Raw genomic sequence first — 109,325 nt, 5'->3', positions numbered from 1 at the left:
CACATGGCCAGCTAGGGTTGTTAAATGTTACAATGACATTTCCCAGTGAATGCATTTGTATTGGTTGAAAGCAATGTTAAAGTTGAAAAACGTTTAAAAAAAACGCTGCGTCTCAATATATGAAAACATAGCCAGGATTCAAGATCAATATAGAAGACATAATAGAACAATGAGATACCCTCCATAAATCATAAATAACCATCAAATAACTCAAAAGAGCTTACATCTCCAAAAAAGTAAATACGAGTCCCACGAGGAAGCAGAAAGCGAAACGTACGTCGGGGCCTCGGTGTGACTTGCAGGCATCATACTCTGGGTAAGAAATTGCTGTGCATTCAGTAGTTCATATACTTTCTTCATTACCGGTTGGAGTTGAGGTGGGATTTCAGTGTATTAGGGAGTGTTGAGGATTTTTTGAGTGATCCACACACTTGTGGCTGATTTTACCCCCTTTTGTTCTCCCCTGTTCATGAGGATGGATTCACTCTATTATTCCCCCCTATTATTTGTTTACACATATCTCCCCTCTCCTTCTCTACAGTGGTAAATATTTTTTGGCCCATATCTGTGGAACTATGTGATGTTCACATGCATTTTCTATGATATACTTTTTTTTGTTCCCTGATTTAAATACTATTTGATGCCTGCTCTCTCATAACACAGTTGCATCATTATCCACTGGTTTTTATTGTTTTTTGTATATGGTATTTATTGTATGCACTTCCTTTAATGCCCTGTTTGTCTACATGATTTAATAAAGCTATTTGCACTTTTGCATAAACTCAGCATTAACAATTCTTTCTTCGTGTTATACCATGTACTCGTATTTACTTTTTTGGAGATGTAAGCTCTTCTGAGTTCTTTGATGGTTATTTGCGTCTGAACATTGCCCAAGTGGGGGAGGAACATTTTGGTCTGGGGTTATTTATTTTGCCTTATATACAAGTCATTAACCTGGAAAGGATGTACCTTAACATATTTCCCAGCAAAATCCGTTTTGGTATGTTTTTTGGTGCATCCGTAAAAATGGCATGAAACTCTGAAAAAATTGCTTAAAGCTGTGAACTAGGAGTCAGGAATGCTTCCAGGGGCGATCCCCATGATGTCCCCAAGTCATTTGAGCAGTGTTTCCATCATTTTCAGACGTTTTTAGACCTTAAAAGGATCCCAGGGGATCGCGGTAAAAATGCTCGGGTCTCCCATAGACTTACATTGGGCTCTTTGTTCTGTCCAAGTACACGAGCATTTCAATTTGCTCGACTCGAGCAACGAGCACCCGAGCATTTTAGTGCTCGCCCATCACTAGTCTTTACCCCTACATCATGCTGCGCTCAGATGGCATAGCCAATACCTGGTGACAGCTTCCCTTTAGGCGTAAACAACTGTTGTATAAGTTCTGTTTCTTGCTCTATTATAAGCTGCATTGAGTGAAGTCACAGTGTAAGGGCTCAAGAACACAGCACTTTTACAGCTCCACCTCATACGAATCTGGGATACAGCTTCTATGGAACCACATCGGGCTATTATTATTAGCTTAGGCCGGGCATGATATGCTTCAGAAGATGCTGAAATTCTGGAAGTAAATTAGATTAAAAATTGTGACTTTTTTTTTTATTACAGTCTTCCTATGACAATGACTCTTTATTTCATGGAGGAACCACTGAAATGATTGCTATGAAATGTCATACCCAAACATGATTTCTACTTGTAATGTCGAAGATATACCACAGGAGGTCAGCACACATCAGAATGGCTAAATCATATCCGTGGATGGGACTTCAATGTGCGCAAGGATCAGGGCTGACATCAGCATCTAGCAAACATGGGTAAAGATTAGTTCCACCAAAAACAAGGGCTCCATCAAAAGATGACAGTGGAGCTCCACGCAGAGCCAGCATAGATAGCATGACTTCCTTGTTTGCTTGGACTGGTTGTTCAGAAAATTGTGATATCATCGTGCATCGTGTCATCAAGACTCAGTGCCAGCATGGTGACCTCATCTGTTCCAGCTGCACAGGCCAGCCTAAATGTAGGTAATGAAAGGTGTGTCTGAGGAGATGTAGGTCAGGGAACCAGGGGTCTACTGTGCTTTTGTCATCGAAGGAGCCTCATAAAGACGAAGGTGACCCTAATCCATATTGCCCTTAACTCTGATATGATCCTGTTATGTTATGAACATACATCTTTACCGGTTTCACTGTTCTCTCCTTAACCCCTCACTGACGTTGGAGTTACTGGTATGTCCAATGGTGGCTCCCTGTCTTTGGTGCGGGCTTATTTGTTAGTGACAAGGGGAATAGCGCTGCTAATTTAGATGGTTCAATTAGCATAACGAAACATAATATGACTAAAAGGGGGATCCTTAGTTCACGCCACAATCTGGGTAGGACCCAAGTAACTCATAAATGTTAGTAATCAGTGCACTGTACCGTCAGTGTAAATGAACACCAGGTACATGAGCCTGTTTAACCACGTTTGAGGCAGGTAGATAAGAATTGTGATGGACAGGTTATGGCAAAGGTGAGCCTAGTGCAATGTGAAACTGTATCCTATTATCAGGGTGTCATGGAGGCAGCATGCTCCTATTATCAGGGTGTCATGGAGGCAGTATGCTCCTATTATCAGGGTGTCATGGAGGCAGAAGAATCTTATTATCAGAGTGTCATGGAGGCAGCATGCTCCTATTATAAGGGTAATTATGTAAATTGTCTCTTCAAAGAGGAAGAGAACTAGAACTGTAGTGCCACCTATTGGAGGTAGCAATCCTAAAAGTCAATGTTGACCCTTTAACGAGCCTTCTTACATGACTTAGGATAAAAGCCAAGCCAGAATCTCCATTTGCAGACACTGTGTTTCGGGGTAGTGCCCCGAAGTCTCCTCACCTCGACATGCTTAGCATGTCATTCTCCATAAGGAGAAATGATACTTCTATTATAAGGGTGTCATGGAGGCAGCAGTATCTTATTATCAGGGTGTCATGGAGGCAGCAGTATCCTATTATCAGGGTGTCATGGAGGCAGAAGAATCTTATTATCAGGGTGTCATGGAGGCAGCATGCTCCTATTATGAGGTTGATGTGGAGGCATCATTTTCCTATTATCTGGGTGTCATGGAGGCAGCAGTATCTTTTTATCAGGATGTCATGGAGGCATCATTCTCCTATTATAAGGGTGACATGGAGGCATCAGTCTCCTATTATCAGGGTGTCATGGAGGAAGTAGTATCTTATGATCAGTGTGTGTGGAGGAAGCAGTATCATATTATCTGGGTGTCATGGAGAAAGTAGTATCTTATTATCAGGGTGTGTGGTGGAAGTAGTATCTTATTATCAGGGTGTGTGGAGGAAGCAGTATCCTACTATCAGGGTGTCATGGAGGAAGCATTCTCCTATTATCAGGGTGTCATGGAGGAAGTAGTATCTTATTATCAGGGGGTGTGGAGGAAGCAGTTCCTATTGCAGTATCCTATTATCTGGGAGACATGGAGGCAGCTTTCTCCTTTTATCAGGGTGTCACGGAGGAAGTAGTATCTTATTATCAGAGTGTCATGGAGGCAGCTTTCTCCTATTATCAGGGTGTCATGGAGGATGTAAAATTTTATTACTAGGGTGTCATGGAAGCAGCATGCTCTTATTATCAGGGTGTCATGGAGGCAGCATTCTCCTATTATGAGGGTGACATTGTGGCGCCCTGAGGATTCAGTTGCCACAGAGGTACTGCACCTCCTCCTGAGGTGTGGTACCCCACCATCCAGGTGAGTTGGAGGCTCCTGACCACGCTCCAACACTCGCATCCCACACAACACAGTAGTTCAGCAAAGCCACATTGCGGCTCCCTGCTTGGAGTGTAACAGAGCACCTTTGGTAGCTCCCTGCTTGGAATACGAAACGTGCTGGGAGGCGGGTGGAGTTGAGAATACAAAAGAGCGGGGAGGTTTAGGATTACAGGTCAGTCAGTGAGAGGAAGCCACTCAGAGAGGAGTGAGGAAAGTAGATCCCAGAGAGAGGGATGGAGGAAGGAGGTGCTGCAGCAGACCTCAGTGACCTGGGTCTGCTGGCACGGGAAAGGAAAGAAGGAGAAAGACATTGAACTGAACCCTGATCTTCCAGGAGAAGGAGAGATTAGTACGGAACGAAGGAGTAAAAGGGAACAGAGGACGTGGGTTAGGAGAGAACCCTGCCTAGAAGTTCTGAGCGCAAGGCCGGGGCCCGGTCCCCGAGGTTGTATGGACACTAATGGTTCTGCAGCAGACACTGGTGGAGTAGTGGGCTGTAAATGCACTACTCCCATCTAAGACTTGGGGGCACAACAGCAACTTGGATAGTGAGCCGGGACTCAGGAGTAAGGAGTTCCAGAAGCAGGCTACAGCTGTCTGCCGTACAAGTAGAGTTCTTAGGAACATCTGTCAGGAGGCACTCTAGTTTAACTCAGTACTAGGAGTACTTTACACTTAAAGGCGCTATAATAGGAGACGTTCAGAAAGGTACATGTTGGCGGAGCGTTGGAAGGGAGCATTCCAGCTGACCTGGAGGTTGATTGAGTCTCTGACGCGGAGGACACAGTACGGAGGCAGTCACCTGTGTGTACTACAGACTGTGAGTAAAGCTTTGGAACTACAAGCCCTGGTGTCCTCCATTTACTCTTGCGCCAACACACCTGGTACCGCTACATCTGGGTACCAGCTCCTACACGGCCTGTGCCTCTCAGCTATCCCTACATCTACACTGCCCTGGGACTACAGCTCCTCCTGTGGGTAGCTTCACCATCTTGGCTGCAACCCGCCACCAGTCCCAGGATCTGCATGCAGCATCGGCTTATCATCCCCCTTGCCGAGCACCACAGGTGGCGTCACGAACTATTCATCAATTCTACTTCATTGTTCTTTCACCCCTTTTGCCATGGAGCCCCAGGGCTACGGACCGGGTCACAGCTTCCGTGACAACTCCCATTGAGATCAACGGGCTCGGTGCCGAGTACCCCGATAGCCCTGGCCAGGGGGGCGCTCCATTCTGGCGTCACGAACAGGATGACGAGACCCGATGCCATCGGGTTCTGTGTGCCTAAGATTTGTTGGACTTAAAACTTTTGAGAATGTGCAGAAGACCCAATTTGATAGACTGTGAAATGAACACTAAAAATGGCCGACAGCCTGGAGAAGAAGGGCGTGATCATATGGGTGGTCCTAAGAAAAGACCGCGAACTGTCCTGGGCCTCCCCTGCCTGAATTACTATGCAACAGCAACCTGGCCCACCCCCCGAAGGGTTCGTATACTGGCTTGGTATGGAGGAGCTGGAAGAAGACGCCGCCCCAAGAAGGAGGAGCGGAAGCCAGTGGCGGGAAAAGAGCCGAGACAGGTAGAAGAACGCCAGAACGCCATGATGGAAGAAGAGGGAAGGAGGCCTGCGGCGCGCGGGAAGGTTGAACTGGACCTCCCCGGCGCCATGGCTGAAGGCTCGGACCCTGCTTCTAGGCTGAATCGATGGCAGCTGGAGGAGGAGATTGCCCAGCTGACCCAATGTTTGCGGCTGAGGCAGGAGGCCTTGTGGAGGCTGAACTGGCAGCACGCCCGGGAGGGGCCTACACCTGCAGTAACTGCCGCTGCTGCACCGGAGCTTACCCAGGCAGATTCCACGGGGCCTGCAGCCGCCATCACACCACCGGCAGCATCCGGAGCCCCATCGCTGCCGCCACAGGAGGAATTGTATGAGGCCCCGGGAGCCCAAGAGGAGCTCCCGCCCGGACCTGACGCGGCTGCGCAGGTCCCACCAGAGGCCCCCGTGGGTCCGGAGCCACCATCCGCTCCACCGCGGCCTACTGCCACCGGCCCGCTCCCACCGGCACCGGAGCAGAACCTACACCGCCAGGAGGCTCCCGGTATGTTTGATGTCCCTGCACCTGGGAAGGCCTTGTGGTGTACCGCGGTCGCAGCGGCTGGCCAGGTCGTGATAGATCTGGTCTGGGACCGGGATACCAGCCCCCGGGGTGAACACCAGAACCCCTGACTGTGGCGGCGCGGTACAAGACTAGTTTGGATCGGTCTCGGGAGGAACAGGAGGACGAGGAGAACTGGGCTAGCTGCCAAGCGACTATCCGGCAACTGGCAGCCAAACACCGAGACAGGGAGCAGCGGAGGCTGGATGTACTGGGCCCTGATTTGGACCGGAAGGAGCAGGTTCGTGCCGGTCACTACGGTCCCCGGGACGCGGCAGGTTGGGGCCGCGTCCTGAATGTAAATTCTGAGAGGGGGTTTGGCTTTATCCATGACCCTAGCCGAATCTCCGATCTGTTTTTCAACCGAAGAGATGTAGAACCTCACTTGAGAAAAGGGCACCCTGCCAGAAACCTAAGCCCGGGAGATTATGTGACCTTCACTAGTCATGAAGGGCTGAGGGGATGGTATGCAATGAACGTTAGATGGATCCCGGAGGATCTCATGAAGACCTACAGGCAGCAGCCACCTGCTACCTCTGCAGCAACAGTAATTGAAAAGACTGCATTTGTACCTACCCGTATGTGCAGCGTAACGTCAGTACCAGTCCCACAGCCAAAGGTACGGAAAGCCGCAAGTTTCACCCCACTGGCGAAGAATACCTGAGGACTGCCAATGCGTTTCTCTCATCTGGTAGCGGTTCCAGTCCAGAAACCCCAGGAGGGGACAATCAATGGTTAAAACGTTCTCAACTTTAACTCTCGTTACCCAGGAGGGTATTTGCACAGTTGTGCTTTGTTTCCAATTTTTGTACCAGTTTTCAATTTTTTCTTGCTATCATGCTTTAGTTCTGTTTTTTCCAGTGTTGCCCGGTTGTATTGGCAGCCTTCACATTTGAACTGTGGAGATCATGAACGTTGAATGGTCCAGAACTGTAATTGTACATAGTTTGCACCTCTTTAGGTGCTCTCTCTTGGTTTTACATAGGACTTTCTTCGTAAAAGAAGACCTACCTCATTATAGGGACATTTCCAGACACATTGGCCGGACCAGTGTCTACAATTGCACTTATTGATAATGCCTAATGTTATTCTTTGATTAGAAATGAGGAAGTGATATAATGAAAGTAGTATTGACAGATTTTATAGGGTTATATTGAAAAAGACAGAGAATGTTTACAGAACTTTGAATAAAGATGTTGAGAATGTGAATATAGAATCGAAAACTACAGGTGACGAACCAGGTATCCACGGTTGTCGTCCTACATCTAGAAGAGACAGTAGAAAGAGGAAAATGTGAAAGATAGTGGAAAGGAGATGTGTTTCTAGCAAATGTGAATTGATATTCAGTTTGCTTATATAGCACTTTAAATTAGGTAGCATAATTTAAAATTTAGACAGTTAATTTGTTTGTAACGTTCAAGAAACCATGCCTCCTATATTAGGAAGTTTAGTATAAGAAATGTATATTCAGCATTACAAAATTTTGTATGTTCCTGTATTGTTAACTCTGTTTGACTTGCAGCCCTCGGACGTGCTGTGTTTAACGGGGGGGTATGTGGCGCCCCTGAGGATTGAGTTGCCACAGGGGTACTGCACCTCTGCCTGAGGTGTGGTACCCCACCATCCAGGTGAGTTGGAGGCTCCTGACCACGCTCCAACACTCGCATCCCACACAACACAGTAGTTCAGCAAAGCCACATTGCGGCTCCCTGCTTGGAGTGTAGCAGAGCACCTTTGGTGGCTCCCTGCTTGGAACACGAAACGTGCTGGGAGGCGGGTGGAGTTGAGAATACATAAAAGAGCGGGGAGGTTTAGGATTACAGGTCAGTCAGTGAGAGGAAGCCACTCAGAGAGGAGTGAGGAAAGATCCCTGAGAGAGGGATGGAGGAAGGAGGTGCGGCAGCAGACCTCAGTGACCTGGGTCTGCTGGCACGGGAAAGGAAAGAAGGAGAAAGACATTGAACTGAACCCTGATCTTCCAGGAGAAGGAGAGATTAGTACGGAACGAAGGAGTAAAAGGGAAAAGAGGACGTGGGTTAGGAGAGAACCCTGCCTAGAAGTTCTGAGCGCAAGGCCGGCCCGGTCCCCGAGGTTATATGGACACTAATGGTTCTGCAGCAGACACCGGTGGAGTAGTGGGCTGTAAATGCACTACTCCCATCTAAGACTTGGGGGCACAACAGCAACTTGGATAGTGAGCCGGGACTCAGGAGTAAGGAGTCCCCGAAGCAGGCTACAGCTGTCTGCCGTACAAGTAGAGTTCTTGGGAACATCTGTCAGGAGGCACTCCAGTGTAACTCAGTACTCGGAGTACTTCACACTTAAAGGCGCTATAATAGGAGACGTTCAGAAAGGTACATGTTGGCGGAGCGTTGGAAGGGAGCATTCCAGCTGACCTGGAGGTTGATTGAGTCTCTGACCCGGAGGACACAGTACGGAGGCAGGCACCTGTGTGTACTACAGACTGTGAGTAAAGCTTTGGAACTACAAGCCCTGGTGTCCTCCATTTACTCTTGCGCCAACACACCTGGTACCGCTACATCTGGGTACCAGCTCCTACATGGCCTGCGCCTCTCAGCTATTCCTACATCTACATTGCCCTGGGACTACAGCTCCACCTGTGGGGAGCTTCACCATCTTGGCTGCAACCCACCACCAGTCCGAGAGGATCTGCATGCAGTGTCGGCTTAACATCCCCTTTGTTGAGCACCACAGGTGGCGTCACGAACTATTCATCAATTCTACTTCATTGTTCTTTCACCCCTTTTGCCATAGAGCCCCAGGGCCACAGACCGGGTCACAGCTTCCGTGACAACTCCCATTGAGATCAACGGGCCCAGTGCCGAGTACCCCGATAGCCCTGGCCAGGGGGCACTCCAACATGGAGGCAGCATTCTTCTACTATCAGGTGACATGTAGGCAGCATTCTCCTATTATCAGGGTGACATGTAGGCAGAATTCTATTATGAGGGTGACATGGAGGCAACAGTATCTTACTATCAAGGTGTCATGGAGGCAGCATTCTCCTATTATCAGGGTGTCACAAAGGAAGCAGTATCCTATGATCAGGGTGTCATGGAGGAAGTAGTATCTTATGATCAGGGCGTGTGGAGGCAGCAGTATCCTATTATCTGGGTGTAATGGAGGAAGCAGTATCCTATTACCAGGGTGTCATGGAAGCAGCATTCTCCTATTATAAGGGTGTGATGGAGGCAGCAGTACAGTTGTGGCCAAAAGTATTGACACCCCTGCAATTCTGTCAGATAATACTCAGTTTCTTCCTGAAAATGATTGCAAACACAAATTCTTTGGTATTATTATCTTCATTTAATTTGTCTTAAATGAAAAAACAAAAAGAATTGTCCTAAAGCCAAATTGGATATAATTCCACACCAAACATAAAAAAGAGGGTGGACAAAAGTATTGGCACCGTTCGAAAAATCATGTGATGCTTCTCTAATTTGTGTAATTAACAGCACCTGTAACTTACCTGTAGCACCTAACAGGTGTTAGCAATAACTAAATCACACTTGCAGCCAGTTGACATGGATTAAAGTTGACTCAACCTCTGTCCTGTGTCCTTGTGTGTACCACATTGAGCACGGAGAAAAGAAAGAAGACCAAAGAACTGTCTGAGGACTTGAGAAACCAAATTGTGTGGAAGCATGAGCAATCTCAAGGCTACAAGTCCATCTCCAAAGACCAGAATGTTCCTGTGTCTACCGTGCGCAGTGTCATCAAGAAGTTTAAAGCCCATAGCACTGTGGCTAACCTCCCTAGATGTGGACGGAAAAGAAAAATTGACAAGAGATTTCAAAGCAAGATTGTGCGGATGTTGGATAAAGAACCTCGACTAACATCCAAACAAGTTCAAGCCGCCCTGCAGTCCGAGGGTACAACAGTGTCAACCCGTACTATCCGTCGGCATCTGAATGAAAAGGGACTGTATGGTAGGAGACCCAGGAAGACCCCACTTCTTACCCCGAGACATAAAAAAGCCAGGCTGGAGTTTGCCAAAACTTACCTGAAAAAGCCTAAAACGTTTTGTAAGAATGTTCTCTGGTCAGATGAGACAAATGTAGAGCTTTTTGGGCAAAGGCATCAACATAGAGTTTACAGGAGAAAAAAAGAGGCATTCAAAGAAAAAAACACGGTCCCTACAGTCAAACATGGCAGAGGTTCCCTGATGTTTTGGGGTTGCTTTGCTGCCTCTGGCACTGGACTGCTTGACCGTGTGCATGGCATTATGAAGTCTGAAGACTACCAACAAATTTTGCAGCATCATGTAAGGCCCAGTGTGAGAAAGCCGGGTCTCCCTCAGAGGTCATGGGTCTTCCAGCAGGACAATGACCCAAAACACACTTCAAAAAGCACTAGAAAACGGTTTGAGAGAAAGCACTGGAGACTTCTAAGGTGGCCAGCAATGAGTCCAGACCAGAATCCCATAGAATACCTGTGGAGAGATCTAAAAATGGCAGTTTGGAGAAGGCACCCTTCAAATATCAGGGACCTGGAGCAGTTTGCCAAAGAAGAATGGTCTAAAATTCCAGCAGAGCATTGTAAGAAACTCATTGATGGTTACCGGAAGCGGTTGGTTGCAGTTATTTTGGCTAAAGGATGTGCAACCAAGTATTAGGCTGAGGGTGCCAATACTTTTGTCTGGCCCATTTTTTGGAGTTTTATGTGAAATGATCAATGTTTTGCTTTATTCTCTTTTGTGTTTTTTTTTTTTCATTTAAGACAAATTAAATGAAGATAATAATGCGAAAGAATTTGTGTTTGCAATCATTTTCAGGAAGAAACTGAGTATTATCTGACAGAATTGCAGGGGTGTCAATAGTTTTGGCCACAACTGTATCCTATTACCAGGGTGTCATGGAAGCAGCATGCTCCTATTATCGGGGTTTCATGGAATCTGCATGCTCCCATTATCAGGGTGTCAAGGAGGCAGCATTCTTCTATGATAAGGCTGTCATGGAGGCAGCAGTATCCTATTATTAGGGTGACATGTAGGCAGCATTCTCCTATTATCAGGGTGTCATGTAGGAAGTAGTATCTTATTATCAGGGTGACATGGAGGCAGCATGCTCCTATTGTCAGGGTGTCACGGAGGAAGTAGTATATTATTATCAGAGTGTCATGGAGGCAGCTTTCTCCTATTATCAGAGTGTCATGGAGGAAGTAGTATCTTATTACCAGGGTGTCATGGAGGCAGCATGCTCCTATTATAAGGGTGTCATAGAGGTAGCAGTATCCTATTATCAGGATGTCATGGAAGCAGTGTGCTCTTACTATCAGGGTGTAATGGAGGCAGCATTCTATTATCAGGGTGTCACAGAGGAAGCAGTATCCTATTATCAGGGTGTCATGGAGGAAGTAGTATCTTATCAGGGTGTCATAGAGGAAGCAGTATCTTATGATCAGGGTGTGTGAAGGCAGCAGTATCCTATTATCTGGGTGTCATGGAGGAAGCAGTATCCTATTACCAGGGTGTCATGGAGGCAGCATGCTCCTATTATAAGGCCATGTCCACACGCTGCGGTTCTGCTGCGGTTTTGGCTCTGCAGAACTGCAGCAGTTCCGCAGACATGGTAGCCTATGGGTTTTCAAAACCGCAGTGCTCACGCTGCGGTTTTTTACCTGCGGAAAAGCTGTGGGGTTTTTTCCGCAGCATGTCAATTGTTTCTGTGGATTCTGCTGCGGTTTCACACCTTTAACATAGTAGAGGTGTGAAACCGCAGGGCCAAACCGCAGGCCAAACCGCAGCAAAACCGCAGGTCACTTTACCTGCGGTTTTACCTGCGGTTCCGTGGGAAAAAACCCGCAGTGAATCTGCAGTGTGTGCACATAGCCTAAGGGTGTCATGGATGCAGCAGTGTCTTATTATCAGGGTGTTATGGAGGAAGTAGTATCTTATTATCAGAGTGTCATGGAGGCAGCTTTCTCCTGTTATCAGGGTGTCATGGAGATACTGAAGGGACAATTGACCAAAATGATGCAGGAGACTACGTCTCCATGGCCAGAGCTCCTACCCATTGTACTATACCACATCCGTACTACCCCTATTGTAAAACATGGCCTGTCCCCATATGAGATATTGTTTGGTGCTAGGCCCCCAGTTGCATATTTCCAGCCTCAGCAGTTATCAGAAGAAACTGACCGTGCTGTTCAATGTGTTATTCAGCTTAGTAAAATCTTGCTATTACCTATGTTCTAGTTTCCTTTTCTTTTCCAGATTCAGCAGAAACCAACACCTGTTATAACCTGAAGCCTGGTGATTTGGTAGTCGTGAAGAGGCATGTCAGAAAGCACAGACTAGAACCCTTGTTGACGGTCCCTATCAAGTCCTCCTCATCACCCAACAAGCCAATAGCAAATAAAGGGGACATAATGTTTTGGTTTTCCGCATTTTCCATATTGTTATTGGTAGAAGTTAAAGTTAGAAGACGTTCAAAGACTCAGAGATTAATACGATGATTGTAATAAGGACAGTTGGTGGTCAGACACTTTCTCCTTTCTCAATCCAGCCAATTGGTTTAAGGGAATTGGGGGCTGGATAGCTGGGATCTTACAAAGCTTGTTGCATATTGCTGCCTGTATCCTTGTTGTATATGTGATACTAAAACTTGTTCTTTGGTGTATTTCTGTATGTATTAGGAAATTCTACACTAAGACAGCTAATGATGATACCAAAGGCGTCTTTACCCCTGCTCTTCTCTGCACCAGTCTCAAAAGGCTACTTGATGAAGATGTTGAAGCCAAGCACATGGCTACCTACAAAAGATCACCACCGTAATCAAAATTTGTTGTTCGTGAATTGCAGTATACAGGGGGGACGGGTGCGCCGCGACAGCCATGACTGATAACACGGCATCAGCCATGTGAAGACCAGTACCCCTCGAGCTTATGGCTTGGGATAGCATCTCTGATACTGCATATTAGTTAACAAAGTTTATCTAGGGGGATTGTGAAGTACAGTATTCAGATGTACGGGACATCTTGTTCTCCAGACTCCATTTTTGTGCTTGCGACGCCATTTTGTTGTTTATGAGTTAAATTTTGTAACTAGGTGAAAGTTCATGGTTGTTATGAAACCAGACTTTTCCAGCTTATATAAGATATGAGACCCTGAAGAATGTGCTATTGTTCTATTTTCTACGTCATGCAACTAGGGACATATTCCGATTTTCTTGCAATACTATTGGTTTATAAAGTGAATTTGTCACGACGATGCTATTGGTATCTGAGTACGTTGCATAATTAAGCAAAATACTATAAAAAGGTGACATAATAAAGGGGGTTAGTGATCTGCCTTGATCCTACCGTACAGAGACCCCCATCTCCGAGTCGTCATTCCCAGTTTCTAGCAACGCCCTATGAACTAATTTGGAAATCACTGGATCAACCGTGAAGGGTTAATTTAGCCCTCCCTCAATAGCTCCCTCAACAGTGTCTTATTACCAGGGTGTCATGGAGGCTGCATGCTCCTATTATAAGGGTGTCATGAAGGTAGCAGTATCCTATTATCAGGGTGTCATGGAATCAGCGTGCTCTTATCAGGGTGTCATGGAGGCAGCATTCTCCTACTATCAGGGTGTCATGGAAACAGCAGTATCCTACTATCAGGGTGTAATGGAGGCAGCATTCTCCTATTATCAGGGTGTCACAGAGGAAGCAGTATCCTATTATCAGGGTGTCATAGAGGAAGTAGTATCTTATGATCAGGGTGTGTGGAGGCAGCAGTATCCTATTATCTGGGTTTCATGAAGGCAGCAGTATCCTATTATCAGGGTGTCGTGAAAGCAGCAGTATCCTATTATCAGGGTGTCATGGAGGCAGCAAGCTCCTATTATCAGGGTGTCATGGAGGAAGCAGTATCCTTTTATAGTGGTGTCATGGAGGCAGCATTCTCCTACTATCAGGGTGTCATGGAGGCAGCATTCTCCTACTATCAGGGCGTCATGGAGGAAGCAGTATCTTATGATCAGGGTGTGTGGAGGCAGCAGTATCCTATTATCTGGGTGTCATGGAGGAAGCAGTATCCTTTTATAATGGTGTCATGGAGGCAGCATTCTCCTACTATCAGGGTGTCATGGAGGAAGCAGTATCTTATGATCAGGGTGTGTGGAGGCAGCAGTATCCTATTATCTGGGTGTCATGGAGGAAGCAGTATCCTTTTATCAGGTTGTCATGGAGGCAGCATGCTCCTATTATCAGGGTGACATGGAGGCAGCATTCTCCTACTATCAGGGTGTCATGGAGGCAGCATTCTCCTACTATCAGGATGTCATGGAGGAAGCAGTATCCTTTTATCAGGTTGTCATGGAGGCAGCACGGTCCTATTATCAGGGTGTCATCGAGGAAGCAGTATCCTTTTATAGTGGTGTCATGGAGGCAGCATTCTCCTACTATCAGGGTGTCATGGAGGCAGCATTCTCCTACTATCAGGGCGTCATGGAGGAAGCAGTATCTTATGATCAGGGTGTGTGGAGGCAGCAGTATCCTATTATCTGGGTGTCATGGAGGAAGCAGTATCCTTTTATAATGGTGTCATGGAGGCAGCATTCTCCTACTATCAGGGTGTCATGGAGGAAGCAGTATCTTATGATCAGGGTGTGTGGAGGCAGCAGTATCCTATTATCTGGGTGTCATGGAGGAAGCAGTATCCTTTTATCAGGTTGTCATGGAGGCAGCATGCTCCTATTATCAGGGTGACATGGAGGCAGCATTCTCCTACTATCAGGGTGTCATGGAGGAAGCAGTATCGTTTTATAGTGGTGTCATGGAGGCAGCATTCTCCTACTATCAGGGTGTCATGGAGGAAGCAGTATCTTATGATCAGGGTGTGTGGAGGCAGCAGTATCCTATTATCTGGGTGTCATGGAGGAAGCAGTATCCTTTTATCAGGTTGTCATGGAGGCAGCATGCTCCTATTATCAGGGTGACATGGAGGCAGCATTCTCCTACTATCAGGGTGTCATGGAGGAAGCAGTATCCTTTTATAGTGGTGTCATGGAGGCAGCATTCTCCTACTATCAGGGTGTCATGGAGGAAGCAGTATCTTATGATCAGGGTGTGTGGAGGCAGCAGTATCCTATTATCTGGGTGTCATGGAGGAATCAGTATCCTTTTATCAGGTTGTCATGGAGGCAGCATGCTCCTATTATCAGGGTGTCATGGAGGCAGCATTCTCCTACTATCAGGGTGTCATGGAGGAAGCAGTATCCTTTTATAGTGGTGTCATGGAGGCAGCATTCTCCTACTATCAGGATGTCATGGAGGAAGCAGTATCCTTTTATCAGGTTGTCATGGAGGCAGCACGGTCCTATTATCAGGGTGTCATCGAGGAAGCAGTATCCTTTTATAATGGTGTCATGGAGGGAGCAGTCTCCTATCAGGGTGTCATGGAGGCAGCATTCTCCTACTATCAGGATGTCATGGAGGAAGTAGTATCCTATTATCAGGGTGTCATGGAGACAGCATTCTCCTACTATCAGGGTGTCATGGAGGAAGTAGTATCCTATTACCAGGGTGTCATGGAAGCAGCATGCTCCTATTATCAGGATGTCATGGAGGAAGCAGTATCCTATTTTTAGGGTGACATGTAGGCAGCTTTCTCCTATTATACGGGTGTCATGGAGGCAGTAGTATCTTATTATCAGGGTGTGTGGAGGCAGCACGGTCCTGCTTCGTCCTCTCCGGTGACTACCTCCAAGCCCTGCCCTGTGCCTCATACAATACGTCATAACTAACACTAAACTGTAAGGAGCCGCCGGCAGAGAATTGGTGCTCGCGCCATGTGGGAGGACGCGGTGACGTCATGAGACGCCGAGACCTGAGAGTATGTGGCACAGCCCGAGCTCTCACTTCTCACCCCACGTCCTATACTTCACATAGTTCTCCCGGCCCCGCCCATCCTCCGCACGGCAGTAACAGCCCCGCACGGCCGGCTATAGCTCAGTCTACAGCAGTGCTCGAGGGAGGCGGCCGGTGAGCGCGGACTGGTGAGTGCTGGAGCTTATCTCTAGGTGTAGCTGTCTAGTCCTGGCCGGCGCCCCAGCAAGTCACGGACGGTTCTATCTACCTTGCGTTTACCTCATAGCTCCATTGTTCTGGTAGTGACAGTTCCTGGTCCGGCTCCGTAACGTCTGACATAGCTCACAGACTAGCAAAGCATTAACCGAGGACGGTGGCTTTACCGCCTGCTATGTGTGCCCTGGGGGGACCTGCCACCGACAGCTCTGTCCCGGGGCATAGGCAGTGGCTGGGCCGGCAGGAGGACGTTACTGTGAGAAGCTGGGACCAGACGGCACTCCATGTTATATGGGGGAGGTCGCCCCAGGGGTTCTCCCAATAGGTATCCAGGTGGTCAGCAAATCTGGTGTGAATGGCTGTCTGTAGGGACAAGTGTGTGAAAGGAGAGCAAGTGATTGTGTTCACAAAGAGATCCCAATTATTGTAATTTGGAAATGAGCTTCAACTTGTGGTGTGACGTCGCTGGTCGGCGCCTGCTGCGGTGCCACGTCGCTGGTCGGCGCCTGCTGCGGTGCCACGTCGCTGGTCGGCGCCTGCTGCGGTGCCACGTCGCTGGTCGGCGCCTGCTGCGGTGCCACGTCGCTGGTCGGCGCCTGCTGCGGTGCCACGTCAGTTTATCATTACATTTAAAATAACCTCCTTTACATAGCACCTCACTTGATGGTAACAAGATATCCAGATGTGTGTGTATGTATGTCTGTGTGTGTGTGTGTATATATATATATATATATATATATATATATATATATTACACTATTGTGTTTTTATCTTTTTATGGGATGGGTTAACGTTCAACTTTTCGGCACAACTTGCTCAGTAATCGCTCCCATTGTTCCTTGTGTACTGGGATGTGGGAGAATGTCTTGTCCCATTAAACTTGGGCGGGTCCTTGGAGGAATCCCATATGTATTGTCTTCACTAATAATAATAAAGTGACTTGTGTAACCTTTCTCTAGAAATACAATCACTTTATTCTTTGAGCTTATGATCTTGCTGTGCTACGAGTAAAGGGCAATGTGGGCACGACGCTGGTGACACTGACCCTAAAATGCCACTGTGACTGTATTGTCTCTAATATCTAAGTGTTCCTTATCCTCCACTTTATGTAGAACCCAGTTATTATCTCGACACTTTTTCTCTCAATTTTTTTTATTGTATTTTTTTTTTGTTCTGCCAATATGATCTAATGCACGTTATGTAAAATGTAGTAAACATGACTTGTTGCGTTTTCAGACTTAAGATACAATACATTTTTGAAAAGCATGTTTCTGTGGGTTTTTTTTTTTTTTTTTTTTATTTTTTGTCCCAAAAATGGGGTATATAGTCTTCTCTATGCTTCATGAGGACCCTGGAGTAGAGAGTGCAATAAAAAGGGACAAATGTATCAAATGTGATGCATAAAAAGAATATTAAAGTGCTATGTTCTGCACATTCTCTTTATGGTGAGGACACTGAAGGTATATTTCCACAGTCAGTAAACGCTGCGGGTTGGACGCTGTGTACATCTGCGGGATCCAGATGTTACAGCATAGTGGATGGGATTTCATGAAATCCCATGCCCTCTGTGTGCTCCGATACCCGCTGCTACCCTGCAGAGACGAACATGCGATGCATCTTTCCAGACCGCAGCATGTCTATCTTGCTGTGACGCGAGTCTCCGCGAGATAAATCTCACCCGTACAATGTATAGGATGCAGTGATTCTACACGGTTCAATGAACACATATGGAATCACCTGCGTTCAAAAGCCGGCAGAGCATCGGACATGTGCTGCATACAGAGCGCTGCCTAATATTGAACGTGTGCACGTACCCTGATAGTGCAATAAAGTTGGCTTCGTTTAACCCCCTAAGATGCTTCAGTCAGTGACAACCGTTGCACCTGTTTGTATATTCAAACAAATGTATAGTGTCCATATGTTAAATCTGCAATTTCCTACCTGACCCTTCTGATCTAACAGCTGCCCTATATGCATATGATGCTTTTAGTTGTCAGGAGACCCAAGGTCAGGCCAGGAATTGTTGCTGCCAGGGCTATGTAGTCCGTAGCCGTTTTGGTGGAGTCTATATAAAACGGACTGATGCCTAAAATTTGTAAAAAGTTGGGTATGTTAGTACAATGCAGGATGTACTGTAAATGTTTTCATAAGACTTTGGGAAAGTTATAAAATGTTCTATTCCTGATCTAAGGATCTAGGCTTTTGAGATGAATCTGTGCTGCACTTTATCTACATGCTGTGGAGTCAGAGGTTTGGTTTGCCTATTCCACAGTCCTGGTTGCCGCCACACGAACGATAAATTACAATTACGGTACGTTAATTACTATTGAATTCATTTAGGGTCTAGGGTTGATAAGGGAGAACCCTAAAGGGGGTTTTACACATAGCGATATCGCTATAACGTCACCGATTTTTACCTCCAACTGGCTCCCCCGCTTTCTGTCGCTGATCGCGCAGCTCCACTTCTCGTCGGCCACTTCCTGCTGGCGCCAACGAGCGACATGTGGATGTGGGCGGGAGGACGTCAGGATCGCCGCGTCTGAAAGGTAAGTATCGTCCGCTGTATCGCTGTGAGATCTGCCTGTTTGGTAGCTCACTAGCGACCATTTAGCAATGCACCAACGATCCTGACCGGGTCGTATCGTTGTCGGGATCGCTGGTGCATCACTAAATGTAAAGGGGCCTTTACCTCTGTTAATTTCAAATATCGCGACACTATTGGGAGGCACCAGTGACTTAACGTGACAACCAGGGTCATAAGGGTCCCCATATATAATATACAGTCATATGTAAAAGTTTGGGCACCCCTATTAATGTTTAACCTTTTTTCTTTATAACAATTTTGGTTTTTGCAACAGCTATTTCAGTTTCATATATCTAATAACTGATGGACTCAGTTATATTTCTGGATTCAAATGAGGTTTATTGTACTAACAGAAAATGTGCAATCTGCATTTAAACAAAATTTGACCGGTGTAAAAGTATGGGCACCCTTATCATTTTCTTGATTTGAACACTCCTAACTACTTTTTACTGACTTCCTGAAGCACTAAATTGGTTTTGTATCCTCATTAAGCTTTGAACTTCATAGCCAGGTGTATCAAATCATGAGAAAAGGTATTTAAAGTGGCCACTTGCAAGTAGTTCTCCTATTAGATTCTCCTATGAAGAGTGGCATCATGGGCTCCTCAAAACAACTCTCAAATGATCTGAAAACAAAGATTATTCAACATAGCTTTTCAGGGGAAGGATACAAAAAGTTGTCTCAGAGTTTTAACCTGTCAGTTTCCACTGTGAGGAACATAGTAAGGAAATGGAAGAACACAGGTACAGTTCTTGTTAAGCCCAGAAGTGGCAGGCCAAGAAAAATATCAGAAAGGCAGAGAAGAAGAATGGTGAGAACAGTCAAGGACAATCCACAGACCACCTCCAAAGACCTGCAGCATCATCTTGCTGCAGATGGTGTCACTGTGCATCGGTCAACAATACAGCGCACTTTGCACAAGGAGAAGCTGTATGGGAGAGTGATGCGAAAGAAGCCGTTTCTGCAAGCATGCCACAAACAGTCGCCTGAGGTATGCAAAAGCACATTTGGACAAGCCAGTTACATTTTGGAAGAAGGTCCTGTGGACTGATGAAACAAAGATTGAGTTGTTTGGTCATACAAAAAGGCGTTATCCATGCGCTGTATTGTTGACCGATGCACAGTGACACCATCTGCAGCAAGATGATGCTGCAGGTCTTTGGAGGTGGTCTGTGGATTCTCCTTGACTGTTCTCACCATTCTTCTTCTCTGCCTTTCTGATATTTTTCTTGGCCTGCCACTTCTGGGCTTAACAAGAACTGTACCTGTGTTCTTCCATTTCCTAACTATGTTCCTCACAGTGGAAACTGACTGGTTAAATCTCTGAGACAACTTTTTGTATCCTTCCCCTGAAAAGCTATGTTGAATAATCTTTGTTTTCAGATCATTTGAGAGTTGTTTTGAGGAGCCCATGATGCCACTCTTTATAGGAGAATCAAATAGGAGAACTACTTGCAAGTGGCCACCTTAAATACCTTTTCTCATGATTTGATACACCTGGCTATGAAGTTCAAAGCTCAATGAGGTTACAAAACCAATTTAGTGCTTCAGGAAGTCAGTAAAAAGTAGTTAGGAGTGTTCAAATCAAGAAAATGATAAGGGTGCCCATACTTTTGCACCGGTCAAATTTTGTTTAAATGCAGATTGCACATTTTCTGTTAGTACAATAAACCTCATTTGAATCCAGAAATATAACTGAGTCCATCAGTTATTAGATATATGAAACTGAAATAGCTGTTGCAAAAAACAAAATTGTTATAAAGAAAAAAGGTTAACATTAATAGGGGTGCCCAAACTTTTACATATGACTGTATACTTTATCGTTGTTTGATCCACAGCCCTTTGTCCTGACTCCGATATACACAGGAGCACTCGCTCTGCTGAGAGCTGCTGCCGGACTACCCTCGTGGCGGCTTATCTTGTAGAGAATACATTAGCAGTCTGAGATCAGGTGATGTTGGGGAACTGTCCGAAGGCCCCCATACACATTAGACAGTCTGCCAAGCCCACCTTTACTATGTTTGTCTTATGTTAGTCTAATGGGTATGGCAGGGTTAGGGGATATTTTAAAATAAAAGTGGACCATTACATGCAATAATGCTTTTGAAATCCCACCCAAAACATTATTGAAGTGAATTGAAGGGGTTGTCTGCTATCAAGGAAAAAAGGGTAAATGGGTGAGTGCCACCAAATAGCAACATTACTTGTTAAATCTACAGTTTCCTGCCATTTTTTTGTTTGTCTGCTGTGGTACAGTAAGCCATCGCTGGCCTCAGTGGTCACATCACTTCACAGCAGGGAGAATATAGCAATGGCAAAAGGTGGGTTATGTCTTGCTTATTCAAACATCAATAAACCCAAGGAAACAGTTTCAGAATTTGGTCGCGTTCACACTATCAGTACTTGGTGGGTATTTTACATCAGTATCTGTAAGCCAAAACCAGGAGTGGAACAATCAGAGGAAAGTATAATAGAAACACATCACTACTTCTGTATTTATCACCCACTCCTGGTTTTGGCTTACAAATGCTGATGTCAAATACTGAATGTTACCAAAAGCAATATATTTAATGTTAAATAGTATCCACAAAAGTTCGAGCCTTCACATCAGGGCTATATTGCAGGAAAAAAAATAAATGAATGGCTCCCAAAATGCAGCTATACAAACTGCTCTTTTTTTTATGGTAATTTTTTTTATAAAACATGTTTTTATTTGACCAAAGGCACAAAATGTAAAAGCTGTATTTGTTTGGTATCGCTGTATTCTTGCCAACTCTACTTCCAGCAGCTACGAGAAGGTACACGTATGGATATTCCTCCTAAAACTAATCACAAAAGAAAAGCATTATGTCCAACTTAGAAATAATACCAGAGGAAAAAATTAGACAGTGTCCTCTGGAGAACTGGAAAATAAAAAGGTCTTTGAACAGAGTAGCCCTTTGTGAGTTAATTCTATCTGGCAGTTTTGTGTTTTATGGAATTTTTCGTGTCTTGCATGATTAATTTGCACATTATTGTTCAGTTTTTCCTTGGCAGTGGTTAGATTTGTAGTGTACACCTAATTACATTGATGGTGGATCAAGAAAACGTTCTCCCTTTTCATCAGCTTTATAATGCCAAGAATTTTTTTTAGCATACACTGACACAGGCTGTAGTATGGAGCAATTCAACAATACCCTCTGGCCAGAGTCACAATAGGGCATGGCATCTGATGTAATATGCTTAATGACCCTCGGTTCCAGCTCTGCTGCAAGCTTGAACCTAGTGTCAGTGCTCTGTGCTCCGAGCCTCTCGCATGACCAGATCTGATCTCAGGTGTGGCGGTGATGGAGAAAGTAATTTCTCCCTCTCTTCTGTTCAACACGCACCCTTAGACTTGTATGGGTGCGTGCGATCCGAATGTCGCATGCAATAACAGCATACTACATTTTTTCAGTCTGATCTTGATCAGAGCTGGAAAAAAACCCTGAGCGCACAATCTTTAGAATGACACTGGTCCAAATGTAATCTTTTAATTATTTTTTTTTTTATACTGATTGCATTTGTCCAACTTATTCACAAGTGTGAGCGAGCCCTTCTACTTTGGGATATGTCCCATTTAAGTAATTCACAAATGACTCCTGATAAAATTTACAATTCCTGTGTCCTTTACTGCTCACATAGCAAACTATCAGCATTTCATGACCACTTATAATATGCTAGTACTTTTACTATCCTCCTCAGTCCTAGACAGAGGATAGGGATCAGCAGGCTTGCACCACCAAAGCATCATTCACATTGGAACACAGGACCCCTTGTTCTTGTGATCACTTATCACCTATCCCGTGGGTATGAAATGGACCTCGTGGGAAACACCCTGTTATCCACGCATTCCTTGAGGTCTTCATGCTAATCCTGATCTGATATGAGCTTCCTTTCTGGATCATACAAACCGATCTTGTATAACATGCACAACCATTATGTTGAATGGCCATCTTGTATGACTGCATTTTCTGTGTAATAGCCACTGTAGGAGAAATATTTGGCTGACTGAGGCTTCCCGTTTTTTGCTTAGAACATGGCTTGCAATGAATGGCTGAGCCTTGCAGTGGCTTATGTTTGATAGAGGTTGTGAAGAATTTCGGAGATATAATTTCATGTCCATCATTTGTATCCTACTTGGCATGGGATTATAAAATTCCCTTCAGTTTATAGCTGTATGAGAATGTAAGGGTAAGACCAGGCTGCAGGTGCCTGCATCATGCTGGGTCCAGAACTGCTGAGGCTGCGTCCCATGTTGCCTGGGGGAAAGAATAGGGGACAGGACAGGCCACATAACCAAGGAATAGGGTGTGTGGCTAAGCCAGGCAGTGAGGAGAAAGTACGCACAAAGAAAGGTTCAGTTCCCTGTCGGCAGTGAGAACGGAGGCAGGTGTGTGGCGCGCTCTGCAGCGAGAAAGGCAGCGTGGTGCCATGCTCCAGCAGAACTTCAGCGAGCGCTGCGGTGAGACAGTGTGTGTGCGGTGCTCGGGTGGAGGTGCGGGAGCTGGGTGCAGGATCCTGAGGTGTGTTCCCCAAGGCTGATAGACACGCAGCAGCACCCGTGTTGGTCAGAGTACTCCGTCCGTGCGGGGGTTGATTGGGGAAAAGCTCCCAGCCACAGAGCACCGATCTGGGACAGCTGTGTGAGAGATTTACCTGTATTGGTGGACGCGCAGAGCAGCGCAAGCGGAGGAGAGCCGTGCTGAGCAGCCATTCAGGTGGCGGCAGCTGCTTCAGAGAGACACTTGCCACGAGTGGGAGTACAGCGCATGTGCCGCATAGAGAAAGCCGAGTACTGGACAGACATTTGCAGCCTACCTTGCCAGTTGACACTTGCCAGTCCACGTTACACACTCAGTGCTGCGACCCTGTTTGCTTTGGCCACATCAACTTATGGACTAGGGGCTCAGTGGAAGGTGCCGGAGACTGACCACTGCCGCCAAAAGATGGACTGTTTGCAGGACCACACTAGAACAGCACCGCGCCAGCCGTTGTTGGTGCCACTGCCTTCAAAACTTCAGTTGTGGACTGGGAAGCCTCTGACATAAGTGATTTTAAAGAACTGCCGTTATCTTGTTTATTGCTCATTAACTTTGCCTATTGCTTGCCATTGAATTGTTTAATCCTCATTTAACCATTTATCTCCCTGCGAGGAGTTAACCTCCTGTTAAATTAAAACTGTTAAATTTTGTTAACCCTTGCTCTGCCTTCTGTCTGTCACTGCATCCCGCAACCTTGTTACATAGCTCAACGGGGGGGGGGGGTCAAGCCTCAGAAAACTGTGTGTGAGTGACAGACCTCACACCTTGATCCAGCTAAGCTCAGAACAAAAAGCTTGCTTGCCATGTGTGTACCATGTATGTCCTGGCCATAAACAAGTTACATTTTTGAAATCTCTGGAATGGGCTGAATTCCTTCCAGGGTCTCGATCTGTTCTAGCACTGCAGGGTGGGGAGATGCGTACAATGGCTAGTAGGAACCAGATAGCCAAGATGTGTTTAGTCTCAACGCGTAGCAGGGGCCTGGCTGGATCCAATGGCGGGAAAACCGTGTTCCTAGGATCGTCCATTAGGAATTATGACCCATCTTAAGTCTTGGAGTCTTTAGCTGCTAGAGGCAAGGGCAGGGGATTTAGACTCGGCCCAGAAGAGTGACCCAAAGGGGATAAAGGGCTAGTGTAAGGCAATGTGGTATCTCTGTTATGCATGTAGTCGAAAGGGGGGTTCCGTCGAGTAACGTGCTGTGAAGGACTTGGGAACCAGCTGACAACTCATGCCCCCTGTGACCAGCGCACACATGGTAAAATCCATGATCCATCTGCTTATATCTTTTGTCCTACCACTGCCTGTATTTGCGTAACTGACTATTTTATATGTATAACCATTGTGTGTGTGTATATAGTGTATTGTCTTTTGTGCCCCTAAGGCAATTAAATATATAATTTAACCTTGGGTTGCTCTTTTATCTCAATCCACATGTCTGTATTCTAGGTTTCACTTTCCATGCTACCTGGGCTGGTTTCTAGCCCATTGTAATCCAGTTAACGGACTGGGCTTGTATCTAACGAGGAACTGGTGGCAGTCCCACCAGACTGACCATACACTGTTTCACTGGTGCTAATGAGAGGCCTATCAGGGTGGTGCCACGCCAGTGACTGCTTGGTTCTCGTCTTCTCACTCCTCATGCCTGCCTGGGCCCATGTGGAACAGGGGGTGTCTGTGTACAACTGAATCAAGCTGACCTTGCATGTCCCCAGGAGGTGCGTAATGTCACGTTGGTGCAAGTCATTACGTGATCCGTCTGACATTATAGTGACATCAGGTGGGGTGGCGAGATGCAGGTTCTTCACAAGTAAGGGCAGTGTGGAATTCTGTGATCTCTGGCGCCATGCTTCACAAGGTTTGTCTTAAGACTTGAGCATGTTTGCACACCGTGGCCTGATCATTTTTTTTTTTTTCTTCTTTACATCACAGTTTTTGCTCTTTAAAAACATGTCTAGGAATATGGCTACTTACAATCTACAGCGAACCTCATGATTTGGTGGCATGACAGTGATTACAACAAATTCCACGTTGGTTGCTCGTGACTTTTTTAATTTCTCCCTCTTCCCTATTGGGCAACATTGAATATTGGATGTCCCATTTATGACTGCTTACATACAGCATCAATGAGGTATAGAATTATAGTTTTACTGCAGATTATTTGATAAGACACTGCCACAATATGAATAAAAACAGGTTGTGCTACATGTAAACTATATGGCAAGGTCATCCACCTGTGGCATTCCAATTGTTGTAAATCTACAACTCCTAGTTTTTGGCGCTTGGGAGCATCCCGACAGCTGGAGTGACGCAGGTTGCTGACCCTTGCCCTATGGTTTCAGAGGACAGAATTGCAGAATGTTAAAAAAAAAAAAAAAAAAAAAAAAAAAATGAAAACAAAAACATCCATTTCTGTTTCTTGCTGTGGCTAGCAGCATGAACTGGTAATTGCTCGCTGTAAAATATGTATGTCTGCATGATTAGCTATGTTTTGTCATTGCCTCTGAGTCTGTATATACAATATATACAAATATAGTTTGTGGGCTTGTTTTCTTTATTCTGCAGTTTGTAGTAACAGCATCACTTAAAGATCATGAAATGCTGAAGAAAAAAACCCCACTGGTACAGCTTGATTACCTTTTTTTTATTTTAATCTTTTTTTCTAAATGGAATCCAAGGTTGGTAGAAGAAACTGCTCCAAATCCGCCAAGATTCTGCAGAAAAATCTGCACGTCTTTTGTTATAAATATATTTTACATTCTACCAATCTAAATCACTTTTTTTTTTTTTTTTTTTTTTTTTTTTTCCAAGGCAATGTAATCATTCTGCTTCAGTAAATTTTGTACTAACTGACCATTATGTGAGCTGGGTCTAAGGTAGTAAGCCATGGTTTTGCTATCTCCACAGCCCAGGTTAGCTATACATAGACCTGTTGCCGGTTACGTGCTGTAGGGTTGTCAGGAATGTGTTGGGTGAGGCTGTGACACATGTATCAATAGCACAATTGTCCTAAACTGTGACCCACAGAATAACATATCTGCTGCAGATATGGCTTTCAATAATTTCTATATCTGCACAGCTTTAGCACTTGTTCCTGAATGGCAGTCCTGAAAAAAAGTTCTCTGCTATTTGGCGCTTTTACATAACAAAGTGAACTGTCGTTTAGTATGCATAACACGGCATCCTTGCTGCAAAATGACACAGTAAGGCATCATAGACTGCCACTATATTGTCTACATGGCAGTAATTATAGTTTACAACACGGATCAGGATTTTAAAATGAAGCAACGCTTTGTAGAATAGTTACGTGCAAGCAGGAAAATGTATACATTATACAGGTTACAATGACTGGTGTTCTGTATGTTTTTTCCCTGTGTCCAGCCAATACAACATCTGTGTACCATTTAAGGTTGCTAAATGGATCTGCCATTATGGTTTCTGATTAAGTACAGTACTTTCACGTGGACCTAAAAAGGCTTAGCCAGGCCTTTTTTTTATTTTTATTTTTTAAATTTTTTTGAGAACTCACAAGCAGGTAGTTGCTAGCTGCCTGCCTGTTCTGCCCGGCACCTGTCTCTGCCTCAGAACAGTTCCAGACCGCTTGTGCCTGTGATTGTCTTCCTCTGACATAAACCAAAGCAATTTGAGCCTCAGCACATGTTGATATAAGTGCAATGCATGATGGCCATTTCACAAGTAGAACTTAAGATCAAAACAAAATGAGTAAATACCCTGTAGAAAGTAAATAAATGGCAATAGTGCAGGTGCTTCTCACTAACTTAGAATATCATCAAAAAGTTAATTTATTTCAGTAGAAAAAGTGAAACTCATATACAGTCATTACAAACATTGATCTATTTAAAGTGTTTTATGTTAACCCCTTCATGACCAATGACGCCACATAGGCGTCATGAAAGTTGGTGCCAATCCGACCAGTGACGCCTATGTGGCGTCATGACTTTAAAGCCCCCCTGCGGGTCGGGTGACCGGGGTCACTGAAAGGTCACCTGACCCGCAGATACAGGGGGCTTTGTACTTTAACACAGGGGGCGTGGCTTCGCCCCACGTGGCTACGATCGCTCTGATTTGCAGTTTCAGTTTTAACAGCCAATCAGAGCGATAGTAATATTTCATCAATGAAAATTGATGAAATTTTACAATCCAGCCATGGCCGATGCTGCAGTAGCATCGGACATGGCTGGAGACTGTGATTCGCGCCCCCCCCCCCGACTCACGGGGCCCCCGATACCGACTGACGGCGGCAATGTGCCGCCGCGTCATCTGCTCCCCTCCCCCTTCTCTCCGCTCCCCCCACAAAGTCAAACGGTGCTTCCCCCCCCCCCCCCCCCTTCCAAGCCCCGATGTGTGCCCAAACAGTGGTTTACCCCAACATATAGGGTATCAGCGTACTCAGGAAAAATTGCACAACAGCTTTGGGGGTCTAATTTCTCCTGTTACCCTTGGGAAAATAAAAAATTGGGGGCTAAAAAATTATTTTATTTTTTTATTTTCACGTCTCTGCGTTATAAACTTCTGTGAAGCACTTGGGGGTTCAAAGTGCTCACCAGACATCTAGATAAGTTCCTTGGAAGGTCTAGTTTCCAAAATGGGGTAACTTGTGGGGGGTTTCTACTGTTTAGGCACATCAGGGGCTCTGCAAACGTAACGACGACCGCAGACCTTTCCATCAAAGTCTGCATTTCAAAACGTCACTACTACCATTCCGAGCCCTTACGTGTGCCCTTAACAATGGTTCCCCCCATATATGGGGTACCAGCATACTCGGGACAAACTGGACAACAAATTTTGGGGTCCAATTTCTCCTGTTACCTTGTGAAAATAAAAAGTTAGCAAGCTAAAAAAAATTTTGAGGGGAAAAAATGATTTTTTTATTTCCACAGCTTTGCGTTATAAACTTCTGTGAAGCACTTGTGGGTTGAAAGTGCTCACCACACATCTAGATAAGTTTCTTGGGGGGTCTAGTTTCCAAAATGGGGTCACTTGTGGGGGGGTTCCACAGTTTAGGTACATTAGGGGCTCTGACATGACACCCGCAGACCATTCCATCAAAGTCAGCATTTCATAATGTCACTACTTCCCTTCTGAGCCCCGATGTGTGCCCAAACAGTGGTCCCGTTCTCCTCCCCCCCCCCCCCCCCCCCCCAGCATATTCAGGACAAACTGGACAACAACTTTTGTGGTCCAATTTCTCCTGGTACCCTTGTGAAAATAAAAAATTACGCACTAAAAAAATTTTTGAGTGGGGAAAAAAAATATTTATTTTCACGGCTCTGCGTTTTAAACTTTTGTGAAGCACTTGGGGGTTCACAGTGCTCACTATGCATCTAGATAAATTCCTTAGGGGGTCTAGTTTCCAAAATTGGGTCATTTGTGGGGGAGCTCCAAAGTTTAGGCACACAGGGGCTCTCCAAACACGACATGGTGTCCGCTAACGATTAGAGGTAATTTTAATTTCAAAAAGTCAAATGGCGCTCCTTCCCTTCTGAGCCCTGCCGTGCGCCCAAACAGTGGTTCCCCTCCCCCCCCCCCCCCCCCCCCACATATGGGGTACCAGCGTACTCGGGACAAACTGGACAACAACTTTTGTTGTCCAATTTCTCCTGTTAGCTATGTGAAAATAAAAAATAGCGTGCTAAAAAATCATTCTTGAGGAAAGATTTTTTTTTTACCTTCACTGCTCTGCGTTATAAACTTTTGTGAAGCACTTGGGGGTTCAAAGTGCTCACCACACATCTAGATAAGTTCCATAAGGAGTCTAGTTTCCAAAATGGGGTCACTTGTGGGGGGTTTTCACTGTTTAGGCACACAGGGCCTCTCCAAACGCGACATGGTGTCCGATAACGATTGGAACTAATTTTCCATTCAAAAAGTCAAATAGCGCTCCTTCCCTTCCGGACCCTGCCGTGCTCCCAAACAGTGGTTTATGACCACATACAAGGTATCGGTGTACTCAGGAGAAATTGCACAACAAATTTTAGGCTCCATTTTATCCTGTTGCCCATGTGAAAATGAATAAACTGAGGCTAAAAGAAAATTGTTGTGAAAAAAAGTACTTTTTTTTTTTTTTTATTTTTTTTTTATTTTTTTTTTTATGGATCCATTTGTGAAGCACCTGGGGGTTCAAAGTGATCACTATGCATCTAGATAAGTTCCTTGGGGGCGTCTAGTTTCCAAAATGGGGTCATTTGTGGGGGAGCTCCAATGTTTAGGCACACAGGGACTCTCCAAACGCGACATGGCAAACGGTAAATATTCCAGCATATTTTCCATTCAAAAAGTCAAATGGCGCGCCTTCCCTTCTGAGCCCTGCCGTGCACCCAAACAGTGATTTATGGCCACATGTGAGGTATCGCTGTACTCAGGAGAAATTGCACAACAAATTTTAGGATCCATTTTATCCTGTTCCCCATGTGAAAATGAAAAAATTGATGCTAAAAGAAAATTTTGGTTGGAAAAATTAAAATGTCCATTTTTTCCTTCCACGTTGCTTTAGTTCCTGTGAAACACCTGAAGGGTTAATAATTTTCTTGAATGTAGTATTGAGTAGCTTGAGGGGTGCAGTTTTTAGAATGGTATCACTTTTGGGTATTTTCTCCCATATAGACCCCTCAAAGTGACTTCAAATGTGAGGTGGTCCCTTAAAAAAAAAAAAAAAAAAGTTTTGTAAATTTTGTTGTAAAAATGAGAAATCACTGGTCAGCTTTTATCCCTTATAACTTCCTAACAAAAAAAAAAAAAAATTTGTTTCCAAAATTGTGCTGATGTAAAGTAGACATGTGGGAAATGTTATTTAGTAACTATTTTGTGTCACATAACTCTCTGGTTTAACAGAATAAAAATTCAAAATTTGAAAATTGCGAAATTTTCGCCAAATTTGTTTTTTTTTTTTCACAAACGTAAAAAATATAGACCTAAATTTACCACTAACATGAAGCCCAATATGTCCCGAAAAAAAATCTCAATCGCTAGGATGCGTTCCAGAGTTATTGCCTCATAAAGGGACACTGGTCAGAATTGCAAAAAATGGTCTGGTCATTAAGGTCAAAATAGGCTTGGGCATGAAGGGGGTTAATGTTGATGAATATGGCTTACAACCAATGAAAACCGAAAATACATTATCTCAGTAAATTAGAGTTAAAACACCTGCTATAAGACTTCCTAAGCTTTTAAAAAGGTCCCTTAGTCTGTTTCTGTAGGCTCCACAATAATGGGGAAGACTGCTGACTTGACATATGTCCACAAGACTGTCATTGACACACTCCTCAAGGAGGGTAAGCCACAAAATGTCATTGCTAAAGAAGCTGGCTGTTCAGAGTGCTGTATCCAAGCATATTAATGGAAAGTTGAGTGGAATGAAAGTGTGGTAGAAAAAGAATCACAAGCAACAGGAATAACTACAGCCTTGAAAGGATTGCTGCTGGAGATGCAGATTTGCAGTCTGTACAAAAAGCTGGCCTCTTCGCATGAGACATTATGCAAAGAGTGAGAAAGTCATCAGGGAAGAACAACCATCCTTGATGTAAGAAATTTAGGGCCTAATCCAACAGGAGATAAAAATCCTCCCTGGCTGCTTATTTTCAGCCGGCACCCTCTCCCAGTGTCCCTCTAGAAGCTAAAAGGAGGAAGCTTAATTAAGAGGAAAGGGATGGTGACTCTCAGGATGAAACTTCGATCCCAAATGAACCTCTTGAAGAAGGCAAATTAATCCTGGACCCAGAGGTCTCCCAACAGGAAAGATATTTCTCCTCAGGGGATATAGCGGAACTCCGCACGGCAGTAAATAGGACCATGGAGATTGAGGAGAAGACTGCCCCGATGGTACAGGAAGAAATGTTCGGGGGTCTCCGTACTAGGAAGAAGCAGGTATTTCCCATTCATAAAAACATCTGGGACCTGATCCTAGAAGAGTGGTAATCCCCAGAAAAGAGGCTGACCATTCTAGCGGAGATGGACAGGTTCCCTGTGGACGACGAGACGGCATCATGCTGGTCAAATTCCAAAGGTTGACATCCAGATTGCTCGGGTAGCTAAAAAGTCTGCACTAGCATTTGAGGATGCCTCTCAGTTGAAAGACCCTCTGGAATGAAAGATGGATGGGCTATTGAGGAAATCATGGGAAAGCCTGGCATCTTTACTGAAGCCCAAGGCCGTATCTACCTGTGTGGCCCGATCAATGTACTGATGGCTGGGGCAGCTGGAGCAACACCTGTCCACAGGTACTCCCAGAGAGGACATCCTAACTTCTCTGCCTCTCCTCCAGAAGACAACAGGGTTCCTAGAAGATGCCTCTGCAGAATCTGTGAGAGTGACCGCAAGATTGTCAGGATTGTCAATCTCTGAGATGAGCACTCTGGCTTCAAAAATGAAGCTATGTTCTATCCCCTTCAAAGGGAAATGTATGTTTGGTCCTGCCCTTGATGAGCTGTTACAGAAGGCTTTGGACGAAAAGACCTTACCAGAACCTAGGAATACTAGGAAAAGATTCTTTCTCGTCTCCAGCAAGTGCATACGCTTCAGTGTAATGGGAAGGGCAAGTCGGGTTGCTGGAACTACCTGAAAGGGGGAAAACACAAATCTTTTTATTCCCCACTCTGAGACAAAAGAAGCCATGACGCCAACATTGTAGGAGGTCGCATCTGACTTCCTTCCACAATGGCACAAGATCTGTTCAGATCAATGGACTCTAACATCAGTCAGGGAAGGAACAAAGAGTTTGCTTCATATCCTCCAGAAACGATAGACAGCCCTACTCTCCTCTCCAGAGCTATAATGCGCCTTGATACCGGATGTAAAAAACCTATTATCCACAAAGGTAGTCTCACTAGTCCCGGAAATGGAAAAAAACGGGACATTACTCAAACCTGTTCCACATAAAGAAACCAAACGGGTCCCATCAAGTTATATTCAATCTGAAACCCCTGAATCAATATGTAGCATACAGAAGACTCGAGAAGGAATCGGTCAAGTCAGCAGTACCTCTGGGCAGGATTTCGTCATGGCGACAGTAGACCTACAGGATGCATATTATCACATCTTGATCCATCCAACTTATCAGAGATTCTTAAGATTCACAATTGCTCAGGGAGAGCACACAGGCCATTATCAGTTTAATATCCTTCAATTCGGTCTATCGGTCCCACGGATCATCACAAACATCATGTCCAGAGGTCATGGCATACATCAGAGGTCAGCCCATATCCATAGTTCCATACCTTGACCTCTTGTTGGTGGCTCCTTCAGTACCCATGCTACAGGAACATTACAGATGACCCAGATCTTATTGCCTCTAGGCTGGATAGTGAACCTGAAAAAATCAGATATGGTTCGTGCAACAACAGACATTCTTAGGAGTCCTACTAGACTCACACAGCCAAACATCTTTCTTACCCAAACAAAAGCAGATCTTGTTCAAAGATAAAGATACTACCGACCAAGAAAGTGGTGTCATTAAGATGGGCCATGTCTGTTCTAGGATCTGACGTCCTGCATCCAGATGGTAACATGGGCACAAGCATACACCAGAACGCTTCTGACGCACACCCTGGCAAACTGGGACGGATCCCCAGAATTCTTGGACATGAAGATCCGGATGCTGCCACTTGTAAAGATCTCGTTGACATTGTGGCTAAAAACAGAACTTGAGCAGGGGGGTTTCCTGGACGCAAAACCCGACTATCACTATAAAACTTGATGCCAGCGGGAAAGGGTGGGGCACCATGGTATACTAACATATATTCCAGAGATGCTGGTCAGACAAGATAAGCTGACGATCCTCAAACTTCAAAGAACTGAAGGTCGTTAGAGGAGGTCCTCAAGACCGCAGTAATCCTAGTCCATGATACCCATGTCAAAGTATACGTAGACAACATAACAGTTGCCTCCCTTCATCAAGGAAGTACAAGGCACGAGGACCTGAAGGCAATATCAGCCAGAATATTCTTGTGGTCTGAAGAACATCTCTTCCTGTCCACTCTGCACATAAAGGCCGATTTTATTTATTTATTTATTTATTTATTTTTTCTCTCCCCCCCCCCCCCTCTCCCAGAACAGAAAATCATCCAGGGGAATGGAGTCTAGATCTTGAGGTCTTTCAGATACTGACCAGAAGGTGGGGCCATTCAGAGGTATATCTACTTAAAAGTGGATCAATAATTTATTCGCTAAATCCAGCCGATCCCTGCTTAGGTGTAGATATGTTATCCCACCCATGGGCATTCAGATTGGCCTATACCTTACCTCTGTTACCAATCCTACCAAGGGTTCTACAAAAGATAAGAGTGGAAAATGTCAAGGTAATCTTGATAGCACCATTCCGGCCTAAAAGAAGCTTGTTCGGGACCCTTGCCAACCTCAGGATATAAGAGCCAGTAGAGCTACCCCCGATCAGAAACCTCCTCCACCAGGGGTCAATATTTCATCCGGATCCCGAGAGGTTACATCTGAAGGCCTGGCTTCTGAGTTCTCTATCCTCATTAGGACGTTGCATAACAGCCGAAAGGCAGTAACAAACTCTATATACCAAAAGATATGGAAGACCTTTTATCTCATGGAGTGCACCCGAATGACCTAACCCGCACCAGCCGAACTTAGCTTGAATCTTGGCTTTTCTGCAAGAAGGGCTAGAAAATGGTCTCAGACCTAGCATCTTCAAAGTCCAGGTGGTGGCCCTAAGGTCATATTTTGACCAGACGTTAGCCGACCACCAATGTATTAGAAGGTTTGACAGCAGCATCTCGCATACGTCTAAGAGCTACGAACGTAGTTCTGTCATGAGACCTCATTGTGGTCTTGAAGAAGATCACACTACCAACTATCGAGCCCTTATGTATAGATGGAAAGCAGCCTTCTTTGTAGCAATAACTACAGCCAGTAGAGTGGGCGAATTACAAGCTCTCTCGATCAACAAACCCTATATGAAGATCTTGCAGGACTGACTGACTTCTGCGATTGGATCCGTCATTTCTTCCCAAAGTCGTCTGAGTTTCACAAGTCTCAGGAGAATTCTTCCCTCCTATCAAGAGCCTGGAAATAAGGAAGAACAGTTCCACACTTTGGATGTTTGGAGAATGGTACTCCATTACCTTCAGATGATGGAAAAAAAGGACCAAAATCTGTATATTTTACTCATTTATATAGCGCCATTAATTCCACGGCGCTCTACATATGTTATTTGCACTGACTCATAATCTATATTCCCTATCAGTATGTCTTTGTTCACTTTTGAGTTCAAAATAAAGTGAAGAAGACTTCAGATCCACGATCGCCAACTGGATCAAGAGAGCAATCTTGGAGGCATATCATGTCCAAGGCCTTCCACCGCCAGAGAAATTAACAGCTCATTCTACCAGCGCAACATGTTTCCTGGTCCAAGAAAGGCAGTGCTTCCATCAAGCAGATATACAGAGCTGCTACCTGTTCCTCAATCCGTACTTTCTCCAAGCATTTCAGGCTAGACCTGATGTCAGAGGACTTAGCCTTTGGGAGAAAAGTCCTCAGCTATAGTCCCTCCCTAAAAATCACTCTTGGGTACTGCTCCAGGTGTGCTGTCGTGGGGCGGTTACTAGAGAAAATAGAATTGGACTTAACGGTAAGTCGGTTTCTAGTAACCCACCACGACAGCATTGGTAATCCCTCCCTTTGCTTAATTTTCGTTCTTTAAAGTGACTATAATTTGAAGCATTCCTTCTCCTGTGGTCCTTTTTTATAATAACACTGAGGAGGAGGATGTGGGAGGGGTTATTTAACCTCTTTGGCATTTCCTCTCTATTAGGAAAGGGGTAACATCCTCTAGGTGTGGCGTCTTGGTGAGTTACTAGAAAACGAATTACCGGTATGTCTAACGTATTTTTCGGACTATAAGACGCACCCCAAATTTTGGGGTGAAAATAGCAGAAATTTTTTTTTTTTTTTTTTTGATGGGGGTTCGACTTATTGTCCGAATTTAAGGGTATCTTACCTGAGGGCTGGCAGTGGTACAGCAGGGTCACAGGAGGTATGGTTCCTTCCTCAGGATAAGTTCGGTATCGGCGATGCTGATGTTCGGTGTGGGCTGTGGGGGCAGTGCATCTTGGCAGGGTCTCTTCCTGCTAAGGTGGGCAACGCCACGGTCTGGTGTCCACGGGGGTTGCTGCAGAGGTGCGGTGGGTGGTACGTTGTGCACCTGAGCAGGGTCCCTTCCTCAGGTGGGTTGACGCTGCTGCCTGGGGTCCAAGGTCAGCAGCAAAGCCGGGTTAACCGGTGGCGGCAGCTATCCTCCTAAGGCCGCGCTTGTGCAGACTGAGTTCTCTGCTTCCCGGCCGAGATCTCAATCTGCGAACTCGGCTTCAGGAAAATGGCTGCCGCGATCTCAGTCTGCGCACTGAAGCCCCGGGAAGCAGATAACTCAATCTGCGAAAGCACGGCCTTAGGAAGATGGCCACCGAGAAACCCGTGATTCAGCTGGCTCTGCTCTGTGGACACTGGGCCGCGGCGTCACCTCACCTGAGGAAAGGACCCTGCTGTACCGCCCACCGCACCTCTGCCGCCGCAAATCCCCCCCCCCCTGGTAAACCTGCATTCGCACTATAAGACGCACCCCCACCCCATTTTCCTCACGGAAGTGCGTCTTATAGTCTGAAAAATACGGTAATTCTACTTTTTTCCCTTAATTTTAACTAGGAGACAAAATGGTATTGAAAACAAAAATAAGCTGCTTGGACATCAGTGGGATATCTTATTTTGTTAATGTTCTTGGTCATTGTCCTTTTTTTTTTTTTTTTTTGGCTCCCATATTGAGGCAGCTATGCAGATTATTGTGGTGTTTGTATAGTATATTGTTTATAGCTGTTTTAAAGTCTGCTGTGCATTTTCCTTGCAGATGTTACTGACATGGCAGTTCTACTTGAGTTGGAGTTAGTCATATTTAAAACAAATCAATTTTCCCTGATCTCCATCAGCTGCTGTTTAGTAAATCGGCCAAACGCTTATATAAAAGAAAAGGAATGTTAATCTGGGAAAAAATGCCTGCTTGCCAGAAATTATACGTGAAGAACTATGGATTGAGTTTCCAACAATTTTTGCATTGGGTTAACCCCTTCCTGACATCAGACGTACTATCCCGTCTATGGGACCCGGGCCCCTATGCCCATGGACGGGATAGTACGTCTCAGCGATAAGCGGCGCCCACGTGGTGAGCGCCGCTGATCGCGGCCGGGTGTCAGCTATCTCAGCTGACACACCTGACACCCGGCACAATGTGTCAGGGGCGGTCACGGACCGCCCCCAACAAGTTAACCCCTTGCACACCGCGATCAAACATGATCGCGGTGGACTGGGGGTTAAAGGGAAGCATCGGCAGGGAGGGGGCTCCCTCCATGCTTCCCTGAGCCCCCCCACGGCAGCGCAATGTGCAGCGCTGCTGCGGGGGGGCTCCTTCCCTGCAGGCCCCCGAATCTAAGATCGTGACGGGGGCCTGCAGGGAGCCGGCTTCCTGAGTGCCTGCAAAGCGCAGGCATGAGGAAGTCTGCAGCAGTGCCTGTGAAAGATCGCTGATCTGTCACAGTGATCTGTGATGTGACAGATCAGCGATCTGTCACAGGACAGTGATGTCCCACCTGGGACTATGTAATAAAGTTAAAAAAAAAGTGTTTAAAATAATTTTAAAAAAATTCCGCCAATAAAATCCACTTTTTGGAAATAAAAAAAAGTACACATTAGGTATTGCCGCGTCCGTAACGACCTGCCCTATAAAACTGTCCCATTAGTTAACCCCTTTAGCGAACCCCTTAAAAAATAAAAAACGAAGCAAAAAATTATTTATCATACCGCCAAACAAAAAGTGCAATAACGCGCGATCAAAAAGACGCATATAAATATCCATGGTACCGCTGAAAACGTCATCTTGTCCCGCAAAAAATGAGTCGCCACACAGCATCATCAGCGAAAAAAAGTTATAGCTCGCAGAATAAAGCTATGCAAAAATTATTTTTTTATATAAAATAGTTTTCATTGCATAAAACCAACAAAACATAAAAAAAATCTAAATGAGGTATCGCTGTAACCGTACTTACCCGAAGAATAAAACCGCTTTATCAATTTTCCGCACGCGGAACAGTGTAAACGCACCCCCCCCCCAAAAGAAATTCATGAAACGCTCGTTTTTGTTCATTCTGCGTCACAAAAATCGGAATAAACAGCGATCAAAAAATGTCACGTGCCCGAAAATGGTACCAATAAAAACGTCAACTCGTCCCGCAAAAAATAAGACCTCACATGACTCGGTGGGTCAAAATATGGAAAAATTATAGCTCTCAATATGTGGTGATGCAAAAACTATTTTTACAATAAAAAGCGTCTTTTAGCGTATGACAGCTGCCAAATATAAAAACCGCCATAAATGGTAAATCAAACCCCCTGTTATCACCCCCTTAGTTAGGGAAAAATAATAAAATTAAAAGAATGTATTTATTTCCATTTTCCCGTTAGGGCTGAGATTAGGGTTAGGGGTGTGTTGGCGTTAGGGTTGAAGTTAGAATTGGGGATTTCCACTGTTTGGGCACATCAGGGGCTCTCCAAATGCAACATGGCGTCTGATCTCAATTCCAGCCAATTCTGAGTTGAAAAAGTCAAATGGTGCTCCTTCCCTTCCAAGCTCTGCCATGCGCCCAAACAGTGTTTTACCCCCACATGTAGGATATCAGCCTACTCAGGACAAATTGCAAAACAACTTTTGGGGTCCAATTTCTCCTGTTACCCTTAGGAAAATAAAACATTGGGGACAAAAAGATCATCATTTTTGTGGAAAAAAAATGATTTTTTTTTATTTTCACGCCCGGGCGTTATAAACTTCTGTGAAGCACTTGGGGTTTCAAAGTGCTCACCACACATCTAGATAAGTTCCATGGGGGGTCTAGTGTCCAAAATGGGGTCACTTGTGGGGAGTTTCAATAGTTTAAGTACATCAGGGGCTCTCCAAAGGCAACATGACACCCGCAGACCAATCAATCAAAGTCTGCATTCCAAAACGTCACTACTTCCCTTACGAGCCCCGACATGTGCCTATACAGTAGTTTTCTCCCACATATGGGGTATCAGCGTACTCAGGACAAATTGGACAACAGCTTTTGGGGTCCAATTTCTCCTGGTACCCTTGGGAAAATAAAAAAATTGGGGACTAAAAGATCATGTTTGTGGGAAAAAATACAAATTTTTTATTTTCACGCCCGGGCGTTATAAACTTCTGTGAAGCACTGGAGGGGTCAAAGTGCTCACCACACATCTAGATAAGTTCCTTGGGGGGTCTAGTTTCCAAAATGGGGTCATTTGTGGGGGGTTTCCACTGTTTTGGTACATCAGGGGTTTTCCAATCGCGACATGGTGTCCGATCTCAATTCCAGCCAAAAACGTCAAATGGCGCTGCTTCCCTTCCGAGCTCTGCCATGCGTCCAAATAGTGGTTTACCCCCACATGTGGGGTATCAGCGTACTCAGGACAAATTGCACAATAACTTTTAGGGACCTGTTACCCTTGGAAAAATAAAAAATTGGGGGTGAAAAGATCATTTTTATGGAAAAAATGATTTTTTAATTGTACCGCTGTACGTTATAAACTTCTGTGAAGCCCTTGTGGGTTCAAAGTTCTCACCACATATCTAGATAAGTTCCTTGGGGGTCTAGTTTCCAAAATGGGGTCACTTGTGGGGGTTTCCACTGTTTAGGTACATCAGGGGCTCTCCAAACGTGACATGGCGTCCGATCTGAATTCCAACCAATTTTGCATTGAAAAAGTCAAACGACACTCCTTCCCTTTTGAGCTCTGCCATGCGCCGAAACAGTGGTTCCCCCCCCCCCCACATATCAGGTATCAGCGTACTCAGGACAAATTACACACTAACTACTGCAGTCCAATTTCTCCTGTTACCCTTGGTAAAAAAAAAAAAAAAAAATTGAACCTGAAGTATTTTTTTGTGAAAAAGTTTGATGTCCTTTTTTTTTTTTTTTTTATTTAAATATTCAAAAAAATTCCTGTGATGCACCTAAAGGGTTAATAAACTTCTTGAATGTGGTTTTGAGCACCTTAAGGGGTTCAGTTTTTAGAATGGTGTCACTTTTGGGTATTTTCTATCATATAGACCCCTCAAAGTGGCTTCAAATATGATGTGGTCCGTAAAAATAAAATGGTGTTGCAAAAATGAGAAATCGCTGGTCAATTTTTAACCCTTATAACTTCCTAACAAAAAAAAATTTTGGTTCCAAAATTGTGCTGATGTAAAGTAAACATGTGGGATATGTTAGTTATCAAGTTTTTTGTGTGCCGTATCTCTGTGATTTAAGGGCATAAAAATTCAAAGTTGGAAAATTGCGAAATTTTCAAAATTTTCACCAAATTTCCGTTTTTTTCACAAACGCAAGTTATATGAAAATTTTACCACTAACATGAAGTACAATATGTCACGAGAAAACAATGTCAGAATCACCGGGATCCATGGAAGCGTTCCAGAGTTATTACCTCATAAAGGGACAGTGGTCAGAATTGTAAAAATTGGCCCGGTCATGAAGGGGTTAAGATCCTTCAAGGTTTGTGTGTATGATGCACTTAAAAATCGTACTAATGTGAAATATATACCTGACTCGCAGGTTGGCACCTGGTCCCTGTGCCTTTTATATAAGATCAGTACTAGGACTGGTTTATCACATTGCATTGGAAAATCTCATAGACCTCCATTCACCAGACAGGACCTTATAAGGTGGCAGTTGTCTCTTTGGATTTATAGAGACTGTCACTTGCATTGCTTAGTTACATTTACATGTTACCTGTTAAACAAATGAGGTAACCTAACATTAGTGCTTCCAGTATTGCAACAGTGGAACTAATATATGACCTAATTGTGGCCTGAGGTTTTTCGTTGTTCCTCCTTTAATCCTCTGGAATCTTGGTTTTACCCATTTTGAGTTAAAAAAAAAAAAAAAAAAGTCTGCTGCAGAAGAAAGATGCACTGAATGTTGCCTGTAGGTTTAGTGCCCCTTTTAAAAGTCCTACTGGTAACATCCACTTCTTGGCTTTCCACATATAAAGGCTTTCATAGGTGCCTTGATGGTCTTCATGATGTATTTTTCTATTTAATCTAACCAGAACTCTTTAAATTCATAACTTGTAAATTGCACTATGACCAGTTCAAACCCCTTGAACTTGATAAAACCATACATAATGTGGAAACTGCAGTGTGATCTGCATCTTACCAGACACCTATAAACCCAGTTTCTCCTTTAAGTTTTGTGGCTTTCGTCCACCTTACATAATATTCCAGTATTTTTAGATTTCATTTTATGTATACCATGTCTTTATTCCTATGAGAATAACCTGCAGCTCTATGCAGAGATTGTCATTGAACACATTGATTCGCACACACCCTAGGTTAACCTTACGGTGTGTTTTTGGAGCAAACCTGGAGTACATGAAGGAAACCAAGAGAGCATGCAGGAATGAAGATTGACACCCACTTCTCTTTTTCTATCGTGGTAATAACCGGACACTTTTCAAACATGATGTGTGTTCTTAGACTCGGTCTGGTAGAATGAAGCTGAAAGGAAAGATTTTTTATTTATTTTTTTTAGATGCCTGCATGATTAAGTTGATGAGCATAATGGATGAGGTGTGAAACCGCAGCGGTTCTGCACAAAAGAATTGACATGCTGCGGATTGTAAACTGCAGCAAAACCGCATGGAAAAATCCACAGCATGTGCACTGCGTGTGTTGTTTTTTTTTTTTTTTTTTACATAGGAAATAAAGTTACTGTACAACGCTGCAAAATCTGCTGCGGACCCACAGAGCCCAAACCGCTGCGGATCCTCAGTGATGGCATTGTTTCCAGACATACACTCACTGTCAGAAATTCCTTGTCCCTAAGTTTATATTGTTCCAACTGAAAAAAAAGTCGCCCACAACATTGGCTATCCTTACGGGGCTTTTGTAAATGTGGCCAAACTCCTTGTAAAACAGATAAATAACGGATCACCACGCAAATTATTTATCTAACTTAGCAATTTTACAGGAGTTGGCACAGAACCTGTTTACACCAGCTGCATCTGAGTTTCATTGTATTTCCTTTCTCGAGTAGGCAAGCGCTAGTGTGTATACATAATTATTTATCATTTTTCCTTGTAAAACATGTTTGTCAAACTCCATTTTTTTTTTCATGTGCCAATGTTTCAAAAACATAACCTCAAAGGGTTTTTAAATTGCAATACTGAATATAGTTTACATAATTGAGTGTCGTAATTGCAATTTAAAATATGTAGGATCCACAATTGGGAAACTGAAAAATAGAATCCATGAACATTTACATGACCTTGAACAACCTACCAACCAAAATATTTCTAACCCTTTTTTTTTTAACAAGTGTCTCAAAAGACTAGCTCTTCAGTTTATTCCATTGAACACATTCATACGTGTACGTGGAGGTGAAAAAAAAAATCGCTATGAAATGGAAGCATTCTGGATATATCTCTTCAATACACACGTTCCTGCAGGATTGAATTGAAAACGGGAAAAATAAAAATCTATTGAAACAAAACGGGAAATCTTGTTACATTATTGATTTTTAACTCAAAAAAAATCAAATGTATACAAATATGCATCATGTTTTTTCATGTGGTTTTAAATACCGTATATACTCACGTATAAGCCGAGATATTCAGCCCATTTTTTGGGGCTGAAAGTCCCCCTTCTCGGCTTATACGCGAGTCATATACCAGGGGTTGGCCGGGTGGGGGTGTAGGAGATCATACTCACCTCTCCTAGCATGTCTCTTGCAGCCCCCCGTGCTTATTCCATCTTCTCCGCACTGCTTTCAGCGGCCACGTGGTGCCGCTCATTACATATGCGCATATGTAATGAGCGGCACCACGTGACCGCTGAAAGCAGGAAGAACAGCCCTGAGAAGATGTAATAAGCACGGGGGCTGCAAGAGACATGCTAGGAGAGGTGAGTATAGAGGAGGGAGCCATATTCACCTGTCCCCGTTCCACCGCTGCGCGTCGCTCTGCTGTCTTACTTCCTCTGGCAGTGACGGTCAGGTCAGAGGGCGCCATGACGTAGTTAGCAAGTGCCCTCTGCCTGAACAGTCACTGTGCAGAGCCGGCAACGCTGAGGAGCAGCAGCTGCAGCGGCAGGGACAAGGTGAGTATATAGGTTTTGTTTGTTTTTTTTTTGTATAGTTTTTAATTGAGGCAGCAGCAGCATTATAAGGGGCCACTAATAACAGTGCCTCATTGTAAGGGGCCGCTCACTGTGCAGCATTATAAGGGGCCACTAATAACAGTGCATCATTGTAAGGGGCCGCTCACTGTGCAGCATTATAAGGGATCACTAATAACTGTGCATCATTGTAAGGGGCTGCTCACTGTGCAGCATTAAAAGGGGCCACTAATAACTGTGCCTCCATTGTAAGGGGCCGCTCACTGTGCAGCATTATAAGGGGCCACTAATAACTGTGCATCATTATAAGGGACAACTAATAACTGCAGCATTATAAGGGGCCACTAATAACTGTGCATCATTGAAAGGGGCCGCTCACTGTGCAGCATTATAAGGGGCCGCTAATAACTGTGCATCATTGTAGGGGGCCACTAATAACTGTGCATCATTGAAAGGGGCCGCTCACTGTGCAACGTAAGGGGCCACTAATAACTGTGCATCTTTGAAAGGGGCCGCTCACTGCAACATAAGGGGCCGCTAATAACTGTGCATCATTGTAAGGGGCCACTAATAACTGTGCATCATTGAAAGGGGCCGCTCACTGTGCAGCATTATAAGGGGCCGCTAATAACTGTGCAGCATTATAAGGGGCCACTAATAACTGTGCCTCATTGTAAGGGGCCGCTCACTGTGCAGCATTATAAGGGGCCACTAATAACTGTGCATCATTGTAAGGGGCCGCTCACTGTGCAGCATTATAAGGGATCACTAATAACTGTGCATCATTGTAAGGGGCCGCTCACTGTGCAGCATTATAAGGGATCACTAATAACTGTGCATCATTGTAAGGGGCTGCTCACTGTGCAGCATTAAAAGGGGCCACTAATAACTGTGCCTCATTGTAAGGGGCCGCTCACTGTGCAGCATTATAAGGGGCCACTAATAACTGTGCCTCATTGTAAGGGGCCGCTCACTGTGCAGCATTATAAGGGGCCACTAATAACTGTGCATCATTGTAAGGGGCCGCTCACTGTGCAGCATTATAAAGGATCACTAATAACTGTGCCTCCATTGTAAGGGGCCACTAATAACTGTGCAGCATTATAAGGGGCCACTAATAACTGTGCATCATTATAAGGGACAACTAATAACTGCAGCATTATAAGGGGCCACTAATAACTGTGCATCATTGAAAGGGGCCGCTCACTGTGCAGCATTATAAGGGGCCGCTAATAACTGTGCATCATTGTAAGGGGCCACTAGTAACTGTGCATCATTGAAAGGGGCCGCTCACTGTGCAACGTAAGGGGCCACTAATAACTGTGCATCATTGAAAGGGGCCGCTCACTGCAACATAAGGGGCCGCTAATAACTGTGCATCATTGTAAGGGGCCACTAATAACTGTGCATCATTGAAAGGGGCCGCTCACTGTGCAACATTATAAGGGGCCGCTAATAACTGTGCAGCATTATAAGGGGCCACTAATAACTGTGCATCATTGTAAGGGGCTGCTCACTGTGCAGCATTATAAGGGGCCACTAATAACTGTGCAGCATTGTAAGGCGCCGCTCATTGTGCAGCATTATAAGGGCAGTAGCTTCGGCATTTTCCACCCTAGGCTTATACGCGAGTCAATAAGTTTTCCCAGTTTTTTGTGACAAAATTAGGGGGTCGGCTTATACACGAGTATATACGGTATTTATTTTTATGCATGTAATTTCCCCCATCATCTTCATTTAATCTGTCATTTTTTTTTTTTTCTCCCCCCCCCCCCCCCCCCCCCAATTTCTAATTTCACATGCATTTTTCTTCAGTCCTCACGTTTCCCTATTTAAGCTCATCAACTTACTCATGCAGGCATCTTTAATAAAAAAAAAAAAAAAAAAAAAAATTTCGTTCTAGCTTCATTCTATCAGACCAAGTCCAAGAAAATACATGTTTGAAATGCATCTGGTTATTACCATGATTGATACCCACTTATTTTTAAATTTTGGCTCTTCACAACAATGCCTCTCATTTTATTGTATGGTAATTAAAGATTTACTTTTTACCGGATCTTATTGGAACTGGATTTTATTTTTTTTTACCTTCATTCTTGCGTTGGCGGAGACGGAATCCTGTGCTCCACTTGTGGACTGTGAAGTCCTTTATAAGGGTGAGCTGAATTCACTATACTTTTTACTACCTAAAGAGCAATACAAACTCTGCCGATGCCCCAAGGCATTGCTGCAAGGCATCAATCCTAACAATTGAATTAGTGTGAGCATTCTGTAGCAGAAAGCCAATGACTATTGCAGGAAAATCTTTCCACATTTAGTGTATACCAAATATGTATATCCTCCTCTGCTGCTGGCAGTCTGACCAATGCAGAGCCCAACTTCAATAGCGTGGAGATGGAGCATGCACGCTTTCACTCAAAAGTGCTGCTAGCAAAGCGCTGTACTGTGTTTGGACTCAACGCGATCAAGGAGAAATTTCTACTGCAGGGCTGGTTCACACTGTTTAGCCACAACACTGTTTTAGGCTATGTGCACACATTGTGGATTTGTTGCGTTTCCGCAGCGTTTTTCCGCACAGAAATGCTCCAAAAACGCAATGGATTACTTAAGCAATGTTAATCAATGACATTCCTTAGTTTGTGTGCACATGCTGCTGAAATTTCCGTCCTTATTTGCAGCGTTCTATTTTCCACAGCCTGTCCGTTTTTGTTTTTTGTTTTGTTTTTTTTTTTTTGCGGATCTGCAGCGTTTTTCACCCATTGACTTCAATTGAGTCAGTCAAATCAGCAGCAAAATTGCAGGTGTAAGAAGGTTTGCAGATTTGCTACCAAAAACGCTGCAGAAATGTCAGAAGGAGAATGTATGGGCGTGTCTGCGTGTGTACCCATGCGACGAACAGTCCATAGTGATTGTACTTGGGCGTCGTCTGATGGGACTACTACTCCCATCCGGCTATGTCTGCTGTCACATATAACAGACTGCATGAGCCGATGATGGGAGAATAGTCCCATCATCCAGCACCTGAGTTCAATTGTAAAAAAAAAATACATATTCACATGCAATAAACATACTCACCGAACACCTAATCCCCGACGCCTGTGTCTCCTGCTAACAATCAAAAATAATAAACCCAACATATAATCCCTGTCCGCCGTAGTCCATTTAATACCGAGTGTCCCATGTCGAGGTCACCCAGCTGCCGGCGATACACACTGCGGGAGCGATTACCTCCTATCAGTGTATCGTCGAACGCCGGGTAGAGCGGTCACATCTCTCGATGTGACTGTTCTATGCGTGAGATTGCCGTGGGACACTCGGTATTAAATGGACTACGTCGGATAGGATAGTATTATATGTTATATTTTATTTTTGTTGCAGGAGACGAGGGAGTCGGGGATTAGGCATTCAGTAAGTATGGTTAATTAAGATTCAATAGAGGATTCTGAGTGATAATTTGAAATAAAGGACTTTATTCTGGCTCTGTTTATTTACCATGTAACTATAGGATTAGTAATGGATAGGTGTCTTATAGACGCTTCTCCATTGCTAACCTGTGGGCTTGATGTCACCTGACAATACAAAGGTGACATCAACCCCACAAATGTGAACCCCACTTGCCATTGCTACAGGGCAAGTGGGAAGAGCAAGGCTAAGTGCCAGAATTGGTGCATCTATAAGATGCACCATTTCTGGGGCAGCTGAGAGCTGATGTTTTTTGCCTGGGGGGGCCAATATGCATTGCCCCTTCCCAGGCTATTAATATCAGCCCACAGCTGTTTAGCCTTTGCTGGTTTGATTTTTTTTTTTTTTTTTTTTTTTTTTTTTTTTTTTTTTTGTTAGGGGGATCCCATGTCAATTTTTTTTTTTTTTTTTTTCTGGGGTTCCCCTGTAAACTAGCCAGTAAAGGCTAAGCAAACATCTGTAAGCTGATATTAATAGTCTGGGAACCTTTATGGCTATTGGCTCCTTCCCAAAATATCAACCTCAGCCATCGGCTCTCCCTCTGCTGGTTATGAAAATTATGCGGGAGTGCATGCAGTTTTTTATTTTTTAAATAGATATTGCGTTTCACTCAAGATTTCTGACAGCTGCTGTTTAGCTACAGCATATGTAGGTTAATTATGTTAATTCGCCTACATAGGTGTTTGTCTTTAACTCTTTATGCACCGTTTTATTAATGAGGGTATCTTGCTGACACCTGTTCGTTACTAAACCTTGGGCTTGGTGTTACATTATATATGTATATTCACTTACACTTGTTTTGTATGTGTAAACATTATATTTGAACATGGTAAGTAATGATATGATGGTCTTCAATGGAGAATGTAAAAAAGAGGTTTTTGGTGGAAGGAGGTCGTCTCCATCCCTGCCAGTGTTCTGTTAAACGACATCTAACCCGAGCTATTCAATCCAGTCTAAGCTCTTTCTCAATGACTTTTTTTTTTTTTTTTTTTAAATTTATAGGGAACTAGGTTAATGTGTTACTGTATTTTATTAACGACAAATAGTGATAATCAGTGCTAGTGAGGAAGACTGCTTTGAGTGGCAGGCAGGCTCACTTAAAGAATTTCCAAGCTAACAGTCCAAAGAAAGTAATAAAATAATATGCGTAAGAGTTGTAAAGATCTTAACCTGTTACCACATGCCAGGGTAGAGCCAGAAAAAACTCAGCACATGCATGGTTGGAAAGTACTAGATAAGACATAATCTTAATCTCTGGTAATATGCTTGGTAAAGGAGTATTTTTGACAAACCAAATTTGTCCGGGTTGTTCTTGCTCATTGTGATGTACAGTCTTATGCTAAACTTTTACTCAGGAATGGGGAAAAGGCTTCAGAGTAAGAATGCTTTAACAAGTGTTAACAACTTTTATCAATTAACAAAATTTTGAAGTGAATAAACCAAATCAATATTTGTGACCACCATTTTGCCTTCAAAACAGCATCAATTCTACTATCTATTTTATAGCATTATAGTCAGGTGTATGAGTAACCAGTTGTATCAAACATGATTTTCCTATGGAGGTTAAAACCGTTACTAAATTAACTTAAATATCTATGTAGGAAGCTTAAAGGGAATCTGTCGCCCTTTTTTCGGACTATCAGCTGCCGGCATTGACATCAGGGGCTTATCTACAGCAGGGGTCCGCGGCCCAGCACCGGGCCGCTGCAGTGCCCTTGCCGGTCCGCGGACACAAGGGGAGCCAGGGGCGGTCAGTGGCGTAGCGGGGGCTGGGGCAGCGCGCAGCAGTTCTTAGACTGCTCTCAAGTGTAGCGGCGGCCAGGGAGCGATCAAAGCAGCTCCGCTGCCTGCAAGAGGGAATAGCAGGAGCGGAGCTGCAAGGACCCGTCCAGCTTCCTGCCCGCTGCCCGCGCTTCCTGTCTCTGACACAGAGAGGAGCGCGGCCGCTGCTGTGTCAGAGCGAGGAAGCGCGGGCGATGCTGCGGACAGGTGAGAGGTGGTGTCTGTGTGTATGTATAATGTGTGTGTGTGTCTGTGTGTGTGTAGGTTAGCCTGGCCCTGGAGGAGATGGGGACATGAGGAGAAGACCGTGATGGGGAGAGAAGGCCATGATGGGGGTAATGGGAGAAGGCAATGATGGGGTGATGGGATGAAGGCAATGATGGGAGTGATGGAGAGACGGCAGTGATGGGGTGAAGGCAATGATGGGGTGATGGAGCAGGCAAGGATGGGGTGATGGAGCACTCATTCAAAACCTATGGTGAGTTGAGTCACATTATAAATTTTATTTAATTATAAGTATGCACTGCTAAACTACAACTGCGTCCATAGCCCCGCCCCCTTATGACCAAAGCCCCGCCCCTGCCACACCTCCATCCCCACCCTGCCGGGCCATGGAAGAATGGTCTTGCTTAAAACCGGTCCCTGGTGCAAAAAAGGTTGGGGACCACTGATCTACAGCATTCTGTAATGCTGTAGATAAGCCCCCGATGTAACCTGAAAGATAAGAAAAACATGTTAATTATACTCACCAGAGGGGGCGGTCCGGTTCGGCACCTCCCATCTTCATACAATGCCGTCCCTCTTCTTCCCTTCCTGTCGTGGCTCCGGAGCAGGTGCACTGCTCTGCCCTGTTGAGGGCAGTGCAGAATACTGCAGTGCGCAGGCGCCAGACCTCTTCCGACGCCTGCGCACTGCAGGTCTCTGCTCTGCCCTCAACAGGGCAGAGCAGTGGGCCGGAGCCACAACAGGGAAGAAGAGGACGGCATCATATGAAGATGGAAGGCACTGGACCGCGACACCCATCGGACCGGACTGCCCCCTCCGATGAGCATAATCTAACGTGTTTTTCTTATCTTTAAGGTTACATCGGGGGCTTATCTACAGCATTACAGAATGCTGTAGATAAGCCCCTGATGTCAATGCTGGCAGCTGATAGTCCAAAAAAGGGTGACAGACCCTTTAAAACTGGGTGAACAGACAAAGTCTGTTACGAAGGCAAGGTTGTAGAAGATTCTCATGTCACGTATCAAACACCATGGCAAGACTAACAGCAACGAGACACAAGTTAGTTATATCCATCAGGTAGGCCTCGTCCAGGCAAAGATTTCAAATGATACTGGGGTTTTAAGATATTCTATTCAACCTTTTCTGAAAAAACACCAAGAAATGGCAATGTTGAGAACCACTGAAACCTAGTGACTCAACTGTGCATGAAAACGAATGAACTTGGGTAGTGAAAACTGCAGGTGTTTTGAACTGACAAGACAAAATGTGAAATATTCAGTTGTAATACAAGGCAGTTTGTTTGCCGAAGAGCTGTATGAGGGGTGCAATGAGCCATCTGCAGGTAAGTGAATCGTAGTGGAGGTTGCTTCCAAGTTTGTGGCTGCCTTTCAGCAAATGGAGTTGGGGATTTGATCAGATTTAATGGAGTCCTCAATGCTGTCAGAAATACAGGCAGATACATATCCATTGGGCAGGTGTCTGTCTCCACATTTATTCAACAATAGGACGACCCCGAACATAGACCAAATATCATTAATATCATTACTAACTATTTTTAACATAAAAAAGGTGCCTGGAGTGATGAAAGGGCTCTTACAGAGCCCTGATCTCAACAATAATAATAAATTTTATATAGCGCCGACATATTCCGCAGTACTTTACATTTCAGAGGGGACTTATTAAATCTTTCTTGGATTTTTATAAAGAGGTAAGGATTTGTATAAACCTAATTCTACAGGAAATTTGTAATTAGTGTTCCAAGATGTTTGGAACAACCTCCCTACTGAGTTCTTTCAAAACTTCTGCAAGTGTACCTAGAATAATTGATGCTTTATTGCTGTTTTGAAGGCAAAAGGTGGGCACACCAAACAAATTTTATTTACATTTCTCTTTTGTTCAGCCACTTTGAATTTTATTTGATAAACTATAAAAGGGGTTGTCCACAACTCGGTCAACCCCTTTTTAATCCATGTTCCCCCAATAGAATTATGCCTCCAATGTCAGCACAGGCTCTCCCGGGATTTTTGTGACTTCAGCCATAGAAAGCGTGACAAATTAGTTTCCAAAAATATCGCCATATCTGAATTTACAATATTTGTGCCGTTTTTGTTCTCTTTATACTGAATTTGTTTCACGATCAGTTCCAAACATATTCGCTCAACTCTAGTCCCATTGACTCCAATGATCAGCTGTGTTCGGCGAATATTGCTAATATTCGCCGGTGATCGTAATCTGATCGGTTTGCTGCTGGGATCACGTGACAGCCAGTAGACAGAGGTGAGTATAAGGTGGTGTTTTACTGGCAGGAAACTTAAAGATTGTCAAGGGATTGTTAGAGTAGTGGACGATCCCTTTGAAACTTCTATCTCTTAACACTTCTATTCTTACTTTTCAGCATTATACCTGCCTAAAACTTTTGATCATTACTGTATATTTAATGCACTTGATTGCTTGGTTTTTACATAAATTTGTCTTTTTACAGTTACAAGATGCCTAACTGGGGAGGTGGAAACAAATGTGGGGCTTGTGGCTCGACTGTGTACCATGCTGAAGAGGTGCAGTGTGATGGCAAGAGCTATCATAAGTGCTGCTTCCTTTGCAGTAAGTATCTTTATAATCAGCTTTGTGAGTATCTATCTACATGCTATTAATTTACAGGATTTGTTGCTATAGAGTTTTTGACAATTCTGAAGATAAAAGAGCAAAAGGACAAAGTTGTACAATGATTTCTCGAAAAACAATCACACTTTTTTCACTATTCAAGAAGTTTTCAAGATTCTCTTCCCACCATGAATTGTAATGTGTTCCGTGGGCTGCAAAAACAATCAGCCTGTAGGGATTAGGTCTGCTTAAGTGGTGGAATGTGAGACCATTGAGGGTCCATGGCATGTACTCTGCACTGGTAGCACAATTATATTTTGTTTATAATGACTCCAAACTTGTAATTTTCCCACTGAAAAAATGTTGCTGGAAGCATAACGTTCAGTGCTCTTTGCTGACTGCTCGAAAACTGTACACATTTTCCACTTGTTGAATGTCGCCATTATACTGGTCATGGCTCACAACCATAATTGTTGGTTGCTTTTTTCCACTGTCATAAAAATGTAGTTTAATCTATGAAATCCTCCTAACCAGCATGACGGAACTTGCTTAAGTAATGCTGGTGAGCACAAGAAGCTTAACTATGAGCCAAACGTCTAGATCACTCTACAGAGAAGGAAATCTGTTTTATTGAATGTGCAAAATGGGAATTTCTGGGGTCCGACAATTTGTCACTTTCAGCTTACACACGTGGTCAGAATTGTTGGTACCCCTCGTTTACTGACAGAAAAACCCACAATGGTCACAGAAATAACTTTAATCTGACAAAAGTAGTAATAAATCAAAAATCTGTGAAAATGAAATTCAGACATTGCTTTTCAATCATGCTTCCACAGAAATAAAAAAAAAAAAAAAAAATAAAACTGAAATAGGCCTGGACTGAAATAATGGTACCTTTAACTTAGTATTTTGTTGCACAACCAAATGAGGCAATCGCTGCAATCAAACGATTCCTGTAACTGTCAATGAGACTTCTGCACCTCTCGACAGGTATTTTGGCCCACTCCTCAAGAGCAAACTACTCCAGTTGTCACGTGTTTGAAGGCTGCCTTTTCCAGTCGACTCATTTTGGCTCTTTCCAAAGATGCTCAATAGGATTTAGGTCAGGGCTCATAGAAGGCCACTTCAGAATAGTCCAATGTTTTCCTCTTAGCAATTTTGGGTGTTTTTAGCTGTGTGTTTTGGGTCATTATCCTGTTGCGAGACCCGTGACTTGCGATTGACACCAAGCTTTCTGACACTGGGCAGCACATTTCTCTCTAGAATCCCTTGTTAGTCTTAAGATTTAATTGTACCCTGCACAGATTCTAGACACCCCGTGCCAGATGCAGCAATGCAGTCCCAGAATATAACAGAGCCTCCTCTATGTTTCACAGTAGGGACAGTGTTCTTTTCTCGATATGTTTCATTTTTCCGTCTTGTGAACATAGATTTGATTTGCCTTGCCAAAAAGTTACCTTTTACTCTTCGCCACGACAGCACCCACTGGAGGTATCGGATCCGCCCATTTGGAACAGGAAACCCTACAGGAAAGATAAAAGGGGCGGTCCGCCTTTCCTCCTCAGTTTTGGTTTCCTGTTCCAAATGGAGCAGGATCCTGCAGGATCTTACCTGGGCCATGCATCCGCCTGTGCGGTCTCCTCGGGAACGGCAGGGGCTGCGGTCCGGAGGCAGCGTCGGGGGAGACTCCGTTTGACGGCTCCCCCCTCGTCTGGTGGCATAGTGGTAATGGCCGGGTCCGGGGAGGGCCGCCCGGTCTTACCAGGGAGATTTCCCCCCCCCCCCCCATTCCCATCGGTGGGGGTATAGCGTGGATGGTGAGGCCATGTGCGCGCGAGCCGCGTGTGTTAATAGCGGTGGCGCGGGAGCAGGCCGGCGCCCGACGCTCCCATACCCCGGAAGTAATGGTTGAACTTCCGGGGTAAGATGGCGATGACGCGGCGCATGCGCCCTGTGACAGGGCGACTTCCGGGGCAACGATACAGATAAAAACAGCGCTGCAGCGCTGCAACATTGGAACATGTCGTCCCCCGCAGAGTCGCAAACCCCAGCAGGGGATTCAGCTGGGGGCAACTCCACCAGGGACCGCAGCACCAGGACGGAGACTGCCCGCAGGAGCGAGGCAGCAGAAACCCGATCCAAACCGTCTCAGCCATCTGAACCGGTATTAAGCTTCACTGGGTGAGTGTGCAAAGCATATGCTCTACCTATTAAGCTAACCTCCTCTCCTCCCCCCCCCCCTCCCCCCTCTCTTTACCTTTGACCTCCCGTTTCAGTCAAAGAAAAAAGGAAAAACAAAACATAATGCACATTCTTTATGTTCAGAGCCTCTCCCTGACTCCTACCCCAAAAAACTCTGCAAACAATGCATGAAAGAGACCAGGCAGGGGCCGACGATATCTTCTCAGGATATCCGAGCCATAATTAGGGAGGAAATACAAGCCATCAACCGCGCCAGCACTCCCGCAGAGTCCAGGCATAGAAAACAGGTTATTGTCAGTTCAGAGTCAGAGGAAGAACAGGGGTTAAACTCAGGCTCCGCATCCACGTCCTCATCATCATCCTCGGAGGCGGAAGGACGCGCATGTTTTCCTCTGGACAGCGTAGATAACCTGGTAAAAGCGGTTAGGAATACTATGGGGTGTGAAGAGGAAAGGGGAGCCCAGACCGCGCAGGACATTATGTTTGCGGGATTGGCAGAAAAAAAGAGGAGATCATTTCCAGTAATACCGGCAATTAAAGATCTCATCAAAAGGGAATGGGAAAAACACGACCAGAGGGGTTTTCTCCCATCCGCTTCAAAACGGAAGTACCCGTTCACTGATGAAGATCTATTAAAATGGTCTAAAATACCAAAGGTGGACGCTGTCATATCCTCCACTTCCAAACAAACCTCGATCCCGGTCGAGGACGCAGGATTGTTAGCAGACCCATTGGACCGAAAGGCTGAATCCTCGCTCAAAAGGTCCTGGGAGTCCACCACCGGGGTATTCAAACCCGCAATAGCCAGCACATGTACTGCTAGGTCAATGCTGGTATGGCTAGATCAATTAGACCAGCAGATTGAGCAAAGAGTGTCAAGGGAGAAACTGCGTGCAGCCATCCCGTTGATAAGAGGGGCAGCTGCCTTTATGGCAGACGCGTCAGCGGACACCCTAAGACTTGCAGCAAGGTCGGCAGCCCTGGTGAATAACGCCAGACGCGCGCTTTGGATAAAAAGCTGGAAAGGGGATGCACAATCAAAATCCAAAATTAGTGCAACCCCATGCGAGGGTGAGTTCCTCTTCGGAAAAGCCTTAGACGAAATTCTCGCCAAGGCAAAAGAAAGGAAAAAGGCCTTCAGTGATTCTCCCATTCCGTTTTATAGGAAAACCTTTAAAAGACGGCCATTCGGGAGAAGAAGACAATCGGACAGAACGAGATGGGCCACGAAAGACGAAAAGCAGAAGGGTACCATCTTCAGAGGGCCAACATATAGGAGAGAAAAAAATTAAAAGTTTAGACCCACCGGTTGGGGGCAGATTAAAATTTTTTTTTACCAAATGGGAACAAATTACGTTAAACCCATGGATTTTGAATATAATCAAGGAAGGAATAAAGATTGAATTCCTTCGAATCCCCTATGAGTTCTTTGTTATAACTCGCCTTAATTCCTCACTTCAGCAAAAGGCTCTCGAAGACGAGATTCGAGTCCTGCTAGCTAAAAAAGTTTTAGTTGACGTCCCTGAGGAACAACAGGGTAGAGGCTTTTACTCTCCCCTGTTTTTGGTGTCTAAACCAGACGGTACATTTAGAACCATTATTAATTTAAAGAAGCTAAATTCATTTATAAAAAATTATAAGTTCAAAATGGAATCGATTAGATCCACTATAAAGCTTCTTTTCCCAAATTGCGTAATGGCAGGGATTGATTTAAAAGATGCTTATTATCATCTCCCTATACACAACAGATTCCAGAAATACCTAAGAGTCGCAGTGGAAGTCGAGGGCAGGATTCGTCATTTCCAATACGCGGCCATGCCCTTCGGGCTTTCCACGGCACCAAGAATATTTACCAAGGTGATGGCAGAAGTGATGGCCTACCGTCGCCAAAAGGACACACTAATTGTACCATATCTAGACGACTTCCTAGTAATTGGGAATTCAGTCAAACAATGTACTGAACGCGTGACTGACGCAGTCTCCTCTTTTCAGAGCCTTGGCTGGATCATCAATATCCAAAAGTCCAGACTCGATCCGCAATCTCTCCAGACATTTCTAGGATTTCAACTAGATTCCTTGACCCAGAGATGTCTACTACCCCAGGTAAAAATCATCCTCACAAAACAAAAGATACAAGCAGCTATAGATAAACCACGTGTATCCTTAAGAGGAGCAATGTCACTATTAGGATCACTAAATTCTTGCACCCCGGCAGTCCGGTGGGCCCAGTACCATGTCCGTACACTACAACACCAGATCCTCCAGGAGGATAAGCGACATAGTGGTCGTTTACAGAGCAAAATAACCCTGTCACAAGAAGTCTTGACTTCCCTAGAGTGGTGGTTAGACGATGACCATTTATGTTCAGGAGTCCCATGGGTTATAGTTCCATCCTGTATTGTAACCACCGATGCCAGTCCCCAGGGCTGGGGAGCCCACATGGAGAATGGGTTTTATCAGGGAAGGTGGAGTAAAGAGGAATGTGATTACTCATCTAATTTAAAAGAACTGACTGCAGTGTTCTATGCTCTATACAACTTCCTTCCGCAGCTCCAACAGAAGCATGTAAGGATCCTGTCGGACAATACCACCACAGTGGCATATATAAACAGACAAGGAGGAACTCGATCAGAGACTCTGATGTCTTCAGCGGCAAAAATTTTAAACTTAGCAGAAAACTATTTTTTGTCCCTCTCGGCCCTTCATATAAGAGGCGAGAGCAATCAAAAGGCAGACTTCCTAAGCCGTCACACTCTACGACAAGGAGAGTGGTGCCTCAATCGGAAGGTCTTCAGGGACATAGTAGCCGCATGGGGACAACCCGAGGTGGATCTTTTTGCCACAAGGGAGAACAGGCAGATAAAAACCTTTGCCTCCCTATCTCCGTCAGATCACCCAAACATACTGGACGCCTTTCTAGTTCCATGGAATTTCAACCTAGCGTATGCGTTCCCTCCATTGATCCTCCTACCTCAAGTAATTCGGAAGATCAGAGACGACAAAGCAAGAATAATCTTAATAGCACCGTTCTGGCCAAAAAGACCGTGGTTTTCGTGGCTGCAGATTATGTCGATAACAGATCCTTGGGTCCTTCCGACTGCCAATCTACTCTCCCAAGGCCCCTTTTTCCACCCTCAAGTGCTCAGCTTGCACTTGACGGCGTGGAATTTGAGAGGCAGTTATTGAGGACAAGAGGATTCTCGGAGTCCTTAATTGCTACACTACTACAAAGTAGAAAACAGTCCACGACCCAGATTTACATTAGAATATGGAAAAAATTTCTTCAATTCCATACAGTACCTCATACAACAGAAGTTCCGATAATCCCAATCTTGGAATTTCTGCAGAAGGGGAAAGACTTAGGCTTAGCAGTAAATACACTGAAAGTACAAATATCGGCATTAGGAGCACTATATGGCCATAATATAGCAGGCAACAAATGGATAACTCGTTTTATTACAGCATGTGAACGAATAACTCCAATCCACATACCCTCCGTCCCTACATGGGATCTAAATCTGGTCTTAGACGCCCTAACGGTAGACCCCTTTGAGCCGATCGACACAATACCCTTCAAATACTTAGCACTTAAAATGGCCCTCTTAGTATCACTAACCTCAGCTAGAAGAGTGGGTGATATTCAGGCCTTGTCAATAGATCCACCCTTTTTTCAAGAATACCAAGACAGATTGGTATTAAAACCAGACCCTGCCTACCTGCCAAAAGTGGCAACAAAATATCATAGATCTCAGGAGATACTCCTCCCAACCTTCTATAAAAATCCCTCTACTCCGGAAGAGCAGAGGTTCCATACTCTGGACGTCAAAAGAACTGTCCTAAAATGTATTGAGAGGTCCAACAGTTGGAGGCAGAGTAGGGCCCTATTTGTTTCATTTCAGGGCTGTAAGAAGGGGTATGGAGTCACGAAGAGCACCATTTCCCGGTGGATCAGAGAGGCCATTCGTTTAGCCTACTCCGCAAAAAACGAAGATCCTCCAGGGAACATCAGGGCGCATTCCACCAGGGCAATGGCAACCTCTTGGGCGGAAAAGGGAGATGTTCCGATTGAAACTATATGTAAGGCGGCAGTTTGGTCATCCCCTTCTACCTTCTATAACCACTACAGACTTGATCTTTCATCAACCTCTGACTTAAGCTTTGGCAGGACTATCCTTGGCACGGTGGTCCCACCCAGGTGATGGTCTCTGGAATCTCTCCAGTGGGTGCTGTCGTGGCGAAGAGTAAAAAGCCGGATTACTTACCGGTAATGCTCTTTTAATGAGTCCACGGCAGCACCCGTTCACTTCCCCCCCTAAAGATATCAATAGTTAAAGTATTACCAAATAATGGATAAGAAAGATGTTAAAATAAGAGAACATTGCCTAATCCTTGGCGGTCCTTCTGGTACTCTGAAACGTAAAACTGAGGAGGAAAGGCGGACCGCCCCTTTTATCTTTCCTGTAGGGTTTCCTGTTCCAAATGGGCGGATCCGATACCTCCAGTGGGTGCTGTCGTGGACTCATTAAAAGAGCATTACCGGTAAGTAATCCGGCTTTTTTGTCTCATATGTCCATAGGACATTCTCCCATAAGCTTTGTTGCTTGTCAACATTTAGTTTGACAAATTCCAGTCTGGCTGTTTTATGACTTTTTTTTTTTTCAACAATGGTGTCCTCCAAGGTCATCACCCATGAAGTCCACTTTGGCTCATACTACGACTGATGGTGGAATCTGACACTGATGTTTCTTGAGCTTGAAGTTCACCATTAATCTTAGAAGTTTTTTTTCTGGGCTCTTTTGTTACCATTCGTATTATCCGTCTCTTTGACTTGTGATCAATTTTCCTCCTTCAGCCACGTCCAGGGAGATTGGCTACAATTCCATGGAGCTTAAATTTCCGAATATGTGCAACTGTAGGAACATCAAGCTGCTTGGAGATGGTCTTATAACTTTTACCTTTAACATGTTTGTCTATAATTTTCTTTCTAATCTCCTGAAACAACTTTCCTTCGCTTCCTCTGGTCCATGTTGAGTGTGATACACACCATGTCACCAAACAGCACAGTGAGTATCTGTAGCCCTCTATACGGACCCAATCACTGATTCCAAGATTGTAGACACCTGTGATGCTAATTAGTGGACACACCGCGATTTAACATGTTCCTTTTGTCACATTATTTTCAGGGGTACCATCATTTCTGTCCAGGCCTATTTCATGAGTTTTATTTTTTTTTTTAAATTCTGTGGAAGCATTGTTGAAAAGCAATGTCTGACTTTAATTTATCCATTTTCATAGATTTTGATTTATTATTACTTATGTCAGATTCAAGTTATTTCTGTGACCATTTTTGTGTCGTTAAACGAGGGGTACCAACAATTTTGAGCAGGTGTTTAAAATAACATGGGTGCTTTGTGTAAAGCTGAAACCTAGTATAATGAACAGTTATCCACTATTTTAATCTTTTTTTTTTTTTTTTTTTTTTTTTTTTTTTTTGGTCCAGTTTCTCGGTCTTTAAGATCTCTCCTTGCTGTCAGTGCATAGAAACATTTGCATTAAAATCCTGAGGTGGGAATTCTGCCCTAGACTTATGTTTTGAAACTGGCTGTGTGCCCACGATGCGTTTTTTTTTTAAGAGTTTCCGCAGCGTTTGAGCCGGCTCAGACGCTGCAGAAACGCTTAAAAGATGCATCAAGTTAATTGGCATGCGTTTTTGGCTTTTTGTGCCAATGCATGCGTTTTTAACCGCTCAGGAATCACTTAGCGGCTAAAAACGCAGCATGCTCATTAATTTCCGCATTGCTGAGCGTTTTTAGCCATCCCCAATGATCCCAGAAATCGCGCGTCAAAATCGCGTCAAAAATCGCGTGGAAAAAGACGCGCGATTTTTGGGAAGGGGATCCTTTTCCTGAGCGTTTAAAAACGCTAGCGTGGGCACATAGCCTAAAACTGTAAAGCGCTGCGGAATATGTTGGCGTTATAAAGATTATTATTACTATATTATGCTGCCCACAAAGCAGCTTGTATGATTGCAGCCATATAGTCTGTGTTTTACTCTTCGCCACGACAGCACCCACTGGAGGTATCGGATCCGCCCATTTGGAACAGGAAACCCTACAGGAAAGATAAAAGGGGCGGTCCGCCTTTCCTCCTCAGTTTTGGTTTCCTGTTCCAAATGGAGCAGGATCCTGCAGGATCTTACCCGGGCCATGCATCCGCCTGTGCGGTCTCCTCGGGAACGGCAGGGGCTGCGGTCCGGAAGCAGCGTCGGGGGAGATTCCGTTTGACGGCTCCCCCCTCGTCTGGTGGCATAGTGGTAATGACCGGGTCCGGGGAGGGCTGCCCGGTCTTACCAGGGAGCAGGCCGGGCCGGTCCGGCATCCGGGGGATCCCCCCCCCCCCCAATCGGTGGGGATATAGCGTGGAGGTGAGGCCTTGAGCGCGCGAGCCGCACGTGTGAGTAGCGGTGGCGCGGAAGCCGGCCGGCACCCGACGCTCCTATACCCCCGGAAGTAATGGTTGAACTTCCGGGGTAGGATGGCGATGACGCGGCGCATGCGCCCTGTGACAGGGCGACTTCCGGGGGCACGACAAGAAGAAAGATAAAACAGCGCTGCATCGTTGGAACCATGTCGTCCCCCGCAGAGTGGCAAACCCCAGCAGGGGATTCAGCTGGGGGCAACTCCACCAGGGACCGCAGCGCCAGGACAGAGACTGCCCGCTGGAGCGAGGCAGCCGAAACCCGATCCAGACCGTCTCAGCCATCCGACCCGGTATTAAGCTTCACTGGGTGAGTGTGCAAAGTATATACTCTACCTATTAAGCTAACCTCCTCCCCCCCCCCCTCTCTCTTTACCTTTGACCTCTCACTTCAGTCAAAGAAAAAAGAAAAAACTAAACATAAAGAATGCGCATTATGTTCAGATCCTCTCCCTGACTCCTACCCCAAAAAACTCTGCAAACAATGCACGAAAGAGACCAGGCAGGGGTCGATGATATCTTCCAAAGATATCTGAGCCATAATTAGGGAGGAAATACAAGCCATCAACCGCGCCAGCACTCCCGCAGAGTCCAGTCATAAGAAACAGGTCATTGTTAGTTCAGAGTCAGAGGAAGAACAGGAGTTAAACTCGGGCTCCGCATCCACGTCCTCATCGTCATCCTCGGAGATGGAAGGACGCGCATGTTTTCCACTGGACAGCATAGATAACCTTGTAAAAGCGGTTAGAAATACTATGGGATGTGAAGAAGAAAGGGGAGCCCAAACCGCGCAGGACATTATGTTTGCGGGATTGGCAGAGAAAAAGAGGAGATCATTTCCGGTGATACCGGCAATTAAGGACCTCATCAAAAGAGAGTGGGAGAAACACGACCAGAGGGGTTTTCTCCCATCAGCTTCAAAATGGAAATACCCGTTCACTGATGAAGATCTATTAAAATGGACTAAAGTACCAAAGGTGGATGCCGTCATATCCTCCACTTCCAAACAGACCTCGATCCCGGTCGAGGACGCAGGATTGTTAGCAGACCCATTAGACCGAAAGGCTGAATCTTCGCTCAAAAGGTCCTGGGAATCCACCACCGGGGTATTCAAACCCGCAATAGCCAGCACATGTACTGCTAGATCAATGCTGGTATGGCTAGATCAATTAGACCAGCAGATAGAGCAAAGAGTGTCAAGGGAGAAACTGCGTGCAGCCATCCCGTTGATAAGAGGTGCAGCTGCCTTTATGGCAGACGCTTCAGCGGACACCCTAAGACTGGCAGCGAGGTCGGCAGCCCTGGTGAATAACGCCAGACGCGTGCTGTGGATAAAGAGCTGGAAAGGGGATGCACAATCAAAATCCAAAATTAGTGCAACCCCATGCGAGGGTGAGTTCCTCTTTGGAAAAGCCTTAGACGAAATTCTCGCCAAGGCAAAAAGGAAAAAGGCCTTCAGTGATTCTCCCATTCCGTTTTATAGGAAAACCTTTAAAAGACGGCCATTCGGGAGAAGAAGGCAATCGGACAGAACGAACAGATGGGCCACGAAAGACGAAAAGCAGAAGGGTACCATCTTCAGAGGGCCAACATATAGGAGAGATAAAAATTAAGAGTTTAGACCCACCAGTTGGGGGTAGATTAAAAAATTTTTTTACCAAGTGGGAACAAATTACGTTAAACCCATGGATTTTGAACATAATCAAGGAAGGAATAAAAATTGAATTCCTTCGGATCCCCTATGAGTTCTTTGTTATAACTCGCCTTAATTCCTCACTTCAGCAAAAGGCTCTCGAAGACGAGATTCGAGTCCTACTAGCTAAAAAAGTTTTAGTTGACGTCCCTGAGGAACAACAGGGTAGAGGTTTTTACTCTCCCCTGTTTTTGGTGCCTAAACCAGACGGTACGTTTAGAACCATTATTAATTTAAAGAAGCTAAATTCATTTATAAAAAATTATAATTTCAAAATGGAATCAATTAGATCCACTATAAAGCTTCTTTTCCCAAATTGCGTAATGGCAGGGATTGATTTAAAAGATGCTTATTATCATCTCCCTATACACAACAGATTCCAGAAATACCTAAGAGTCGCAGTGGAAGTCGAGGGCAGGATTCGTCATTTCCAATACGCGGCAATGCCCTTCGGGCTTTCCACGGCACCAAGAATATTTACCAAGGTGATGGCAGAAGTGATGGCCTACCTTCGCCAAAAAGACACACTAATTGTGCCATATCTAGACGACTTCCTAATAATTGGGAATTCAGTCAAACAATGTACTGAACGCGTAACTGACGCAATCTCCTCTTTACAGAGCCTTGGCTGGATCATCAATATCCAAAAGTCCAGACTCGATCCGCAATCTCTCCAGACATTTCTGGGATTTCATCTAGATTCCTTGACCCAGAGATGTCTACTACCTCAGGTAAAAATCATCCTCACAAAACAAAAAATACAAGCAGCTATAGATAAACCACGTGTATCCTTGAGACAAGCAATGTCACTATTAGGATCACTAAATTCTTGCACCCCGGCAGTCCGGTGGGCACAGTACCATGTCCGTACGCTACAACACCAGATCCTCCAAGAGGATAAGCGACCTAGTGGTCATTTGCAGAGCAAAATAACCATGTCACAAGAAGTCTTGACTTCTCTAGAGTGGTGGTTAGACGATAACCATTTATGTTCAGGAGTTCCATGGGTTATAGTTCCATCCTGTATCGTAACCACCGATGCCAGTCCCCAGGGCTGGGGTGCCCAAATGGAGAATGGGTTTCATCAGGGAAGGTGGAGTAGAGAGGAATGCGATTACTCATCTAATTTAAAAGAACGGACTGCAGTGTTCTATGCTCTATACAACTTCCTTCCGCAGCTCCAACAGAAGCATGTAAGGATCCTGTCGGACAACACCACCACAGTGGCATATATAAACAGACAAGGAGGAACTCGATCAGAGACTCTGATGTCTTCAGCGTCAAGAATTTTAAACTTAGCAGAAAACTATTTTTTGTCCCTCTCGGCCCTTCATATCAGAGGCGAGAGCAATCAAAAGACAGACTTCCTAAGCCGACACACTCTACGACAAGGAGAGTGGTGCCTCAATCGGAAGGTCTTCAGGGACATAGTAGCCTCATGGGGACAACCCGAGGTGGACCTTTTCGCCACGAAGGAGAACAGGCAGATAAAAACATTTGCCTCCCTATCTCCGTCAGATCACCCAGACATACTGGACGCCTTTCTGACTCCATGGAATTTCAACCTGGCGTATGCGTTCCCTCCATTGATCCTCCTACCTCAAGTAATTCGGAAGATCAGAGACGACAAAGCAAGAATAATCTTAATAGCACCGTTCTGGCCAAAAAGACCGTGGTTTTCGTGGCTGCAGATTATGTCAATAACAGATCCTTGGATCCTTCCGACTGCCAATCTACTCTCCCAAGGCCCCTTTTTCCACCCTCAAGTGCTCAGCTTGCACTTGACGGCGTGGAATATGAGAGGCAGTTATTGAGGACAAGAGGATTCTCGGAGTCCTTAATTACTACACTACTACAAAGTAGAAAACAGTCCACAACCCAAATTTACACTAGAATATGGAAAAAATTTCTTCAATTCCATACAGTACCTTATACAGCAGAAGTTCCTATAATCCCAATCTTGGAATTTCTGCAGAAGGGGAAAGACTTAGGCTTAGCAGTAAATACACTGAGAGTACAAATATCGGCATTAGGAGCACTATATGGCCATAATATAGCAGGCAACAAGTGGATAACTCGTTTCATTACAGCATGTGAACGAATAGCTCCAATCCACATACCCTCCGTCCCTACATGGGATCTAAATCTGGTCTTAGACGCCCTAACGGTAGACCCCTTTGAGCCGATCGACACAATACCCTTCAAATACTTAGCATTTAAAATGGCCCTCTTAGTATCACTGACCTCAGCTAGAAGAGTGGGAGATATCCAGGCCTTGTCAATAGATCCACCTTTTTTCCAAGAATACCAAGACAGATTGGTATTAAAACCAGACCCTGCCTACCTGCCAAAAGTGGCAACAAAATACCATAGATCTCAGGAGATACTCCTCCCAACCTTCTATAAAAATCCCTCTACTCCGGAAGAGCAGAAGTTCCATACTCTGGACGTCAAAAGAACTGTCCTGAAATGTATTGAGAGGTCCAACAGTTGGAGGCAGAGTAGGGCCCTATTTGTTTCATTTCAGGGCTGTAAGAAGGGGTATATAGTCACGAAGAGCACCATTTCCCGGTGGATCAGAGAGGCCATTCGTTTAGCCTACTCCGCAAAAAACGAAGATCCTCCAGGGAACATCAGGGCGCATTCCACCAGGGCAATGGCAACCTCTTGGGCGGAAAAGGGAGATGTTCCGATTGAAACTATATGTAAGGCGGCAGTTTGGTCATCCCCTTCTACCTTCTATAACCACTACAGACTTGATCTTTCATCAACCTCTGACTTAAGCTTTGGCAGGACTATCCTTGGCACGGTGGTCCCACCCAGGTGATGGTCTCTGGAATCTCTCCAGTGGGTGCTGTCGTGGCGAAGAGTAAAAAGCCGGATTACTTACCGGTAATGCTCTTTTAATGAGTCCACGACAGCACCCGTTCACTTCCCCCCCCTAAGGATATCAATAGTTAAAGTTTATTAACCAAATAATGGATAAGAAAGATGTTAAAAATAAGAGAACATTGCCTAATCCTTGGCGGTCCCTCTGGTACTCTGAAACGAAAAACTGAGGAGGAAAGGCGGACCGCCCCTTTTATCTTTCCTGTAGGGTTTCCTGTTCCAAATGGGCGGATCCGATACCTCCAGTGGGTGCTGTCGTGGACTCATTAAAAGAGCATTACCGGTAAGTAATCCAGCTTTTCAGAGTATGTGTAGTTTAAAGGAAATCTGTCACCTATTTTTGAGAAAAACGAGTTATATTATACTCACTGGGGGGGGCAGTGCAGTCCGATGAGTGTCGTGGTCCGGGGTCTCCCATCTTCTAGCGATGACATCCTCTTCCTTGGTTCCCTTGCGGCTCCGGCGCAGGCGTCATTCTCTCCCCTGTTGAGGGCAAAGCAGAGTACTGCAGTGCGCAGGCGCCTGACTTCTCTGACCTTTCCCAGCGCCTGCGCACTGCAGTACTCTGCTCTGCTCTCAACAGGGCTGAGCAGTACACCTGCGCCGGGAAGCAAGGAAGAGGATGTCATCGCTAGAAGATGGTAGGCGCCGGACCTGGACCGGACCCCTGGGTGAGTATAATATAACTCGTTTTTCTTATCTTTCAGGTTACATAGGGGGCTTATCTACAGCATTACAGAATGCTGTAGATAAGCCCCTGATGGCGGTGGCCGCATCTTATATGCAAAAAAAAGTGACAGATTCCCTTTAAAGATCCAGCCGGAGACTAGATTAGTCTAAGGCTGACCCCGGCCCGCTCTTCCTAGTGCCACGGAAAGTTATTGACAGGTCACTCCCTATATATACATGAGGTAGGTTGCTACGGCCAAATCTTTTAAAATATAATTTCTCTGAAACGCTGCAGCAGTTCAGAGAATGATGTGCCTGGCAGCAGCAGCCAGGCTGCAAACCATGTTTTGGGCAGAACTTCCCCAATCCAACTCTAGGCCTTTCACAACCAGTAGAATTACTGGCACCTCTATAGTCCCTCATGAGATTTATGCATTTGTAGTTTTGTTTTTTGTTTTTTTTTTTTCTTCAGTCGCCCTGTTATCCAGCATTGACCCACCCACACCCATCAATAACTCTTGCTTCACTCCCGTGCCTAATTTTAATACATCCTATTTGTAACTTTTAGTGTCCATATTTATTCCACAATGTATGGATGTGAATAGGGCGCACTACAATATCCATTTAGGTAAAATAAGGGTGGTACATCATGTATGGAGAAAGTAATGTCAGAAGGAAAAAGCCCAATACACTTTTATTAACACTAATAAACAGGGGGATATAAAGCTACTTAAAACCAAACCATGTTCAATGTAACTACCAAATTTCATATCAAGTCTAAGAACATGTCCTGTTCGAAAGGTGTATGATGAATATATGTCCTCTTTTTTTTTTTTTTCTTTTTTTTTTCCTCCCATGTTTCCCCCCCCCCCCCTCTTTTTCCAAATATCCTTTGACAAATGTTTTTTGGATATTTCTTTTTTAACTCAATAAGAATAAATCTTGGAATTTGTTTGTAATGTATCAGGAGCTGGATCAGTTTTATTTTTCCTGCAATGTAACTACACCTCTAGAAATTACATTCAACCAACCACAATAATAACATTATGCATACAGCAATAATGTAACGAGGAGAGGTGCAGGTCTATCCTCCTCATTACTAACCACCGTAGCTGCTTATTCCCTGTATTAGCAATATTTTCATTTGATTCCCAGCCCGCTCCCATGGGATCAGGCATACTCCTCAGGGAAATAAATGGAAGAAATTCTCCAGCTCCACGATGTTGTGAAAAACAGACTTTATTCACATCAGACGATAACAAATGACTAAGGGTGCCTAAACACCAGAAACGCGTTGAGAACGCGAGCATCTGCATTTCCTGTGTTGGCATTTTACTCCCATTTTATCGTCTGATGTGAATAAAGAAGTCTGTTTTTCACAACATCGTGGCGCTAGAGAATTTCTTACATTTATCTTCCAAGTGCCCCGACACTGCGTCTCTGTGCTCCGATAATCAAGATGCCTTTGCTGGTGAGCTGGTTTTCTTTTTGATTTAACACTCCTCCTCAGGGCTCTTGTGTTCGTTCGGTCTTTCTACCGACAGCTCTCCTTTTTTACTTTTTGTTTTTTTTTTGTTTTTTTTTTTTATGTTGAATCTATTTTATTGAGAAAAATTTAACATACAAGACATAAGACACAAGATTATACACCAAGCCGTACTAGATTACAGAATAATCGCTCTCCTAGAAAGGCTAGATGTCTTCCGGCCCAAAGGCTCGCAATGTCCCAGGTGAACTAAAGTCACCGCATAGTCATCAGGCCTACTTCAAGCGAGAGAACAGGAGACCGCCACCACAGACCGACAAATACAACCATATGAGCATTTTTCATACAATACTTGCTCACCTATAATAACTGTCCGAAGAGATAACGTTCCCCCCTGCATGCCCTCCCGCTCGTTGACATCATCAATGGTTAAATATGGAAAATAATTATGAGCATGTTCAACAACGATTTGCACGTAACCTGTGGAGGTCTATTTCAAATAACAAAAAGAGAAATTAGAAAGAGTAAGAGGACTCACAGGAAGTATAGAAAGGAAAGAGAAAAGGGAGGAGGGTGGGGTAAAAAGGGGGAGAGGGGAAAAGGAAACGGATTTCAGATCTCCGAGCCGGCCCCTAAGAAGCGTCTTCGACCAATCGAAGTAGTTCAGGAGTTTCCTTGAACACGATCCAAGGCTGCCATATTCGGATCAAACGGGAGTTATCTCCCTCTAGTTCAGCCATCAACTCCTCCATACGAAAAATGTCTGTAAATTCTGATAACCATTCTTCCATAGTTGCCACTGGCGTACGACGACACTGCCGTGGGATCACCATCCATGCCGCAGTAATACAAAACCGGAGAAGGCTCTTCTTTTGGGTGGATATGGAACCCGGGATAATTGATAGGATGGCAATTTGTGGGGAGGGAGGGACATAGTTTCCAGAGATCTTTTGGTAGGCCCGAAACACCCCTTCCCAGAAGGGTCGTACAGCAGGGCATTGCCACCATATGTGGAATAGCGTGCCTCTCTCCACTGCACAGCGCCAGCATGTATCATCTACTGTCGGGAAGATGGACTTCAATCTAACGGGGGACATATACCACCTGGTCAGTATCTTAAAATTTTTCTCTTGTGCGCCCCCGGCAGGAGACCTTTTATGTGTGAAGAGAAATGCTTTGTCAAGGTCTTCCGCTGAAAATTTACAACCCATCTCATCCTCCCATGCATGGACGTAACTTGGAGCCACGTCCGAGTCTCCTGAATGAAGTTCCTTCTATAAAAGAGAAATCAGATGAGAGGGAGGGTCCTGCAGTTGTAATAAAGCTTCCGCGTCGTGGGGGGGGGCAGAAGTACGGTCGACCGAAGGTCCCCGTATAAACTATCTCAACTGATTATACTCCATCCAGGAGAGTGTCCTATTGGGAAACTTTTCCCGTAAAGCGTCCCATGTCGGAAAATTTCCGTCCACCAGAACCTGTCCCAGTCGTAAGTCAGAACTCCTATGCCAACCTAAAAATTGGTCTGTGACATCCTGGAGGAAAATCCGGGTTACCAAATATTGGCGACAACGGATTCAGAGTGCTGATCAATTTCTTTTTATGTTTAACACGATTCCAAATCTGTAAAACTTCTCGAGTCAAGAAACCTGTTGGTCCCTTTAAAATCGTTTGCAACCGGTTCAGTGCGTCGGATCCATGGAAGATGGCGTAATGGGACACCAAAAGATGTCTGTTCCAATTGAACCCATTGTTTACAATGGTGGCCGAATTGCCAGTCAAACAAACGTGCAAGTAGGGAAGCTCTATGATAGAGTTCCAGGTCGGGAAGACCCGCACCACCTCTGGGCTTCGGGGTGGTTAAAATAGAGTATTTGAGACGAGGTTTAGATGCCTGCTAGATAAGGCGGATTAACACAGATCTAATGGTCTGGAAGAATGTCTTCGGCGGTACAATCGGAACCTCCTGGAACAGGTATAAGAACCTGGGAAGAATATCCATTTTAAATGAATTCATCCTGCCAAACCACAAGATGCTCTTCCGTCCGTATTCCCTCAACCGTTTCAGAGTCTACTCCAACAGGGGCACATAGTTTTAGTTTATATAGGTCATTCGTGTCAGTAGGGATTTGAACACCCAAATATTGAATGGCCCCGGTTTTCCACCGAAAGGGGCAATTTCCCATAATTCTTGTGAGTTCTGTCTGTCCTAGGGATATGTTAAGGGCTTCAGTTTTCTGAAAGTTAATTTTAAAATTACTGACTGCTCCATATTTTTGGAACTCTTCCATTAACGAAGGGAGGGTAATATGTGGCTGGGATATATACAGTAGGAGGTCATCCGCATAAAGAGAGACCTTATAATGAACACTGTCTACCCATAGACCGTGCACACTGGGGTTCTTCCTGATCGCCACCGCCAAATGTTCCATAACTATCGCATATAAAAGGGGCGACAAAGGACACCCCTGCCTGGTCCCGTTCCCAATGGATATAGAGTCCAACATTGCTCCGTTAACCTTAACCCTTGCCGAAGGGCCAGAGTATAGGGCTGCAACCTATGCAAAAAGCGGTTTCCCAGGCCCATCTGTCGTAGGGCCGAGAACATGAAGCCCCAGTGTACACGGTCAAAGGCCTTCTCCGCATTCATCGACAGCACAACCAACGGCTTACACTTTGATTTAGCATATGCAGTCAAGATGAGGGTCTTACCTATGCAGTCTCTCGCCTCTTCCCCGCACGAACCCCACCTTGTCTGAATGTATTACTGAGGGCAAGAGAGAAGCTAGTCGGTTCGCTAGGATTTTTGCGTATAGTTTTACGTCAACATTAATGAGAGATATTGGGCGGTAGTTTACTATTTTAAGGTCCTTCCCTGGCTTCGGTATTACTGTAATAAAAGCCTCCAGAGATTGTGGAACGAACGGAGACTCAACTGTGATGGAGTTAAACACCCATGTCATAATGGGGTTAAGTTGTTCTCGAAACATCTTATAAAAATGAGGGGAAAACCCATCCGGTCCCGGGCTTTTACCAGCTGGGGTATTTTTTTATTTTTTTTTTTTTTTATAGCTTTTACATCTCTGCTTGTCTTATTCAATTTTCATGTGTGGGGTCAGGTGGGCTATATCTAACACATTGGATCAGATTGTGTATTATACGCTATATATTGATATTTGTGTGGGATCATTCATTCTGGGGACATCCATTTCTGCACTCTGCCCATCTCTTTGAGATATACCGGTGATACAGGTGATCACCAGCCCCTTGATGGTTAGGGGCACGCTAGGCCTAAACACTTATAGCAAAATTTTCTTTTTGATATAGTGATTTATCTCGGGTCTTAAAAGTGGGCTTACCCAGCTCTTGATTTTTTTTTTTTTTTTTTTTTTTTTTTTTTTTCCCCCATGTACTGTATATCATTACTATAAATAGGTATTACTATTTTTTCATCATATGCTGTTGCCATTATCATATGATATTGACCATTATTGCTGTATGGTTAATTATTACTGTGGCTTGTTTATCCTAATTTCTAGGGGTCTGGTTATATTGCACCTTGTGTGGTTTTATATCCCCGTTTGTCACTGTTAATGAAAGTGTATTTTTTTTATTGAAGCATTAGGTGTGCACGTCTAGCGATGTAAGCTTTGGGTCTCCTGGGGCTAGCGTGACATTATGCCACATGATCCCTGCAGCCAGTCTGCGCTTAATATTTCCATTTGTCCGAGGTCTATGCCTTCAGATGGACCTCTGACAAGTGAAAGTAGATGGCACATGGCAGCCTCGATTGGCTCAAGAATGTCAGTGCAGTATGCTGAGCATATTGTGCTTATTTTGCAAAGACAGCCTTTATTTAAAAAGGGGTTGTCTAGGTAATGGACAACACTTTCTCTATTGCTTCACTGGGGGACACAGAGACCATGGGTGTATGCTGCTGCCACTAGGAGGCTGACACTATGTACAGAAAAAGGTTAGCTCCTCCTCCGCAGTATACACCCCACCAACCGGCACTATTTTCCTCAGTTTAGCTTGGTGTCAGTAGGAGGTGGACACAGGTCTTTCATTAGACCCATATCTACCTCAATGTGCGTCGTTCCTTTTCAGGTTTCCGGAGGGATACAGAGTGAATGGTCACGTCTGTAGTCCCACATAGAGACTGTGAGTACGGCGTGTACTGCCACCCCGTATCCTCACAGCTCTCTACAGCAGGACCAAGAGCCTAACACAGGTGTGTGCCAGCCATTTGGTCCTCGTCCCCTGTCTCCCACCCACTCGCCTACCAGAGCCTGTCGGTTAGGATGAGACGCGGACATCCCTCTAAAGGAAAAGGTACTCTCCTTGTTCAGAAGAACGGATCAAGACAGTGGGTAAGTATAGGGCCCCTAAATCGCTATATTGGATCACGGCACCCATCTCTAGCACCAGGGGGTCTCCCTTTGTCACAGACTCCCATGCGCAGCTTCTTTTCACCCTGCCCCCGGTTTTTCCCCAGGCTGCTCTTATTTATCCTGCAGCCAGGCTCCAGACAGGTGTTCTTTGGGAGCGTGCGCCACGGCTGTTCTGCGGGCCTCCGCGCCACCCCGTGCTTCCCGGGGGCCGCCACATCTAATCTAGGCGACGGGTTCATTTGGGGCCTTGTCCTGCGTCACGGCCACGCCCCCCGCCTTCTTCCTTAGGCGGGCTTCTCGCCCGCCCGCTCTAAGTCCGCCCACCGCGTTCTCCCCTCATGTTAGGCGTCCCTGAGGCGGCGCTCTCCACCCACCCCCAGCCTGGCTATTTTCAGTGGGCGGCGCCATCTTTCGCATCCGCGGTTAGCCCCGCCCATCTTCTTCCTCGGTCTCTGCAGGAAAGCGTGCGCTTCCTGCTCTGTCCCTCTCAGGCTGCCACCATTTTCAAAGCCTGTCAGCTGGACGCTGTTCCCTCTGCCGTGCCCCTGCAAGCCCAGAAGAGCCGTGCATCTTCAATTGCTGGACCAGCTACAGGACATCGGAACGTGAGTAGCTCAGCAACTGCAGACTGAAACCCTCCTCTGTCTCCTGTCCAACAACCTCCCGGCACTGCTTCAGTGACTTTCTGTCATTATGGCTAACTCTGACTCTGCTCGTCCTCCTGCTTCCTCTTGCACCTTAGTCAAGTACTTTGCATGCTCTTCTTGCAATCGCAAACTTCCCTTAGGTCAGTCCACTCCCCTCTGCCTAGACTGCAGCAATCCCATTGAGCCCGCTGCTCAGGAGCCCCCTAATGTTCCACGTGAGAGTGAACCCCCCCCCATTTCCAGATGGGCCGCCTCTCTATCTCAATCAGTGGCAGATCTCACCAGGGTCTCTCAGTCTCTCGTGGCTGTGCTTGATAGGTTGCCCCTGGACACTTCTGCAGGGTCCAGCAGGGCTCAAGAGCCTCTCTGAACCAGCCAGCATGAGCCGCAAAAGACCCAGGCTGGATCTCTGGCCGGATTCCTGCCCTCGCCCCCATCTCTTTGCATAGTCACCCCCCCCCAGCAGTCTCCTTCCCGTCCTTCCTCACCCGAGTCAGACGAAGCGTTCTCGGATGCGCCATCCGAAGAGGTCTTAGCGCTGGATTCGGACCATGCCGCGGACATGAAGGTTACGGTACAGAACCTCATTGCAACGATTAACCACACTTTCGAGATCACAGACTCTCATGCGAAACCCTCGGATCAGGAGGTTTCGTTCAGACGGGCAGAAGCACCTTTCAGAGTCTTCGCTCCTCAATCTGAGTTTGATAAGCTCCTTACCAGGGAAAGGGAAAATCCGACCAGACTCTTTCAAAGAGGGAAGCGTCTCGGCGTGTTGTATCCATTTTCTCAAGAGCTCACCGACAACTGGTCGGCTTCTCCCTCTGTAGACGCTCCTGTGTCCAGACTATGTAACAACACAGTTCTTCCGATTTCAGGTATGGCGTCTCTAAAAGATTCTAACAGGATCATAGAATCCTTAGCAAAGTCAGCATTCGAAGCGGCGGCGACGGTGCTAAGCCCAACCTTTGCTTCCACTTGGGTAGCCAAAGCCATTGCTACTTGGGCGGAGGATCTACGCCAGGGCATTCTTGATGGAGCCCAGCCAGAGCGACTGTCCGAGCTGGCCAACCAGATCTCCCATGCAGAGGAATATTTGGTCTCTGCCTCCTTAGATGCCGCGTCTTGCGCAGCTCAAGCGTCCAGCAACGTAGTTGCAATCCGGCGTACAATTTGGCTCAAGGCTTGGCAGGTGGATTTGTCATCAAAAAAGTCCCTTACCAATCTGCCTTTTCAGGGAGCGCGTCTTTTCAGACCCCAGCTGGACCAGATTATTAAAGACGCCACTGGGGGCACAAGCTCTCTTCTCCCTCAGTCCAAGCCACGTAGACCCCCTCCAAGGCGTCAGTTTCGACCCTTCCGCCGCGTCGTGACGGCGGAAACCTTTTCCAACCAACAAAGGCCACAGGCACACCAGGATAGGAAGAAGGTCTCCTTTAGGCCTACTCCCGCCTGGCGATCTTGCTCCTCCCAGGGCAGATCCTCCAGGTCCAGAACCGGACGGTCCACATTACATAGTAACATAGTAACATAGTTATTAAGGTTGAAGGAAGACTTTAAGTCCATCTAGTTCAACCCATATCCTATCCTAACTTGCCCTAACATGTTGATCCAGAGGAAGGCAAAAAAAACCCATGTGGCAACAGTAAGCTTCACATTGGGGAAAAAAATTCCTTCCCGACTCCACATACGGCAATCAGACTAGCTCCCTGGATCAACGCAATATTAAGGAGACTAGTGTATATACCCTGTAATATTCTACTTTTCAAGAAAGGCATCCAGTCCCTTCTTAAATTTTAGTAGTGAATCACTCATTACAACATCATATGGCAGAGAGTTCCATAGTCTCACTGCTCTTACAGTAAAGAATCCGCGTCTGTGAGTATGCTTAAACCTTCTTTCCTCCAGACGTAGAGGATGCCTCCTTGTCCCCGTCACAGGTCTAAGAGTAAAAAGATCATTAGAAAGGTCTTTGTATTGTCCCCGCATACATTGTAATAAGATCACCCCTAAGCCTTCGATTCTCCAAACTAAATAACCCCAAGTGTAATAACCTGTCTTGGTATTGCAGACCCCCTAGTTCCCTAATAACCTTGGTCGCTCTTCTCTGCACCCGCTCCAGTTCAGCTATGTCTTTCTTATACACCGGAGACCAGAACTGTACACAGTATTCTAAGTGTGGTCGCACTAGTGACTTATATAGAGGTAAAATTATGTTCTCCTCATGAGCATCTATGCCTCTTTTAATGCATCCCATTATTTTATTTGCCTTTGCAGCAGCTGCTTGACTCTGGCCACTAAATGTGAGTTTGTCGTCCACCCATACACCCTGGTCTTTTTCAGTGACTGTTATGCCCAGTGTTTTACAATTAAGCACATAATTATACAACTTGTTCGTTCTACCCAAGTGCATGACCTTACATTTATCCCCATTAAAGCTCATTTGCCATTTATCCGCCCAAGCTTCTAGTTTACATAAATCCTCCTGTAATATAAAATTGTCCTCCTCTGTATTAATTACCCTGCAGAGTTTAGAGTCATCTGCAAATATTGAAATTCTACTCTCTATGCCCCCTACAAGGTCATTAATAAATATGTTAAAAAGAAGCTTGCCCAAAACTAACCCCTGTGGTACCACACTGCTAACCGTGACCCAGTCCGAGTGTGCTCCATTAATAACCACCCTTTGTTTCCTATCCCTGAGCCAGCTCTTAACCCACCTACACATATTTTCCCCTATCCCCATTGTTCTCATTTTATGTGTCAACCTTTTGTGTGGCACCGTATCAAACGCTTTTGAAAAGTCCATGTACACCACGTCCACTGCATTACCTTGGTCCAGTCCGGAACTTACCTCTTCATAAAAGCTTATCAGATTAGTCTGACAGGAACGGTCCCTTGTAAACCCATGTTGATATTGGGTCATGAGGTTGTTCTTCTTCAGATACTCCAGTATAGTATCTCTTAGAAAACCCTCCAGGATTTTACCCACAGTTGAGGTTAAACTTACTGGCCTATAATTTCCAAGTTCAGTTTTTGTCCCCTTTTTGAATATTGGCACCACATTTGCTATACGCCAGTCCTGTGGTACAGACCCTGTTATTATGGAATCTTTAAAGATTAAAAATAGTGGTCTATCTATGACTGTGCTTAATTCCTGCAGTACTCGGGGGTGTATCCCATCCGGGCCCGGGGATTTGTCAATTTTAGTGATTTGTAGACGCCGCCGTACTTCCTGCTGGCTTAAGCAGGTGACATTTAATGGAGAATTTTTATCCCTGATCATGTTATCCGTCATGGGATTTTCTTGTGTAAATACTGTTGAAAAAAAGTCATTTAGCATATTGGCTTTTTCCTCATCCTCATCCACCATTTCACCCAGACTATTTTTAAGGGGACCAACACTATCATTTTTTAGCTTCTTACTATTTATGTAGTTAAAGAATATTTTGGGATTATTTTTACTTTCTCTGGCAATGAGTCTCTCTGTCTCAATCTTTGCTGTCTTGATTTGCTTTTTACAGAATTTATTTAATCTTCTGTATTTATTTAATGCCTCATCACTACCTACTTGCTTTAATTCTCTAAATGCTTTATTTTTATCTCTTATTGCGCCCCTTACAGCTCTATTTAGCCATAGTGGTTTCCTCCTATTTCTCGCATGTTTATTCCCATACGGTATATATTGTGCACAGGTCCTATTCAGGATGCTAATAAACGTCTCCCATTTTCTTTGTGTATTTTTATGTCTCAGGATATCGTCCCAGTTAATTGCACCAAGATCATCTCTCATCCGGTGGAAATTTGCCTTCCTGAAGTTTAGTGTCCTTGTAACCCCTCTACTACACATCTTATTAAAGGATACATGAAAACTTATTAATTTGTGATCACTATTACCCAAGTGACCCTCAACCCTTACATTTGATATGCGGTCTGGCCTGTTGGTTAATATTAGGTCTAGCAGTGCCCCCCCTCTTGTTGGGTCCTGAACCAGTTGTGAAAGGTAATTGTCTCTCATCGTTGTCAGAAACCTATTACCTTTGCTGGAACTGCAGGTTTCGGTTCCCCAATGTATTTCAGGGTAGTTGAAGTCCCCCATAATAATGACTTCTCCTTGAGTCGCTGCTTCATCTATTTGCTTTATGAGGATATTCTCTGTAGCTTCCATTATTTTTGGAGATTTATAACAAACCCCTATCAGTAATTTATTATTTTTCCCCCTCCCCTTATCTCTACCCACAGGGACTCTACATTTTCATTAGATTCATATATATTATCACGAAAGATGGGTTTTAAGGATGATTTTACATATAAACACACGCCTCCCCCTCGCTTATTTGTACGGTCATTTCTGAACAGACTATAGCCCTGTAAATTAACCGCCCAGTCATGGCTCTCATCCAGCCATGTCTCAGATATCCCCACCATGTCATAATTATGTTCCAACAACATTAACTCCAATTCCTCCATTTTGTTGGCGAGACTTCTGGCATTAGTATACATGCACTTTATGTATCTCTCTGAACCTCTATTCTTTCTTAAATTATTAACTGTTCTAAACCCACCCCCCATGCCACCTCCACCCCCAATGTCATTATTTGTGCCCAGGTCTCTATCTGCACTGTCTTCCCCTCCTATAAAAGGAATACCCTCCCCCCCCCCCCCGTCCCTAGTTTAAACACTCCTCCAACCTTCTAGCCATTTTCTCCCCCAGCACAGCTGCACCCTCCCCATTGAGCATGGCATGACTATCAACAAGGTTCCGAGGCGCAGCCCCAACTGTGCGGGCGACTTCTTTTTTTCAGACACGTCTGGCTTGCCTCAGTGGAAGACGCTTGGGTCAGGGAAGTTGTATCCTCAGGATACAAGATAGAGTTCGTCTCTTGGCCCCGAGATCGCTGCTTCGACCTCCAAAAGACCCCGCCTTAGTTTCGGGTTTCTTTGCATCCATCGCCTCTCTTCTCAGTTCCGGGGTGATTGTGTCCATTCCCGAAACAGAATGATTCACAGTGTTTTACTCAAACCTGTTTGTAGTGCCGAAAAAAGGCGGTGCGGTTCGACCCATACTGGACCTCAAACTGCTGAACAAGAGTCCGCCTGCGACATTTCAGGATGGAGTCCCTTCGTTCTGTGATCGCTTCCATGGAGGCGCAGGAATTCATGTACTCAATAGACATTCAGGATGCCTATCTGCATGTCCCCATCTTTCATGGACATCAGAAATTCCTGCGTTTCGCAATTCATCAGGACCACTACCAGTTTCTCGCCACCGCGCCCAGAGTGTTTACAAAGATCATGGCGTCGATGGCCCTGTTGAGGATCAGAGGTCTCGTACTCTTTCCGTACCTCGACGACATTCTAATCAAAGCTCCGTCTTTTCACCAGACTCTCCAAAGCCTTAACATCGTTCTCGACACACTATCCAGTTTCGGGTGGCTTGTAAACAAAAGGAAGTCCTGCCTCATTCCGACTCAACGTCTTGTGTTTCTAGGCTTATTGTTCGACACCCTTCGATCTAGGGACTTTCTCCCGGAAGAGAAGTTGATTTCCCTGCGGCGAGATGTACGATCGCTGCAGAGACCAAAGCTTCCATCTTTCCGGTCAGCCATGAAGGTCTTGGGAAAGATGGTGGCGATGACCGAAGCAATTCCCTTTGCTCAATTCCACACGAGACTGCTTCAACACGCCATCCTGTCTCGGTGGAACAGGTCCGTTCTCTCCCTGGATCGTCCAATTCGCCTCTCGTCCCGGGTCACAGTCCCTTAATTGGTGGCTGACGTCACCTCTCAACTCCCTCGGCCGGTCATTCCTTCCGATTCACTGACAGATTGTGACAACGGACGCCAGCCTTCTCGGCTGGGGAGCTGTGTTTCGAAACCACACGGTTCAGGGTCGGTGGTCGACTCGAGACAACTTTGCCAGTCAACGTCCTCGAGATACGAGCGACTTATCTGTCTCTCATTCACTGGGAAAGGCTTCTCAGGGGTCTGCCGGTCCGGATTCAAACAGACAATGCCACAGCGGTGGAATATGTCAACCACCAAGGGGGGGCTCGAAGCTCCTAGGCTCTAGTGGAAGTGTCCAAGATTCTCCAATGGGCAGAGGTATCCGTCCCAGCGATATCCGCAGTGCACATTCCCGGCGTGGACAACTGGGCCGCCGATTTTCTCAGCCGTGAGGGTCTCGCGGTGGGAGAGTGGTCCTTACATCCGGACGTCTTTCATCAGCTTTGCCGTCGTTGGGGGGACTCCGGACGTGGATCTGCTGGCGTCTTGCCTGAACAGGTAGGCTCCTCAGTTCGTATCCAAGGCCCGAGATCCTCTCGCAGTGGGTGCCGATGCTCTGACCATTCCCTGGTCTCAGTTCAAGCTTCCCTATCTGTTCTCTCCCCTGCCTCTTCTTCCCAAGCTGTTGAAGAAAGTCAAGCTGGAAGGGGTACCAGTCATCCTCATTGCTCCGGATTGGCCCAGAAGGGCTTGGTTCGCGGACATCGTCAACCTTCTCGCGGACTCCCCCCGGAAGCTTCCAGACAACAGATCTGCTGTCTCAAGGCCCAATCTGCCACCCCAATTCTCGGCCACTCAATTGAACGGCGTGGCTGTTGAAACCGCGGTTCTGAAACAGTCAGGTTTTTCGGATCGGGTTATTCTCCCCATGATCCAGGCTAGAAAGCCATAGTCTTCTAGAATTTATTATCGTACGTGGAAGGCCTATTTCACTTGGTGCGACGCCCATGTCCTGTTCTCTCCCCTCTATCCTGGCGTTCCTCCAGGCAGGCCTAGATGCGGGCCTTTCCGTCAGCTCTTTGAAGGGTCAAGTCTCGGCGTTTTCCATTCTTTTTCAGAAGACGACTGCTTCTCGTCCGCAGATCAAGACCTTTCTTCAGGGTGTGGCTCATGCGGCACCTCTGTACCGCGCTCCCGTGGACCCATGGGATCTCAATCTGGTCCTGGAGGCTCTTCAACGGTCACCCTTTGAACCGCTCAGGGAGGTCTCCCTATCTTTTCTCTCCTGGAAAATAGCCTTTCTGGTGGCCACCACCTCCATCCGGCGCGTGTCGGAATTGGTGGCCCTGTCTTGTCGCCCCCCTTTCTTGGTGCTTCACCAGGATAAGGTGGTCCTGCGGCCCCCGCCTTCCTTTCTTCCTAAGGTGGTGTCCACCTTCATGAGGACATTGTTCTTCTGTCCTTTTGTCCGGGTCCAATCCACCTTCTGGAGCGCTCCTTGAACAAGCTGGACCTGGTCAGGGCGATGAAGGTTTTTCTGGCTAAGACGTCTCCCTTGCGGAAGACAGACTCTCTTTTCATCATTCCAGATGGTGCGCGGAAAGGTCAGCCGGCCTCCAAGGCTACCATTGCTCGCTGGATCAGATCGGCCATTTTGGAAGCCTACCGGGTCAAGCATCGAGTGCCCCCTCCTGGAATTAGAGCTCGCTCTACCCGGGCAGTGGGTGCCTCCTGGCGGTGCGTCACAGAGCTTCTGCGCTGCAGCTCTGCAAAGCAGCAACCTGGTCTTCGATCCACACGTTTGCCAAATTTTACAAGGTCCACACCTACACTTCGGCGGACGCCAGCCTAGGCAGAAGGATCCTGCAGGCGGCGGTGGTGAGTCCTCAGACCTAATGGAAGTTTGCTTCTCCCTCCCCAGGGACTGCTTTGGGACGTCCCATGGTCTCTGTGTCCCCCAATGAAGCGATAGAGAAAACAGGATTTTTGGGTTGCTTACCGTAAAATCTGTTTCTCGAAGCCTTCATTGGGGGACACAGCACCCTCCCATGTTCAGCAACTCCTGTTCTTATGTTTGTTGATTACAGTTGAGTTGTCCTGTTTTCATTCTGTTTTGTTTCTTCTCCTACTGCTTTCTCACTAACTGAGGAAAATAGTGCCGGTTGGTGGGGTGTATACTGCGGAGGAGGAGCTAACCTTTTTCTGTACATAGTGTTAGCCTCCTAGTGGCAGCAACAGACACCCATGGTCTCTGTCCCCCAATGAAGGCTTCGAGAAACAGATTTTACGGTAAGCAACCCAAAAATCCTGGGTTTTGTTTTTTTTTTTACATTTCCCATTTCTAATAAATCAGAATGTTTTGTTTAAATAGCTAAAGCTTTTGATTTTCGTTTCAGTGGTTTGCAGAAAAAATCTTGATAGCACAACAGTGGCTATTCATGAGAATGAGATTTACTGCCGTTCCTGTTATGGGAAAAAATATGGGCCCAAAGGCTATGGGTACGGGCAAGGTGCTGGCACACTGAATATGGACCGAGGTGAACGACTGGGCATTAGACCTGAAGAGTAAGTCAATATCTCATTACTGCACAGCTAGCTGGATGCATTAAATTGTCTACTACTAAATCTACAATCTTTGGGGAAAAAGGGCACAACCTGACATGCTCCTTGTATAATGCATACAAATTGCATACAGAATTGTTCATGAAGGATATGTGCACACAGTACTTTGAGGCGACCACATACGAAGAGCTTTTCTAGTGGAAACTGTTAAAACGTTTCTCCTTTTGGGGACAGTTTTTGCACTTCCTGTATTTAAAAAAAAAAAAAAAAAAAATTAGAAGAGGGTGTGGAGGAGGAATTTTTTGTTTTTATGCATTGGTTTGCAGCCTTTTGATTTGACCGTGCCTATTTTGAAGTGGAAAACATGAAGCAAACAAAAAAAGAAACCCCAAAATACTGAACATCTGAACAGCAACGTTGTTCAAGAATAGAAATGAATATGATAAGTCCTACTAGCAATTTTTTTCCACTCCCTTAAAGGTAATCTGTCACCTATTTTTTGGCCTATAAGATGCGGCCACCGCCATCAGGGGTTTATCTACCGCATTTTGTAATGCTGTAGATAAGCCCCTGATGTAACCTGAAAGATAAGGAAAACTAGTTAGATTATACTCACCCATCGGATTGGACGCCCGGGTGTCGTGTTCCGGTCCGGCACCTCCCATCTTGTAGCGATGACGTCCTCCTCCTTACTTCTGCCGCGGCTCCTGCACAGGCGTACTATATCTGCCCTGTTGAGGGCAGAGTAAAGTACTGCAGTGCGCAGGCGCCGGACCACTGACCTTTCCCGGCGCCTGCGCACTGCAGTAATTTATTCTGCCCTCAACAGGGCAGATAAAGTAAGCCTGTGCAGGAGCTGCGGCAGAAGTAAGGAGGAGGATGACATTGCTAAAAGATGGGAGGCGACGGACAGTGCCACCCGGTGACTATAATCTAACTTGTTTTTCTTATCTTTCAGGTTACATCAGGGGCTTATCTACAGAATGCTGTAGATAAGTCCCTGATGGCTGTGGCCGCATCTTATAGGCCAAAAATGGGGTGACAGATTCCCTTTAAGGCCTTTTATTGTGATCGTCCGCTCAAAACAGCTGTGTGGGGACATATTTTAAAGAAGCACTCCCATTAACTTTTTTCCTTATTCTCTAAAGGGTTGTCCGCTACTAGGACAACCCTTTCTTGATCTGAATATTTGCCCTTGTGAAAATAAAACCACCTACACTCTCTTCCCCTGCGGTTCCTGGGGCTCACGTGCTGCCTTTGACACGTAAGCTTTGTGCCCATTCAGTGTTGGCAACACTCTTTGCATTCGGACGTACTAGGAATAAAGAGGAAGTGATCAGCCAGCTTCAGCTGTCACTTCCTCTTGATTACCTATATGTTTGAAGAGGGGAGGGGATTGGGCGCAGGGCTCACTTGTCATAACCACACGAGAGCCCCAGGAATGCGAGTGCCGACATCACTGGAACAGCAGCGGCACGGGAAGGAGTGTAGTTTTTTATTTTCCTGAGGAGAAGGGATTATCTTAGTAGTGGACAACCCCTTTAACAGCATTTAGTTTTGTTACTGTGGACGGAGTAGTTGGAGAACAAAGCAGTCAGGACACATCTCTACCCCCTGGAGCCAGCAGCCAACTTGATGCTCCTGTGCATCCTGAAGTGTATCACTCCTTTAATGACAAGTCCATGCCTTCAGCCTTTTATACTGGGCAGAACATTGGGCACATTACCATCCCCAGCATCTCGTTTGTGCTCACCCATTTTTACCACCTTGTGCAGAGCTCTGATTGCTGCTGTTTAACCAATTAAATGATTGTCAGTCACAGCCAATGGGGTTTAAATAGTGTGTAGTGTGGTTGCTGGGCTCCCAAGTGATTTATTATTTCTTACAACATTAAAAAAAAAAAAAAAAAATGAAAAAATAAATCACCCAGTTAAATGCCAAGCTTGCATAGGTGTCTTTTTCTATTATATATTTTTTTTTTTTTTAAATCGGTCTATAAGGGATTAAGGAGTAGTGTAACCTCCTATTGCTTACACTGACCGTCTCTATGCCTTGATTGCTTCTTTGACCACCTTGCCCACTAGGATTATTGTTTCATACAGCAGAACTATTGTCGCCATCCACTGAATGGATGCAGTACGTGTTCCTTCAGCAATCAAAAAAGTGAGTGAAGCAGGGAAGGGGAGAAGATTAAATTAAGGCTACATGTTTCATGATGCTCCTCATCAGGAGATCACTAATGCGCCATTCTGGTTTGTCATACAATAACAAATATGATGTATGATAATGTGACATGTCGATTTTGGCAGTGGCACGTACCGCGCATCCAAAGTTTTGCTAGGTGTCTTTGCTAAATCGCTATACACTACAGGTCAAAGGGTTTCATTGTTCCCCCTAATGGGTCGGCAACAAGCAAAGTGCAAAAAAAAAAGTCAACCGCGTCTGATAATCTGAAAAATACGTTGCTTAAAAGCTAATGTTCTGTCTGCTCCACAATATGAGATGTGCGTACATGTTGCACTACTCCTTACTCCCTTAAATGTATTATCTAGTGTAAAAAAGACGACAAAAAATGACTTTTTGAACTGTTGCAGATCACAACAATCGCGTTCCAGTGCCTCTGCTAATCCTTCAAAGTTTGCCCAGAAGTTTGGAGGATCCGATAAGTGTCCCAGATGTGGTGAATCTGTATATGCTGCAGAGAAAGTAATGGGAGCTGGGAAGGTAGGAGACTGAACAAGTGTGTGGTTCTAAGTTTTAGCATGTTCTGAATGAATTATACAAGTCTTTCAGTCCAAAGCATCTGGTATATCTGTAAATATCAGCTCGCCACTCCCTCACACAGGTCGCAGAAAATTGCAACACAAACTCTTTTTTTTACAATTTTTCTCTTTATATTTCGCCATAATCGTACTGACCAAAAGAGAGATGTTGCCAGGTAATTTTTACCATACATGAAAGAGGTGAAAGAAAATTTTAAGCAACTAAAGAGATGGGTTTTCAGGTTCCGTCCGAACGATCCAAAGATGTTCGATAGTCGGACGTGTTTGGGCACAGAACTCCAAAGGATGGGGGATATTTGAGAGATATCTTGGAAGCAATTTAGGTGAGGAGTGAATAAGTATGGAGGAGAGGAGGAGGCCCGGGGATTACTTGAGGGAAGATATTGAGAGAGAAGTTTCGGAAATATACGGAGGAGAGAGGTTACGGATGGCTTTGTAGGTCAGTGTTAGTAGTTTAAACTGGATTCATTGGGAAATTGCAAGACAGTGAAGGGATTTGCAAAGAGGGGAAGCAGGAGTGTGGCAAGGAGAGAGACTAGTCGGGCAGCAGAGTTAATGACACACTAGAGGGGGTGCGAGAGTGTTAGGAGGAGGATATGGCTGATAGACACTATGAGATTCTGGACAGCAGAGGGGTGACGTGTGCCAGAGAGGTAGATCTGGGTGTCACCAGCTTGTAGATGGTACTGGAAGCCATAGGACCTTATGAGTTGTCCAAGGCCATAGATGGAGAAGAGTAGGGGTCGTGGGACAAAGCCTTAAGGGACACCAACCGAGGTAGTGTGGGAGTAGGAAACGCTAAATGTGCAGTTGGTAAGGCATGAGGAGATCCAGGATAGGGCAAGGTCTTCGATGCCAAAGAAAGAGAGGATTTGTAGTAGGAGGCACTGGTCAACTGTATTGAAGGCAGAGTACAGGTCTAGAAGGAGCAGTATAGAGAATTGTCTGTTGGCTTTGGCTGAAAGTAAGTTGTTAATAAGTTTGGTCAAGGCAGTTTCAGTGGAATGGTGGAACGGGAGCCAGAGCCAGATTGTAGGTTGTCGAAGAGTGAGTTGGTTGCAAAGTTCAGTATGGATGTGCCGCCAAGGAGTTTATAAGCAAATGGGAGCAACTATATGGGGCAATAGCTGGACATGGCGCTCGGGTCAAGGGATGGCTTTTTGAGGATAGGTATGATTGTGGCATGTTTGAAAGCAGAGGGGAAGGTACCAGAAGAGATGGGTATGGGATGAGTGTGGTGGTGAGGTTGGGGATGAGATGGGATGGGCTCAAGTGCACAAGTAGTGAGGTGTGATTTAGAGAGGAGATGAGTAAGCTCTCCTTCAGTGATTTTTGGAGAGGGAAGTTATGGGGTTACGGCATTCTTCTGATACACAAAGGGGTTGTGGTGGTCGGACAATTAAGACTTGCCTTGTTCGGTTTATCTTATTAGACATATAGGTATATCATAACTAGTGTCTATACGGGCTCCGGTGCTGAGCCTGCATCTTCTCCAGCACATGACAGCTGATTTCATCAGCTGACATGTGCCCCTAACAGACACGGGTCGAATATCAATCCACCTGCGCTGTTAGCAAGTTAAATGCCACTGTCAATGTCTGACGGCGGCATTTAACTCGTGCTTACTGGAAGTGCGTGATTGCGGGGTGCTGATGGGTTGGCATGACAACCTGGGGTCTGTAGGAGACACCTGTGGTTGTCATTGCTGATCTGTTATGAGCGCAGCCCCATGGCTGACTTTCATAGCAATAATCAATTCTGCTATACATAGGGCTGAAGCCTTGCTATGTTGTAGCACAAGCGATCAGATGAGAGACTATTAAAACAAGTAGAAATATGTATTTAACAAATATTAAAATATATAAAACTTCAAACTTTTTCCCCATTCAAAACAATAACAGAATACACATGCCTTATTCCTCGGATTATAATACACACATTTTCTTCCCCGTACCCCCCCCCCCCCCCCCCCCAATTTTTTTCTTTTTTGGGGGGGGTGCGTGTTATAATGCAGATATACCTTACTGGCTGCTGTGGAGCAGGGTCCCAGGGTCGCTGCTGGAGGAGGAAAGAGTGGAGCGTTGCTGCAGGTGTCTCCGGCGCTGCGGGGGCTCTGCCGACATTTTGTGAAATGTCGGCAGTGCCCCCGCAGCGCCGGAGACATCCGAACACCCCCTCACCCCAGCCTGCAGCAACGCTCCACTCTTGCCTCCTCCAGCAGCGACCCTGGGACCCCACTTCACCGCAGCCACCACCCCCGGTAGCCAATAAGACGCATGGATTATAAGAAGCACCACCGTTTTATTAAAGTTTTTTTTTCCTATTTTTTTCCTCAATTTGGGGTGCGTCTTATAATCTGGATCGTCTTATCTGCAAAATACGGTATTTGGTATCGCTGCAATCGGAAACGCCCAATCAAAATATAACAAGAATTAATCCAATTGGTAAATGGCGTAATAAGAAATTTTTTTATTTATTTTTTTTTTTTTTCAAATTACGCTTTTTTTGGTCTCCGTAATATTTCATTAAAATACAATAACAAGCAGTCAAAGCATTGTGTCGACCCCAAAATGAGATCAATAAAAAACCAGCTCGGTGCACAAAAAATAAGCCCTCATCCAGTCCCAGATCACCAGATCACGAATGTTATATAGTTATGGGTCTCGGAAAATGGTGCCTTTTTTTTTTTTTTTTTTATTTTAGCGCTTGCATAAAAAGGAACTTGTACATGTTTGGTATCTGCAAACTCGTACTGACCTGGGAATCATATTTGCAGGTCAGTTTTAGCATTCAGTGAGCATGGTAAAAAATAAAAAATTCTGGATTACACTTTTTGCAATTTCCCAGCACTTGGATTTTTCCCCACTTTCCATTACACAATATGGTAAAACCAGTGGTGGTGTTGACAAGTACAGCTCATCCCGCAAAATAAAAACAAGCCTTCAGCCATATTGACAGTAAAATAATGTTATGGCTCTGGGAAGGCGAGGGAAAAAAAAAACAAAACTTAAAATCCCAAGGTCATGAAAGTGTTAAAAGGGTAATCGGTCTCTGCTCACTTGTGCATCGGGAGGGGAGTGGGTCTGGTGGCTGTCTACAGATATCTGGTGTTTTGCATCTGAGCAGCCGGTATCTCTCACCTGTCCTGTTCATAGATCATGTATTTATTCATAATTCCTTTTCCGTTTATGCATTCACGGATCACTTTTTCTCCCTTCCAGCCATGGCACAAGAATTGTTTCAGATGTGCAAAATGTGGCAAGAGTCTAGAAAGTACAACTTTGACTGAAAAGGATGGGGAAATCTATTGCAAAGGTGAGATTGCATGAATGCTGGCATTTTATATTTTCCCATTGTTTGCATGCAGTTACCATTGTATGAATGGACCATACATGGAAACTAGAGCTTAAGTGGTACAGACAAGTCATCCGGAAATGATTGTGTGTGGAGAGAATTATTTTTATTGGTGTTTGTCCTGGACCTGTTGCTTACTTGAAGGGCTGGTGTTTTGACTCTGATTATGGACAATGGATGCTGCTCTATAGTGACTGCTGTGAATAACGTGTCTGCTTTCTGGAAGATTGCCATGGCCTCCTATTGTGTTGTCAAACTCAAGGTTATAAAAAGAAGGCAGGAAGTTAATGGCTTATAAAGGAAGCTGGGCATGGGAAATACATGGGGCACACCTTCTCTAATTTTTGTATATGCTTATACATTTTCTTCATGCTTTAATGATGACCTTTATATGTTAGGCTATGTGCCCACGTTAGCGTTTTTAAACGCTCAGGAAAGGGGTCTCCTTCCCAGAAAACGCGCGTTTTTTCCGCGTTTTTTGCGTGTTTTTGCGCAAAAAAAGTGCGTTTTTGATGTGTTTTTTCCACGCGTCTTTTGGACTATAGGAAATAGCCAAAAAAGCGGACCTAAGCGGAAATTAATGAACATGCTGCGTTTTTTACCGCTAAGCGTTTCCTTAGTGGTAAAAAACGCATCTATTGGCACAAAAAGGCCAAAATGCATTAAAATGAATGGGATACTTATAAGCGTTTTTTATGCGGTTTGACCCCGAAAAATGTTTAAAAAAACGCAACGTGAGCACACAGCCTAATGCTTAATATATACAATAGAAAGGACACACTCTGACTTGTTCAGGTGTTTGCTCTTAGAGCAAACTTAACGCCTTCATCCCTCACTTTCCCACTTTGTACTTTATGGGTATCCAGACTTGGGTCATGCATTGTTTTTCAGTGCGCAGCAGACATTGGGTGAAAAGATTAAATTACGTGACTTTCGTTGTGTTGTTTTTTTTTTTTTAGCTTGCTATGCAAAGAATTTTGGACCAAAGGGTTTTGGATATGGCCAAGGAGCTGGAGCACTCGTCCATGCACAGTGAAGACCATGTAAAAGGATTGGATTATAGAATATTTACTGACCACCTCATAAAGCTTTATTACTAAGCATATCTGTCATTCCAAAATTTTACTAATCACTGTAAAGTTGTGCCTGTTTTTTCTTTTTTTTTGTACTAGACAAATATTTGCTTTTGTCCATTGCTAAACTAAACCTCTGTAGATTTTTTTTTTTTTTTTTTTTTCTCCCAACAAGAATATTTCCTGTTGTAACATGAGAATAATATCAGGTTTTTACATGTTTATTCTAACCCGTCTTTCTATTTTGAATATCAAAATAAACTTCAGTTTGTTCACATCTTATTGCTTCGCCTATTGATATTAAACATCATTTAGTTGTCATTTCAAAAACAAATTCTGGGACATTTTAAGCACCATACTGGGGGTTAGGAAAACCTGATGGAACACCTTTATCGCCCTGTTAACATCACGTTAACGCCTTCCATCAGACATGAAGAGTTTTGCCTATGTACCTACAACATATACAACTGTATACGCTTACAGTGGTGTATATGATCTATAGACCAACTTCTTTTCTAAAAAGTGCAGACCGCATAGTAGACTATACTTATAATTACAGTAAAAATAAATGGTATACCAGCCCACTGAAGGCCAAAAAGATGCTAGCTTTTGCTTGTCTGTTGTATACGGTGGGAGCTTCTCCCTATGTACACAACACCCCTAAGGCTTTAGGCTCTAATGTGATGTACAGCATATATACCCTACTGTCTTGGTCCCTTTTCACAACGTTAGGCAGTATACTCCTTCCACTTCCATCATGCATATCATGAGATCAGAATCTTTCTCTAGAGTAAAGTAATGGTAGTGCATTTTCTAATTTGGGTTCTCCTTACCATTTTAATGCTTGACACTGCTACCAGTCCATTGGCTGTGACTGTGTAAAACTGTTTTAATATGTACAAACATTGGTCAGCAATTGGTGCGCACTGTAAATTGGAGTTTTGGTTAGTTGTGCTTACTAGCATTTGTCCAAGTAAGGCTAGTTTCACATTAGCGTTTACGGCCGCAGCGTCGGGCTGCGCACGGCCGCCGCTAAGCCCCGCCCCCTGCCGCACCTCCGCCGGTAGCTCCGCCTACGGGCGCATAATGCTGCATGCATCCTGCGTCCCCTATCTTTATCACTGGGGATGCAGGCCGTGCGCAGTATGCGTTTGATGGCACATGCGTCCTTTTGACGGTGCGCCAAACGCAACCTGTTGCAATTTGGTTGCGCTCGGTGCACCGTCAAAAGGACGCATGCGCCGCCAAACGCATACTGCGCACGGCCTGCGTCCCCAGTGATAGGGGACGCATGCAGCATCATGCGCCCGTAGGCGGAGCTACCGGCGGAGGCGCGACAGGGGGCGGGGCTTAGCGGCGGCCGTGCGCAGCCCTACGCTGCGGCAGTAAACGCTAATGTGAAACTAGCCTTATATACCTGATCATATTTAGCAAGTTTTACTGAATATTCCATAGCAGATTATTATTTATATAGCACCATTAATTCCATGGTGCTCTACATGAGACAGGGTTACATCAAAATACAAATATAATTTACAGTAAACAAAACTAACAATGACACTGATACAGAGGGAAGAGGACCCTGGCCGTGGTGCTTACATTCTACAGTATTATGGGGAAGGAGACGTAGGTTGGGGGTTGCAGTAGCTCCGAAGGTGTTGAGGTGGCCGTGTGGTCATTACAGGTTGTGCGCTTCTTTGAAGAGATGGTTTTCTTGTTCCATTTGAATGCTCCATATGTGGTGGCTAACCGGACATATTGGGGCGCAGAATTCCATGGGGGCTATTCGGGAGAAGTCTTGGAGGCGATCGGGTGAGGAGCGAAGAAGCGTGGAGACGAGGAGGTCTTGGGAGGACCGGAGATTACGTGAGGGAAGATATTGAGAGATAAGTTCGGAAATTTCAACTATCCAGACATTTGTTGGGAATCTCTCTCAGGCAAAACTAACAGGTCAAGGAAATTCTTATCCTCTCTTGCTGACAACTTTATCTTCCAAAAGGTAAGGGAGAAAACAAGGGGAACTGCTACCTTGGATCTAATCCTTATAAACAGGGAGGAAATGGTTGAGGAGGTAAAAGTGGCTGGGACCCTAGGAGGTAGCGACCATGCTATTTTAGAATTTTGGATAACTAGAGGCGGAAGACCTGTGAAGACTCAGACGTCAAGGTTAGATTTCAGAAAGGCAGATTTTAAGGGATTCAGAAAGAGAATTGGAGGGATCCAATGGCTGGATATCCTTAAAGACAAAAATGTCCAGGAAGGATGGGAAATCTTGAAAAATGAAATTCTCAAAGCACAGTTGTTAACAATTCCGAAAAGAGGGAAGAATAGGAAGCAGTTAAGGAAACCAGGATGGATGAACACAGAACTTAAGCACATGCTAAAAAGGAAGAAAAAAATGTTTATAAAATGGAAAGAGGGAGGCATATCTAAAGAAGAATATAATGCTGTCTGCAGAACCTGCAGGGCACAAATCAGATTATCTAAAGCTGAAAATGAATTGAGGCTTGCAAGAGATGTCAAAAGCAATAATAAAGGATTTTGGGGATATGTCAAAAGTAAAAGAAAAGTCAAAGATGCTATAGGATTTTTACAGGATGAAAATGATGAAATGGTAAGACAGGATGTTGAGAAGGCTGAACTTTTAAATTCCTATTTTGCATCTGTTTTCTCTCAGAAAGGAAATGTAACATCAACTGTTATTCACTGTCCTATTAAGGGAATAGAAGAATCCAGGATATCTATAAACAGAAAGATAGTGAGGAAACACTTAGCTAGCCTAAATGAATTCAAGTCTCCAGGTCCAGATGAATTACACCCCAGAGTACTGAAGGAGATAGCAGAAGAAATTTTTGAACCCCTCTCTATAATCTTTGAAAATTCTTGGAGAACAGGAGAAGTGCCAGAAGACTGGAGAAGAGCAAATGTTGTTCCTATCTTCAAAAAGGGGAAGAAGGTGGACCCAGGTAACTATAGGCCGGTGAGTCTGACTTCTATACCAGGAAAGATCTTTGAACAAATTATTAAACAACATGTATGTCAATACCTGGATAAGAATGAAGTGATTAAACAGAGTCAGCATGGGTTTGTAACTAATAAGTCATGTCAGACTAACTTAATTTCCTTCTATGACGGTATCACTGATTGGGTGGATCAAGGAAATGCTGTAGATATAGTATATCTTGACTTCAGCAAAGCATTTGACAAAGTCTCTCATACAATCCTTATTGAAAAAATGATTAAGTATGGAATGGACAAGGCAACTGTTAGGTGGATTCATAACTGGCTTAGTGATCGGACCCAAAGAGTGGTCGTAAATGGCTGCACATCCAGTTGGAAGAATGTCTCAAGTGGGGTACCACAGGGCTCTGTCCTGGGCCCTGTATTGTTCAACATCTTTATCAACGATTTAGATGAAGGCATTGAGGGGTAAACTGATTAAATTTGCTGATGACACAAAGCTAGGAGGGATAGCTAATACTAGAGAAGAGAGAGAGAGGATTCAAAAAGATATAAATAAACTGGAGCAGTGGGCAGCAACTAACAGAATGGTTTTTAACAGGGAGAAATGCAAAGTACTACATCTGGGCAATAAAAATGGAAAAAGCATATATAGAATGGGAGGAATAGGGCTAAGTGACAGCACATGTGAAAAAGACTTGGGTATACTAATAGATCACAGACTGAATATGAGTCAACAGTGTGATGCAGCAGCAAAAAAGGCAAATGCAATTCTAGGATGTATTAACAGAAGCATACAGTCTATATCACGTGAAGTCATTATTTCCCTCTACTCCTTTTTGGTCAGACCTCATCTGGAATATTGTGTCCAGTTTTGGGCACCACATTTTAAAAAAGACATCAACAAACTGGAGCAAGTTCAGAAAAGAGCGACCAGAATGGTGACCGGTCTGCAAACCCTGTCTTATGAGGAAAGGTTGCAGGATTTGGGAATGTTTAGTTTGCAAAAGAGAAGACTGAGAGGAGACTTAATAGCTGTCTACAAATATCTAAAGGGCTGTCACATTGTAGAAGGATCAACTTTATTCTCATTTGCACAAGGAAAGACTAGAAGCAATGGGATGAAACTGAATGGGAGGAGACACAGATTAGATATTAGAAAAAACTTTTTGACAGTTAGAGTGATCAATGAGTGGAACAGGCTGCCACGAGAAGTGGCGAGTTCTCCTTCAATGGAAGTCTTCAAACAGAGGCTGGACAGACATCTGACTGGGACGATTTAGCGAATCCTGCTTTGAGCAGGGGGTTGGACCAGATGGCCCAGGAGGTCCCTTCCAACTCTACGATTCTATGATTCTATACGGAGGAGAAAGGTTATGGATGGCTTTGTAGGTCAGTGTTAGTAGTTTAAACTGGATTCACTGGGAAATTGCAAGCCAGTGAAGGGATTTGCAAAGAGGGGAAGCAGGAGTGTAGCAAGGAGAAAGACTAGTCGGGCAGCAGAGTTAAGGACGGACTAGAGGGGGTGCGAGAGTGTTAGTAGGTAGGCCACAGAGGAGGATGCTGCAATAGGCAAAACGGGAGAAGATTGGAGCATGCACAAACATTTTGTTAGTGAGGATTGAGGAAAGGACTGATTCTGGAAATATTCTTGAGCTGGAGGCGACAGGAGGTGGTGAGAGCTTGAAAGTGTGATACTGACTGCTGAGCTGTGTGTCTAATCCTAAGCTGTGTAATACTGTCAGCTGAGCTGTGTATCTTATCCTATCCTGTGTTACTGACTGCTGAGATGTGTCCAATCCTCTCCTGTGTGATACTGTCTGCTGAATTGTGTATCTAATCCTATCCTGAGTGATACTGTCTGCTGAGCCGTGCATCTAATCCTCTCCTGTGTGATACTGTCTGCTGAATTGTGTATCTAATCCTATCCTGTGTGATACTGTCTGCTGAGCTGTGTATCTAATCCTAGCCTATACTGTCTGCTGAGCAGTGTATCTAACCCGATCGTGTGATTTCTGTCTACTGAGCTGTGTATCTAATCCTGTACTGTCTGCTGTGCCGTGTATCTAAGCGTATCCTGGGTGATACTGAGCCGTGTATCTCATCCTATCCTGTGTGATGCCTTGTGAGATCTATATGACAAGTATATGTGTCATCTATGTGTGAACTAGAGGGAGTACAAAGGAGGGCAACACAACTTAATAAAGAGAATGAGAACAACAATATCCAGAGAGATTAGTAAAATTATATTTAGTCTAGAAAATAGACGACTGAGGGGCAATCTAATAACCATGTATAAGTATATAAGGGGACAATGCAAATATCTCTCCGAGGATCTGTTTATACCAAGGTAGGTGATGGTCACAAGGGGGCATTCTCTGCGTCTGGAGGAGAGAAGGTTTTTCCACCAACATAGAAGAGGATTCTTTACTGTTAGGGCAGTGAGAATCTGGAATTCCTTGCCTGACGAGGTGGTGATGGCGAACTCAGTCGAGGGGTTCAAGAGAGGCCTGGATGTCTTCCTGGAGTGTAACAATATTGTAGCTTACAGTTATTAGGTTCCTTAGATAGACGTAGATCTGGGGATATATTCTGACGGAATATAGGCTGAACTGGATGAACAAATGTCTTTTTACGGCCTTGCTTGCTAACTATATGGCGGTGTTATGTGAGCTATATGGTGGAATTATGAGTGAGCTATATGGGGGTGTTATGTGTGATCTATATGGTGGTATTATCTGCAGAAAGGGGACCCATTCTAGGGTGGTTCTGGTTGAGCACCTGCACGCGGGTCTGGGGTAATAGAGGGGGCAGCATGACCTCCAGTTAGATGCAGTCAGGGGAGGGCTGGTGAGGCAGCTGAAGAGAGGGGTCACATTTTTGATAATATACGGCTACATTTCCCCCAGCCTCCTTCCCAGCGTCACCCCGGACAGCACCTGTCGCCTTGCTTTCACACGTCGCCAGGACAGGATGGAGAAGACAGGATCTGAGGAGGGAATGGGGTCTTTGCATGCAAAGTCTGGATCAGAACAGGCCGTCAATCAGCAGAAATGTTTCCTGGATTTCTGTGGAGCAGACAAGCAGACGGTCCATCCATGTGTATAAAAGACAGTGCTCCATGTACAATCCCTAGCTGCTCCGCGCACCGAACAGGGTGCCCCCCATAGACCAGCACACGGTTCTCCTGAAATACTCTGTGCTGCTGTCACCCTACTCCCTCCACCATATATCTCCCAGAATCCTTGCTGCCTGCCATGCTCAGTGACTGTCGACTTGTCAGTATAACTTTGCAGTCACCAACAAAGTGGCTACTCACTGTGTTCCTAAGTGTCATCCTCTCTTATCCCTTAGCAAACACCCAGGAGGGGAGGAGAAGAGTGAGCTCACACCCATGTCAGCAGACTCAGCCCATATTTACTGCAGGACAGTAATGTGAGCTAGTTGTACACTAGTGTTTAAAAGTGGAAATGCCAAACCTTTTAAAATTAATTTTTTATATTTTACTAAATTATAAACAAATGATATTTTTTAAGAAAATGAAAACATTCTTTACATTTTTACAAGTTACTGAAAATTTTTTTTGAATGGCGCCTTCCCTTTAAGAGGGCCGCAAAGATCAGAAGTGTCACCAGACGCTGAGCGTCAGGGAGAAGACTGAACTTGGCAATGCTGGAGGTCGCCTTTGCTGATCGCTCACGCCTTCGCTAAAGGAATGGAGGTGGTACAGATAAATAACCATCAATCCGATGGTCGCTAAGCATATAAAGTAGAGCCATGCTATTTAGGTACGGTACCTTCCAGGACTTTTAGTGTGTGAAAGCTGCCAAACATAAAAACCCGCTATAAATATGGTATCCCTGTGATCGCACCGATCTGAAGAATAAAGTCGCCTAATCACTTATACCGCACGAGCAATGGAGTAAAAAATAAAACCAATTCTTCACCTGCTTTTTTTTTTTTTTCCATTCTGCCTCCCAAAGATCGCAGTAAGACTTGGCGCACTTTTATCCTGCGCTGAGAGCTTACACTGGGGTTTCCATGTAAACCTCTGCAATACGTGAATGAGACACGACCTTCGGCAGAATATTGCCTATAATGAGGCAGATAGAGGCACTGTGGACACAGTCTGACCTGTGATCCGGCGGTGTCCAATTGCATAGAAGCGTGCCGTCAGCCACAGTTTATCGGTCGTCCATGACAGCACCACCTGACAGCACCACCTGAGAGAGGGGATCCGCCCTTCAGGAACAGGAAACCTACAGATACAAAAGGGCGGCACCTCTCCCACGCATCAGTTGGTTTCCTGTTCCTATAGGACGGGACTTCCTACAGATGGTCCATCATGGAGTCGTCGAGGGATTCCCAGGCCGGCTGACCGACCCAGGTAGCGGGGGGGTCTCCTACCTCGGTCAAGCTCGGGTCCCTGGATGCGCCACGGTGGGGCCGGGTAGGTCTCCACGACAGTGGTTGGAGCAGGCGGAGCAGAGGGTCCGGTGGACAACCGTCTCCATAGGGCCGGCACGAGGTATGTATGACCCCCTGGAACCCCTCCTGTTACATCCACCCGGTCTCCGCTTGGTCCTCTCTCTCTCTCTCTCTCTCCGGGGGGCTGGCGGTCGCGCCTGTGCGGCGGGCGCGGGTCGGCGCATGGGGGCGGCGGGCATTCCGGAGCCGGGGGCGCCGTGCCGGCTCCTTTCCGCGCGCTCCCGCGCTCTTGATCGCGCTGCGGAAGTGACGCAGCGGAAGGGGCGGGGCCGGGAGCGCCGAAACCGGAAGTCGGATGCCGGCCGGCTTTCCAGGTGGCGCCGCCGCTGCTCGGCGGTCTGGGGCGGCGCGCGGTACCCGGGGAGGGGGGGGGGGGAGGAACGGAGCATGTGGGGGGGGGAGTCGCGGGGGGGAGGACTCGGGGGGGAGGTGCTGCGCCACAGCCCTGCTAATCTGGACACTGATGGGAGGCATTAAAAGACAGGAGGTGACGCTGCTGGGGTGCTTCTGAAGGCCCAGCAATGGATTCGACAGAAGCCCCCACAGAGCAGCAGGACGAGGCGCAGGAGCGCCCAGAGAAACAGGCCACTGTGATTTCACAGGCGAGTGGCCAGCAGAAGAAGAGACGGACGGGCGAACAGAGCCACAGAAGTTCCTCCAGGCTAAAGGACCCTCCTGCCTCCCTCCGTGACCCGGTACCTGCCTCATCTGCATGGGTAAGAGATCTCCGTGAATGTACCCTGATGCAGTGTTTTATTTTTGTTCCTTCGCAGGCAAGGAAAGCTACGGGGAAGCAGAAGCACAGGGAATGTGCCCTCTGTAATTGCCCTTTGCCAGACGGCCACCCTAAAAAGTTGTGTCAGCCATGCGTGCGACAAACGGTAGGGGTTGGATAGGGGTACCCTAGGGCTAGATTGACAGGCCCTTACACTCTTCCCCGTCCATACAGGTGGCGGAAGAAACACCGGACTTCACCACAAGCCTGAGGGAGATAATCAGGACAGAAATGAAGGCCCTATCTAAAAAAGACTCCTCTAAGGGAAGAGATGTTAACCTCTCTGGTTCAGAGTCCTCGGCCGCACCTGGAATCGATATCTCCTCAGATTCCCCGGCCTCCACTTCATCATCTTCAGAGGAAGACTCGAGCCGTTTCTGCTTTCCCTTAGACCAGATGGATAAGTTAGTTAAAGCAGTAAGGTCTACTATGGGGGTAGCAGACACAAAACCGGAACTTTCAGTACAGGATGTGATGTTCGGAGGCCTAGATCCCAGAAAGCGTAGATCCTTCCCGTTGAATGATAAAGTCCAGAACCTAATAAATGGGGAATGGAAAAAGCCTGAAAAAAGAGGTTCCTTGCCACCTGCCTTCAAACGAAGGTACCCGTTTGATGACCCAGTGGTAACCAAATGGGACAAGGCCCCTAAGCTGGACGCGGCAGTGGCCAAAGCCTCCAAAAAATCCTCCATACCTTTCGATGATATGGCCTCCTTAAAAGACCCGCTAGACAAAAAAGCGGATTCTTTTCTGAAAGGAACATGGGAGACGTCAGCGGGTGCATTGAGACCAGCGGTAGCGGCCACATGTACGGCCAGATCCTTGATGGTCTGGCTGGATCAGCTGGATTCCCAGTTGAAAGATGGAACTTCAAGAGCATACATTCGAAAAGCCTTACCAGTTATCCAAAGTGCTGCTGCTTTTCTGGCTGATGCGTCAGCAGATTCTGTGAGGATGGCGGCTAGAACCACAGGTTTATCCAACGCAGCTCGAAGGGCTCTCTGGTTAAAATGCTGGCCAGGAGACATCCAGGCCAGATCTCGACTCTGTTCCATTCCTTGTGAGGGCGAATACCTGTTTGGGCCCGTCCTGGATGAACTTTTAGAGAAGGCCGGGGACGATAAAAAGAAGTTCCCCAGTCTGCCGAACCCCTCTTTTAGACGCCCCTTTACTAGGAAAGGATATTTCCGTAGGAGGCCGTCCAGGGATCAGGGCAGATGGGACGACAAAAGAAGGAAAGGTACTGGATTCATGTTCGGAGGAGGGGGGCGCCAGGAAGGTCCAGCACGGGACACTAAAAAGCCGCCCCAATGACTAGTTGCTCCGGTAGGGGGGAGACTAGCTGCCTTCTACCCGGCCTGGGCATTAATCTCTAATAGCAACTGGATACTTGGAGTGGTAACTGCGGGCCTACGACTAGAATTCTCCCGGGTTCCCCAAGATCGCTTTAAGGTCACTCCTCTTAGGTCATCCTCATCAGAACAGTCTGCCCTGGAAGCTGAAGTTCGGGATCTTTGCCGTAAAAAGGTCCTAACTACAGTTCCAGTTGAAGAAAGGGGGAAAGGTTTCTACTCCCCTTTGTTCCTGGTCCGCAAGCCAGACAGTTCCTTTAGGACCATAATAAATCTTAAATCCCTCAATGATTTCCTGGTCACACGTCCATTTAAGATGGAAACAATTAATTCAACAATAAAATTACTGTTTCAAAACTGCTTCATGGTGGTGTTAGATTTGAAAGATGCTTACTACCATATACCCATTCATGCAGATCATCAGAGTTTTCTCAGAGTGGCAGTGCAGTTAGATGGGTCAGTTCAACATTTCCAGTATGCGGCCCTCCCCTTTGGGGTAGCAGTCGCTCCCCGTGTGTTTACGAAAGTAGTAGCGGAAGTTATGGCCCATCTACATGAATCAGACATTTTAGTAGTCCCCTACTTAGATGACTTCTTGATTGTAGGGAAAACGGCTAACCATTGTTTGGAACAGCTACAAAGGGCAATGTCTGCCCTAGAACGGTTAGGATGGCTGCTTAACATTAAAAAATCTCGATTACAGCCGATGAGAATCCAACAATTCTTGGGCCTCATCCTAGATTCCGTAAAACAGGAATGCCGTCTGCCCCCGGAGAAGCTAGTTCGCCTACACTGTCAGGTCCTGAACGCTTCTAAAAACCCAACCATGTCCCTCAGGAAAGCCATGTCCCTTCTAGGTTCACTTTCCTCCTGTATCCCGGCGGTCCAGTGGGCCCAGTTTCATTCAAGAACTCTACAGGGCGAGGTCTTAAGGCATCAAAAAATCCTTGGGGGTTACTTAGAGGGCCAGCTAACCTTGTCCCGAAACACAAGGGAGTCCCTAGAATGGTGGCTAGATGAGAATAATTTATCCAGAGGGGTTCCCTGGGAATATGACATATCCCGCATAATCACCACGGATGCTAGCCCTTCCGGTTGGGGGGCTCATATGGGGGAATTTCTGGTCCAGGGCCTATGGGAGCATCATCAGATAGAGATGTCATCCAACTTGAAAGAATTGACAGCAGTAGAGCTGGCGGCTAAAGAACTGCTTGTGTATCTACAGGGCCATCATGTGCGAGTGTTTTCCGACAATCTGGTCACCGTAGCGTATATCAACCACCAAGGCGGGACCCGTTCCAAATCCCTGATGAATGTAGCAGAACGGCTGTTCCAGCTAGCAGAGCAGCATTTCCTATCATTAACAGCTCTACATATAAAGGGGAAAGACAATACCACGGCAGATTTCCTGAGCCGCAATCTCTTAAGGCAAGGAGAATGGTCCCTAAAAAACTCTATCTTCGACCTGATTGTTCAGAGGTGGGGACTGCCAGAGATAGATCTCTTCGCCACCAGAGAAAACAAGAAAGTAAGACAATTTTGCTCACTAAATCCCAGAGAAGACCCCCTGGCGGTAGACTCCTTGCTGATAAAGTGGGATTTCGGGCTAGCCTACGCCTTCCCTCCCCTATCGCTATTACCTCTAGTGGTGAGGAAAATCAGGAGAGACAGAGCGAAAGTTATAGTGATCGCTCCGTTTTGGCCCAGGAGGGCTTGGTTCTCATGCCTAAGGACCATGTCAGTGTCCGATCCTTGGGTCCTCCCGGAGATCCCGGATCTCCTATCCCAGGGCCCAGTCTTTCATCCTCAGGTGGCTGGCCTACATCTGACGGCGTGGAGTTTGAACGGACACTGCTGAAAGATAAAGGCTTCTCCCCAGACCTGGTTGACACTCTACTTAAAAGTAGAAAGATCACTACTACCAAGATCTATGTCAGAATTTGGAAGAGATTCCTAAAGAACTCTAGAGTAGTCGCTGGGGGTTCGGCTCCTATAAATCAAATCTTAGAATTTCTTCAGAAAGGTCTAGAAATGGGGCTCTCCACTAGTACCCTCAAAGTACAAGCTTCAGCCTTGGGGGCCCTCTTTAGCTGCAACATCGCGGGTAATTACTGGGTCAGTAGATTCATCAAAGCAGCAGGTAGATCCAGGCCAGTGGTGAAGGATAGATTCATGCCTTGGGACTTGAACCTAGTCCTTACGGCCATGACAGAAGCTCCATTCGAACCCATCTCATCAGCCTCTATAAAAAACCTGTCCCTCAAGGTAGCCTTCCTGGTAGCTCTAACCTCAGCTCGTAGAGTAAGCGACATCCAGGCATTATCTAGGCGTCCTCCTTATTTACAGTTTATGGACGATAGGGTAATACTCAGACCTGACCCGGCGTACTTACCGAAAGTAGTTTCTAGCTTTCATAGAACACAGGAAATAGTCCTTCCATCCTTCCTCCCTAATCCAGCTAATGAGAAGGAAGAGAAATTACACACCTTAGATGTTAGAGAATGCCTTAAAGAATATCTGGCGGTTACTGACCCCTGGAAAAAGGAAAATGCCCTATTTATCTCCCATCAGGGTCCCAGGAAAGGCTGTAGAGTGTCAAAAAATACACTAGCTAGGTGGATTAGAGAGGCTATTTCAATTGCATACACCTCAAAGGGCAGACCGGCACCTGCAAACCTGAGGGCGCATTCCACCAGAGCCATGGCTTCCTCGTGGGCCGAGAGATCAGAAGTCTCCATTGACCAGATATGTAAGGCGGCTACTTGGTCCTCTCCGAGCACCTTTTATAATCATTATAGGCTAGACTTGGGTGCTTCCACAGACCTCTCTTTTGGTATAAGGGTACTGCAGGCTGTAGTCCCTCCCTAAATAGTTATTACTCTCTGTAATTCTCTCAGGTGGTGCTGTCATGGACGACCGATAAAGTCTTAGTTACTCACGGTTAACGGTGTTTTTCGGAGTCCATGACAGCACCCGTATATTCCCTCCCTTTTTGTAGTTTAATTTTGGATATGCACTTCTTTCTCTTATATGTACACTAGTAAGGAATAGTTGTATAAAAAACACTGTGTATAAATTTTGCTATTAACCATTGTGGTCCTCTTGTGCTCTGTAATCCAACTGATGCGTGGGAGAGGTGCCGCCCTTTTGTATCTGTAGGTTTCCTGTTCCTGAAGGGCGGATCCCCTCTCTCAGGTGGTGCTGTCATGGACTCCGAAAAACACAGTTAACCGGTGAGTAACTAAGACTTTTGTGCACTTCTGAAAAGGACACCGCTGAACAGATGCCAAATGGAGTCCAGAGTAACTCTTGCCTCATTATAGTGAAAGGATCTCTAGGATTTTATCTGTATCACGTCACTCAGATACTTAGATGGAAAACCCAAAGTAAGTGATCCCAAACATTATGTAAAATGTTCCCAATAAAAGCTTCAACTCAATCCACAAAAGAAAAAAAACAGGCCTTCAGGTCTGTCATCTATTAATGGAAATATACTGGTCGCACAAAGGCTCTGAAAAAGTGAAATGTCTCCTTATCTGCCAAAAGAAATGCAGCAAATTCTGCCCTCCCAAATCCAAATACCCCCTCCCTTCTGAGCCTCACAGTGTACCTAAACCACACGTTTGGCATTTCTGAAGCGATGAGAGCCCGCCTAACTTACTGGGCATAACGCACTGTTCACTTCTGCGTACTGGGCACTACAACGGCAGTTTGCAATTTTCACTTGGCAACATTCACTGCTAATTGTTTCTGGAAAATACCCATGGAGTCAAAATCGTCACTACACCTGTAGATAATTTCCCCAATGGGGTATAGTTTCCAAAATGGGGTCACTTGAGGGGGGGATTCTGCTCTTCTAGCAATTAAGGGCTCTTTATATGGAGTCCACAAACTGTTCTAGGAAAATCTGCACTCCAGGAAGCAAATGGCACTCCATTTCTCCCGAGTCTCTCCGTACGGCTAAGTAGTACTGTACATATGGGGCAACATTCAGAAGAAATTGTGGGACAAATTTTGGTGCCATTTTTACCCACTTCTTGTGTGAAAATGTAAAATTTGTGGTTAAAACAAAATTTTGGTGGTAAAAATGTAGATATTTTGTCTTCACTGCCCAATGGTATAAAATTCTGTGACACACCAATGCTGTCAATATGATCACTGCAGCCCTAGATGAATTCATTGATAAGGTGTAGTTTGTAAAATTTGGAAACTTAAGGGGAGCTCTGCTCTCCTGGCACTTCATGGGTTCTCCCAGTGGGTCATGGCACCTGCAAACCATAACAGTAAAATCTGATGTTCCTTGCCTTCTGAGTTTTACACTGCATGAACAATATTTCCAATTACATGTAGGGTATTTGCGCACTCAGGGAAAAAATAGACCTCAGTTTGTTGTAAAAAAAAATCCTATGGGTCCTTTGAAAAATTAAAAACTTGGGGCTAAAACAACATTTTAGTGGTAAAAATGTAATTTATTCTTTCTTCACCACTCAGTGGTATAAACTTCTGTGAGGCACATGTGGTGTATATATGATCACTGCACCACTTGATGAATTCAATGGGGAGTGTAGCTTGTAAAATGAGTTCACATATGTGTTTTTTTTGTTTTTATGGCACCTCAGGGGCTCTGCCAATGTGACATGGCACCCTCAATCCATTCAAGCAAAAGCTGAACTCCAATATGGTGCCTCTTCCCTTCTGAGCTTTGCACTGTGCCTCAAAAGTAGTATTCCCCACACACATGAGGTATGGGTGTACTCAGGAGAAATTGCACGACAAATAGTATGGTGCAATTTCTCCTGTTACCCTTATGAAAATTCAAAATTTGGAGGCTAAAAGAACATTTTTGTGAGTAAAATGTGATTTTATTATTTTCATGGCTCAACATTATAAACTTCTGTGCAGCACCTAGGGGTTCAAGGTGCTCACCACACATCTAAAAACATTCCTTAAGGGGTCTAGTTTCCAAAATTGGGTTCACATGTGGGGGGGTTTCCACTGTTTAGGGTCAGAAAACGCAGCGAGCTAGACGCTGCGTACAGCCTACAGCCGCAGCGGCTAGATGTTATAGCATAGTGGATGGGATTTCATGAAATCCCATTTCCACTCTGCGTGCAGGGACGCCTCCGGCTTCCCTGCGTAAACAGACATGCATGAGTTTCCAGACTGCAGCATGTCTATTTATCATAGGCTGGTTTCACATTAGCGCTTTTTAAGCGCACGCACGGCCGGGGGTAGCTCCGCCCCCGAGCCGGCTCTCTGCCCGGCGTGCCCGCCCCTTGCTTGTAGCGCCGCCTCCTAGCGCACAGCGGCGCCTGCGATCGGCGCACCCTATCTTTAGCAGAGGGTGCGCAGATCGTGCGCAGGCCGTGCGCTAGTTGCGCTTTGACCTGCGCTGCGCACTTTTGACGGTGCGCCGTGCGCGCTGAAATCCGAAAAGTTTGATTTTGGCGCGCACGGCGCACTGTCAAAAGTGCGCAGGTCAAAGCGCAACTAGCGCACGGCCTGCGCACGATCTGCGCACCCTCTGCTAAAGATAGGGTGCGCCGATCGCAGGCGCCGCTGTGCGCTAGGAGGCGGCGCTACAAACAAGGGGCGGGCACGCCGGGCAGAGAGCCGGCTCGGGGGCGGAGCTACCCCCAGCCGTGCGTGCGCTTAAAAAGCGCTAATGTGAAACCAGCCTCAAGGAGACGCTCAGTAGATAAATATCACTGTCCAATTTATAGGACGCGGTGATTCCTCATGGTTCAATGAACACATGCGGAATCACCGGTGTTCAAAAGCTGACAGCGCTTTGGACGGAGCGGGCGTATGCTGCGTCCAAAGCGCTGCTAGTTTCTGCCCGTGGGAACATCGGAGGGTCTCCAAATGCGACATGGCATCTGCCAATTGGTCCAGCAAATTTTGCATTCAAAAACTCAAATGGCGCTCCTTCCCTTCCGAGCTCAGTCGTGCACCCAAACAGCGGTTTTCTCCCTCATATGGGGTATCGGGGTACTCAGGAGAAATTGCACAACAAATTGTATGGTGCAAATTCTCCTTTTACCCTTATGAGAAAGCAATATTTAATGTTAAAAGCGTATTTGTGGGGAAAATTAGATATTTTTTTTTAAATTTTTACTGCTCAACATTATAAAGTTCTGTGAAGCACCTGAGGGTTCAATGTTCTCACCACACATCTAGATTAGGTCCCTGAGGGGTCTTGTTTCCAAAATGGAGTCACTTGGGGGTTTCCACTGTTTTAGGCACATCAGAGGCTCTACAACTCGACATGGTGCCCGAGAATTGTTCCAGTAAATTTTGCATTAAAAAAGTCAAATGATACTCCTTCCCTTCCGAGCTCTGCCGTGCGCCCAAACAGGGTTTCTCTCTCTCATATGGGGTATCGGCATGCTCAGGAAAAATTACACAACAAATATTGACATCCATTTTCTCCTGTTGCCATTGTCAAAATAAAATTTGGATGTAAAGTAAATTTTTTGCAAAAAAGTTAAATGTTCATTTTTTTCCACATCCCAAAAATTCCTGTGAAGCATCTGAAGGGTTAATAAACTTCTTGAATGTGGTTTTGAGCACCTTGAGGTGTGCAGTTTTTAAAATGGTGTCACTTTTGAGTTTCTTCTATCATATAGACCCCTCAAAGTGACTTTAAATATGATGTGGTCCCTAAAAAAAAATGGTGTTGTAAAAATGATAAAACGCTGGTCAACTTTTAACCCTTATAACTTCCTAACAAAAAAAAAAATGTCATTCTAAAATTGTGCTGATGTAAAGTAAACATATGGGAAATGTTACTTAAGTATTTTGTGTGAAATATCTCTGTGATTTAAAGGCATGAAAATTGAGAGTTGGAGAATTGCAACATTTTCTAAATTTTCGCCAAATTTAAATTTTTTTTCACAAATAAACAAGTCATATCAAAGAAATTTTACCACTAACATGAAGTATAATATGTCACGAGAAAACATGTCAGAATCGCCAGGATGCATGGAAGCGTTCCAGAGTTATTACCTCACAAAGGGACAGGGGTCAGAATAGTAAAAAAATAGCCCGGTCATTAACGTGCAAACTACCATCGAAGGTAAAGGGGTTAAAGAAAAAGCTTTGGTTGAAGTGGACGCAGATAATTCTTCTGCATCTTTGGATGCTAGGAATGGTGGAAAACCCTTATTTTTTTCCCCCCATCTGAAGACATGGATCAGTTATTGAAGGCCATTGGGGTGAAAATGAATACTGAGGAGCCTAAGGAACTAAGGTCTGCCCAGGATGTGATGTTAGATGTGGTGTTTCTTTATTAACAAGAATATGGCCTCTCTGAATAAAGCCATGTTCAATATTTAGTCAGTATTTTACATCTGTATCTGCAAGTCAAAACCAGGAGTAGATGAAAAATGCAGAAGTAGTGCATGTGTTTCTATTATACTTATCTTCGGATTGTAAGACAAAATCAGGAGGAGGTGAACAAATACTGATGTAAGATATTGACTGAATGTGTGAATTTGGCCTAAGAAGGTGTAGAAGAAACTCAAAGGATTAATTCCTATAGATATTACAGTTGTGGCCAAAAGTATTGACACCCCTGCAATTTTGTCAGATAATACTCAGTTTCTTCCTGAAAATGATTGCAAACACAAATTCTTTGGTATTATTATCTTCATTTAATTTGTCTTAAATGAAAAAACACAAAAAGAATTGTCCTAAAGCCAAATTGGATATAATTCCACACCAAACATAAAAAAGAGGGTGGACAAAATTATTGGCACTGTTCGAAAAATCATGTGATGCGTCTCTAATTTGTGTAATTAACAGCACCTGTAACTTACCTGTGGCACCTAACAGGTGTTGGCAATAATTAAATCACACTTGCAGCCAGTTGACATGGATTAAAGTTGACTCAACCTCTGTTCTGTGTCCTTGTGTGTACCACATTGAGCATGGAGAAAAGAAAGAAGACCAAAGAACTGTCTAAGGACTTGAGAAACCAAATTGTGAGGAAGCATGAGCAATCTCAAGGCTACAAGTCCATCTCCAAAGACCAGAATGTTCCTGTGTCTACCGTGCGCAGTGTCATCAAGAAGTTTAAAGCCCATGGCACTGTGGCTAACCTCCCTAGATGTGGACGGAAAAGAAAAATTGACAAGAGATTTCAACACAAGATTGCGCGGATGTTGGATAAAGAACCTCGACTAACATCCAAACAAGTACAAGCTGCCCTGCAGTCCGAGGGTACAAGTGTCAACCCGTACTATCCGTCAGCGTCTGAATGAAAAGGGACTGTATGGTAGGAGACCCAGGAAGACCCCAGTTCTTACCCCGAGACATAAAAAAGCCAGGCTGGAGTTTGCCAAAACTTACCTGAAAAAGCCTAAAACGTTTTGGAAGAATGTTCTCTGGTCAGATGAGACAAAAGTAGAGCTTTTTGGGCAATGGCATCAACATAGAGTTTACAGGAGAAAAAAAGAGGCATTCAAAGAAAAGAACACGGTCCCTACAGTCAAACATGGCGGAGGTTCCCTGATGTTTTGGGGTTGCTTTGCTGCCTCTGGCACTGGACTGCTTGACCATGTGCATGGCATTATGAAGTCTGAAGACTACCAACAAATTTTGCAGCATAATGTAGGGCCCAGTGTGAGAAAGCTGGGTCTCCCTCAGAGGTCATGGGTCTTCCAGCAGGACAATGACCCGAAACACACTTCAAAAAGCACTAGAAAATGGTTTGAGAGAAAGCACTGGAGACTTCTAAGGTGGCCAGCAATGAGTCCAGACCTGAATCCCATAGAACCCCTGTGGAGAGATCTAAAAATGGCAGTTTGGAGAAGGCACCCTTCAAATATCAGGGACCTAGAGCAGTTTGCCAAAGAAGAATGGTCTAAAATTCCAGCAGAGCATTGTAAGAAACTCATTGATGGTTACCGGAAGTTGTTGGTCGCAGTTATTTTTGCTAAAGGTTGTGCAACCAAGTATTAGGCTGTGGGTGCCAATACTTTTGTCTGGCCCATTTTTGGAGTTTTGTGTGAAATGATCAATGTTTTGCTTTTTGCTTCATTCTCTTTTGTGTTTTTTCGTTTAAGACAAATTAAATGAAGATAATAATACCAAAGAATTTGTGTCTGCAATCATTTTCAGGAAGAAACTGAGTATTATCTGACAGAATTGCAGGGGTGTCAATACTTTTGGCCACAACTGTAAATGTAAATATCCCTTTTAATGAGCCCAACTCTTATGATAGAACACAAAAAATTGATATATCTATTTATAAAATAGGAAAACCTCCCTCCCATCTGATGACATTGGCTAAAGATCCTATGGACTGAAAAGCTGTTTTGTTTTTATTTCACTTTTTTTTTTTTCTTTTAAGGGCCTGGGAATCCAGGGCCTCAGGGTTTAAGCCATGCATAGCTAGTACATGTACATAGATTTTTTTTTTTTTTTTAGCAGATGCAATTAGACAAGCAGCTAAGTTCACCTCCCTTATTAATTTAGCTTGAAAGGGCTCTAAGGCTAAAAAATTGGCAGGGAGATCATGTGGCCAAATCTCTACTATGTGATATCCCCTTTTGAAGGGATCTATGTTTTGGTTTTTTACTAGATCATATTTTGACCCAGACTTCAGATTGGAAGAAAGAGTTTCCCTTGACTCCTTTCCAGACACTTAGGAGGTCCTTCTAGAAGGAGAGAAGTAATGGCATCATAGAACCCTTAAGGAGCTGGAATCAAGATGGAAGTTTTTGAGGGAGAAAAATAGGGAGTGTCTGTTCAGAACATTTCCAGGGAATCTCCCTCCTGTAAAGGCTGCCAGCAATGACACCAAAAGACAGGCTGAGGGAATGTTAGTTTTGTTTTTTTTTTCTCCTGCATGGGCAAGGATTTCATGAAATCCCTTTATTTTGGATGTCTTTTATAGGGGAAAGAAATCGAGTTCGGATGCAAACCTCCCCAACTATTTGTTTTCCGCTCTTCTCTGTCGACAGGTCGTTAAAACCGATGTCATATTGATTGCCTGCCAGCTCACCTAACGCAGCTGGGAGTCGGCTGTCAATTAGCATGATGGTGGCAGTGATATCCTGTTAACAGCAGGGTGGATGAGTAGGAACTGCTGTTTTCAAGGCCTCACAGGAAGCAAAAAAAAATCACCATCAGGACTGGTCTGTGTCTGCTCTGAGCCAACATTAATTGTCTGAGAGTGCCAGAGATAATAGCCAAACATAACAAGGCCACCACTTCATTTAGCAGGACACTTCAGAACTCCATTCTTGGGTTTGATGGGGATCCAAGCAATATAACCTTTAGTGATCACCTATATCACCAATACTGTAGATAGATGGTAACTTACCCAATTTGGGCAACCCCATTAAGGCCTCCATAGACATTAAAATTAGTTGAACCTCCTCGTTTCGACATGATGGACCACGGTCTCCTTACTCTCCTCTGTTGGTTAATAATACAGGAAAGAAGGACCAGGCTACTGAATTAACATTTCTAATCTTTTTTTCCTCCAAGTTGAAAAGCAACATCCAGAAGTCTAATGCAGCAGTTTATCCTGCCTTTTCCATAGAAAACAGTAAGCTTTAGTGTTCATGTGCATGGGGATACCAGGAGAAATGGCAATTAGCCAAACAAGTTTTTGACAGCTTTCTAACGTGTCTCTGCACATTTTGCTCCATTACAGTGACTTACAATATTTAAAAAAATATTTTTTTTAACCCAAAATTTACGCATTTAGCCTCAATAGTCACTCCAGAGTTGAGGCCTCTTGATGTCTTTCCATGTCTAACCTGTCGTCTACTGCCTGCTAAGTGTAATCCGTTTCTAATATGCAGCCTTGAGCTAGGTGTTTGTCTCTGCTGATCAACTCCTGTCTGTCAAACTGCGTACAGGCATAACAGAGAAGAGCTTTCAGTTCAGGGCAGGCACGCCGAGATGGTGAGGGGAAAGTGCTCTGCTTTTCTAAAACTGCCCTGTATGATACGTAACCACTGCTCCATTCTGGTGGGGCACTTTAGACCTAAGCTTTGCACCATTCCTCTGTTATTCCTGCTAGAACTGTATGAATCAATTAACCAATGTGTAACCAGTTGAGGATGGCTTTTTGACCAGATGTCTATGTATTTATACATTTATAGAAAAAATAGCAAAGAAAGAACATAACAAAGGGTTCTCTGAAAAGAGGCTCCACAACTTGGTTTGTCATAGGAGACAGGGCAGCTTGTAGTTAAGAGCACTAGAGACTCTATTCACCGCTGCCACATTAAGGCTAGCTTCACACTAGTGTTACCAAGCGCAGGGCCGCGCCCCCTCCAGTCAGGACCTCCTAAGGTTGCATGATGCTGCATGCTATCAGTGTACCCTATATTTAGCGTTGGGTACGCTGGCCGTGCGCTGGTATGTTTTTGCCGGCGCATGCGCCCTTTTTGAGCTGTGCCAACGTGCAGTAAACGCACTCTGTTGCATTTTTGTGCGCTCGGAGCAGCGCAAAAAGGACGCGTGTGCCGGCAAAAACATACCAGCGCACGGCCAGCGTACCCAACACTAAATATAGGGTACGCTGATCACATGCAGCGTCATGCGACCTTAGGAGGAGCTGACCGGAGGGGGCGCGGCCAGGGGCGGAGCTTAGCGGCGGCCCTGCGCTTGGTACCGCTAGTGTGAAACTAGCCTAAGATGAATCTTTATTTTTTTATTAATTGCAAGCATCTAAAGGCCCCCATAAACATTATACAATAGATTTTTGTCCTGATGAAGAGGTCCTGGGTTGACCTCAAAATGCACTGACTTTGTAAACCTGCTAAAATAAAGTTTTCAAGGAAAATATTTGTTTGATGTAATTATCAAGGTTTACCCGTCCAGGCCTCCTGACAAGTGCACTATCAGGATGCAGTAGACCCATATAATTAAGATGGCAACACATCTTGTAAACTGCGGTGTCTGTTCATATGGCATGCATTTTGATAGCGCTGGGCAGCCCACCTGATCTAATAGAAGGGTGTCACTACTAAGCTGTTAACCTGGATGCTGTGCATGGCCATAGTGTGAACAGCGCCGCATACAAGATTTTTATTGTGCATTAATATACCAGGCAACCGCCCCCTCCATGTATTGGTAGGCTGTGAGCGGTTGTTTCATCGGTATTCTTGCACCTGTGCTGCCATCTTAATTATATGGGTCCACTGTATCCTGACAGTGCATTTGTCTGGAGGCCTGGACAGGTAAGCAGCTCTGCTTTTTGCTATTTTCTTGTATTATTGGAGGATTTTTAAGTCCTCTTTTTGTGCTATTTCAGTGTTTGGATGTAATTATCAGCAGCACATTCAGTGACACTTCACCAGGATATGTTCTTTCTTTCTAAGTCCTTTGGACTGTGTCCTGCAGCGGCTGATATATGTGTTTGATACATGTTGCTTTGTTGCAACACCACCAGGTGAGCAGATCCATGTTGGTTTCTGTATTGTTTTAACATTTAAAACCCTATTGTGCGCCCTTCCTTTTCCCAGTTTTCCTTACTACTAAGTTTAGGGCACAGGGGAGGGTGTAGATACTATATGGACAAAAACATTTGGATACACCTTTCAATCTTAGGCCTCTTTCACACATCCAGTTTGTGCCGTCAGGCACAATCCGGCATGTGATTAAAAAAACGGATCTTTTTTTTTTCCCGCTGGATGCGTTTTTTTGTCATTGAGAAGCACATGCGCCGGATCGCGCCGCATGTGCTTCCGTTTGTTCCGGTTTTTACCGGATCCGGCTGAATTCTTGTGTCCGGCGGCCGGACAGGACGGGTGCTGCTGCGTTTTTTTGTCCGGCGAAAAAAGCCAGACTTGGACGTATGCGGCCCTCCCGGCTCTGCGGGACAATGTTTCTCAATGGCACATTCCAGCCGCCGGATCAGGCTTCTACCTGATCCGGCCACCACATGCGTGATTTTACCCTGTGCACATGTCCGAATCTGTTCTCTGTTCGTTTGTGTTCTCTCTCTCTCTTCCTTTCTTCCCCGGCGACTCCTTTGCAGCAAAGCCGTTTCAAGCTCCGCATATACGTCCGACCACTCCGTTCACGGCCAGATCCGACACTCCATCTTTTTGCCGCACGACGCCGGAATGCCACCGACGGATGTGTGAAAGTAGCCTTACAGTGCCTTGCGAAAGTATTCGGCCCCTTGGAACTTTTCAACCTTTTCCCAGATATCATGCTTAAAGATACCATAAAGATACCAAATGTAAATTTTTGGTGAAGAATCAACAAGTGGGACACAATTGTGAAGTTGAACGAAATTTATTGGTTATTTTAAATTTTTGTGAAAAGTGGGGTGTGCAATATTATTCGGCCGCTTTACTTTCAGTGCAGCAAACTCACTCCAGAAGTTCATTGTGGATCTCTGAATGATCTAATGTTGTCCTAAATGACTAATGATGATAAATATAATCCACCTGTG

The 109,325-nt window shown here is 45.1% G+C and overlaps 1 protein-coding gene across 1 annotated transcript; it reads left to right on the top strand.

Moving 5' to 3' along the window:
- Positions 1 to 15,777: 15,777 nt before the first annotated feature.
- CSRP2 (cysteine and glycine rich protein 2) lies at positions 15,778 to 86,600 on the top strand. Its single transcript, XM_073560021.1, has 6 exons — positions 15,778 to 15,935; positions 50,256 to 50,374; positions 78,948 to 79,116; positions 81,708 to 81,837; positions 85,118 to 85,211; positions 86,210 to 86,600. The coding sequence occupies exons 2-6, from the start codon at positions 50,263 to 50,265 to the stop codon at positions 86,284 to 86,286; spliced, it is 582 nt and encodes a 193-aa protein (XP_073416122.1). The 5' UTR covers positions 15,778 to 15,935; positions 50,256 to 50,262; the 3' UTR covers positions 86,287 to 86,600.
- Positions 86,601 to 109,325: the final 22,725 nt, after the last annotated feature.

Source organism: Dendrobates tinctorius, unplaced genomic scaffold (genome assembly GCF_039654945.1).
Source record: "Dendrobates tinctorius isolate UK_male_01 unplaced genomic scaffold, ASM3965494v1 ptg000290l, whole genome shotgun sequence".
NCBI classification, from domain to species: Eukaryota; Metazoa; Chordata; class Amphibia; order Anura; family Dendrobatidae; genus Dendrobates; species Dendrobates tinctorius.
The sequence above is the reverse complement of the archived record's forward strand: the minus strand, read 5'-3'. Positions and strand labels throughout refer to the sequence as shown.

Excerpts from the sequence above, each read along its gene's own strand:
- CSRP2 (XM_073560021.1), top strand. The coding sequence starts at position 50,263 with ATGCCTAACTGGGGAGGTGGAAACAAATGTGGGGCTTGTGGCTCGACT. Across the intron at positions 81,838-85,117 it reads AAGTAATGGGAGCTGGGAAG|CCATGGCACAAGAATTGTTT; the intron begins GTAGGAGACTGA and ends TCTCCCTTCCAG. Across the intron at positions 85,212-86,209 it reads TGGGGAAATCTATTGCAAAG|CTTGCTATGCAAAGAATTTT; the intron begins GTGAGATTGCAT and ends TTTTTTTTTTAG.